Source organism: Eumetopias jubatus, unplaced genomic scaffold (assembly GCF_037043125.1).
Source record: "Eumetopias jubatus isolate StellerSeaLion01/CBP00866 unplaced genomic scaffold, mEumJub1_p1.0 scaffold_5, whole genome shotgun sequence".
In the NCBI taxonomy this organism is placed as follows: Eukaryota; Metazoa; Chordata; class Mammalia; order Carnivora; family Otariidae; genus Eumetopias; species Eumetopias jubatus.
In genome coordinates, this window is record NW_028274811.1 from 112,974,904 (window position 1) to 113,096,799 (window position 121,896).

A 121,896-nucleotide genomic window follows, 5' to 3' on the forward strand; every position below is an offset into this window, starting at 1 on the left:
GCAGCACGTGCCGAGAGCTGCCCCAGACAGATGGAGGCCTCGTCCCGGCTGCGCCCTCACAGACTGACTTCCCATCGGGTTCGATAACTTCCTAACCCTTGTTGTATCTTGTCTGGTGTGGGACTTCGGATCGTGCTTTGCTTTGTGTGACGTGTAAAAAGCCAAGTTAAACACATAGTGAAATGTCACTGAGTTTGGAATCCTGAACCTGCTTTATCATTATGTTAGCCTCGCTTTACGATTGAATAAAGCTGTCACTGTGGAAAGAAGACACAACTCGTGTGTGCGCCTTCATAGCGTGCTTCTAACAGATGGGTACTGCGAATATGCCCAGAAATAATTACGCTGTTAAGGAAACAGTGCTGAGTGATATGAGAGGTCTTGGTGAAGCACGGGAGGATTTCAGAAGATGCTTTTATTCATCCATTCAGGTCGTCAACATTAAACTCCCGTTCTTCACACTGGACCAGGCCTGGGGCTCTCAAGGAGCTCGCGCTGGTTAATGGAGAAGGCAGGGAATTTGGACAGTTCTGTGGGGGTTCACGAGGCACGCCTAGAGGTCATATCCAGGCTGGGAATCTGGGGAGCTTCTTGGAAGCAGGATGTTGGACTGGAAGAGTGAAAATAGGAAAGAGCATTTGGAATAAAAGGAACAACATGAACAAAAGCACCGGGGCTCTATTCAGAACTGCACAGAGGCTGACTTACTAGGTGACATTGGGCACACGATTTTCTCAAGCTGGGCCTCAGGTTTTCTGTTGTATAGTAAAGGGCTTGGACAACTTGCTACCGAGGAAGGGAAGGAGAAAAGAATGAGACACTCCGGATGAGGCTGCTCGCCTCAGCGGGGTGAGACCTGACTCACTTCAGGTGACTTTCACGGCTTCAGGAAGGCGACGCCCCCCCCCCCCGGGCCCAGCCCAGAGGAGAGGGAGGGGACAAAATGATATACATAACACAATAATCGATATTTATTGTTCGAATAGGGAATATCTACACATTGTGACCATCAGAAAGGTTTCAATGGCATACCATAAAACCTAAGTGCCCTTCCAAGCCCAACCACTCATCCCCCTACTTCCCTACCCAGAGCAAATCTCTGTTATCAAGTTTTGCTTATACTTGCAGAGATGGTCTGTGCAGATGCGAGCAAGTTCACCCACACATACGTGCATCTACGGCCCTGACATGTTGTTTACACATAGGAGCACACTATTCACACTGTTCTGCACCTGACTTCCTTTCCTTAATCACATATCTCGGATACTGCAGTCTATCATTACAGAGAGGGCTGCCTGGTTCTTTCAATGACTGGAGAGGGGCCCACTGGGTGGATGTGCCCCTCCTGCAGGCCACCAGTCCTGCGTGAATGTAGGGATGAGCATTCTGAAGGGTTGCAATCCTTTGCTAGTATCAACAATGCTGCAAAGCCTGTCCTGGTACTTGGGGTGTTTTTGCTTGGGGGTGTCTCTGGCACAAGAAGGCCTGGAAGAGCTGTTGTTGGAGCCAAAGTCTTATGTATTTGTGGTTCCGACATATTGCTCCAGTTCCCGTCCCCCCACAGAGGTGGTAACCAGTGTGTCCTCTCTCCAGGCAGCCTCGGGGAGAGAGGATGGGGGGATGGGACCCTGGGGAGGATTGCGGGGCCAGGGAGGAGGGAGGATGTGCTCTGAAGGGGGAGGAACCTGGAACCTGAGCAGAGACGGGGCCAGTGAGAAGTCCCTGGGGTAATGACAGCAACACAGGGGCTTGAAAAGCCAAGGGTGATGTCCTGTGCACCCTGTCAGTTGTCCTTCCTCCACCAACAGTTTGGTGAAAGGCCTGCTACCTCTACAGCCTTGCATTTCCAGGAATGGCGCTTGGAAGATGAAGGAGTGGGCGCCTGGTGGTGCCGGGTGGTGTGTGTGTGTGTGTGTGTGTGTGTGTGTGTGTGTGTGTGTGTGTGTGTGTGAGAACAGGGACAGGAGCTCAAGTTAGGAGCCAGCGCCTTGGAGAAGCAGGTGTGCCAAGTGAGGACTAATTCAGGAGGAACTTAAGCGTCCCTAAAACTCAAGCAATAGTGGAGAATTCGCTGCACCTGCTGAAAGTGTGGGTAGGCAGCTAAAGCCAACTGGATCCGGACGTTAAAGAAAAGTGACATTGGACGTGGAGAAGGCAGTCAGTCACTTGGCTGACGTGCCCAATGGCTGAGGTTCTCAGCACCTCTAAGACTGGGTGGTGTACCCCTGCCCCCCTGCTATTCCTCCCAGTCTCAGTCCGCAGAACTGCTGAGTCTCCATCCCTTGCCTTCCTGTTTTGAAAGGGCATGAGTGACCAATCTGACCCTAGTTTTGGGGGGAGGTGAGAGAGGACGTACTTCTGGGGTGTTTGCTGATGGTTGTGGGGGGGCTTCCCTGCTGCCAGTCCATCACCAGCCCATCTTTTGACTTGGGCAGTAGAGATCCTGGACCCCCACTCCCTGGGGTCTGAGACCACTGGAACAACACTCCTTCCCCGGCACTATTTTTTTTTTTTTTTTAAGATTTTATTTATTTATTTATTTGAGAGAGGGAGAGAGAAACAGCATGAGAGGGGAGAGGGTCAGAGGGAGAAGCAGGCTCCCTGCTGAGCTGGAAGCCTGATGTGGGACTTGATTCCAGGACTCCGGGATCATGACCTGAGCCGAAAGCAGTCACTTAACCAAATGAGCCAGCCAGGCGCCCCCCGGCACTATTCTTTACCAGACCACCTGCCCCCAATGGCCCCTGCCCTAGACCCTGTCCTGTACTCTGTGGTTCCTCCCAAGGATCCGCAAGGCGGGCAGACAGGTGGGACTTTTTGTCCCACTTTGCACATGAGTAGACCCGGGGTCTAGAGAGCAGCCTCCCAAGGAGGTGCATCCTGCCCCCCAGCATTGCCTCAGAGAACTTCCTGCTTCTAGCAGGTGATGTGCAAAGAAGCAAAGCCCGAGCTCTCCCACACCAACAGGACCGCAGAGGTGACGGGCTGACTTAGGGGGACAACAGGAGACATGGAGGGTGGACTGGCCCTCTGCCCCTTTCATGCTGTTGACCCCATATTACCAACAGTAAGTCCTACAGCCCTGGGCCTTGTCAGTGTTTGTAAACATGTCTGATGCTCACTCTGTGCAAAAGCACCGAGTGAGGGGCTGGACGTAGGGACAGATATATGTCACTAATCAGTGTGTCACATCACAGGGGGTGGAATCCGGCACGGCTCTGGAGCCCGTCGGACCTGGGTTTGATTCCTGGATATATAATGAATTTACTATTTACTTGCTATCTTCATGTGTCTAAATGCCCAAGCCGCTCAGAATGTGAAAGAATCAGAAAGAATGAGAGGTACTTTTGTTTCCCAGTTCAGAAGAGCAAGCAGGACTCAAAATCCTGGAGGCTGGGGGTCCCCTCTCTCTACCCAGAGTTAAGGAACACTAAGTTCCAAGTCCTAGTCCAGGGGAACTCAACATTTTTGATCATAAAACCCTAGAAGTAAACAACAGTTTTTTTAAATAAATATATTTTAAGTAAGTTTTTTTTAAAGATTTATTTATTTATTTTAGAGAGACAGAAGGCGAGTGAGAGAGCATGGGGGGAAGAGCAGAGGGAGAGGGAGAGAGCGAGTGTCAAGCAGACTCCTTGCTGAGCTGGGAGCCCGATGTGGGGCTCAGTCTCATGACCCTGAGATCATGACCTGAACTGAAATCAAGAGTCGGATGCTTAACTGACAGAGCTACCCAGGTGCCCCTCAAGTAAGTTGTTTTAAAAATAAATCTCTATAAATTCTGTAAAGTACTATTTTATTAATATATCATATTCTCTTAAAAATAAAATAATAGAAATTAGAGAAGAGAGAAGTAAAAAACAGAAGATCCTAATATTTTCTCTGAGCTTTGAATGACCGCCCCCCCTTTGGAAACCATGAACCTAGCTTTAAGAAATCACAGAACTGGGTTGTCCAAGGGCCTTAGAGTGGTGTGTGTATGTGTGCATGAGCACGTGTGCTAACTCGGGAGCTGAGGCACTGGGACATTTGGGACAAGGTGAGGGTTTGGGGGGTTTCCTTGAGTGGCTGGGGCCTGGGCTGAGCAATGGAGGCCTGAGTGAGGCGGGAAATATGGCCATATGGTAGATGGGCTGGACCTTTTCGTGTCTTGGCCTGGGAGCAGCTTAGCAAGATCCCTGTACCCCGACTTGGGCTACATTAGTTGGGGGGGGACTTTCCCTTTCCCCACCCCTAGAGTCCCCTTAGATAACCCTCTTGCCTCCTTAGACGGTGAGCTTAACCATAGAGCCTTAGTTACGTATTATATTATATTATTAGTTATATAGAACATGAGGGACTTCTCTTTCACTTCTATCTTTTCTAATTTCTGTGTTAAGAAAATAAATATATTCCTATAATAGTATTTTACAGAATTTATAAAGATTTTAAAAAATAACTTACTTAAAGTTATTTATTTCTATAAGCAAGGAGCTCGAGCCAGCCCCTAGCCCATGTCCCCAGAAGGGGGAGGGGGTATGCTAAGAGCACTGAACAGTAATGTGATCCTTGTTTCACCTGCTTGCCCTAGAGCTCATTCATATTCCTTGTCTTGTATGAAAGGGTTATGGTAATGGTTATTGGAGGTAATTTCCAACTGGGAGCAACCTGGCTGGGGGGGGGATTAGGGAAAATTAATGCCCCCTAGGCCTTGGCTTAAATTGACCTTGCTTGTCATCTCTCCCTTTGCTGCTGAGGCCTCTCCTTGCCTCCCCAACTCCACCCTGCCTATGTCTCCCCGGCTGACACTCCTCAGGATGGAGGCTGATCCAAGCCTTCGTAAACCATTCAGGACTGTTAAACAAATCCTATAATTAGAAGCCAGGTTTCCTAAACGAAGTGAAAAATGTAACGTTACCCTTTGTTTGTTCACTGGATGCTCAACGCATGTCCCATGACCCAGAGGAGCTGTGACTTTGGGTTTTCAAGAAGCCTTAATAAGGCAATGTTTATAAAGTTCTTAACTTTACAACTCTGCTGGAGTACAACTCCATGAAATGAGGACAAGCCGCAATTCCAAGGAGATTCCACACCACCAATCCCCCATCCCAACGGTAAAGAACGCTGTCCCCTCTTCCTCTTCCGTGGTGTGTGGAAAGCCCCAAGACGGAGACCAAGGGGAGTGGGTTCAGGCCTCAGCTCCTACGTTGAATTGCTGTGTGACATTGCATCAGTCTCTTTCCATCTCTGGACTTGTGTTTCCCCATCTGTAAAAGAGAAGAGCCGATGAGACTTGCTTATTCTAAAAGTCTCTTCTAACTTGGATAGTTTACAGTTTGATTTCTGTGTCTCTCCATCATCGGGTTTTATCTCAAGCGAGGATTTTTCTCCAAATACAACCTCCCGTCTCTGGACTTTCCAAAAGGTCTTCGTAATGACCTTTGAGCAGAATAAATCTAGTTTGGGGTTGGCAAGATGGGTCGTTATACCTTTTCTGCCTCAGCTTTGAATGCTCAAGCTCCGCCCTCATGAAAAAAAATACATGACAAAAAAATGTGAAAAAGACCTGTGGCAGGAAAAAGAACTCCTTAACTCTTTCAAGGAATTCAAACTGGCCAAGAGGGGGAACAGTGGAAGGAGCGGGGGTTGTGCTATCAGAGATGGTAGCCACTAGTAAGTTAACAATATTATGTTAACATCATAACAGCTGACGTGCATGGAGTTCTTGCCCATGAACCAGAGCCCGTGCTGAGGGCTTATATTCATCCTCCCAGTTAACCTCACAACAAATCTGTGAGGTAGGTACTTTCTCATTGTCTTCATTTTATAGATAAGAAACTGACACTTAGGAGCGCCTGGGTGGCTCAGTCAGGTAAGCATCTGCCTCCGGCTCATGTCATGATCCCAGGGTCCTGGAATTGAGTCCTGCATCAGGCTCCCTGCTCAGCAAGGAGCCTGCTTCTCCCTCTCCCTCTACCACTCCCCCTGCTTGTGCTCTCTCTCTCTGTCAAATAAATAAATAAAATCTTAAAAAAGAAAAGAAATTGACACTTAAGGAGAGGAAAGAATTTGCTGGAAGAAAATAAGCAGTTGGAGCAGATTCCAAAACCCATTCTTGACCTCTATAAATGTACGGCCTCCAAACCTCTGATCCTGTTGTGGTGCTTGTGGAAGTATCCATCATTCTGGGTCACTGAGCGATTCTGATGAGCAGAGCACACCCTAGTAGCCTACACAGGACTTATAACAGAGGTGAGAAGGACACCTTTGCTGGAGTGAGTCTCTGAGATCTGGGGGTGGTGGTTACTGCAGCACAATGTGGCCCATCCTGACTGACACTGCTTGTCATAGGGCAGAAGGAGCAGCTTTGTTCTGTATATTCTCAAAGAGGAAAATTTGTCATCAGGAGATGGAGGGAGCAAGGAGGTAGACATTTAAATCAAGCAGAGCCTAATAAGAGACTTGGGAGCATTTCCTAGGAGTATCCTTGAGAAGCCAGCAAACTGACTGTAAGGTCCTGCTGATCCTGAGATTTGAAGAAACAGTCTAAAACATGCAATATGTGTAGGGAATTCTGGAAAGATAATGTCAGAGCTAGGCCTGGGGTTGAGATCATGAGATAGAATGCAAGGGAATCCCAATATGGAAGACAAAATTTGTGGACATAGCTATGTAATCACCAGGCTGAAGAGCCAAACACTCCCAGTTTTTCCAAGAGAGAATTATTGGGGGAGAGAGAGACTGGGGTCAGCCCGACCCTAGAATTCTCTCCAGAGCTGACTCAGAAAACATGTCCGCCTGGCACCAAGGGGTGCCAAGGTATAACGACCCATCTTGCCAACCCCAACCGCCAGACACATTTCCCTTCAGTGTAGGCTTCTTCACAGAGCACAGCCTGTAGCCATGTCAAAGAGAATTTGGATGGACTTTGGTGCTCTGTGTATAGAGCCTACTGACCCGGGTGTCCACCTCTAACCAACGCCTCGTTCCAAAGCTCATTCCTCATTCCCTAAACTGGGCAAAGGTTAGGTGTGGTCAAAAATGACCTCAGGGACCCAGGCTTTCATCCTATCCTCTGCCTCTTTTCTCCTCACTATTTTTCCCTTCCCTGGGCCTCATTTTCCTCTTTTGTAAAAATCTTTATATTCACATGGGGTTGATACAAGGGAGTAAATTAAGTCATGGATGTAAAAGGGCTTTGTAAACTGCAGAGTGCTATACACACACAAGAGCTATCCCTCTTACCGCCAGGCAGTTATTGGCAGTGTCTGCCCGGGTCCTCAGGCTGCACCACCACTGTCTCCCAGGGCCAGAAACTTTGAATTTGTCTTAAAAAATTTTTTTTAAGTTTATTTATTTTTCTAGTTAGCTCTATACCCAACATGGGCCTCGAATTCATGACCCTGAGCTCAAGAGTCACATGCTCTTCTGACTGAGCCAGGCAGGTGCCCCTTGAAACTACCTTCTTTTTTTTTAAATATTTTTTTTAAGATTTTATTTTATTTATTTGACAGAGAGAGAGAGAGAGACAGCGAGAGAGGGGACACAAGCAGGGGGAGCGGGAGAGGGAGAAGCAGGCTTCCCGCGGAGCAGGGAGCCCGATGCGGGGCTCGATCCCAGGACCCCGGGATCATGAGCTGAGCCGAAGGCAGACGCTTAACGACTGAGACACCCAGGCGCTCTGAAACTATCTTCTAACATTAGAACAATCATGGAGGCCTCTTTCCTGGGAACCAGATTTTGGACGTGGTCGGATTTCCCACCAACCATTTCTTCTTCCCTCACAAACACAAAATTTATGAGAACCGAACTTTCAATAGAAATTTGGCAAGATGTTACATTCTGGAGACATTGTACCTTCTTCCACATGCCCTGAGAGCTGAGGTCATGGGTTCCAGCCATACTCACAGATGCAGGAGGTATAGGAGACTAAGAGGAGCGGCACCCGGCCATCGTCCCTAAGCCTGGTCCTAAAATCTCAATATTGTTGTCTCGACCATCCTCTTTAAGAACATGAGCTCAGGAACTGTTTTAGCTCTTCCCTGCTGTACGCTCAGTGCTGAGCACAGTGCCTGGCACATTATGTATCTCTCAAGAAGTGAGCGGACCCTCCTCAAGAACTCTCAAGGCTCTTCACGGCCCATACCTTAAGGTCACAGCTCATAGAAACTTACAGAGCATCCTGGGCACAATATTTAAGATCCCACCTGAGGCAGCTTCTCATTATCCTCAGCTAACAGGTTCATACCACAGAGACAGGAGGTTCAGACCTCCTTCTGCAGGGAGCCCTAGGAGTCTGTACCGTTTCTGAGGCTGGTTCCTGGATAGGGAGACAGGTTGGGGACAGAGGCGTGGTTACGGCCACCCAGGCTCCTTGCTGAAGGGCAGTGGGACATGTCTCGCTGCCTGTCCCCCAAGAGGCTCCCACCTGATGACTCCAAAACATGCACACGCAAGACCCCATCCGCAAACTCACACTCACACAGACACCAAAACAAACACAATGAAAACATGGCTATTTGAGCCAGTGACAGAAGCCAATATGTGAGGCAGACTCTGATAAGTACCATGCCTTTCAGCTGTGTTTGGGGAGCAGGCCTTTGAACGCAAGCTGTGAAGGAATTCCCCTCTCCACCCCTGCCTCCCCTGGAGGACTCCTCTCCTATAAACAGCCGGGAGACACCAACCTCTTTCTCTCCCACCTCCCCCCAGGGCCGGGCTGCTTCTTCCACCAGGTCTGAGCTCTGGGGGTCTGAAGAGAACATTTCTCCTGCTGTACCCTTTCCCTACTTCTGCTGGAGGATGGGGCCTCCCACACAAAATAGATGCAGACCCACGCAGCAGGAGGAGGGGCTGACAGCTTTCACGGAAAAGTCAGGACTCTGGATCTTGTAAGTCCAGACGTCCTATAAACTCTGAGCAAAGGATAAACATCCCCCGGGACTGAGGGGAGGATATGCCGGTGGGCAGGGGGCCCGGCGCCTCTGTCTGCCCCGCGGACAGGCTGTTTAGTCCATATCCCTCACAGGCCTCTTTGGGCTCCTTCCTGTTCCAGGTCTGGACAAGTGGAGACAGGCAGGACGGCCCCACTTGGGAACCTGAGGCCTCGGACAGAGGACTCAGACCTCTCAGGGTTGGAAGGGAACTTTTAAAACTCAACAAGCCCAGCCCTTCCCTCTTTTTTATTTTTATTTTTAAGTAGGCTCCATGGCCCAATGTGGGGCTTGAGCTCATGACAGTGAAATCAAGAGTTCGCATTCTCTACTGACTGAGCCAGCCAGGCCCCCCCTTTCCTCTTCTTGAATCTCCCTCATACCACTCCCAACTGGCCTCTGGCCCCTACTAAAACAACTCGGCCCATGGGGAGCTTAGTTTTTCCCAGGGCAGTCCATTCTATGCCTGGGACTCTGGCAGTTAAAAAGTTCTAGAAGAGCTGACCAGAATTGCTTTCCGCAAACTGGCTGAGCAAGAGCAAAGAATAATGTGTACAACAGAATAATAGCAGGGCCATTCCCTGAGCACCGCACCGTGCCAGGCACGTTACATGCATTATCTTGTTAAATCCCCCTGCTTTCCGGGAGGACACACACAGGCTCAGAGAAGTTAGGTCACTTGCCCAAGGTAACCCAGCTGTTGTACGCAGGGGCTGGGGTTCAGGTCACTCTGGTTCAAAGTCCATGTTTTAAATATTAGTCTATACTGTTTTTTCACCATCGAAAAGCAGATAGCATACACAACCACAGCAGTACCAGACACCCAACACAGGCACACACAAAACCAACCAATGACAATAAAAACAGCCGAAATTTGCCAAATATTAAGTACCAGTTGTGTGCCAGGCAAATCATAACTTTTTTAATCTTTTTTTTTACACTTATTTTATTTATTTGAGAGAGAGCACAAATAGGCAGAGCAAAAGGCAGAGGGAGAGGGGAGAAGCAGGCTGCCCACTGAGCAGGGAGCCTGATGTGGGGCTCGATCTCAGGACCCTGGGATCGTGACGTGAGCCAAAGGCAGCTGCTTAACCGACTGAGCCACCCAGGCGCCCCGGCAAATCATAATTTTTCTGATAAATTTAAGCAAACCTGGGAAAATACGGGGGCTCACTGAAGTTAGGAGAAGTGGACGTGGCCACATATGAGGGGCTGGGCAAGTGTCCGACCACCATTTCTGAAGGCAGCCATCTCCCGCTACACCATATTGCATTGTAAGAGGGGACATCGGCATAATGAAAGATAAAATTTTTATAATCATCATTATTGTTTTCAACCACGAGAGCTTTAAAGAGTAGGATGTGTGTCCTCAGAGAGAGCTGATCTCCCTGCTATGAGGGTATCCAGCGGAGATGCTTTAAATGGGGATCCTATGCCGGTAGTGGCTACACAAGACACGCCCTGGCTCTGAGGGGCCACGGGTAAGCGCTAACAAGAGACGAGGTCCGGGCTGGAGTGGATCTGTAATTCGGAAATGCAAGCTTGGTGTTTCCGCGACTGGCTGCTGGGCAGCAGGGACACCTTGGCCACCCAGTTCCAGAGCACAAGTCCACCTCTTAGAGTCCTACCCCGACTCCCACTTCCTTGACTGCCCTCCACGGGGGAGGAGGCATGGGCTCCTGGCCTGGGCAGAGGACCCTGTGGGTGTGGCGGCCCCTCGGCCCATCTCAGGGGCCGCCCGCTCACCCAGACCTTTCCCTTTTTTGAGAACTGGGAGCTTGCTGGCTGGGTCTGCTCCCACCAACAGCGTTCCCGTCCAGGGAGCTTAAAATAGTGCCTCTTGGCTGGGTCTCTGGAGTGAGCAGTAAGGCAGGCATTTGTGCAAATATGGGCCTGGGAGAAAGACTCCTACCCAGGAGGGTGGCGGCGGGGTGGGCCGCATGGCAGGAGAGCCAAGACCTCCTGTGGAGGATGCGCCCTCCCGGCCACAGCCCCCCTCCATCTCGCAACGGAGGCGCCTCTTAGTGTCCCGCTTCCCCAGGCCTTGCTGGGTCCGCTTGGGCAAGTCTTTACACTGACTCCCACAGGTCCTCCTGGCTCCAGGGTGAGCCCACTGGCAACGGGGCCGCTGCGTTCTTCTGCAGGTTCTATCCTTGTTCCCACCTCACAATGTCCTTCCCACCTAAGAACTCTCCAGAAGCATCGTTGAAGGCCCAAATCAAAGATGTGTTTTCACAAGAACAGTGACAACGGCAGCACCTTTAATTGAGCATTCACTTTTGTCAGGCGCTCTGCTAACTGCTTTCACATGCAGTATCTCATTTGATACTCACAACGTGCTAGCCAGGCCAAGTTATTATTCTCTCTGCTGCGCAGAAGAACCTAGGGCTCAGAGAAGTCAAGTGACCATCCCAAAGTCACACAGCTGTGGACTGGTAGAGGCAGGATTCAAACTCAGGTCTGTCAATCTCTAGAGTCTGAACTCCTAGTCCCGGGCAATCCTGCATCCTACAGGTCCTCACTGCCTTGGCCTCCCGTTCTCCATTTAGCATTACCCCTCCATATTACAGACACCTGGTTTGAGTCAATGCATCCAATATCTTGTGAATGCCAGGAACATTGCTGGGTGCCGTGCTCACCCCCTCGGAGCTCTCAGATCCCCTTGAGGACTCTGGTTTGGGCTTGGGTGCAGTGACCTCCCCAGCATTCACGGTCTGGGTCGTTTGAGGATGTCAGGGTGAGGCTGAGGCAAGCATAGCCCCTCCTCGGTGACCGGCTCGACATCGCCGCTCCTTTTCATCCCCCCCCCTCCCCCCCACAAGGAACAGAAGGAACAGCATGTACGGGAATCAGACAGACTTCCTTCGAATGCTCTGTGACTTTGGGCTCCCTGAGCCTCAGTTTCCCCACTTGTACACGAGGGATAATATTAGGACCTCACTCCAGGGTGGCCGGGAGGATTTAATGACCCAATGCACACGAAGGACTTGGCACAGTGCCTGGCAGTCAGTGAGTAGATGTTAAGCAGTAGCTGTTATTATTACTTATTGTTCTTTTCTGTAAATTACGATGTCTAGCTGACAAGTGCCTAGGGCCTAGCACCTGGTAGATGCTCCACGTGAAGGGGATCACTCACGCAGCAGACAGAAGCCCTCCCTCATCCTGCCCCCTCACTCTTGCTGGTTGTGCTGTTCCTGCTCTGATGTGGGAGCTATCCCTGGAGCTGGACCCTAAAGGTAGGGTCCCTCGGGCAACCAGGGGCAGGCACGGGACCCGTGCCCCCTCCCCTGGTCCCCTCATTTTCAGCGCCAGGGCCCATTCCAGGGAAGGGCGGGGGGGGGTGGTGCGCGGGCGGAAGGGCGGCGTAAGGTTCCCTCAGGGCTTGCTATCCTCTTTGGGGCTGTCTGGCTTTCTGGTGGTGCCACCTGGTGGCAAGCACAGCACTGCTCACGGAGACCCCTGCCACGGAGGGCCCCTGCGGCGCTGAACTAGACACCCTGCTGCCTCTCCCTCTCCAGCCCATCCGCCCCTTCTCTCATTCATGAGTGCTGATGACCCCAACTTTGCTGTGACGCAGAAGCCCCTAAAGCCCAAGTTCTTCCGCCTCCCACTCAGGCCTGGGTTGCATCCTGCAGTGGTCCACCAGGGTGGTGGGCCAGGGTTCACACTTAGGACATCCCTGAGGGCAGATGACCCTTCAGTGGTTTCTAGAAACCTAGGCTGGAAGAAGGGACTATCTTCCAGGCCTGAGATGGCCCAGGAATGGGAAACCCAGTGATGGTCACTGGGCCCATCCGTGACTCCCCATGCACCTGCCTGTGTACCCCACAGATCCCTCTCCCCACTGGGAGGAGTGTCCCTCCCCCCCACCCCCCCGGAGTCCCAGCCTGGCCCGGAGCTGTAGGTGTAAACTTCGGGGGAAGAGTAGTAAGAATTAGGAGACTGAGGTGTGCTCTAACCAGCCTCCCCCACCGGCTCTGGCACCAACAGGCCTGTGACCTTGGATGAGGCCCACCCCTCCCAGGCCTCTGTCTCCTGTGCTAAAGTAGGGGTGGGGTCGGGGAACGAGAAGGGGATGGGTAAGGACTCCTGTAGTTCCCAGACTGGCTCCTTGTTAGGTGCAGATTCCCGGGCCTGCATTGTCAGAGCTCCGAGGCTGGGAGCCTGGAATCTATATGGACAAGCACCAAAGCTGGAAGCCGAGAAGCTAAGTCCTGACTTGGGGATACAGAAGCGAGGGTGTGTGTGGCCAGCAGGCAGGAGAGTGTGGTGGTTTCAGGGGTCCTGGGAAGCAGAGGAAACCCCTGGCAGCCCGGTCCCTGCCTTTTAATTTCCCTTTTTGTGGGTGCCAGGGTGGGAGTGGGGTCCCCCCAACTGTGTGCTGGTCGGACGCTCTGCCAGCAGCAGCAGCAGGGGGGTAGCGAGGAGGCTGCCCGCCTCCCTCACCCCTTCACGCTTGCTCCGAGGGGAGTGGGGCAGGGGCAGCCGGGATGGGAGTGGGGGCCCTTGCTGCCCGAGGAGGTATTTTCAGAGTCCCCCGCCCTCTGGAGTTTCCAGTGATAGAATAGAGTCCTGTCTAGTATTTGACCAAATATGGTGGTATCTCTCGATGAGCTCTAGCCTCAGCCAGTTTCTCAGTTATGCTGTGGAAACCTGCCCCGGACAGATTAATCTTGTGACATTCAGGAGCGCGTCGCACTCTGTGTTCTCCCCCTCACCCGATTCCTGTAAATGGCCAGGACTGGCCCTCAACAAGACGGTGCAGTCCTAGATGTTTGCTCACAGTGTCCCTCCCTGTCCTCTGCACGCTCCCTCCCACCCCTCCTCCGCCTCCCTGGGTGGACCGGCTCGCTCCTGTCGTCGGGCTGGGCTGTTCACTTGAGGTGAGAGACTTCGACCCGCGGGGCTGGTCAGTTCGGCGTGGGATTCCAGGCCCCGTAGACCCTGGGGTCACCCGAGCTCACCACATTGTGGCCAGAGCCTGTGAAGCCCAGAGCTCTCTCGGGAGGGTGGGCCCAAGGGGTAAGGAAGGAGAATTGACTGAGCAATGAGAACCGTGCTGGCTCTAATGCTAATTAGAACAGCTAATGTTTGTAGTTACAATTATATGATTATTTCATCATAATCAGCTAAGTATCTGTTGAGCACTTTCTACATGCCAGGTACTGTACCAGCTGTTAAACATGGCTTATTTCCTTCTACTCCTTTTAACAGCCCCAAGTAGTGGCCACTACAATTACCCCCATTCTAGAGAAGTGGGAAGGGAGACTCGGAGAGATTCCAGGAAGAAAGGGGCCAGGCCACCGCTGATTCCTAAGTATGACTCCCATTTTACAGAGAAGGAAACTAAGGCTGAGACAGAGTCAAAGTCACAGACAGCCACACAGGGGCAGGCCCCTGAAGCGAAGACCCTCTGCACGGGGTGGGGAACACGACATCGGGAAGGCCAGAACAAGCAGTCATGAAGTCCTCACGAATTGCAACTTAGCCCGCGTGAGGGCACAGATTCAGGAACACGCTCACAGCAGGCTGGAACCTTGCAGAAAATATCCCAAGACAAACAGCCGGGGGTGGGGGATAGGGCCCTGCGCCGGGACCGGGTATGAATCCCAGCTCTGTCATCTCTAACCCACTGTGTCATCCCAGACACGTCCCTTCCTCACCCTGGCCTCAGTTTCCCTGCCAGTGAACTACGTGGGTGGGACTCCGACCCCCCAGGGCCACGGAACTCACCTGAGGCTGGCTGAGGCCGGGGTGCCTGAGGCTGTTTCCCTGGGAGATGGGGCCTGTGTCCTGCTCCTGGCCGGCACACTCGAGAACATTTGCTCTCCTGACCAACGGACAGCCCATCCCTCCTCCACCCTCACCCCCTCGCCATCCCCAAAGCAAACGAAGCTGATTGTCTTAGCTGGCCCTGCGGGTGCTGGCCGGGTGGCTAGCCACAGGCCACAGGCGGAGGTGCCACCCGCCAGAGCCCCGCCAGACACACAGGGCATTGTCCCTCAGTCAACAGCCCCTGGGCACCTCGGCCCAGCTCCTGGCCTGCCCCCACGCCCCTAGCTGCCTGCCACTGCGCCAGGCCCAGCCAGCTGGGGGCCTGAGGCTCCCAGCTGATGACGAGCCCACCCAGCCACCCCCAGCAGCCCCCTGACGAGCTATAATTGCTTCGCTCCATCCTGTTGCTGCCATTCTCTTGGCGGAGGCATCTGGGGTTCTAGGCGGGCGGCAGCTGCAGGCCAGCCGCCTGGCTCGCGGGATGGACTGGCCGCACAACCTGGTACGTGGCGCTCTCCCCCCCCAACCCCCACCCCATTTTCGGGCCTGAGGATTTCATTACTTCTTTCCTATTGATTAATGGCTGCCTCTGTTTGGCTTGGAATCTGCAGAGGCGAGTTCTCCCTCGGCCATCTCCCCCAGGGTGAGAGAGAAACAGAGACGGGTCTCAGAGCCTGCAGCCATGGCCAACAGCTCGGGCTCCTGAACTGGGCTCAGCCCGTCTGCAGTGAGGCCCTTTCAGGCCGAAGCCATCGGGGCAGATCTTGGCAAACTCCGTTATCGGGGGTTTTTCCAAAGCGTCCCCGGGGTCCTGAGATCCAGGCCGTGTGACCTTGGGCGAGTCCTTTTTGATTCTTCTTCCCAGGGAAGGGGACTTTGATTCTGTTCTGGGTTTCTCTGAATGGAGAGGCAGAGTTTAAGAACCCCACGGGAGACGCTCAGATGGGAAAGCCAACGGTTAAGGAGACATTTTTCTGCACCAGAATCCAGGGCCAAAAAGGAAGAATTTAGCGACTTAAGTCTCTGTGGTGGATTTGGGGCCAGGCAGTGGTGCTGCCAGGAGGGGCTATGCTGAAACTTGTTTCCAAGGGTCAAGACTTGCTGGGTAGCCTGGATAGTTCAGATGTGGGCCGTGCAGGTGGTGAGGTGAGTGACTCAGGGCAGGTAGGAGCCTGGTTAGATTCAGGGACCAGATGAAACCCTCCTGAAGTTTCCTCCCTTCTGGCGAGCCCTGGGCCCCACCCAAGTTCTGGTCCGTGTCTCCTGGGCTTGCTGAGGAGTCTGGGTTTTGCCAGGCCCCCAGGGCTTCTCCCGAGCAAGCCAGAGCCTTTCCTGACACTCCCGGTTCTGTGGGAACAGGAGAACGACGGTTGGATACAAGTGGGTGAGGCGTGGATGGTGGGCGGCAGGCAGAGCGCTGGGCGTGAAGGAGGGGAGCACAGGTGTCATGGCGTCCAACGGGGATCCTCAGCCAGGACCTGTCTGATTCCCCACCTTAGTCTCACCCCCCCACCCCCCACCCCCCACCCTGCCCTGCTGGCTTCCTCTGCATACTCTATTTCAGCCTCGTGGTTTCCCCAGCACAGCTGTTCACCAACTCAAACCTCCTTTCACACTGCTCCCCTCCCTGTGAGATATTTAGACTCCCTCTGCCCACATCTGCCTCCCTCTTATGCTTCAGACCTCACCTACATGCCCGCTCCCCAGAAAGGCCTTGCGGGACCAATCCACTGCACCGGCTAAGCCGCTGTCCCTGATCTCTAGCCACATGCAGCCCACCTCATCATCATCAACAACCAGCCCCAAGAGATTTAGGGGCTTGTTTCTTGTCTACTGTGTCCTCCCCATCCCAGACGGTGAGCTACAGAAGGGCAGGGATGGGGACAGCCGTTCACTGACCCAGTCACGGGGGTTGAGACACTATGTGGAAACTGTTGCAATGTCTGTCCACACGAGCTCTGTTCTTGGTGGGGGACGGCCGTATAAAAGAACCACACACACACACAATAAGTCTACAGTCACGCAAGGGGCGTGTGGTGCTGGGAGCCCAAGAAAGTCCACTGAGGCATCCCTAAGGACATGACCCTGGGCTGAGACATGAGGGGTAAGAGGCATTTAGAAGGTGAGGGGAGGCAGGACTCTGCAGGTAGCAGCCTGTGCAAAGTCCCTGTGGCAGGAAGGATCATGGCGGGAAGAAAGGCTTCAGAGAAGGCCAGAGGCTGGAGCACAGGTGTGAGAGGAATCAGGGGTGGTCTGAGGAGGTGAAGGTCAGACCGTGTGGCAGAGTCGGGGTGTTGTTACCCTGAGGGTGAACTGCTAAGCTGGAGGGTGACATGATCAGATTTGCATTTCAAACACCTGTCCTTGGCCATGGTATGGAGAACAGATTGAAGGAGCCAGGGAGGATGTGGGGACCCCAGGTAGGAGGCTTTTGAGGGAAGTGAGGATGGTTGCCCAGAGAAGTGGAAGTGTGGTGAGATGTTTAAGAGGTGCCTCAGGTAGGACTTAGCGATGACTATGGTACATACACACACTTGTGGTACACGTGTGGTGGCCTGGTGGGACCAGGCCATGCATGGCAGGTGAGGGTGGTCCCCATAGAGGCTCTCTTCCCTCTCTCCTTCTTGGGCCTTGAGCCTTGTCCCAGAGCGGGAGACCAGGCTCTCCTACCTTTGACATGTGGCCTTCTTCCCCAGCTGTTCCTTCTCACCCTCTCCATCTTCCTGGGGCTGGGCCAGCCCAGGAACCCCAAAGGCAAGAGGAAGGGGCCAGGGCGGCCTGGCACCCTGGCTCCAGGGCCTCACCAGGTGCCGCTGGACCTGGTGTCCCAGACGAAGCCGTACGCCCGCATGGAGGAGTATGAGAGGAATCTCGGGGAGATGGTGGCCCAGCTGAGGAACAGCTCCGAGCCGGCCAAGAGGAAGTGTGAGGTCAACCTGCAGCTGTGGCTGTCCAACAAGAGGAGCCTGTCACCCTGGGGCTACAGGTAGGCTGGGCTGGGCAGCCAGGGGCGAGCCGCACACGGAGCCTACCGTTCCCATCATTGTCACAGTTACACCTTGGATTCAGCGGCCTCAGCGCCTGGTTTGAATCCCGGCTCTGCTTCTTACTGGCTGTGTGGCTTAGGGCAAGCTTAGCCTCTCTGAGCCCCAGGTTCCTCAGTGTAAGTGGCGGTGATACGGGTTCATACTCATAGGTGTTTTTATTTTTTTTCATTTAAAAAAGTCTAAATACAATTAGTCAACATATAGTACATCATTAGTTTCAGAGGTAGAGTTCAGTAATTCATCGGCTGCCTATAACACAGAGCTCATCACATCATGTGCCCTCCTTAATGCCTGTCACCCAGTTACCCCAATCCCCCACCAATTCCCCTTCAGTGACCCTCAGTTTCTTTCCCATAGTTAAGAGTCTCACTTCATAGGTTTTATAGGCTTGTTATTAAATGAGCTATGGAGGCAAAGCCTGCGGATTGTGGTTCACATCCCCGCTAAGGGCCTGCAAGGCTCTCACTTCCTCCCAGTCACAGTTCTTGCAGGAGGCCTCAAGTTGCTGTGTCAGCATCTGTCTCATGTTTGACTGGCACCTTCCCAGGGCCTGCATCAGAGTCATGTAAGGATTCGAGTGGCCTATTCAATCACAGTCTCCAGGAAGAGGCGCAGAAAGTGGTATTTTTTTTCAGATTTTCTTTCTTTCTATTTATTTATTTATTTATTTATTTATTTATTTGTTTGTTTGTTTGTTTGTTTGTTTATTTAGATGTAGTGTATTTTAAACATCTCCCCATGATTAGGGTGCACAGCCAGGTTTGCTAGTTAAGACCTGCCGTCCCTACATGATAGGTTTGGTGTCTCACCTTGACTGTAGCTCTCCTTCTAAGCACAGACCCTGGCATACAGGAGGGGCTGAATGTATGTGTGCTGAATAAGTAATGAAGAAATAGACTAGGGCACCTGGTGGCTCAGTTGGTTAGGCGACTGCCTTCGGCTCAGGTCAGATCCTGGGGTCCCGGGATCGAGTCCCACATCGGGCTCCCTGCTCAGCAGGGAGTCTGCTTCTCCCTCTGACCCTCTTCCCTCTCGTGCTCTCTATCTCTCATTCTCTCTCTCTCAAATAAATAAATAAAATCTTTAAAAATAAAAAAGAAATAGACTAACCTGGAGGGGTCCTCACTCACAAATCAGGCCAAAGATTTTTTTTCATGATTTATTTGAGAGCGAGAGAGTGCGAGAGGGAGCAGGGGGAGGGACAGAGGAAGAGGGAGAAAGAGAATCTCAAGCAGACTCTTTGCTGAGTGTGAAGCCTAAAGTGGGACTTGATCTCACAACCCTGAGATCATGACCTGAGCCAAAACCAAGAGTCGGATGTTTAACCAACTGAGCCACCCAGGTGCATCCAGGCCAGATACTTTTTAGCTGCACATCTTAGGTCCCGAGACTCTAGAAGAGTATGTTCAACAGAACTTTCTGTGATGATGACTAGCTTCATGTGGCTCTTGAGCACTTGACATGTAGCTAGTGCAACTGAGGAACTCATTTTGATTATTTCATTTATTTTAGATTTATTTATTTTAAGTATAGTTGACTAATTTTGATTGAGTTAAATTTAAATAGTCACATGTGGAATGTGTATCTGGAATGTGGCCATTAGAAGGGTCCGTTAAAATCCTGCAAACCTGGGCTTCAAACTTTACTGTGCCCTTGATTTTTGGTGGGGATCTTATAAAAATGCAGGTTGTGACTCAGGAGATCTGGGGTAAGGATGAGATTTTGCATTCCTTTTTTTTTTTAAGATTTTAATTTATTTATTTGACAGAGAGAGAGAGACAGAGAGAGGGAACACAAGCAGGGGTAGCGGCAGGCAGAGGGAGAAGCAGGCTTACAGCTCAGCAGGGAGCCCGACGTGGGGCTCCATTCCAGGACCCCGGGATCATGACCTAAGCAGAAGGTAGACACTCAACGACTGAGCCACCCAGGCGCCCCGAGATTTTGCATTTCTAATACGCTCCTGAGTGATGCAGATGCTGCAAGTCCACAAACTCCCTCCCTCCCATTTAGCAGACGAGAAAGCTGAGGCACAAGGAAGGCAAGGTCACAAAGCAAGTCCCTATACTCTCAGCTCTAGGAGGGAACCTGTGTGTGTTGTCCATGAGTGAACACCTCATGTCTAGGACAGATTCACTCACATGGTGGGTGTGTGAAAAGTATGTCTTGAATGAAGAGAAACGCAGTCAGAATAGAACCCAGGCCTCCTGACTCCTCTTCTGGTGAGTATTAGGCATCAACGAGCTCCTACGTCATTTCCCGTGGATGAAGTTATATATAAGTATAAACACGTGGCAGGGGAGGGGGTGCGAGACAGAGAAAGCGTTGGCTTCCTTGCGATCCCACAGTACAATCTAGTACTGGGATGGGCAACTTGGGGATGAAAGAAGGGAACTGGGTGACTGGTGACCTTGAGCCTGGATAACTTTGGGGCTGGCTTGCCTTCTAAGATCTTCGGTTTTCTCACCTGGAACCCGGAGTTCATCACTGCCCAGGCCCCAGCAGAGCACAGTCTTGCTGCGGGTATGAGAACCCCAGTTAGGAAAGGTAGGGGTGTGGGGCCTAGGCATGGATTTGCCCTGTCCTGAGCACCTGCCCCTCAGGGCTCTCTCCTGCCTTCTTGCAGCATCAACCATGACCCGAGCCGCATCCCTGTGGACCTGCCGGAGGCGCAGTGCCTGTGTCTGGGCTGCGTGAACCCCTTCACCATGCAGGAGGACCGCAGCATGGTGAGCGTGCCCGTGTTCAGCCAGGTGCCTGTGCGCCGTCGCCTCTGCCCGCTGCCACCACGCACCGGGCCCTGCCGCCAGCGCGCCGTCATGGAGACCATTGCGGTGGGCTGCACCTGCATCTTCTGAACCGGAGGCTGAGGGTAGCCAGAGACCACCCTCCCTGCGCTCCCATGCCAAGCGAGGCCCATGAAAAGTAAACGCTGTCTTTTGTTAAGCAAGATCTTGGGTTTGCTCCTTGTGGCTCCGAAGCTGAAACTGGGGTGGGGAATGGGAGGTTGCAGGGAGGTAGATTTCGGATCAATATAAAGGAGGATATTCCATCACCACCACTGAGATAGGTTATTTTAAAAATACCGCATTCATTTCTACCACTTAGGGCAGTCACATACTTCCTTTAGTTGGGGTTTATAAGCCTATTTCAACCAAGTTACTGGAGCTTGGTTGATCCAGACCTATGTAGGAGTGAACAAGCACTAGCCCTCCCCAAATAAATCAAGGACAATTGCAAACAAGCTCTTAGGAAGCGGTGAGCTCCCAGTCTCTGGAAGGGCCCAGCTAATGCTGAGGCTCTATGGATATTGTAGAGCAGATTCCTGCTTTGGTTGGACTAAGTAACCTGTAAGGTCTCTTTCAGCTCTAAGATTCTCTGTAGGTCAGCCTTAGACCCAGAGAAGAGCAGAGCCTCTGGATTGCCAAAGAGTGGGGGTCTTTCACCAGGGCCAGCCGGCCCTGAATCTTCCATGTGGGTATACATTTTTCTGGGCTGGGATCCCTTGCTTTGAACAAACACTCAAGAGTTGAGAAGCACCAGTGTAGATCATTCTTTCCTTCAGCCTTATGTACAAGGGGATCCGTCTAGATGGTTTGCTGATATCATTGGTTCTCAAACTTTAGCTAGCACCAGAATCATCTCGAGCGTTCATTAAAACACAGATTGCTGGGCCCCGCACACGGTGGTTCTAATTCAGTAGTTTTTAGGTGGGAGCTGAAACTTGGCTCTTCTTTCTTTCTTTCTTTCTTTTTTTTTTTAAGATTTTATTTATTTGAGAGGGAGAGAGAGCACAAGTGGGCTGGAGGGGCAGAGGGAGAGGGAGAAGTAGGCTCCCCGCTGAGCAGGGGGCTCGATCCCAGGACTTCAAGATCATGACCTGAGCAGAAGGCAGACGCTTAACCGACTGAGCCACCCAGGTGCCCCAGAAACTTGGCATTTCTAATGCACTTGGTCCCAGGTGACACTGATGCTGCTTATCTAGGGGCCACATTTTGAGAACCACTGGATTTTTTTTTCTTTTTGATTTTTTATTTAAATTCTAGTTAGTTAACATACAATGCAATATTGGTTTCAGGAGTAGAATTTAGTGATTCATCACTTACATACACACCCAGTGCTCATCATAACAAGTGCCCTCCTTGGGCGCCTGGGTGGCTCAGTTGGTTGGGCGGCTGCTTTCGGCTCAGGTCATGATCCTGGAGTCTCAGGATCGAGTCCCGCATCGGGCTCCCTGCTCGGCGAGGGGCCTGCTTCTCCCTCTGACCCTTCCCCCTCTCATGTGCTCTCTCTCTCTCTCTCTCAAATAAATAAATAAATAAATAATTTAAAAAAATAACAAGTGCCCTCCTTAATACCCATCACCCGTCTCGCCCATCCCCTCCCCTCCATCAACCCTCAGTTGAGAACCACTGGCTTAGATCAAGACACTCTGCTGATCAAAAAGGCACTGCCGACTGACTTGTCCTAAAGCTCCTGCTGGTTCCTGCCCCCTGGATAACTCCCTGCTCCCCCCATTAGCTCCTTGCAATTCAATCCTCCCCCTGACCTCCTAGCCCCTGCAGCTAGTCCTAAATCAGCTGTTCTAGGGTCTAAAAATACCTTCCCTGCCCCAAGACAGCTGAGGGGTTGAGGTTATTTTCTGAGGGTAAGAATAGCTGGCACTTCAGAGGTAATTTCAATAAGAGGGCCAAGAGCCAATATGGGGATACTTTGCTTGGCTCCTCTACCTTCAGTTTTAGCTCTGAATGTTTTAAAAGTCTAATTCGTGAAAGGGCAGTGATTAGGTATGCGCCTGTCTGGGGTGGCAAGCAACTTACCTTTTTTGGTATTGTTCTAGAGTGGATACTGGTTAAAATTACCCCAGGAAGCTTTGGCCTGGTTCCAGACACATGGAAAATAGACTTCATGAGCCAGCCTGAGCTGACGCCTTTAGCAGCCGTCCCTTCTCCTTGGGGTTGTTCATCTCTGAGGCCCCCACAGCCCACTCTTGGGGCTTTAGGACATGCCTTCAAGGCTGGTTGTGGGGTGAGGGCGTGGGAAGAACTGAGCTGCAGGAGGATTGCTCTAGTCCTGGGAGAGCCCGAGTTCTCTGGGGCATAGGAATTGGGCGGGGAAACTCCTCATCCGGGTGGGACAGAGAGCCTCAGTAAATGCCAGCTAATTTTATATGGATGCTGCCTTTTCCTCTGTCTGGGTTTCAGTATTCCTGTCTGTGAAATGAGCAGGTGGGATTTAGGATCTTTGGGGTCTTTTCCAGTGTTACCATTCTGCAGCTTAGGAGCGTGGCCTCATAAGCCTGGGCTGGCAGCTGGTCCTTCCCAGTCCCCTGGTTTAAAGGCAGAGCAAGTTGCTCAGGACCTTTGGAGGTCCAGGGAGAGCACTGGGTCTGCACCGTGCCCAGGAACCTCTTTTGGTTTGAGTTGATGTGTGTTTCCCGTTTTGCGTTATCTGGTGAGAAACCCCCACTCCATGAAAATAGGGGCCTTATCTGCCTCCTTCAGTGCTGCATCTCTGGCACCTAGCATGGTGTCCAGTGCAAAATGGGATGAAGGGCTTGGTGAATGCATGCATGCATGCATGCATGCATGGAGGCCTCTAGGGGGAGCTCAAGATCTGCCCCAGCTCCTGTTGCTCCTTTAGAGGTGGATCAGGGGCAAGGCATTCCTCTGGCCCCTGCCATTCCTTAGTTATCCCCAACTCTACCCTCCACAACCTCCCCTACTTCCAGGTGTTGAAGTTTCACTTAGGTCACCTGCTCTGGGAGTGGAATCCCTGGGAAGAGTTTTAAGTGTCCGCCACACTGCTCCAGGACTATTGCTGATGAGTATGGCCTCCTTCCTTCTTTGGCAGATTATAGGGCTCTCTGTTGCTGCAAATGCTCTCTCTTCTCCCAGAAGGCTATGGGCCCTTTGGGGCTCCTATCCCGGGCTGAGAAGGCTAGGCTGGGCCCTGGGGCCAAGGTTTCCTGCTGGTCCCCATGCTCCTTTCTGCTATCTTCAGGAATCTCTGGATTTTCCTTGCAGGCAGAGGTGGTGAGGTCCCGCTCCTGGGTCGGGGCTTGAGGAAGCAGGCCAGCAGGAAGTGTGGGCATTTTGGCCGGCGTTGGTACTGAGCTGTTCAGGCCTGTCTACCCAGATAAAGGAAGTTCCCGAGGAACGAGCCTCCTTCACTGCAGTCAGGCTGGGGCGTGGAGCCAAAGCCCCTGCTGAGGACTGGGGATCAGGTGTAACTGTCCTGGTTTGCCTCTTCTGTGCGCAAAGCCTTAGGAATGCAAGGGATGGATGGTTATCCGGGACAAGTTTGAAATTGGCCTTGACCCTCTGGCCCAATTCCAATGCTCATCAAAGACACCATGACAGCCCATGGCATCTTCATTTCAAACATAGACCATGAAAGGATGTCATTACATATTGATTCCACTGGCCTTGAGAAGAGGGCGAGGGCACAGCCCCATCCTGCGTGTGGTTGACATCGTGCGTCTCTCTAACACCCTTTCAACTTTTCCAAATTTGTAGTTTGGATGAGACCACCTCTGCTCCAGGGGAGGGACTTGGCTCTTCTAAGCAAATCAGCTTCATTTCATCCCCTGTGTCCTGATGACTGGTCTAGCAGTGGAGACATAAGCCAGTCAGCACGCATGGCATTTGCTTGGTCACTGCACATTGGTTCAGCAGGGGCCCAACTGGCCCAGAACCAGCTTTGGTTCACAGGTGGGAGAGATCTCTCGGCAGCCATCCTTGACCAGGAGAGAAGAAAAGGGTCTGGCACGACACAGAGCTGATGCTTGCTCTGTGCCTGGACTCTTATAACCGGTAAGACCTTGAAATTGCTTAGGCCAGTTTAAGGTTGGTTTTCTACTACTTCAGCCAAAAGCATTCTTACTGATGTGCCGGCCTCTTAGTTCCTATAATAACCAATAAGTACGTGCTACCTGCACTTCAAAGGCACCATCTTCTTCACTACCACCTCTATCACCCCAGCATAGCAAAAATGCCTCCGCCTACTTGCAGGGTATTTTGTCCCATGCTGAATTCAAATTTTTTTTTTTAAGATTTTATTTATTTATTTTAAAGAGCGAGTGAGCGTGCATGCGCCAGCAAGAGCAAGGGTAGGGGCAGTGGGGGAAGGAGAGGGAGGAGGAAAGTATCTCAAGCTGACAGCACTGAGCAGAGTCGGAGGCAGGGCTTGATCCCATGACCCTGAGATCATGACCTGAGCTGAAACCAAGAGTCAGAGGCTTAACTGACTGAGCCACCAGGGCACTCCTGAATTCAGTTATTTTTAGGGAGACGCTCCAGATTTAAGCCCTCTGAACTCACCAAGAGACCTTGGGTGAGTTATTTCCTCAAGCTGGGCTGTTGTCGCCATCTCTACAGAAAGACGGAAGTTGGCTGGATGACCTTGGGAGCCGTTCCTGTTAGGAAAGCACAGTATCAGTACTGTTTGGCAGTGCTATGTCCTCATGGTTTCTGGGCCCTCCCCCAGACCCAGATTCAGCAGTTCTGGGTGGGAACTGGGCATCAGTCTCAGCTTAACCTCAGAACTCCATCCCGACACCTTTTCATCCTTTCTTGTGCTGGGGTGAATGTTTTCGGGTAAGGTAGGGCTGCTCTCCACCATGTGGGCCCTTGTATTCTTGCAAGAAAGATCCACCCTATTACTCTTCAACCCGTGCATAATGGATAGAATGGTCGACTCTTCCAGGTGCCAGGGAGAAACTTTCCTCTTCTTATGGCCTGGTGTATTTCCCTTTTTCCACTGGTTGCCAGGAAGCTCAGAAGTATACTAACAACTTCACTGAGGTAACCATCTCAGTAACCATCTCTTGCTTGGGTCCCACCATAGTCATCTCTCCCAATATGCAGTGTTATTGAGAGGCTTGGGTGGTGTCTAGGCACCTAGTTCTTAACTAGTTAAGACATCTAGCAAGCGCACAGGAAATAGGAGTTACTATCACGTCTTATGTTTTCTGATCTTCCCTTCTACTTTATTTGTAACCATCTGGTACATGTCTTTACTTTTATTAAAGATTTATTTATTTATTTGGGGGGGCAAGAGAGAGAAAGAGAGAATAAGCAGGGGGAAGGGCAGAAGGAGAGAATCTTAAGCAGACTCTCCAATGAACGCAGAGCCCAGAGCCTGATGCAGGGCTTTGATCCCAGGACCCTGAGATCATGACCCGAGCGGAAATCAAGAGCTGGCTGCTGAACCGACTGAGCCACCCAGGCGCCCTCGTATGCGTGTTTCGTTGTAGGAACTGCCTCGCATACATTTTGGGAGTAGGCAATGAAAAGCAATAAAGAAATGTGACTCAGGATTCTCTGCCCCATATTTCCTCCCAGTTATCCATCCCCATCTTCTAGTTAGGAAATCAAGTCAGAAGCAGCTGGAGAGAATGGATTTTTATTTCTTCTTAAAAAAAAATAAATAAAATGAATACACAGGCTTGAATTTCCTTCCCTTCTCTTCTTCTCCCCTTAAAAAGAAGCAAACCCTGCGGAAGTCCTTAAGATAGAGAGGCAGAGTGGGCCGCCTGGACCTGCGCTGGAAGGAGAAGCAGCTTGACACAGGAGGCTTGGCGGCGAGCGCAGCCTGCCCAGCCGGGGCCGCTGTGGTGGGGAGCCCTCTTCAGCGGGGGATGGACGCTCCCAGGCTGTCCCCGGAGCCCTCACAGCTCAGTCTTCACCTTGTGCATCAAATCCTTTTGGTCGATCTTGTCTAGGTCCTGGTACCAGCGGTTGTAAGCCAGCAGGGCCACGTTCTTGGCAGCCACAGCCATCACCTCCACGGAGCTGGCCGCCCACTCCAGCGCATTGAGGTGGAAGAGTTGGTCGTGGAGGGCGAAGCGCGGGAGGGTGGTGTGAGAGCCGTACACGGGGTGGGCCTGCCACTCGGCTGTCTGCACGGAGTAATACGAGCGGAAGAGGGTCTTCAGCTGGGACCGGAGGAGGGGCCTGGGGGACTGGACTCGCCAAACCGCGGCCTCCTGGGGCTGCTTCCGCCGGAAGTTGGCCGAGATGTTGACAGGACAGATGTTGTCCAGAGCGCAGAAGAAGTTGGGGAAATCTGTGGTGAGGATGCTGGCAAAGGGGAAAAGCTTAGGGTCGGGGAAACCGAAGTAGGAAGAGTTGAGGTAGCCATGGACCAAGGAGACCACGGTGGGCTGGAAAGAGCCCTGCGCGGGATCGATGGGCGGGTCGAAGCCTTCAAAGGTGATGGAGCTGCTGCTGTTGTCCAGGTGCAGGGGTGTGGCGATGACCACTATGTCATAGAAGTCGGACCCGTTGCCCACCTCGTTCTCATACTCTACATAGTACAGGGGTTTCCCTTCTGGAAGGAGAGAGAATAGAGCACAAAAGTCAATTTGTTTCTTGCCCACTACCCACTGATCTCCACCTGGGGCCCAGCGCTGAGGGTAGGAGGCTCTGGGCGCCGCGGGGCCGTTGGGATGGTGGGTCCTGGGCTTTCCATGCTGGTGTGGCTGCAGAGGGAGCACTGGACTGGGAGTCAGGAGTCCAGAGCTTTTGCTCTAGCTCTGCGGCTGACTAGCTGGAGGGCCTTGGGCAAGGCTGAGGCTCACAGTCCTCAGTGGTCAAATGAACGGGGCTGGCTGAATGCGAGTCTCAGCTTTCTGGCTCTGACATTTGAATCAGGACGACAGTGCCCTCTGGTGTCACTGGGCAGTGCTGGAACCACTCTTCCCAGACCAGGGTTTAGGGACAGACTGGTGGAAGTGTTCCTGGTCTAGGAAATCGAGCGGCCACGTGCCCTGCTCTGCTCACTCACCTGTATTTTGCAGGGTCACAGAGGTCACTGTGGCATGGATCACGTTGGCCTTGGTGAGCTTCAGCAGACCGGAACAAACCAGCTTGTTACCTCCCTCCACAGACCACAGGCTGCCCTGGGCCCCGGCTAGCGACATGGCTCCTGGGCAAAGAGGGACAGTGGCCAGTGGGTTCTCAGAATCACTGGGCTGTGGGGCCGGAGAGTCCGGCACCATCCTACCTGCTGGGCCTCCCTCTCAGGCGAAGACTCCCCCAACATGGGCATGGAGAGACGACACATACACAAATACAATAAAATGTACAAGTGAAGTGAAAACAGGCTCAGTGCAAGAGCCATCTATAAAAGATCACAGATGGGTAAGATTCTGTTTATACGGACTACCCAGAAGGGGCAAAGCCCTAGAAACACAAAGTGGATTTATGGTTGCCCAGGTCTAGAAGGTGGGGGGTCGTCAGGGAGGTGATGGCTACAGGTATGGGGTATTCTGGAGGCAATGAGACTGTTCTAAAATTGATTGTGGTAATGGATGCACAACTCAAATTCACTTTACATCGGTGAATTGGGGGCACCTGGCTGGCTCAGTCAGTGGAAAGTGTGACTTCTGATCTTAGGGTTGTGAGTTCTGGCCCCATGTTGGGTTGTTGGGTATAGAGATTACTTAAAAATATAAATGGGTGAATTGTGTGGTATATGAATTGTATCTTGAAGGCTACACACAAGCTACTGGGAGAGTGAGCAGGAGAGCCTCGCTGAGGGAACACGTGGTGGGGCCTGAAGGCTGGGAAGCAGCCAGCCACGTCAGCAGCCAGAGGGACCCGCGTCCTGGGCACGAGGGAGGTGCTTGTCAAATACAAACCTTTTTGTTCATTTATTCAACAAAAATGGGCGGAGGGCCTCCACTGGTCCAGGCCCTGTTCTAAGGGTTTGGGATACATCGGTAAGCAAAGGAGACAGAGCTTCCTGCCCTTGGGAAGCAGACATTCTAGTGGGAAGAGACGAAGGAAGTAAATGAGTTGGGAAGCTAGAAGTTGACACTGTAGGGTAGGACTGGCACTGCTGGGGGCAGGGGGAGGCGTCCATGTGATTGAAAACCGGGTGGTAGGGTAGTGTCAATGACAAGGAACATCTGGACAAAGACATGGTGGGGAGTAAGAGCTTACCATGACTGTGTCTCAGGGAAGGATGTTCAGGCAGAGGGATGGCCGCCCAAAAGCCCCAAGTGCACCTGGAACGCTGGAGACGTGCAAAGGAGTCCACAGTGGCTAGGCTGGGGTAAGTGAGTGGGGCAGGTGGTGGGGCCTGGACCATGGAGGGCCTTGCAGGCCACTGGAAGGACTCTGGCTTTTACTTGAAGGCAAGTGGGAGCCTTTACAGAGTTTTACACATAGGTCTGACCTGACGTGTCTTGTTTTAAAAGGATTATCCAGCTGATGTATTGAGAATAGCCGGCAGGGGGCAGGGGGTGGGGAAGGGGGGCCTGGCGGGAGACTTGGAGTAATCCAGGTGAGGCATGCTGAGCTTAGACCGGGAAGGAAGCAGTGGTGGGAAGTAGTCAGATTCTGGATATATGTGGAAGGCAAAGCAGATGAGATTTCTTTCCTTTTCTTTCCTTTCCTTTCTCTCTTTCTTCCTCTCTCTCTCTCTCTCTCTCTCTCTCTTTCCCTTCCTCCCTCCCTCCCTTCCTTTGCAGATGAGATTTCTTGACAAACCATGTGATGGATATGAGAGAAAGCAGGAGTCCAGGCTTTGGCTGGAGCAACAGAAAGGAGCTATTACCAACCAAGCTGGGAAGACTCTCGGAGAGGCAGGCTTGAGGGGAAAGGTCAGGAGCTCAGGTCCTGAGCGCCACCCTGAGTGCCCACCAGGCCCACCAGTGGAGACATAAGGGTAGCACTGGACATGTGAGTCTGCAGTCCTGGAGGGATGTCTGGGCTGGAGGTCATGCTTGGGAGTCAGTGGGCGCAAGTGTGAGTGGTTGAGAAGCGGACCAAGGACTGAGCCTGCGCTTCCATGTTAGGGGGTAGAAGAGAAGGACCCAGCCCGCGCTGGAGGATGGCAGGCGGTGCATATGGACCCCAGTGCGGCCGGTCCTGAAAGCCGCCCAATCGGGAGTGGTGGAAACACACCGGACCTAAGACCTGAGCTTTGCTTCCACCATCTGAGAAGTGGGGTGAACATTATCTCCTGCCAGTCTGGACGGCCCATACCAGAATCAAATAGAGTTGAGGCAATAAGGTGGTTAGGCAACTGTACTGAGCCTGGTGAGTGTGAGGTTGTTACGGGGAGCCCAGCCCATTCTGGGCACTGTGCGCCGGGGAAGGGCAGGAGGCAGGCCGAGGGCCTGAGGCTCACCAGCGAAGGCGGGCATCGCTGCGGACTGGCCATAGCTGGCCCGCAGAACGGCAGAGACGACATCGTCGATAAAGCGCTGGGTGACGCCCACCTGAAGCAGGGACTCGGCCACGGAGCGCTGGGTCATGTTGACGAAGGCAGACTCCCCCAGCGAGTAGAGCAGCTCCTCCACGCCCGAGAAGGCATAACCATGGGCCTGGTACTTATAGATCCTGGAAGACGTGCAGAGTTGGAGCCCGTGTACAGAACGGCCTTTTGGCTGAGCACCCACTCCTGGCTCACCGCACCCGGGAGGCCCAGCAGGGCCCTGCCTCTCTTCTCCATGTAGTGAGTGAGAGAGGAGGCTGGTTACTTGGCCTGTTTGCTGACCCTGGTGGGCCTTTCCCAGCCACAGGGACAGTGCAGGGGGTAAGGCAAATATTCTCGAACCCCACTAGACCCGGCTTCGCATCATGGCTCTGTTAAAGGACAACTACGGCACCTCTCGGAGCCACTCCCTGCCTGAGGGCACAGAGGGGACCACCCAAGGGTACTACCGGGCAGCAGGCCAGAGCCCACCCCCACGGACACATCCCGCTCTCCAGCAGCGCGGGCTCTGAGCTGGCTTCTAGGGCCGTGCTGGACCCGATGGCACCTGCCTCACGCCAACGTCGTCACTCTCCGTGCTAGCCCAGCCTGGCCTCCCTCTGGCTTGCTCCGACAGGGCTTCCACGCACCCCCCGAGTGCTCGTCTCATCCCTCCACAGCTCTCCCAATCTCAGGGACTCATCGGCTGATGGATTTCCAGAGGCACTGGTCTTTGAAATGCTGCCTCTGCCTGGGCTGCTTTGTTAACGTGTTGAGTCTGCTCATAATGGGACATCCAGATAGAGTTCCTCTCCCACGGAAGAGAAAAAGTCAGCATTGTAGGTTTGGATAAAATGGACAAGGGAGAAAGACATAAGAAAGAGGGGGTAAGGACATTATGTTTGGGGGACACCTGAAAGTAGAAGGTAGAGATGCTATGAGGAGCACAGGTGTGGGAGCGGGGAGAGTGGCGAAGCGCCAGGACCCAGCAAGGAGGCCGGGGGGCCCCCTGAACGTCTGCGTCTGGGCCAGGGAGCGGGGAGGCCCTTCTGGGAAGAGCAGGAGTGCCGGATGGCAAGGGGGTCAACGGTGAGAAGTGGACAGAGTGACATCGGACCACTTGTCCTCATCGTCGGAAGGAGTCGGGGAGGAGGCCGGGGCCCAAGGAGGAGGGAAGTGGTGAAAAATGGAGTTTGTTCTAGATGGGAAAACTGGGGGACAGTAGGGCTGTAAGGGCACGGCCCACCGGCCGTATGAGGCCTGTAGATGTGCTTCATTTGGCTTATTTCTAAGATGAATTGGTTGCATATACTGAAAAACCAGGAGATTTCACACATCGCTCTGGATTTCCAGCTTCTTCTAAAAAACTGGAAGACCTAGCCCCAGGAGGTGGGCCTTCCCACACGGCAGAGTGCTGGCCGCCCCCTTCAGGTGGGGCCCTGCTCTTCGGGGCACCCCACTCCCACTCTTCTCTTCCACCAGCTGCCTCCGCTTACGCACGCCCCAGGTATGCCCTTGTAGGTGGCTGCATCTGCAAGCCCTGCCCTGAGTCATCGGTTTCGCGGGGGGAAGGAACACTAGCGTGACAATACCAGAAACCCCTCCCCGCACCATGTCCATCCAGTCCTCGTGCTGGGGGCTTGCCCGGAAGCAGGACTGAACTGTGCGGGGCTCTCATGTGCAAGCGAGTCCCCCTTCTCCTTCTCGACAGTTTCCAGCCCAGCCGGTTCCTTCCCCACCTCTCTTCTGCGCTCCCTCTGGGACACCCTCCCTGTGGCCTGCCCCGCTGTACCTCATGAACTTCTCCATGACCTCCTCCACCCACATCTGCAGCCTCAGGAAACTGATGCCGTAGTGCCACCAGAGGCGGAAGAGGTTCAGCAGGTACCAGTCGGTCTCCTCCAGCACGAAGTGCTCCCCGCTGAAGATGGCGCTCCTGCCCACCACCTCTCGCCGGTGCCTCAGCCCTGAGGAGACAGGGAGGAGCCTCAGGTCCCTCTCAAAGGGCCCTCCCAGGAGATCCAGCGGTGCCTGAGCGAAACTTAGGGTCCTCCTGCAGGATGCAAATGGACCTGCTCCATTAAAGGGAATAGGGACACACTACGGTTTGTTCATCCGTGCTGCTTGTTTAAAGCAGTCAACGGATGCACTGGGCAGGCTAGTCGATAAAGACGTGAGAATTAAAATAATGTACCAGCTTACAGGTTTTTTTTCAACAGGGATGCACTCAGCCATGAGTGTGGGAAATTCAGATGTCATCCCAGAATGGCCAGGGACTGACAGCTGGCTCTCGGATGGCAGCCCTGGCCACTGAGACCACCTGGATGGAGTCCCAGCTCTTTGCAAACGCGACAGCTTACAGAGCACGGGGACTTCAGCATCTCGCTTTGTCCTCTTTCAGCCTGGGAAGAGGCAGAAGAGGTGACAGCACCCCCAGTTAAAGATGTAGAAACCGAGGCTTGGGTCCTAGGACCTGCCCCAAGTCACGGGCTTTGTTTCTTTTCTCCCCATTTCCTGTCCCTGAGCCACTCAGTTCCCCATCGCGGAGGCCACTTGCCTTCAGCATCCTTCCAGAGATATTTTCTGCCAACACTCCTAAGTATGTACATATCCAGGAGCTACTCCTCCTCTGCCCCCACATACTATACGCGGCTCTGCACCTTACTCACATACTGTGTCTCCAAGATTGTTCTATACTTGGGCCTAAAGGACTTCCTCAATCTGGCTGCTGAATAGTCTGCTGTGTACTGAAACAGTATTTACTCTCAGATCCCAGTAGGTGGGCAGGTGGGATATTTTCAATCTTCTGCATCACAACGCTGTGATGAGTAACTTCGTCTGTACGCCACTTAGCTCTTCTGCGAGTACCCGTGCAGGGTCACTTCCGAGAAGGAGAGTTTGGGTGTCAAATAGTCTGTGTATTTGTGGTTTTGCTAGATGCTGTTGGGGTTGAATCCAGCTCTTACTCGTCAGCGGCGGGGCCGCAGCAGAGGTGTAGACATTTCCTCAGGAGATCTAACACCCGTCTTGCAAGAGGGTGGCTGGGTAGGGAGGATTGGGGGTGACGTAGTGCCTACATCCCACCTAGAAGGATGCCAGGTAGCTGGCAAGCACACAGCATGTGGAAGCCATTATGACTGTGGCTACTGAGAGGCAGCAAATTGAAAGGGAAAGAAACTGGCTTGGGAGTCAAACCTGGGTTCTAATCCCGGCTCTGCAACTAACTCACTGTGTAACCTCAGGCAAGTTCCTTCCCCTCTCTGGTCTCAGCTGCTCCATCTGTAAAATGAGGAGATGGGGCTACATGACCTTCTGGCCTTGACCTTTGGGGCCCTCTGGGAGGAGCCCAATGGCTGCCACTAGCCCTGGACGCAACACGCGGGGAGCCTGGGCACAGTGCACTCACCCAGCTGCTTGACGAAGTCCTGCATGTGCAGGCTCAGGGAGTGGAAGGAGGCGGCCCCGCTCTCATAGTGCTGCTTGTTGACGGAGATGGTGGCCAGGCGGCCGCCCACGGTCCCCTTCTCGAACACGTCGATCTGTACCCGGGGGCCGAAGTGTTGCTGGAGGAAATGGGCCACGGCGGAGCCCCCGATTCCGGCCCCAACCACAGCTGTCAGCAGGCCCGGGAGGCAGAAGAAGGGAGAGACAGAGCACTGGCGTGAGGCTGCAGGTCCCACCCTCACCGCCCCCTGGGAGGCGTTTCCCAGGCCCTTGCATTTCGCAGGCTTATCACTCTCAAAAAGGAAATCCTCGGGCTAGTTTTTTAGTAAAGCTATTTACAAAGAGCAAAGGACAACCTGAAAATTGTCACCTACTGTAATGCTCATTTTATAATGAAAATGACACATTAGCAGGAAAGAATCTCAACATTTTGGATGATCACTTAAAGAGAATACATTTAGTTTTATACAAACTCATTACATTGTCCCTATTTTCATTTCACTCTGAATTGGTGAAAACCTGGTCACTGCAAGTACTGTTAGGTGAGATCAATGTTTGGGAACCACTCCTTAATCTGGGGGTCAGCAAACTACAGCCTGAGGGCCAACTGTAGGCCCACGACTGTTTTTGCAAACAGAGTCCTACTGGAACTCTTTCTGGAGCTTGTTTCTGGCTGCTTTCGTGCTAGGGTGGAAGAGATGAGTAGTTGCCATGGAGACTGAATGACCTGCAAAGCCTAAAGTATTTACTTTCTGTCCCTTTACTGAAGTCAGCTAACCCTTGCTCTAGGGCAACCTACCACCTGACACTTTAATCACTTCCACATTCGGTGTTTGCCAAGAGTGGAATGCACCCTGGGACGGGCCGCTCACTACTGTGCAGGGCGCCCTATGCCGGTTTGGACTCCTGTTCCGAAGTTTCAGCTTTGATGTCTTTGGGGATCTTACCATCCACTGTCTTTCCTATGCCTCCTGCTTTCCTACTGTTTGCAAACTTGTTTCATAAGCCATGCGTGTTCCCATCCAAGTCACTGATAAAATGCTTCGCTGGCGATGTGGGCTCTGAGGGGTTACGAGGCACCACTGTCCAGACAGAGCCCAATCTAGATACTCAGACTCCATAACACTCTGCAAAGACAGCAAGGCGGCTACGAAGCTACTGAACTGGACAGCCACACCTCCCACAACCTGAGACCCAGCTTTCCTCTCATCTGGCAGTTGGTCCAAATAGAAAAGGAGATAAATCTGGTGTTGATTTGTCCTTACTGGACCCCTGTTGGACCCATGCCAGAGGAGGGGAGAGAAACAAGCTCCTGTCAAGAAGGCAAAAATACAAGGTTATGATCTGGCCTCCGTTCACTTATGCACTCCCTGCCCCACCCCAACACTCCACTTGCTTGTCTGCCTCGACTTCTTTAGCTGTGGAACCCACGACTTTGCTCTCTCACCCTTGTGCCGCGGTCTGCGTTGCTCCCTGTCAGGGGTGCTGTTGCCTTTTGCCTCGCTGCTTCTGTGGCCCCCACGTGCAATTAGAGCGTGGCTTGCCTCGCTCACCGAAGACAAGCCGGGTGTCACTCCCACATATTCCTACAGCACACGCTCCTTCCCCGGGGCCTAGTCCTCGCACGCTATCCTCCACTGGTCCGTTTAAGGGCCGAGAGCAGCTCACCAGGCCCCCGGATCCTGGCAGGCAGTAAAGCTAAGTATTTGTTGCATCTTGAAAAAAACAAACCACTTCCTCCTCATTTCCAAGAGTGCCCTTAGCCTTTTTCAACCGGTGTGCTCCCCCCAAATTATCCATTCTTCAGAGGAATGAACATCACGAGGCCTGGAAGCTGCCCAGAGGGCTACATGGAAGCAGAAGAGCTCACCTCGTTGAGAAGCAGCACATTCAACATATTCAACGCCCACAAACTGACACCCACTCCCTGGTACATGATAAGATGTGCTAGGGCACTAGAGAATCAAGCAGGGCTTTTGTCCTCCCGAGCTCTTGCAGGGAGTGGGCAGACAGACTCTTGCACAATGAGCTATGACAACATGTGACCAAGTGCAACAACAGGGTTCCAGGGAATCCTGAGGAGGAAGCAACGAATTCCGCCTGAGCATGCAGGCTTCACAGGGGAAGTCACGTCTGACCAGGGCCCTGGAGGACAACCGGCTTTGCCCAGTAGCAGAAACACATTCTCCCCAGCAAGAACAGCAGGAGCAGGGCGGGTGTGTGTGTGTGTGTGTGTGTGTGTGTGTGTGTGTGTGTGTGTGTGTGTGTGTGCAGGGCGGGTGTGTGTGTGTGTGTGTGTGTGTGTGTGGTGGGGGGTGGTTAAAGGGTCCAACGTCACACTGAGGTATTCAGATTTCACCCTGCAGCAGAGTGGGGGTGAAGTCATCCTCACAAGAAGCTCCTCCTGGGGCCAGGTAGGCAGGGATGAGGCAGGCAACCAGCTGTGCACTGCTGGAAACAGGAGTGCTGGGAGGAGGCCCTGCCCCTTCCCAGGGGCCAGTGTGAAGTATCTTGCTCTGTTGCCCATTTTTGAGAGATGAAGGGAGTGTCTTACCCTCCAGACACGGCCTGCCTAACTTCCCCAACCTTCGGAGCCTGGCTCAAAATCCACCTTCTCCCTGAGGGTCTTCTCTGACCATACTAGCTCTCAGGATTCTCTCTCCCTTGAAAACCCTAAACTCTCAGTCCCAAATTGATTTCTGGCAGGCTCGTCTGTCTTAACCCTTTACGGCTTGAACTGAGGTTTTGTAATCCAAAGAAGCCTTGGCACTGTACTGGCCCAATGTCTGTGGTGCTCCTACGGGACATGCTTCCCCGACAACAAGGGTGCAGAGAGGGCCACTTAGTGGAGTGAGGACTCTGTCCCCTCACACCAGAAGCCTAGCATCTCTGCCTGTGGCAATTTTATATTCGAGGGACTGGAAAATCTTTAGGAGTCCTGTCGAGTTGAAATGACAATTGTTAAGAGAAATAAACTGCAAACAAATACGGAACTCTAGTCAATGAGATGCATGAGGAAGTATTCAGCAAGGTGTCCTGATGTCTGCAGTTTATTTTGAAATGCATTAAGATGTAAGATGAATTAATGGGGGGGGTGATGGCTATGTAAACACGCAAGTATAGGAGCAGTTTGCTAAAGGCAGAATCTAGGTGATGAGTACACAGTTGATCACTGTTCTTTCAGTTCTGCTGTACATTTGAAAATTTTCAAAATAAAATAATAAAACCCAAGATGACTGCTGTTAAAAAGTTCTCCACTGTCACTCAGCAAACTGATCTCCAGCAGACCTACCATGGGCTCTGTCTCCTATTCTCCCCAAGGTTTTCGCTTAGATGTTCCTTCTAGGGAGCCCTCCAGAGCCCTCCCAGAGCCTGGAAGATGGACGAAGCGCTCTTCCCATTGGGGTACCTTCTCGGCCTTACCGCTGACTTCCCTGTATTGTGCAGTCTCGCCTCCAGACAGGAACTACGGAGCACTGTGCCTGCTACACAGACGGTCCTCAATAAACCTTTACGAATGACATCACCCAGACCCGGTCCTCTCTGTTATCCATCGAGGCGTCCACCGCAGATGCTCGATGCCCCTGGACCTTCTGGTCAGATCAGTGGCCAGTCCGGTCCCAAGCCTCTCTTCCGCCCCCGGTAGCCGTCGCCACATGCCCATGCCCCCCCGGGTTCAGCACCTTGCCTACCGCCGGTCCCCTTCCTCGCCCAGTGTCAGTCCCTCGCCTCTTCTCCAGCCAGTTCCTTTCCCGAGGACCCCTCCCCTCGCCCAGCTTCCTTCCCCTTCCCCCACCCGGTTGCTCCCGGCTACAGTCCCTTTTCCCTCGCAGCCCTCCCCCCGCGCAGGCCCCCACCCCGTCCTTCCCGCACCGATTTTGCTGGGCCGGGCGTCTCCGCCCGTGGCGGCGGCGGCCAGGAACGCGGCCAGCGCGGCGAGGAGCCGGGCAGCTCGGGCCATGGCGGGCGGCGATCCGGACAGCACGCCGGGGCTCGGCGCTCGCGGGTTGGCGCTGGGCTCGCCGCCCCGCCCCGGCGCCCCACTGGCTGTTCCGCCTTCAGCCCGGCTGGCCACGGCCTCTCATTGGTCGGGCAGCCGTCTCTCTCTCCAGCACGAGGCGCTCATTAGCTGCATCCCTCTCTGGCAGGCTCGGTCCGTAGCAGCGCCCCCCGTCCCGCCTCCTGGATACGGGTTCCCCATTGGCTGGCTCGTTCTGCCCACGAGCAGGTGTGCGCGCTCCCGGTGCTCAACATCAGGACCAGGGCCCGGCTGCGGGAAGATCGAGAGGCGGACAACCTCGGTTCCAGGCTAACCCCTGCGAGTTCCTAGCTCGCTAACGGGCCGTCTCTGTGTCTCCTTCGATTTCCCTGCTCTCCCTTTCTAGGCGTTTGTGACAGTCACATGAGATCAGGGACGTGATACCACTCGGCAGCGCCTGCAAGTGCAGCAAATTGCAGACCAAGCGTGCGCAGCCATGGTGGCTAGACGCTCCCCTCCGCGTGTGTGGAAACAAGGCCAGATGCTTTCGAGACTGCTGTCACTGACGTGCATTTGCAGGTTCTACATGCAGTTTGTGTCTCTGCCGTCTACTTAATCCAAAGGGAAGGGTTTCATCCAGTCTCTTCTCAAGAGGGAGGAAAGGTAGGAAGGGAGGCATACGCTCCCATTTTCACCCAAGAAAACAAGAGCTGCTCAGTGTGGTTAGTTCATTACATGGTGAAGGACAGATTCCTCTAGTGGAAAATAAAGTTGGGGATGAGTTTCAGGATAAATAAGGGAAACCCATATTTAATTCGTCAGATTGTGGCTAAGAGAGGAGACTGAAAGGATTCATAAGATAGTAAAAGAGCATACAGCTGGGATTCTAAGTCAGCTCTCTTGAGTCATAAAACTGCCAACCTGGTTACTAGTAAAGTGGTAGACGAACAAACATGCATTTCTTATAATCTTAAAAGAATCCTGGCAATGTTTGTGTCAGAATAAAACTTTTTAAGTTCATTCCCAATGACTCAAGATATTCCCTTAAATTTTTTGTTAAATAAGCATTCATCAATTACTTTGTGCCAAGTTCTCTTATGTGCTGATTTAATCCAATCCTTGTGGCTTCTTGGTAAGGTAAATTTTACTAACCCCAAAACTCCACTCCCCCCCACCCCCAAACAAAAGGCCTCACATATTTATTACTGAACCAACCTACTGGTGCAGAAGCATAGGAACAGAGGAAAATCATCTTTCCAATAAAACATGTCTATTGTTCAGGTAGTAGTGATGTTTACACTAGGAGACCAGGAGTGAAGCTGGGTGACTCTATCAAGTTCCCTATTGCCGCCTAACAAACTACCCCAAAACTTAATGGCTACAAGTAACAATCATTTACTTTGCCCATAAATCTGTGCTTTGGGCAGGGCTCGGTGAGATCAGGTCATCTCTGTTCCATGTGGTGTCAGATGGGGCTGTTCCCCTAGGGGCTGGAGGATCCACTTTCAAAATGACTCGAGATGGCTGGCAAGATGGTGTTGGCTATCAGTTGAAATCTCAGCTAGGGCCCGGTTCCACTCCACAAGCTGCTTCAGTTTGCCCTTAATTTGAAGGCTGAGTTCTAAGGGTACACATCCAGAGATAGGATGGTTTGGGTCCAGAAACCAGCAGTCACTTCTACTACATTCTATTGGTCACCCACAAAGTCCAGATTCAAGGAGATTTGGAGCCATGTTTTAAAATCTGCACAGTGAACTTGACCATGTGGACAGTCTGAGCGGATAGAAGTAAGAGTATACTTCCTAGCACTGGGACTATGGGAAGCAATGGATTTGGGAACCAGGGTATACAGACAAGATTGGAAGAGTAATGAAATCCAAGGCCAAATTGCTGGAAAGGCTGGCTCCAAACAGGGCCACTCAGCCAGGAGGCTGGGTATGTAGAGGCCAGCTGAGAAGCAAATGTACAAAGCCAGGCAGACCTTGGCAAGGACTCGTGGAAGCTGAAGATCTGAGTAAAGCCACATGTCAGTAATCTGGTTGAGAGGATCAGAAGTCCAGCAGTTCAAGTGAAGTGGTTAAAGCGGATAAGACAATTAGACCCAGGAATAAAGTGTAAGAAAATAAGGCAATGCCAGAGAAGGCAGAAACAGGAGTCCAGATCTAAGAAATACCTAAGAATCAGAATGAAGCAAGGCCAAGGAGGTAGGAAAACAGGTAAGACTTTAACACCAAAGCAGGGTGTAGAATGATGTCTACACTGCATCCGTTTGGCTGGGCCGCTGTGGGATCTCAAGGTACCTCTGCTGAGTGTCGACTAGGTGGGTCAGCAGTCAATGAAGGGACCATAATGTCAATATATAGGCGGACAAAGACACTAAACACATGAACTGCAGCTTTGTCAATTCAGGTTTTTATTGAAGTTGCTTCTGAATATTCTATTTCATCCTTAGTTTTCCCTATTTGATTTGCTTTAGTGTACAAGAACCTTTCTTCACTTATCGGATTCTTTGCCATGAAAGAGCACCAATTAACTTATCAGTATCAAACTGATTCCCTTATGACACTGAAGAAAATCTGTACAAGGTTTGTAGAATCCATGTACTGAAACACCAGGATCCCCTCTTCAAGTGAGCCAACGCTTCCTTACATATCTGCAGGCCTACAACATTTTTTCGCTTTGCCATCAAGATCAAAGTAAAGAAGAGCACACACGCAATTTTCTTGCTCCTCCAGTCTAAAAGTGTGGATTTCTTGCATTAGTTTAAAAAACACAGAAAAAAACAAAAGCTAGAAGGAAAATAAGTCACTGTGATTGATTAAATTACAATTTTTTTTTATAGAGAAGCAGCATTTAACCAGTTTTCCCCTTTCCCTAGACTTTAGGCAGCTATAAAAACATAGGCAAAATAACATGTATAATAAAAAGTAATAAAAATAAATATTTGAGGGCCTACTGCAGTAGACAATTTACACATTTTGTTTAATCTTCACAATACTGTGAGGGAATTATAATCATGGTACAAACAAGGAAGCAGGCTCAGAAGGGTGAAATGACTGGGGCCCAAGATCACACAGGTGACCGGGCTGGGATTTATGTTCAAGTCTATGCCTCCAGAGCCTAAGCTCTATTACGCTGCTCTGGCTCCCAAAAGCCCAACTTTTTGAGATTCTTACCATTGTAGCTCCATCTTCTAAATTTACACTTTTAAGTCTGCATAACTACTGAATAATAAAAGAACTTAAAAGTTATTCTCAATCTACTTGCTAAAACAGGAGTTTGCAAGGTATATTAGAAAACTCTTCAAGTACTTGGAACAGTCCATACCTAAAATGATGGTTGTTCTAATTCACTGATAATGACAGCTAGTAATTCAAGAACACATAGGTAATTGCAATTGGCTCCTTTTCTTGTTGCCACCATCTGTCAATCTCAAAGGAATGAAGGCAAAAAAAAAAAAGACAAATTCCTATTGTGAAATCCAACTGCTCATTAAATTTACAGTATGCACTTAGTGGAAAGCCCAAAGAGGTTCTGGTTTAAAAATCTTACTACCAGTCTTTTGTTTGCTTCTTAAAAGCACTCATTTGTTTTTTTCTAAGTATCTAATTCTGGTGGAGATGGCAGGGCCCATTGGGGGATGGCTTTATTGATACATATGAGGAGTCTGCTAGAACTATCTATGATGTCTAAGAGGATAACTTTGAATACTCCAGAGAATGGGGTCATAAAGTTCCAGTAGAAATGGATTTACTTTATGGATAACTAACTTAAAAAGCCTGAACCTATGCAATCTGGACATCTAACAATCTTTGTCCACTGGGGACATATTTGCACGTTCATTATAGAACTGCTGGATCCTAAATGATTAAAGGTAGTATCTAGTTGTTCCTTATTCAAGTTCTTACTGAAATTTAGGTTACTAGTTGTAGACATTTTTTGAGTCCAGTCTTAAAAAGACGTTTTCATGCTTAAGAAGCTGAAAGGGTGAGATGAGATCATCATTAAGGCCTCTTTGAACATTAAAGTCTCCGTAACTGACCTCCTTTCTAAAGTCTGACTGGTAGGTCATTCACTGGCTCATTTACTGAACAGATCTTTTACAGAACACCAGCCATAAGCAGGGCTAAAAAAAGTAAAAAAATAAACATATAGGCTCATTAATTCTAGGAGGTCAATACATAAAGGACAGCTAGATGTTAATAAACGTAACATAAAAAAGAGAGGAAAACTAGAAAATAAAGCTTATCGGTGTGAGAGAGGTAGTGATTTGCGAGTACCAAGTAAAAAAGATTCAGCATAACTAAATAAAATGAGAAATTGTAGAAACCTAACATTTTTGTCCTGACCGCCTCCCTGCATAATCTAACAAAGGATGATGAGGCAAATCTGACACAGCAGAAACTTTAAGGACTAGTGGAGACAAAAGCTGTAGGTAAATTACCTACATAGACTGATTTGGGTCATTAGCTATTGGTGCTGCCTTGGTTCCCCTGAAATAATTATATACCTAGGGAGGCCGAAAATAACTGGAAGGTAACTCAGCCAGGAAAGCACAAGGATTCTTGGTCATACTCGCCAGAAAAGAACCTGGTATCTTGAATTTCTTGATATTTCCTTTCTATGCCTCCAGAGCCTGAGCTCTGTTATGCTGCTCTGGCTCCCAAGTCTTGCCTGGGCCTTGCTTAGCCCTTGTAAACGGCAGTCGGAATGGGACAATGCACGTGCACACGGCCCACCTGGTGGGGACCGCAAGAACAAAGATGGCGAAAAGGCAAATAAAACCGAAAGGGGAAATCCTGAAAACCTGTGTGTATACAAACCAACCTGGGCGGTCTAAACTCATGCAACTCTACAGCTTTATCATCTAAGTACCCAGCTGTTGAACCAATCCCTACCATCTCCTTTTCCCATGAAGTACAAGATCCTATATAGTTCCCGTTATAGGGACCATTTGAAAGAAATATTCAGTTGAAAATACATGAACACATACTCATTTCCACATTTTAAAAAGATTTTCAATTGACAGTCATCAGAGTACCAATTTCAAAATAATTCTCTTAAACATACTTGGATGAAGGCCATAGGATCACTTGTCACATTGTTCAAGTGCCCAATGGCAAGACTTCCGATGAGACCAAAGAGGTCACATTAAATCAGTAGAGTATCTTAGAAATAAAGCCAATATGACTAAATCCAAAACAGATCACATGAAGTACCTCATGTACAATACAAACCTAGTTTAATAAATAAAGGAAACACAGGTGACTGTACCCTGGAACATTTGGTTCCTCATGGCCCATTCACAGTCTTCTCTGAGACTCCACGGCCACTTCCACCCGGGCAAGTCTGATGGTGCGGCCGTGAAGCTTGTAGCCATCCTGCCTTACTAACGCCACGGTGCCAGGCTGCACCCCAACACGAGCTGGCACGTGACAGAGGAGTTCATGCTCATGAGGGTCATATTTGTCACCGACGGGTGTCATCTTCTCCAGGCCATGTTTGGCAAACACGCTTTTCAGCTTTGCTTCTAAAAGTGACAAGCCTCGGAAGATCTTCTCCAAAGTGAGCTTCTGGTCCCCAGGCTCTGTTTCTTCAGAAATGCACTCTCTAGTCTTCTCCAAAATGTCTGCCACTTCTACCAGGTCCTTGCAGAAACTCTGAATTCCTAGAGAAACCAGACACTTTTACTGTTTGTGAGGAAATCACTTTGCTCTTGGGGGTGACGTACGGGGAAGGCCCAGACAAGTGGCTGGTATACTGGATACCCCAGGAAGTGGGAGGATTGCCACACAGGACCCAGGGATCATCATCAACGATCATCACCTTAACCCAACTGACAAACCGGGGTTTCTCCTGGAAGGCATATGACTGGGAAGCCTACTAGGGAAAGGGGAAGATGGTTAGAACCTAAGAACTAGGTAAGTCTGCACGCAGGAGGCTCAGAAACCCATCCTTTAAAAACTGGATCATTCTTTCTTTTTATTTTTATTGCTATTCACCTTTAGTACTGAGTTATGTACATTTTGAAAATTCTTGTAGGTCTTAATTTTGCTAAGACATACATTCTCAATAGGGACAAGATATTGGCATTTCATGGGGCAGGGGGCAATAATACAAAAGTTAGTTGACAAGACCGTGCTAAGGGAGCTTCAAGAACGGTTTATTCTTGAGGACTGGCTAAACAGGGACAGGAAAGTAGGATACTCCATAGATGAGATGGGTGTCCAACTGTCTGTTCGAAAGTTACATATATTTGCTAGAGATGGGCCACAACACTTTTAAAATCCGTTTAGTCATATGAACTGTTCTAAAAGTAAACTCAACTGTTGAGAAATCTCATTACTCCCAGTGCAGCATCTTGATTTTTCTTACAGAAATGTTAAGGAATGTCATCATTACAGATATCTATGATAAAAGCAAAGCCCTGGTGGGAACTAGTGAAGGGTGAAGGATTTTGTTCATCTGGTTTTAATCCAGGGACAGTTTTTTTTTTTAAAGATTTTATTTATTCATTGGCGGGTGGGGGAGAGTGCACGCACGAGTGGGATGAGGGGCAGAGGGAGAGGGAGAAGCAAACTCCCTGCTGAGCAGGAAGCCCGAGCCTCGATCCCAGGACCACGAGATCATGACCTGAGCCGAAGTCAGTCACTTAACTGACTGAGCCACCCAGGGACCCCAATCCAGGGAGTTTTTAAGGCCAGGCATCAAAACAGGCAGCCACCTTAACTGTATTCAGAGGTAAAAAGGAAGATTATCTACAGGGAAGCAATAAAAGAGATGACAGAAAAGAAATTTTCTAGACTTGCTGCCTAGATTCCGGGAGGAACAAGTAAGAGAGGTAGGAATTCTATCTTTAACTTCTGGGTGATAGAGATGCATTATAGCATCTTGAGAAAAACAAGTTTAATAGGATTCAAATTAGTCTAATAACATACATAATGGATTTGGGGTGCTAGGGCATGACAGATGAGCAGGAAGAGAAGATATCAGAAGAAACAGGAGAACCAATGAAGGAATGCTGGTGTGACCTGGTGTGGTGAAGAAGAGGAGGCGAAGGACAGAAAAGAGTAAAACCAGCAGGCATTTCCAGGGAACCAGACTTGGTGCGATCAAAGTTCCACGAGATACCTCCCCCACCTCCACTGGGGATGGCAGCCATAAATATTAATGGCTATTAATAAAATCAGCTGGAAAGGTAGAAGAGATTTGCCAAAGGCTTGAGAAGTATGCCGATAAGATCAAAACTCCACCCAAGAGAAAAGGATGTCTCATAAAGGTCAATCAGGGGGCACTAAAGGCATCTCCTGGCTATTAAAAGAAGACATATATGCTTATAGAATTTTGAAAGCGGCAGGCTTCTGGGCAGACTTGTACACTGCCATGGTACAAAGAACCCTGGCTTCTGTTCAGTCACATTGTATGAATTTGGGTAAACAGAAGCCCAGGTTCTCTTGTGTATAGTGAGGGGTTCAGTCTCTGATTCTACCCTAATTACTGTTACTTCAATAGGAAGTTGGTGTCTGCACCATTTCTTAGGAGTGGGGGGTGAGGGAGAATCTTTATGACCTGCTTAAGAGTTACTGAGACAAAACAATTCCTGGAAGGAGGATCATTATGCTATACTACATATTAACTAAAAACAGTAAAAGCTTTCTACTTTTTTCCTACCTCCATGCTCCCTGACCAATCTTCAATTTTTCTAAGTATTCCCGGCCACTAGAAGGAAATGACCCAAGCAAGTAACTTAGGTGGCATACTGCTAGACACATTCTGCTCTCTGAATGAATACATTAGATTATCAAATTATTTTGAGCTTAGCTAATACTTGTTTGTTCCTGGGAACCTTACCAATTCTTGAGGAAATTGATATAACTGATATAACCCATCAAAGCTTGACTTCTGGTAAGCCGTTTTACCCTGTTCCCCTCAAGCAGGCAAGAGGTCTTCCCCAGAAACCAGTTGGTTTATTTGCTACAGAAATTCCTTGTAGCTCAAAGGTCAGCAAACTTTTCCTAAAGGGCCATATAGTAAATATTTTAGGTTTTGTGGGACAAGAGGCAAAAATCAAGGATCTTATGTAGGTGATTATTTAATAAATCAGAAAATTTCTTTCTATAAATTTTTAATAATGAAATTCAAAACTGTATTTATGGACTAACACACAGGCTGTAGTTTGCTAAGCCCTATCCTGATGGTTGGAAATAAGACACTAAAACTTGGATGAAACATCAGTAATACAATTTGGAGGTCAGTACTTAAGCTGATACTCATAGCCTTGAAATGTGATGTCTCTAGCACTGAATGAAAAGCAGAAGGCTATGCCAAAGCACTGGGGCTGGATGGGACAGGACAGGAATGAAGTGAATCCTGTGCACAAATAGCAGATAAAATCCAGAGAACAGGAACTAGCGTGACATAGGGGAAAGACTAATAGACTGGGGGTCAGGAGACAATGGACTCATGTCTCTGTCACCAATTAACTTTTTTCAGCTCACTTGTAAAAGGAGATTGGACTACATACAATCCAAGGGCTCCTCAAGCACCTTCATTCTATGTGAAGTGAAAGTATAATGCTCTGTATGAAATTGTGAGCAAGGCAAGTAATCACAGATTTGCCCTCTACCCTTCAATCCCTGTTACTAACACTTTCATGAACACATTTGGAACGAGATGTTGTGTGTTGAGAAAAATTTGTTAAGACCTTATATTTTATTTTTTTAAACGTGCGTCCTTCAAACGTATATATATATATATTTGAGATTTTATTTTTAAGTAATCTCTACACCCAACATGGGGCTCAAAAGCCTAACCCAGAGATCAAGAGTCGCATGCTCCACAAAGCCAGCCAGGCACCCCTGAAAGACTTCAAATTGACCAAAAAGATTATTCGGTCATCAGTGAAAAAATAGATGTGACCTAGTACAACTTCCAGAGTTATCTGCTTCCGTATGGTCCGAGCCTTTGTCTTTTGAGTTATTCTATAACTTAGTAAGTTGTAAATACTGATGGTAATGCAAATGATTTTTGTCCATAGTAGTGACAATAGTGGTAGTGTCCGTAGTAATGAAAATGATTTTTGTCCACTTCATCTCTCTGCTGGAGATAGTTGATTACTGCACTATGGATATAGACCAGTTTTGCTTCTATGAAGCAAATTTTAGTATTCCTGATTGCCCATGCGTCTTGTTCTTTGGATTCTCCTCTGAACATCTTAATGATTCACTTGTTTGTTAATGAGTTAAACAGAATTGATTGTATAAGCGCTAGAATGTTAAGTGTAAATGCTTGCAAAATAAAGTAACAAAGGTTTTGGTCAAAACAAAGGCAAGCATTATTTTAGCAAATGGTTGACTTGGCAACATTCCCAATAAAGATCCTAGAAAACATATGGCAAGAGTGGAAGGGCAGGGTAGGACTGGTTTAGGACCTAGATGTGTTTTTTACTATGTTCAGTTTGCAAAACTGCTAGTAAGTATCCTTAAACTAAAAGGTATTTTTTTTTTTTTTTTTTTTTTTTTGAGACAGAGTGCCCGCATGCAGGGGGCGGACAGGCAGAGGGAGAGACAGAATCCCAAGCAGGCTGTGTAGAGCCCAGCCTGCTTGGGCCAGTGTAGAGCCCAGTGTAGAGCCCAATGCGGGGTTCAACCTTTGGACAAAGATCATGACCTCAGCCGAAGCCAAGAATCCGACACTTAACCGACTGAGCCACCCAGGTGTCCCAAACTCAAAGGTATTTTAGTTTTTATCACAAATAAATCTCTCACCAAATATCTTGGCATCTTCAACACATCTCTGGGTTCGCCGCCTTATGTTTTCACCATCAGCTACAGCTCTCTGGTATCTCATCTGACACCAAAAGCAAAGTCAAAACGATCAGAAAATACATGCTTGCTGGTGGGAAAGAATGTTTTTGCTTACTTTACAAACTTCACCCTTGTGATAGGTTTTTATAAAAACAAAAATTAGGAGCTGTAGGAATCTTAGATCAGCTACTACAAATCCCCAAAGCAGGAACTTACTCTTCACAGCAGCCCTGATAGGCTGTCATTTAGCCTCCTACTCTTAACACTTCACAACAGTTTTCAAGCTCATTATCTTGAGCGAAAGCTTCCTTTTTCAGACACAGCCAATACTTGCCAACCCTCTTTCTTTTGTTGAACTGAACTCCAGGACATCAAACAGGAAGTTTTAAAAATGTGTCATCTATTTGAAGGCAGTTAGTTTAGCTCCTTTAATCTTTTCCTCTTTCATTCTTATAATCCTTGATTCCTTTAATTGCTCTCACAAGACATGCTTTGCTACCTCCTTACCATTCTGGGTGGCCTTGCTTTGGAACTACTCTAATTATCGCCCTCAAAGCGTGTCTGTCACCCCGGTATATGGTAGAGTATGCCAGATGGGAGTCTGACTGGCAGAGTACAATGATAAATGACATATTCATCCAACAAATATCTACAGAGGTTTTACTACCTGCCAGGCCCTGAGCCTCCTCTGGTATGTAAGTACTGTGACATAACAGGTTTTTAACTACGATAGCCTACTTTGCCTAGTATACCTAGCAGGAGGGTGGAGATAGGGGGGAGAGTTAAAGAGCCAATGAGAGGAAATTTAATTTAAAAAATGGACACAAAAACTGTACGTAGATATTTAAACCAGAGAGGGGATGTGAGGGACAGACAAAATCTACTCACTGTTAAGTCCTGGACTTCCTTCTCCAGTTTCACAGCTTTAAGCTTTAAGGCTCGTTCTGCCAGAGAGGGCCCAAGCTCATCGGGAGGGTCCTCAGAACTGCAGTCCTCACCAGCAGTTCTCTGGGTGGCGGTGCTGAAAGGATGTGGCCATCCCCTTAAGTGGGAGGGAGGGGGGCACATGAAGAAATGCCATCACACACAGCCAAACTGCTTGCGGTCACAGTAACAACACCAACACTTAGAAAGGGCTTATTAAGTGCCAGACACCATTGTCAAGGTTTTACGTAAATCATCTTTACATCTCACGGTGTATGAGAGAAATTATATTATCATCTCAATTTTTTTTTAAAAGGTTTTATTTATTTATTTGAGACAGAGACAGCACGAGTGGTGGGGAGGAGCAGAGGGAGAGGGAGAAGCAGAACCCCAGCTGAGCAAGAAGCCTGACACCAGGACCCTGAGATCATGACCTGAGCCAAGGCAGATGTCCAACCCACTGAGCTGCCCAGGCGCCCCTATCATCTCAATTTTATAAATGGGAAAACTGAGGCTCAGAGAGGCTTATGACTTGCATAAGATCACACAGCTAGTATTCTGTTGAGTCAGGATACTGAACACAAGGCAGGAGGAATAGCCAGAAGTGTGGACACAAAAGTCAGCAAGAGAAAAGCAAGTTCTAATGCCCAGAACCAGCGGGGCCATATCAGAAGCGGGAATTCAAAACACAAATAATTTCTGATTCAATCCTTCATTTTACACATAGGGAAAATTAAGCCCAGGAAAGGGACTGTGTCAAACTGGAGTTAGGCCTAGAATTCTAAAGCTTTCTTGACAAGCTCTGAAGTAAGGCTCTTAAGAAACAGAACCTGTGTTAAGAGAAATTCTGAGTTGGGAACTCACTTCTGTGTAAAATCAAGTCAATTAAATACTTATAAAACACGATCCGTTCCAGACTGTGAACTATAAACAGGTGAATAAAATGGACCTTTATATTCGATCATGTTTGTCATCTACAATTTCATACAGCTCAAATGTCTGACATATAGTTGTTTACAAAGGAAGAAATTTAGGGCAGGGACTACTTTACACATCTTGGCTTATAGCAGTTCTGACTCCTCTTTCAAGGAAGTTTCCATTACACTTTCTGGATTCCCATAATCTGATCCGAAGTAAAACCAACAAAATCAATCTGTGAGTATAAAAGGTCTTTAAAACAAATAATTTACTCATATAAACTGGCATATATTGAAGAGCAGTCATCGTGGTGACATCCGTGCAAACATTTAAAGGGGGTAAAATGAGTTTGCTTCAAGGAAGGGAGAGGGTGGGGCGCCTGGGTGGCTCAGTTTGTTAAGTGGGTGGCTGCCTGCGGCTCAGGTCATGATCCCAGGGTCCTGAGATCGAGACCTGCATCGGGCTCCCTGCTGAGCGGGAAGCCTGCTTCTCCCTCTCCCACTCCCCCTGCTTGTGTTCCTTCTCTACTGTGTCTCTCTCTGTCAAATAAATAAATAAATAAATAAATAAAATCTTTTAAATTAAAAAAAAAAAAGGGAGAGGGAACAGTCAGTAGAAAGCTATGGGCAAGATGACTTTTATGTCCCAGACTTTCCAGGCCAGGCCTGAACTCAATTATTACAATCTGGTGTCAGATTATATGTGGTTCCACATTTTTGGTTCAGAAAATATGGTCACCTTAGATCTGGGGCAAATCACACAGGGTGAAATACCTCCTTCCTCCTAAACTCCTAACAAACTACATTTATCCAATTGAAAGTAGGTCATAACACTCCCAGGGCCAGTTTAAAGAGAAAATGGCCAAAGCCCAAGTCTGAAGAGGACAGTTGAGGCTGATTCCTTCAATTCTTCCTGCTCCAGAACTGGAGTGGGGGGAAATTTTATCAGAAGCAAACTTTTCTTCTGGTCACTTCCCTACATCACAAACTGCCAAAAAAGACTTAAAAAGCCCGAAACCCTGAATTCAATCTGGCACCCAGGTGCTAGGGCTGGGTGCTAGGTCAGGTGTGTTAAGATAAAAAGGTGACAAATAGTTATGCGCAATTCCCGGATTCCCCACAGCTTAATTTACATTTCAGAAGTCCAACCTTACCGCACAGTTCACTCATTTTTATACTTTCTGAGGAAGTCAAACAGAGTCGCCCCTCAGAATAATTAACGTTGCTTACTAATTAAAAGTGCCGATTCTAGAGCCCTGACTGGTTTCTAATCTGGGTTCCACCATTACAGAGTATTTGAGTTTGGGAAAGTTACTGAACTTTTCCAAACCTCAGTTTTTTCGACTGAACGGGAGAATAAAAAGAATTATCCATAGAGTTCTAGAGTCAGCATGATTAGTAATCAATAAAATGTGCCGCAGCCGATGGTGAAGAGCAGCAAATGCAACTACATAGACTCCCGAGGGCAGGTGGAAGGGCCGTTTGGAGACCAAGTCGACCGCCCTCCTTTTACCGACAGGTAAAGCGAAGCCGAGATAATGGGGAAGGGACTGGCCTAGGGTCACACAGGGAGTCAGCGGGGAGAATTCCAATTTAACTGCAGACACCTCAGCTCGGGGGAAAAGAGCCGGGACACGTACATCCCCAATTCAGTCGATGCTCGGTGCTGAAGAGTTCCCACTTCCGAGGAACGTGACCTCGGCTCTTCCTTGGCCCGGCAAGGAGATGCTGCTGTGTGCCTCAGTTTCCTTCTCTGTAAAATGGGGCCGTGAGCGCCAGATCGGACAGCCGAGAGGCTTGGTGGGTCATCTCGCGCCCTCCAGCCCACAACCGCCCTTCCAGCTTTCTTGTCTAGCACTATCCTCAACCCCCGACCCGCGGCCTGCCTGGCTCACCTGCCCTCGGACGCGGCACTCGAGGCAAGGAGACGCTGCAACAGCCGCCGGACCGCCCAGACGGACCGCGCGGCCATATTCCCGATCTTGGCTGACGGAGACAGCGCACGCGCACTTGCTCCAAATGACGAGATAAGCGAGATACCACGCTTCCCGGCAGCCTCTGCGGGCGCTCCCAGCCCAGGGCCGGGCTCCAACGCCACACTTCCGGTTGTCAGTGCGCGCGCGGTGCTGGTGCCTATCCGGCGTCTCCGACCGAACGCGACACTTCCGGTCCTCTCGTGTTGGGCGCGAAGGGCGGCTTTCTGTGGCGGGACTTAGGCTTCGTGCTGGTCTTAAATCCGCGGCCAACACAGGGGAACGTAGCTCTACCCTCAAGGAGCTTCTGTGAAATTGTAAACAATAAGTGAATGCAAACGCGACTTCAAGTCAAAATATGACTGGTGGTTAAAGGTGGTGGGCGTGGTGCCGCGGAAGCCTAGAATACGTTGTGGCCAAGTGTGGGCAGTTTCCCCAGAGGAAATACTCGAACTGAAAGCTGAAGAATGAGTAGATGAAAAGAGGAGGAAAGTGGTTCAGGTAGAGGTAAACAGCATCTGCAAAGACCCAGTCCAGAGGGAGAGTATATTGCGAGTAAGGCGCTGAACTATCGGAGGAAAGAGGGCCCGGCAACACAACACGGTTAGCGGAGCAGATCACGCGAGGGATTTAAAAAACTTGAAGCTCAATTCCGCCATCACTTTCCCCTGCTTTTCTCTCCAGTTCCCTTGTTTTCTGACTTCGCTATGTTTTTAAATGTTGTGTATTTTCTCATTTCCCTTCCCTGGAATGTGAAATCCATTAGAGCAGAGAGGAGTTGGTTATTGCCAATGAACGATGAAACAGTGTCTTAATGTAGTACACAAATTTTTTGTTGAATGAACTTGAGTCTTACTCTCATTGCAGTGGGAACATGTTACAAAACCTTTACATGTTTAATGGGTCGCTTTGACTCCCGTATGATGGAGATTGCTGGGTCTAAGCAAAGAGGTAGGGAGACAAGCTGTTGTACTAGTCCGTGCAAGGGAGGGCTGTATTCTGTCCTGGAGACACCTTAATGGACCTTTGTAACACCCTATCTGAAGTAGCTACTATTTTAGGTGTGTCCAGCATATTTCTGGTTCCATATTTGTATTTTATTTGTTTTGTTTTCCTTTTGTTTGTTCTCCCAACTAGAGTTTGAGCAAGAGGGTGCATGTCTTGTTCACAGCCATGATTTCTGACCTCTAGTACAGTAGGTATACATAGTAGGTTCTCAACAAATATTTGTTGAATGAATTAATGGTTGATGTCAGCGGAGATAGGAGGAAGTGGATGAATTTGAGAGAGATTTAGTATGGAAAACTGTCAGGAAGTGAGGATAGATTGGTGATTAGGGTTGAGGGCACTTGGAGTTGCCAGACTACTGGATAGTCCTTAAGGTAAGGAATGGGAAGTGTGCCCTTTTGCTCTTTAAATTGCGTAGCCTGTCCTGGTGCTAACTAATCACTTTTCCAGGCAGGAAGTGTGCCCTCATCATTCTAAATCTTTACCATAACATGGCTTACTTGTACTGTAGCTATTTGGGTCAAATTTTCTCTCTGCCTGTCTCTGAGTTCCCTGAGGACAGAGCTGGAGACTTTTGCATATTTTTATTCTATTCATGGCCCAGCCCAAATGTGTTGTAACCAACACCTGATGCTTCCTTTTGGCCTCAGGAGAAGGGCAGCATGGGTCAAGGAGGGATTATGATCCCCTTTTACATTTGAGAAAAGTGAGTCTCAGAGAGGTTGGTACACCTGCTCAGGGTCCCCCACTGAGGATCCAGGGACACTAGAAATCTGATAGTCCCAACACTTGGCAGTGTCAGGAACAACGGAGCTTCAAATCCACCCTAGAGCCATGAGCCTATACCTTGAAAAAAAAAAACAACAAAAAACCCAACAAAGCATTTTAACAGATGAGGACTGGCATCTATGCTTTAGCCATTTTGTTTACATTTCTTAGCTAACTAACTTACACCAAATGTGCTGCATATGTACATCCATCATTCATCTATTAAGTGCTAGTGTGCTTCTGAATGCTGCAGTGCAAGAGGGGTGGTGGGGTAAGGCATGGATGAAATAGAACCTTGGAACTAAGAGGAAAGGCTGCTAGCTCCACCACTTCCTAACTATGGGCTCCTGCAAGTTACATAACCCCTCTGGGCTTCAGTTTCCCTCACTGAAAACTGGGATAATAGAGCCTATCTCACAGAGTTTTAGTGAAAACAAAAGGGATGATGCCTGGAAAAGTGATTAGTTAGCACCAGGACAGGCTACGCAATTTAAAGAGCAAAAGGAAAACGTGACACCCCTTGTTCAAAAATTATTAAGAGGAGGGTGCCTGAGTGACTCAGTCGTTAAGCGTCTGCCTTCGGCTCAGGTCATGATCCCAGGGTCCTGGGATCGAGCCCCGCATCAGGCTCCCTGCTTGGCGGGAAGCCTGCTTCTCCCTCTCCCACTCCCCCTACTTGTGTTCCCTCTCTCACTGTGTCTCTCTGTGAAATAAATAAATAAAATCTTTAAAAAAAATTATTAAGAGGGTAACAGCAGAGCATTAAACCAAGCCCAGGGCCCTACTAATCTTTGTGACTGCACAGGTTGTGTGCTGTGAACCTTGGCTAACACAGTACCTGAGGCGTGGAGTGTTCAATAAATGTTTATTATTAATTCTGTAGTGTTCCCCCTCTCAAGGATCCCCAAGATCTATTGGTGGAGAAAAATGTTCAACCCGCAAATAACTGCATGAGGAAGAATACATGCTGAGGACATAACTGGAGTGTTGGGTGTCATTCTAGGATCCACACTTTTAGAAAGAACATTAACAATCCAGATTATGTGAGCTGCTTTTTCATTGAAGACGTTTAAGTGGAATCTGGATGAAAACTGTCAGTTATGGATTAGTTGTTTTTTAGTTTTTTGATGGCTGTGATTACCATACAAACATCATTTCTTCAATGGAAAGAACACAGGAGTTTTAGTCAGACATTTCTTATCTAGCTAATAAGAGCCACTATCGACTGAGCATTTCCTATTTCTTAGTGTGCAAGATGTTTCCCATATACTATCTCATTGAATTTCCCCAATAGTCTTGGGAGGAAAATGGAACTGTCAACCTGGGTTTCACAGATAAAGAAAACAAGAATCAGAGAGATCAAGTGACTTTCCCAGACTCACCAGCTGGTTAGTGGCAGAGGCAGGGCTCAAACCCAGCCCTGTGTGGATCCAGGCTCATAGGCCCTAAGCATTTTGCTCTGCCTCTGACCAGTTAGGTGATTTTGGTCAGGTTATTTTCCCTGTTCTGGTCTCCAGCTACCTCAAAGGGTGGTAAAATTGGGATAAGGCAAAAGTGTGTAAAGCCCTAGGTAGGGTAAAGTATGTGAAACCTCCAGCAAAGTGTCCAAAGGCTATTCCGGGATTTTCTTTCTCTCTCCTGGAGCTAACCTTTGAGCTCTCAACGGTTAACTGGTTTTATCTTTTCTGGAAGGAAATGTAAAGACCTAAAAAGTGCCTACAGTGTTGAGAAAGTAATGAATGGCACAGTAAGGGGACTGCCCAAGACTTGAGGTTCTTGCTTCCCTATAAAAGTGTGAAGTGTTAGTGAAAGGCACTCCCGGCAGAAACGAGCCACCGTCCTTTGGTTCTCCCTGACAGTTTTACTTGACAACAGATACGAAGTGCAGACTGGAGAGCCTTCAAGTGCAAAATCAGGATAAAGAGATACCAAACATCAGTTGGATTTCTAGCCCTAGCTCCTGGAGCCTGAGTGTCATATGAAATAGGTAAAGGACCCGACTGACCACAAATGACCCCACCCTCCAATGCCTGCAACATCCTGTGGATGTTAGAAATCCACGTTCCTGTCACTATCACTGTGACCTGAAAATAAGTCCACTGCTGAACCTCCCCTCGCCTGCTGCGTATCAGATCTCTAATATGAAAACAACTCAAATGCGGGGTTCTGGTAGCTGCATCTGCCCAGTTCTGAAGCACATAAGGAATGATTGCAGAATTTGCATGTTGTCTATAGCTTTTGTTCACCTTTATGCAGGCAGGGAAATTCTATTGATTTTTTGGCCTCTTTATGTTGCCCAGAGGTTGTCAGTGATGCCTAATATGAATCCAATTGGCACAAGTGTGATCAGATGATCAAGGCTTGTCTCTTTGTACGGTACTACCTACCGCTGCTTCAGCACTGTCTTCCTCTGCCCTACAGCCTGGGAGTGGGATGCTAGAATGGGATGGAATGGCTTATTCACATGTGCATTCATTTCTTCTTCAGAAGTGAGGGCAAAGACATTTAACAAAACCTTTACAACCATGCAGATTTCTATCTCCCTCCACCCGTTTTCCACCCTCTGGGAAGTTACAAGGACACCCTCCATGTCCCTCTTCCCTTCCACTTCTTCCCTCCCCATATCCCCTGTAATCATGCAGACAATAAAGGCTGGTCTTTTGGGTGCCCTGGAGAGGCTACTTCCAGTGGGGGCTACTTCCAGTGTTCTGGCATCTCCTTGTGAAAAAAGTGTTTCCAATACAATCTTGTATTTCCTTTGGAATGAAATCTTCATCCTTTTTCTAGGTCTTCTTCATTTCCCATTCCTGAAGTCCAGAAAGACAAGACAAATCAGGTTGCTGAATATTCTAGTGTGACTTGCAGAATAAAAACATTCCACTGTACCTAATTACATAAAGAGCTCCACTGGCCAGATTAGAGAGCCATGGGTCCTAGTCTCACCCTCCTTTGGTAGCCGTGGGTAAGTCCTTTCTCCACTCTCATCTTTATGGGTGCTTAAATATCACAAAGTCTGTCTTTCTCAGACAAGGAAACTGAGGCTAGTCTCTGCTTGGCTCTAATGCTGGGGTGAGGTGAGGTAGGAGGCTGAGGAGAGAGAAGCCAAAGCAGCTGGGTAAGGAAGGTTGAAGGCAGGCAGCCCACCGGGCTCCATTCTTTCCCCTGGAGCCATGTAGGGCTTCATCTGGGGGGGAGGATACTGAAGTCCTGGCCAGTAGTGAATGGCTTTTTACCCACAAATGATGCTTAGGGTCTTCAGCCAGCTCTGGAAGTGATGGTGTGAACCTGGATAAAATGGGATGGCTCAAACATTCTTACTAGGAGGATTTCCCACTCCCAACCTGCTACTCTTCTCCCAGTCTTCACCATCTAAACTGCAGCTGTTCGGGGCAATGACTTAGGAGTCATCTTTGATTCCTTTCTTCTCCTCATCCTCCACATCCCCATCAGCAAATCCTTTGGCTTTACATCCAAAGCCAGCCACTTCAAATCACCCCCACTATACCCTTCTCATCTCTCATCTGGACGACTCCTAATTGGTTTCCCCTATCCCCTTATCAGTTCTCAACATTGTTCCAGAATGGTTTTTTGTTTTTTTTTTTAAGGGAGAGAGAGCACACGTGAGACGGGGAGAGGAAGAGGGAGAGAATCTTAAGTAGGCTCCACGCCCAGCGTGGAGTCTGATGCGGGGCTCGACCTCACGACCCTGAGATCATGACCTTGAGATCACAACCTGAGCCAAAATCAAGAGTCTGACACTTGGGACACCTGGGTGGCTCAGTCATTGGGTGTCTGCCTTCGGCTCAGGTCATGATCTTGGGAGTCCTGGGATCGAGCCCCGCATCGGGCTCCTGGCTCAGCGGGAAGCCTGCTTCTCCCTCTCCCACCCCCCCGTTTGTGTTCCCTCTCTTGCTGCTATGTCTCTCTCTGTCAAATAAATAAAAAATCTTAAAAAAAAAAAGAGTCTGACACTTAACCGACTGAGCCACCCAGGCACCCCCAGAATGGTCTTTTATTTTTTATTTATTTTTTATTATTTAAATATTTATTTAAAAAATTTTTTTTAAAGATTTTATTTGTCAGAGAGAGAGAGCACAAGTAGGGGAAGCAGCAGGCAGAGGGAGAAGCAGGCTCCCTGCTGAGCAAGGAGCCCGATGTGGGGCTCCATCCCAGGACCCTGGGATCATGACCTGAACCGAAGGCAGATGCTTAACCAACTGAGCCACCCAGGCATCCCCAGAATGGTCTTTTAAAAATGTAATTCATATCCACAGATTTTTTTTGTTCAAAACTTGCCAATGACTTTCCATTATGTTAGAACAAAATTCACAGTTCTCCCAATGGCCTACAAGGATCAGAGAGAAACAAACTGGCCTACAGGCCAAATCTGGCCCACTGTGTGTTTTTGTAACACCCATCAACTAAGAATGGTTTTTACATTTCTAAATGTTTGAAAACATATCAAAAGAATAATATTTTTTCTCAACATGTGAAAATTGTATGAAATTCAAATCTCAGTGTCCATAAATAAAATTTTATTGGGACACAGCCATGTCCATCATTTGTTTACAAGTTGTCTACTTTCCTGCTACAGTGGCAGAGCTGAGTCATCCTGAAAGAAACTCTGTGGTCCACAAGCTCTCAAATATTTACTATAGACAAAGTTTGCTGCTGTCTGGTCTAGATGATCTAGCCTCTGGCTGGTTACTTTTCTAATCTCATGTCCTAATGCTCAGGTGTTTGTTTTTCAAGTCCACAATTTCTTTCTTTTCTTTCTTTCTTTTTTTTTTTAAGATTTTATTTATTCATTTGAGAGAGAAAGAGAGAGAGAGCATGAGCAGGGTGGAGGAGCAAGGGGAGAGGGAGAAGCAGGTTCCCCGCTGAGCAGGGGAGCCCAAAGAGGTGCTCCATCCCAGGACCCTGGGATCATGACCTGAGCTGAAGGTAGATCCTTAACCAACTGAGCCACCCAGGTACCCCTCAAGTCCACAATTTCTTATCCCCAATTCTGAAATCCAGAAAGCCCTGAAACCAAGATTTTTCTCAAGTGTGTGTTTTGGCACAAACACAATTGGTGCAAAGCCTGACCTGAACTGATGTGAGGCTGTTTATAATCTACTCCACATGGTGTGAGTATTCGTGTGCCTTCTTGTAGACTTCTTAACATGTTTGCTTTCAGGGTACTTCCTGAGAACTTTTTGGGGTTTTTCATCATATACAGTATATGTACCATATTATCTTTTTAAAATCCCAAAAGTTCTGGAACATAGCTGGCCCCAAGAGGATTGGACCGGGGGCCAGTATCATGGAGTGAGCCTGGGACTTTGAACTGGAAGAGGTGGGGCCAAGAACTTCTTGGTGAGGTTCCATAGAAAGAAGGCTGCCAGATCTCTGGATTTTAATTTGCTGAGCTATCACTGTACCTTGGCTTTCTGTAGCACCCTTCCTTGGTTGGAGGTTACGATGGATGGGCTTCTCTTCCTCAGCTCAGAAATACAGTTGACAGGGACAGGTTGCTCTGGGGCATTGTTCTGGGGTTTATTTGCAGTTTCCTGTTGATGAGGAGAAATAAATACATAGGTGAGGCCTAATGATGGCTACCCACACCTGGCTTGCCCTCCAAAGAATGCAAATAGAAGGTGCTGTGCACACATGCCAGCACCAAACAGGGCGAAGGGAGGAAGACCACTCGAGGGCCTTGGAATAAAAGTAATGACGTCTAAAATTACTGACCCCTCACTATGCACCAGGCTTTGGGTGGATTAGCTCATTTAGCCTTTCCAAGCCTATGAAGTAGGTACCATTATTAGGCATCCTATTTTGCAGATAAGGAAAATGGGAAGGTCAAGTCACTGCTCAAGGTCACACAGCTGGTGAGTGGGAGAGCCGGGATTCAAACCCCACCGCCCTCTCTCTTCACCTCTCCCCTGTATTCCTTCTCTTCTACAATGCCTTCACCCCTTAACTTTTCCAGATAGTTGCTTAGTACATTACTGGATGTAGTTCCTTAAGCGTGGCATATTAATGGCTAAGCCTGCAGGGACTTTAGAGAAGATTTCTCTTTATCTCCAAAGGCCAGCAAAAAGGATCACAAGTAGTGGGAAAAGCCGTCTGGAATGTAAATTTCAGGGCACACTGGTGGGAGGAGGCAGCTGGGATGAGTGAACCACTTCTAGCTCCTCCTCCAGCCCTCTGTGGGTTTGCCTTTGTCCTTTAAGCTCTTCATCTGTAACTGAGGTTGGAAAGCCCCATGGAGAGGAAGCAGGGGGACAGAAGGCTTCGGAGACATCAGGTGTAGTCTGACCGGTAACGAGGCCTCGGACAACAACAGTAAGAATGCAGTTCCCGGTGACAACTCAAATCTATCAGACAAGTTATTTCATCTCTCTGAATCTCCATGTCCTTCTCTGAAAGCAGGCATAACTTTTATTCATTCAATAAACATTTGTTGCACTCCTAATCTGCAGACTCTGTAAAAGGCTAAGGCTATTATGATAAAACATAGTCCAATTTTTAATAAAAATACAATCCAGTGGGGGAGACAGACATTAGACAAGTAAGGACACATAAATACACACACATACACACACACACACACATATCCATATACACGTTTACATAAATTGTGGCTAAGTGCTATGAGAAAGAATAACACATAGGACTCTTGGTAATTTAGACCAGTGGTTCCCAAATGGGGGCGATTTTGCCCTTCTAGGGGACGTTTGGCAATTTCTGGAGACATTTCTGGTTGTCAGCTCGGTGTGGAGCTACTGGCATCTAGCAGGTAGAAGCTCGGAATGCTGCTAAACATCCTACAATGCACATGGCAGTCCCCTATAAAAAGAATTATTGGCCCCAAATGTCAGCAGTGCCGAGGTTGAGACACTCAGATGGAGACGGAGGTCAGCCAAGTTCTCCCTGGGGAGTTCTCAGTCGGGGTGAGAGTATCCACCTTGCAGGTTGCTTGGAGCACTGGAGATGATGGATCTGCAAAGCCCAGAGGATGGCCTGGGACACCGGGGGCCCTAAGACAGGGCATGCGTACCGTGGCTAACGCCAGGCTCTGGAGTCAGATGTCCTGGATTGCGAATCCTGTCTCCTACTTAACTGAATGACGTTGAGTAAGTCCAACATCTCTACCTCCGTTTCCTTGTACGTCCAGTGGTGCCAATACATCTAGCCCTACCTCCCGGGACTACCGTGAAGATCGTATGAGGTAACAGAAGTTAAAATGCTGTACTGACCTATGGTTATTGTTCAACACACACTTGTTATTCTTACTCAACATATCGTAGTTATACTTATCAGTAACCCAAAGGCTACTTCTAGGATCACATTCAGGATAAAATGGCAGGGCTGCGGGGGGAGACAACACAGGCCAGAACTTGCTCTGAGAGTCCCCTCCCTAGCGGTGCCATCTGCTCTTTGGGAGGCTCTCTTTTGGCATGTTCCCGCTCCTCTTTGGGTGTCTGCTTGCTCATCTGTAAATAAGTATAATTCCTACCCCCAAAGAGTGATCATGAAGATCTATAGCTTGTGAGGGGATTAAGAAGCAGCTGCCTCTGGCCCAGAACAGCATGGACTCACCCCACTCTTGTTCTTGCTGCCCAGAGAGAGGCCCAGGGCTGGGCCCCCTGCCAGGGATCGCTGCAAGCGCTCCTTCACAGCCACCAGTCGCAGCTCCAGGTCGATCCGGCGCTCCTCCTTTGCCCGACACTGAGCTTCCAGGGTGGCCACGGCCTCCTCCAGAACCTTTAACTTCGCTCCTGTGTGTCCAGAGACATGCGTGAGAAACAGCCGAGCCTGGCCTGAAGCCTCAGGGAATTCGGCAGGACCTCAGGTTCTAGTCTGTCCCTTCCAGAGGGTTTTTCCAGCCCTTAGTTCCGACTCAGAGATGGACTCTGGGCCTGGGGTTCCAGCTCCATGCTGGGTTGTATAGTTTTTTACCTGCTCTGTACCTATTTCCCCACCTTCTGGATATAGAACCTTGATTTTCCCCTGGGAAACCACTTTCTCCTCCCATTCCCTCTAGTTTGGATGGAACTGACCTCACTTTTAGTTCAAGGGGTTGGCACATAACTTGGACCTGGTCCATAACCTATCTCCATTTTCTGGTCACAGTGGTTGGTTTAGAGATCAAAGTTGGTCCAATCAGAGTGAATCCTGAGGCTTTTGCGGGGTCCATTGGGAAGAGAAGTTTTCTCTGCTAGGGTGGCTGAGAGGATTGGGTGAGGGCTAGAGCTATGTAGCCATTATGCCACCACGAGGGGCACAGAATGAAGCCAACATAGAGGAAGGCAGAAGCCAGAATGAGAGAAATATACTTTCTGGTGATATCATTTAAATCTCTGGAACTTGCTATACCTGATTGCTCAGTTTTCCAATTAAATTTTTCTTTTCTTTCTTTTAAATAAGGTCTAAGCCCAATATAGGGCTTGAACTCATGACCCTGAGGTCAAGAGTTGTATGCTTTACCAACTGAGCAAGACAGGTACCCCTACATTTTTCTTTTCATTTCTATATTTTTAAGGCTTTTTATTAATTTCTTTTTTTTTAAAGATTTATTTATTTTAGAGAGAGAGAGCAGGGGAAGGGGCAAAGGGAGAGGGAGAGAAGCAGACTCCCCGCTGTGCACGAAGCCCAACGCTAGGCTGGGCTCTGGGCTCAATCTCATGGCCTTGAAATCAGGACCTGAGCTGAAATCAAGAGTACAACACTCAACTGGCTGAGCCACCCAGGTGTCCGTCTTTTCATTTCTAGGCCAGTTTCACTTTGGTTTCTCTTACTTGTAACTGAGTTATAATCCCCTACTGGGATTTTGCTGCTTTTCAATCTAAACTAACAAACCTGTATTAGTATCTTTTCATGCCAAGAGTTGTGTTGGGTCTTAGCAGGTTTAAAAGTTAGTTTCATTCATTCATTCATTCATTCTATTCAGTAAATACTTATTGGGTTTTTAGTGCTTACTTTGTACCAGGTGCTGTGACAAAACAGGCCAAGACACTAAATTCATATCTTTCAGTGGTTACCCTGAATGTAAATGGGCTATAAATGCCCCAATCAAAAGATACAAAATATCAGATTGGATAAAAAAAACAAGACCCATTGATAGGCTGTCTGCAAGAGACTGATTTTAGACCCAAAGACACCTCCAGATTTGTGAGGTGGTGGAAAACCATTTACCATGTTAATGGACATCAAAAGAAAGCTGGGGTGGCAATCCTTATATCAGACAAATTAGATTTTAAACCAAAGACTATAATAAGAGATGAGGAAGGACACTATATCATACTTAAAGGGTCTATCCAACAAGAAGATCTAATCATTTTAAATATTTATGCCCCTAACATGGGAGCAGCCAATTATATAAGCCAATTAATAACAAAATCAAAGAAACACATTGACAATAATACAGTAATAGTAGGGGACTTTAACACCCCCGTCACTGAAATGGACAGATCATCTAAGCAAAAGTTCAACAAAGAAATAAAGGCTTTAAATGACACACTGGACCAAATGGACTTCACAGATATATTCAGAACATTCCATCCCAAAGCAACAGAATACACACTCTTCTCTAGTGCACATGGAACATTCTCCAGAATAGATCACATCCTGGGTCACAAATCAGGTCTCAACTGGTACCAAAAGACTGGGATCATTCCCCGCATATTTTCACACCACAGTGCTTTGAAACTAGAAGTCAATCACAAGAGGAAAGTTGGAAAGAACTCAAATACAGGGAGGCCAAAGAGCATCCTACTAAAGAATGAATGGGTCAATCAGGAAATTAAAGAAGAATTTAAAAAATTCATGGAAACCAATGAAAATGAAAACACAACTGTTCAAAACCTTTGGGATGCAGCAAAGGCAGTCCTAAGAGGAAAGTATATAGCAAGACAAGTCTTTCAAGAAACAAGAAAGGTCTCAAATACACAACCTAACCCTACACCTAAAGGAGCTGGAGAAAGACAAGCAAATAAAGCCTAAACCCAGCAGGAGAAGAGAAATAATAAAGATCAGAGCAGAAATCAATGAAATAGAAACCAAAAGAACAGTAGAACAGATCAACGAAACCAGAAGCTGGTTCTTTGAAAGAAATAACAAGATTGATAAACCCCTGGCCAGACTTATCAAAAAGAAAAGAGAAATGACCCAAATAAATAAAATCATAAATGAAAGAGGAGAGATCACAACCAACACCAAAGAAATACAAACAATTTTAAGAACATATAATGAGCAACTATATGCTAGCAAATTAGACAATCTGGAAGAAATGGATGCATTTGTAGAGATGTATAAACTACCAAAACTGACCCAGGAAGAAATAGAAAACCTGAACAGACCCATAACCAGCAAGGAAATTGAAGCAGTAATCAAAAATCTCCCAATAAACAAGAGCCCAGGGCCAGATGGCTTCCCAGGGGAATTCTACCAAACATTTCAAGAAGAATTAATACCTAGTCTTCTAAAACTGTTCCAAAAAACAGAAATGGAAGGAAAACTTCCAAACTCATTTTATGAGGCCAGCATTACCTTGATCCCAAAACCAGACAAGGACCCCATCAAAAAGGTGAATTACAGACCAATATCCCTGATGAACATGGATGCAAAAATTCTCACCAAAATACTAGCCAATAGGATCCAACAGTACATTAAAAGGATTATTCACCACAACCAAGTGGGATTTATTCCTGGGCTGCAAGTTTGGTTCAACATGAGCGAATCAATCAATGTGATACATTACATTAATAAAAGAAAGAACAAGAACCATATGATATTCTCAATAGATGCAGAAAAAGCATTTGACAAAGTACAGCATCCTTTTTTGATTAAAACTCTTCACAGTGTAGGGATAGAGGGTACATACCTCAATATCATAAAAGCTATCTATGAAAAACCCACAGCAAATGTCATTCTCAATGGGGAAAAGCTGAGAGCTTTCCCCCTAAGGTCTGGAACACGCCAGGGATGTCCACTATCACCACTGCTATTCAACATAGTACTAGAAGTCCTAGCCTCAGCAATAAGACAACAAAAAGAAATAAAAGGCATCCGAATCGGCAAAGAAGAAGTAAAACTCTCACTCTTTGCAGATGATATGATACTTTATGTGGAAAACCCAAAAGACTCCACCCCAAAACTGCTAGAACTCACAGGAATTCAGTAAAGTGGAAGGATATAAAATCAATGCATAGAAATCAGTTGCATTTCTATACACCAACAACAAGACTGAAGAAAGAGAAATTAAGGAGTCAATTCCATTTACAACTGCACCCCAAACCATAAGATACCTAGGAATAAATCTAACCAAAGAGGCAAAGAATCTGTACTCAGAATACTATAGAATACTCATGAAGGAAATTGAGGAAGACACAAAGAAATAGAAAAACGTTCCATGCGCATGGATTGGAAGAACAAATATTGTGAAAATGTCTATGCTACCTAGAGCAATTTACACATTTAATGCAATCCCTATCAAAATACCATCCACTTTTTTCAAAGAAATGGAACAAATAATCCTAAAATTTGTATGGAACCAGAAAAGACCCCGAATAGCCAGAGGAATGTTGCAAAAGAACAGCAAAGCTGGTGGCATCACAATTCCGGACTTCAAGCTCTATTACAAAGCTGCAGTCATCAAGACAGTATGGTACTGGCACAAAAACGGACACACAGATCAATGGAACAGAAGAGAGAGCCCAGAAATGGACCCTCAACTTTATGGTCAACTAATCTTTGACAAAGCAGCAAAGAATGTACAATGGAGAAAAGACAGTCTCTTCAACAAATGGTGTTGGGAAAATTGGACAGCCACATGCAGAAGAATGAAACTGGACCATTTCCTTACACCACACACAAAAATAGACTCAAAATGGATGAAAGACCTAAATGTGAGACAGGAATCCATCAAATTCTTGAAGAGAACACAGGCAGGAACCTCTCCGACCTCAGCCGCAGCAACTTCTTAGAAACATCGCCAAAGGCAAGGGAAGCAAGGGCAAAAATGAACTATTGGGACTTCATCAAGATAAAAAGCTTTTGCACAGCAAACAGTCAACAAAACCAAAAGACAACCAACAGAATGGGAGAAGACATTTGCAAATGACATATCAGATAAAGGGCTAGTATCCAAAATCTATAAAGAACTTATCAAACTCAACACCCAAAAAACAAGTAATCCAATCAAGAAATGGGCAGAAGACATGAACAGACATTTCTGCAAAGAAGACATCCAAATGGCCAACAGACACATGAAAAAGTGCTCAACATCACTCAGCATCAAGGAAATCCAAATCAAAACCTCAATGAGATACCACCTCACACCAGTCAGAATGGCTAAAATGAACAAGTCAGGAAACGACAGATGTTGGCGAGGATGCAGAGAAAGGGGAACCCTCCTACACTGTTGGTGGGAATGCAAGCTGATGCAGCCACTCTGGAAAACAGTATGGAGTTTCCTCAAAAAGTTGAAAATAGAGCTACCCTATGACTCAGCAATTGCACTACTGGGTATTTACCCCAAAGATACAAATGTAGTGATCCGAAGGGGTACGTGCACCCCAATGTTTATAGCAGCAATGTCCACAATAGGCAAACTCTAGAAAGAGCTTAGATGTCCATCAACAGATGAATGGATAAGAAGATGTGGTGTATATATACACAACGGAATATTAGGCAGCCATAAAAAAATGAAATCTTGCCATTTGCGATGATGTGGATGGAACTAGAGGGTATTATGCTAAGCGAAATAAGTCAATCAGAGAAAGACAAGTATCATATGATCTCAGTGATATGTGGAATTTGAGAAACAAGACAGAGGATCATAGGGGAAGGGAGGGAAAAATGGAACAAGATGAAACCAGAGAGGGAGAGAAACCGTAAGAGACTCTTAATCTCAGGAAACAAACTGAGGGTTGCTGGAGTGGTGGGCGTGGGAGGGATGGGTGGCTGGGTGATGGACACTGGGGAGGGTATGTGCTATGGCGAGTGCTGTGAATTGTGTAAGACTGATGAATCACAGACCTGTACCCCTGAAACAAATAATACATTATATATTATTAAAAAAACAAAACAAAACAAAACAGGCTAAGATCCTTGCCCTTATGGAGCTCATATTTGTGTGTGTGTGTGTGTGTGTGTGCGCGCGTGTGTGTGTATGAGAGAGAGAAAAAACAATAAATAAAAATGATAATAGGGGCGCCTGGGTGGCTCAGTTGGTTAAGCAACTGCCTTTGGCTCAGGTCATGATCCTGGAGTCCCAGGATCGAGTCCCACATCGGGCTTCCTGCTCAGCAGGGAGTCTGCTTCTCCCTCTGACCCTCTTCCCTTCGTGCTTTCTATCTCTCATTCTCTCTCTCTCTCAAATAAATAAATAAAATCTTTAAAAAAATGATAATGGGGCGCCTGGGTGGCTCAGTTGGTTAAGCAACTGCCTTTGGCTCAGGTCATGATCCTGGAGTCCCAGGATCGAGTCCCACATCGGGCTCCCTGCTCAGCAGGGAGTCTGCTTCTCCCTCTGACCCTCTTCCCTCTCGTGCTCTCTGCCTCTCATTCTCTCTCTCTCTCAAATAAATAAATAAAAATCTTTAATAAAAAATAAAATAAAATAAATGATAATAAATAAAACATAATAAATAATCCAGTGTTACAAAGTGATGTGCTATAGAAAAAAATTGAGCAGGGTAAGGAGGATAATCAGCCTGTTCCAAACCCTGTTTTGACTGTTAGAAAGTTCTCTGTATTGAGACCAAACTGCCTTCTTTTTTTTTTTTTTCTCTCTTAATGCTTCCCTCCCACAGATTCTGGTTCTTGGCTACACAGAAGAAGCCTTACCCTTTAAGCTAGAAGTTCTCTGTTAGGTGTATGGATTCCTAGGCAATCTATGGCTGAGCTCTGGGGGACATGAGCTCTTGGCTACTGAAACTGTCTGTGACATTATGAAATGTGGGATTCTTTTTCCCCTTGGGAAAAGGGTCTATAGGTTCCATCAGATTCTCACCGGGCTGTGTGACCTTGGATGTATTTTATAAAGGACAAGGCTTCTGTTCCCTCAAGCCTGTGTGCAAACCTCAGGCTGAAAGTATGCCAAACTCCAGCTATAGAGAGAATTCAAAGGAAAGAGCAGAAGGTGGGGGTGCAGAGGAGCCCGGAGCAGGCTGGGCCTGCAGGAGTCATGGCCCTGGATTTTGGAAGAGGATCCTGGGACTGTGTCTGTCCATCATTCCCCAGCAAGGGGACCAGTGTCTCACACGGTTGGGTGCTCAGCCCTTCCGTGAATGAGTGACTTAATGGGAGGTTCAAAATTATGTCTCTTATTTCCTTGATTCTAAGGCACACTCATTTTAACATTTCTAAAATCAGATTGAATTTTACTACATTAAGTGTACACATTTTTGTGATGACTTTTCATCCCCTTACCCAAAAGCAATTATTAGACTGACAGCACTTTCATTAGTCAGGAAGGAAGATGACGATGATGTTGAGGAAGAGGAGAAGGAGGAGAGGGAGGAGGAAGAAGGGGAGGAGAAGCACACCGTCCCGGATAACCGGTTGACCTCTGCCACGGGAGGTGTCAGGGCTGAGCCCGGGCCCCCCCAGTAGTGCCCAGGACGTGCCCACGTAGGTACCTGGGTTGTTGCGAATGGCTTCCTTCAGCTCCCTCTTCTCCTGCCTCAGTGCCATCAGCTCTGTCCGGATTGTCTCCTTCTCCTTTTCCAGCTTCTCTTTTTCTACCAGGTACCTCCGGGCATCTTCCTCCGCTCGGTTCTTGCCGTACTTGTATTGATTGGCACCTGCAGAGGTAGAAGGCAGGCAAAGGCCCCCATTTCTGATCTCCGGTAAGGGTACTTGGAGGGGCCTTAGCGTCTTTCTCAGCCTCAACTTCTCCATCTGTAAAATGGGAATACTTAGATCTATATCCTTAGTGTGTGAAACCTCCAAGGAAACAGGAGCAAAAGGGAGGCAGCAGAGCAACAGGGACTAGGAACAAGGGCTTTGGAATGAGGCGGACCAAGGTTTGTGTTCTCTTTCCCCCTTTACCAGTTGTGTGACATCAGGCAACAGTGAACTGCGCTGTTTCTGTGCCTTTCCCCCAGGTCTTGGTTTCCTCATTTGTAAGTGTGGGACTATTGATCAAATTTACCTCTTAGCATCGTGGTGAGTTTTTAAAAATATTTTTGAAGATTTTATCCATTTATTTGAGAGAGAGAGAGAGAGCAGAGAGGGAGACTGAGAGGTGCAAGTAGACTCCCCACTGAGCAGGGACCCCCCCCCCCCATGCGGGACTCGGTCCCAGGACCCTGGGACCATGACCTGAGCCGAAGGCAGCCGCTTAACCAACTGAGCCACCCAGGTGCCCCAGCATTGTGATAAGTTTTAAATGAAAGAATTCATGAAAAATATTTGATATGATATCTGGTGGAAGTGCTAAGTAAATGTCAGATAATGATATGAAACAGATTTTGTGATGTATAACACACTTTAGTTTTAAAAGGGCATTTTACAGTCAACTCTCAGGTATATATAAGACAAGGAGACAGGGACATACAACTCAGAGCTGCAGAGAATCAAGACCTCGGGCAGAAGTCAGGTATTGACTGTTTTATTCCTGGAAAATGGGTCGGGGGAGAGAAGGGCCCAGAAGTCTGTTGCAGGCTCTACATTATGGTGAACAATTACAAATAACTATGGCAAAAATTTATCAAGCATTTACTATAAGCTAGGCCATTTATATTCATTTCCACTTAATCTTCATAAAACTTACTATTATTAGCTCTGAGGCACAGAGAGCTCAGGTCTCACTGCTAACGATGGCAGAGCCCAGTTTGAGCCCATATGTGTCTAATTCTGGGCTCTGTGCCAGGCATTACTGCTCTAGCTGGAGCAATGCCATGGTCCAACGTTTCAGGGAAATTTTTACTTATTTATTTATTTTATTTTATTTTGTTTTATTTTTTTTTAAGATTTTTTTATTTATTTATTCGAGAGAGAGAGAGAATGAGAGATAGAGAACACGAGAGGGAAGAGGGTCAGAGGGAGAAGCAGACTCCCTGCTGAGCAAGGAGCCCGATGTGGGACTCGATCCCGGGACTCCAGGATCATGACCTGAGCCGAAGGCAGTCGCTTAACCAACTGAGCCACTCAGGTGCCCTTTATTTATTTATTTTTTTCAGACAGTCACTCACAGCCCTTTTAAGCTGGCGGGGTGTGGCGTTTGGAGTGATTCCCTTGGTTTACTGATAAATGGGGTCTTGTCTCTCTAACTCTCGTAGGGACTGCAGTGGCCACCCAGTGACGCATGCAATAATCAATTCCTGTCCCAACTACCCTGCAGTTCAAGCTTGATCATAATAAATAAAGCATGGGGGGCAGAGAAGGGGCCCCATACTTCCCCCAACTGCCTAGATACACGGTAGCATCCCAGGGGAGTTTTCTCCCAGAAGTTTGGATTTTATAGACTGGTAAACTAAAAATAAATGGGTAGACCAGCAAAGTGTTGTCAGTATTATATTTATCAGATGAGGACCTTAAAACCCCCAACCACCATCTGCAATTCCCAGTATTTCATATCTCTTTTATACATCACTCAATATAACATTTGATTTGAAGAAAGAATCTGTTGTGTTATCTTTGTTGTTGTTGTTTGAATGTTTTATGATTTCTTTAATCTTACATGTTTATTTCAGTTTACTTTTCCATTTCATTTTTTAATTTTTATTTTTAATTTTGGAGAGAGAGTGAGCGAGCATGAGCATGAGTGGGGGGTGCAGAGAGGGAGAAAGAATCATAAGCAGACTCCATGCTCAGCGCAGAGCTCAATGTGGGGCTTGACCTCAGACCCTGAGATCACGACCTGAGCCAAAATCAAGAGTCAGATGCTTAACCACCTGAGCCACCCAGGCACTGCTACTTTTCCATTTGAAAATGGGCATTCCATAAAGGCCTGTATTTCCGGTGGTGCCGATGAGAGCAGAGTGTAAGGAATGTGACACAACCACCCTCTGACTGTGCAGGGGGAAAACTCAGGCCCAGAGAGGGGAAGGGACTTTTCCAAAGTTACGTAGTAATTTAATGATCAAGTGGGGAATGGAATACAGGTCTCCTGACCCCCAGAAGAGATTATCTACATGAATGAAGTGGAGATCTAATAAAGAAAAGTACTTGGAAAGATAAATCTTCAAAAAGCAAGGAATAGAACTTGACTGTGTTCGGGGGCAGGGGGAAGAAATGTAAAGCAGTAACTAAAAGGCTCTTGGAATATGCTGTCCTATAGGAAGCTGGCCGGCTCGTGAATCACACAGGAGCAGAGATTAGGATTGGAAATCAAACAGAATTGACCAGAGTCTGGCATGCTTAGCCTTTATTGTACAGTGTGGCAATCAGGCAAAATTCACTCAGCTCCTATATGGGGTGCTAGGGAGAGCGCGGGCTGGGACACAGAGGTGAGCCATGCCCTTCGCGGCAGCTGCCTTGAGGGTATTTGGAGAGTTCGTTTCTCCACTTGCTCCCCCAGATCAGAATTTATAAATGTTTTTAGCCTTTGGAACAGACAGAAGTTGAGGGTGAATTTTATATGTGTATCCATATATATGCAACATTGCAGCATCAAAACGTATTTGGCCTTCGTGTTAAAATTTTGAAAATTAGTTGCTAGTATTAAGAAGTCAGTAGGTTTCCTATAAAGGCTAGATTTCTGGTCTCGAATAATCTGTGAACCTGGGCTGCCGGGTTCCGTGGCTGAAGCCACGGGAGCCACTGGCTGAAGCTGAGTAGTAGCCACCCCTCTAGGTGGAGGCTGAGCACTCCAGGTTCCCAGTCTCCCCCCCACCCCATTCCGTGCTGTTCCCCCTCGGAGGCCACAGCCTAGCTGCCCTTTAGCACTTGGCTTGTGCTGTCATTTTTCTTATGGTAGAGTAGTTTCTTACATCTCATTTCACTCCTTAATTTACTTGCCCACTGCCTGGAGGAATCTGATTTGAGATCCCCGACCCCGTGGATTGTTTCTTTCCCTTCCTCGCTCCCACCCAGAACTCACTGGAGGCATGGCGCTTGACTTTGACCTGCGGATCCACTCGATGGGACTTCTCACTGCAGGAGGAGGCATGGCGTTTCACCTGGGCCCCCGCGGGACGCTCAGGCTCCTCATCCTGCAGGAGATGGAGAAAGGAGGTGAAGTGCAGGTAGGCTCAGAGCCCTCCAGGCAGGGGTGTATTCTGCTCCAAATGTGGTGGGTGAGCATTGCAGGACCTCTGAGATCGTGGCCTTACGTTTTTAGACTGGGGATGCACTCAACAGTTTATAGACTACTTCTACTAGCATGTATCATTTGATCCTCATACCTTCCTGTTGGGGGCTGCAGAAGGTGCCCCTAAACTGGAGTATCTGCTGAGAGGAAAATTTGGAAGTCTCAGAGGGCTGTGGGTGACCATATTTGATTTATCATAGCTATTTCTGTCTTCACATCATTTGGAAGTGTCCTTCACATTTTCTGAAATTGGTAAATGTAGAGCTCCCAGTTACGATAAAAAGTCGTGGATGATATCAGCCAATCGTGGAAGTTACATAACTTAATAAACTGGCTCTACATTTTTAAAAAAGATTTTATTTATTTGAGAGAGAGAGGGGAGAGTGTGCGAGCAAGGGAAGAGGCAGAGGGAGAGGGAAAAGCAGGCTCCCCGCTGAGCAAGGAGCCAGACATTCCAGTGCGACCCCAGGACCCTGAGATCATGACGTGAGCTGAAGGCAGATGCTTAACTGACTGAGCCACCCAGGCGCCGCTAAACTGGCTATACATTTGTGCATGAAGAGTATTAAGAACATCCAGAATCCAGTCAGATCTCAGGGAACCATGAATGGAATATGATAATAATGTAATATAATAATGATATTGATAACAATAGTACTATTTACTCCATGTGAGAGCTTCTGATGTCTACGTGCTGCTAAGCTCTTTCCATACAGTATTTCATTTAGTTCTTGCAGTGATCCAATCAGGTAGGTTTTCTAGTATTTGTCTGGAGCCAGGAAATGAGGACGAGAGAAGTGAAGCCCAAGGTAACCCAGATTCAGCCCTGAATTCAAAGTTCATGCCGTTAGGTACTAAGCTGTCTGGCTACTAATCACTGCGAATGAGAAAGATCTCAAGCTGCATCCACTGGTTCATCTGAATCTGAAGAAAGACCACATAAGCAGAAGAAGGATGGAGAAGTTTCTAGAAAAGGGAGTCTTAGAGGTGCGAGCTCGGTGTCATCCAGCACTGTCCAAGCCAGGGGGTCTGGCGTGCAGACATGTCTGCTTTCTTTGGCAGCTTGATCCCCTCTTTTTCTCTCTCCCAGCTGTGAGGCCTGACGCACCCACCAGGGTCTGATCGGAATGTGGCTGTCTGGCTCTCCCATGGGAGGAGAAGACATAGGACATGCTGCCAGAGGCAGTCTGTTCATGTGATGGCTACCGAGACCTCGCTGGCCTCTCCTTGATTTAGTGAACAAGACAGGGAGACTCTGTCTTGGGAGCTGAGGCCCAGACCGTGATGCCACCAGGTGAAGGTCTATGGAGTGGCCACCCCCCAGGCACCACTGAGTCAGCAGCATCAGCTCACAGAGCTGTGAACCAGTGGAGAGCCCAACACCTTGCTCAGACCGGTGTAGTGCTTTGCAGTGTACAGAGTCCTCTCCTCTTCCGGATCTAGGGAGCTTCTCGCTGTACTACCCTGCCTCCTCTCCCAGGGAGTCCTTACCCAGAGCCATGATCTATGATAAGAAGGGTCCTCCCTCCCCTTCCAGCTGCTGCTTAAATGGAAATTATCCCTGATGTACAGGAAAAAAGGCGTGGTGACAGAGAGAGTGAGGAAGAGCTAAATCAGTGGCCTTTGCCACATTCCCAGCCCTCCCAAGGGAGCGCACCTGTATCTTTTCATAAGGAACATCATCGTACACACGGGGCTCAGGCCACTGATCCTGGCAGGATCTTGCATATCTAGAAAATATAAGGTGTCATGATGATGGCAATGATGATGACACTTTGTGGCTTATAGAGCTTTCCTGTCTACTCTCATTTGATTCTGTGATGGGTATTGGAAGGTTAGTAACAGCAACCATGCCAAGCAGCGCTGGGCCATTGCTGTGTTAAGGCCTTCGGAGGCAGGGAGCCCCATGATTCTTACAGCAACCCAAGAGGTGAGTAATTCATCCCCTCCATTCTATAAGCGAGGACACAGAGGATCCAAGCTGGCAAGCAACCACCCCAAGCTGTTGGTCGTGAGAGCCGTGACTTGAACCCGGCTCTTCCAATGCATGGAACAGCCCTGATGGCCAAGGGTGTGAGACCCTGAGGTTCCATGGCATGAGAGCCCAGCCCCAGTCACTACGCAGAAGGACTTCTTCTCCTTTGCTCATTGCATCCACAGCTTCCCCCAACGCTGGGCTACCTCTGTTAGCCAGCTCGCTCCTGCCTGCTGGAGGAGGAAGGCACCCACTCTGACTTCCCAAGGAAGCAGAGTCCTCCTCGGCTCCTCCTCCCTCCCCTCCCAGCACCCATGGCCGGACACAGAGGCTCTGAGAGGCTGCCGGGGGTGGGGGGTGCTGGGGGTGCCGGCCCTCACAGGAAGGAGTTGCGCCCTGCACTGACGATGCTGGTTAAGGTCTCCACGTCCACGTAGTCATAGTGCAGTGCCTCGGGAGTGACTTTGGAGCCCATCTCCACCAGCAACAGCCCAAGCCAGCGGCCCATGTCCTCTGAGCAGTTTGCCTGAGGGAGAGGAGGCACAGGCTGATGAGTTCACTTTGGTACTGTTAGGACATCAGGCTACCTGCTCACTTTAGCCAAACCCATATTTGTGAAGTACCGGCTATGTACCCAATACTTAGGGGTCCAAGAGGAACAGGGCTGCAACACACACCCAGAAATCCAAGTGGCTTCCACCCTTTCTTTATTCAGATTTTGGCTCTAATGCTCCTCTTCAGAGAAGCCCTCCCTGACCACCTCTCTAAGACACACACCCTCACTCACTATCCTCAGAGCCTTCATGACCATTTAGGTGCGAAAACAACATTTGGGTTTCCCTGAATTAAAAAAAAAAATTACTTTTTTATTAGAGGAGACTATTTCTCACATAACCCAATCGAAATTTTTCCCTTATAAATGCCAATTATTTGTAGTACTAGTATACAGGAAAACTGCCAAGAAGTTGCTGGTTAACTGAACCCATAGTTCTAGGTAGTTCTCATTTAAAGAGCATTCTTATAAAATCAGCTGACCACACAAATGCTAGACTTGAATAAAGGAAGCACACTTCTTGCCAGAAAGCTCTGTGTTTAATTTAAGAGAAATAAGAGACCCGTCTCAACCTATCAAAAATAAAAGTGAGTGACCAAGGCAATATTTCTTGAAATTTAAGAACTGGGTGAGGCAGTGGGTACTGGGCAAAGCAAACAAGATCAAGAGGCTGGGTTTTTGTTCTAGGATCAGGCCAAGAGGCCTCTGACTCCCTAGGAGCCTTGGACAAAGCACCTGGCTGCCCTGGCCTCAGTTACCTTGTTTGTAATATGAGGGGATAGTTCTTGAACTTTCCCTCCAGTGTTTACATTTTAAATCTTAAAAAGCCAAATGAGGGACAGACATGTAGAGGAGAGACTCCATGCATCGTGCAGGACCTCAGAGAGGAGGGCGAATGCCACCGGGTAGGAACGACCATGAATGGGTGGGATGAAATCACATTTTCATTCAGCCATTTGTTCAACAAATAGTAATTGAGCCTTTAATATGGGCTGGGCATCATGCTGGGTTCTGGAAAAACCAAAAGTATGCAGAACAGGCATGGTTACTGCCTTCATGGAGCTTAAAGATTTCAACTCGGTGTGGAGAACACCTTTCTAAAAATGTAGCTGCTTCATGGGAGGGGCAGGCTGCCTTGAAGGGCAGTGGTTGATCTGAGGCAGCCGGCCACTGGTGAGAAGGTTTTAGAGGGGATTCCAGAATCAGATCTAGGTTAGATCAGACGAGATGACTTTCAGGCTTGGGATTTTAAGACAGGGGAGAATAAACACACTTTGGTTCTAGGGTTGCCAGATTTAACAAATAAAAATGCAGAATGCTCTTTTAAATCCGACTTTCAGATAAACAATGAATGCTTTTTCAGTATAGGTATATACCAAATATCACATGGGATATACTTGCATTAAAACCATTGTCGTTTTTTTTTTTTTTAAAGATTTTATTTATTTATTTGAGAGAGAGAGAGAGAGAATGAGAGATAGAGAGCACGAGAGGGAAGAGGGTCAGAGGGAGAAGCAGACTCCCCACTGAGCGGGGAGCCCGATGTGGGACTCGATCCCGGGACTCCAGGATCATGACCTGAGCCGAAGGCAGTCGCTTAACCAACTGAGCCACCCAGGCGCCCAAAACCATTGTCGTTTATCTGAAATTCCAATTTAAGTGGGTGTCCTGTATTTTCACTGGCAGTCATTCTCGGTCGTTTGGCAGCAGGTGGGCTTACTTTCCCTTTTTCCTCAGTCCCTGTAATGTCAGTTAGCAAGGCCCCCAAGACAAAAGCCCACACCCAGGCCAAAGCTCCTCTCAGCTGCCACCACCAAGAACCACCTGGATTCTCTCCTCTCACCTCCAAGATGGCAACCTCCTGCCGGTTGCGCAGAATCCTGAAGGCAAACGGATGTCTGGGCCCAAAGCCTGGGGCCACCTCACAGCCGCGGAGAGCAATGGCATTCACATGGGTCCGCAGGTCTGTGTGATCCTTGTGGAAGTACAGAGTGTTGCACTTCAGGCGGCACCAGCGTTCCTTCCAGCCCTGGTTCACCAGCACGTTCAGATAGCCTGGGAGGGGGAGACCAGCAGGGTGACCTCCTGACAGCCCGGCCCTGGGGAAACCCAAGGTGGGGGCTGTGAGTCTGCATGGGTCTACACCCTGGGGACAAGCACCTGGACAACCCTCGTTCTCTAGCTGGAAAGAGGCCTTGGTCCTGGATCAGCTTACTCTCTCTGGGCCTGTGGCCTCTGGCACCCTCTTCTCCCTGAGTTTCATTTCCTTATCTGAAGTGGGGACTGATGATCACATTCATATACCGATACCCAGCCTTTGTACCATACCCAGCTTGGTGAAAAGGGCAGGGGACTACTGTAGAGGTGAGTAAAAGACACAACTATCCCTTTTGCCTTTCCTCCTCCCGAAATAGCAGAACTATTAGTGAGACAGAAAATAATGGGTAATGCTGACACCTAGTGGCAGCATGTGGGAACAAAAGTGTCTAGCCAAGAGGAATAATTCTTTTTTTTTTTTTTAAAGATTTTATTTATTTATTTGAGAGAGAGAGAATGAGAGATAGAGAGCATGAGAGGGAAGAGGGTCAGAGGGAGAAGCAGACTCCCTGCTGAGCAGGGAGCCCGATGTGGGACTCGATCCCGGGACTCCAGGATCATGACCTGAGCCGAAGGCAGTCGCTTAACCAACTGAGCCACCCAGGCGCCCCAAGAGGAAGAATTCTAAAATGAGCAAGGCACAGGCTGATGACCAGTGGGTTTAGAATTCGCTCTCAACATTTTAGATTTAAATAATTTTTTCCCACAACATGCCCTGATTTACTGGTTACAAAATAATTCTTTATAGCCATGTGATTTTATAATATTTTTTCAGGTTTGAGGGAATATTACTGCATATCCAAAATACAGAATTTTCTGGGGCGCCTGGGTGGCTCAGTCGTTAAGTGTCTGCCTTCGGCTCAGGTCATGTTCCCAGGGTCCTGGGATCGAGCCCCACATCGGGCTCCCTGCTCCGCGGGAAGCCTGCTTCTCCCTCTCCCACTCCCCCTGCTTGTGTTCCTGCTCTCGCTGTGTCTCTCTCTGTCAAATAAATAAATAGAATCTTAAAAACAAAACAAAACAAAAACAAAACAAGAAAACCCAACAAAATACAGAATTTTCTATTGGAGTTCAGCACATGGAACACTGCATTAACGAGAACAGGATAATATATCTTCCCTTCCAAACCATGTTAAACTCACATTGAAGGCATTTATAACCATGTTTAACTCACGCTGAATGCATTTGTAAGTACTTAAATATTTTTATCCGAGAAATTTCCTTATAAGACTGGGTTATAACTTACACACCTGGCTGTTATGTGCTGGGAAGAAATAAGATACTCTCCTCCCGTCATAGTGGAGGAAACTGAGGCCCACAGACGGGCAATGATTGGAGCTGAGGTCACAGGGAACACAGAGATAGGGGAGTCAGGTGGCTTTTCCTTTTCCTGAGTGTTAGGCCTTACCGGAGAGAAGTGATGTAAAGGCATGGATTGTTGATGGAGTGGGGGTTAGGTAGGATTCTCTCCTCTGCCCTGGGAGCAAGGTGGAAGAGGCCTAGAGGGTTTTCTGGCTTAGCGCAGGGGCCCACAGCAGCAGGGTGTGACTCTTCTCCTCCCGGTGCCCAGAACCCACCACAGCATGGAACCTCCTCATGGGGGCAGGATGTCTGCAGGTCATCAGCCAGTGGCTTCTTCTTGGAGAAGCTGATGATGCGGGTGATCTTGCGGCCCGCAGCCCTGCTCATTGAACCCTTCAGCTCTGCCAGACTGCTCTTCTTCCCTTTGCCTGTTGCCATGGAGATGGGTTAGAGGAAGGGAGGGAGCCCCAAGTCGCAGACCCGCCCATCCCAGCCTTCCCAACGGCCCTTTCAGCCAGCGCCTGGGGCCTGGCTGCAACGGCAGGTGTGGACAGGCCAGGTGACCTTCCCCAGATCTCCAGAGCCGTCGGGACCTGCTCTGCACCGTGTCCCTGTGCAAGGCCCCTCCCGGCTGTGGCATTCTCCGGCCTGAGTCCCCAGAGGCTCCTACCGTGGTCGCAGGCCTCCCGGCGGCCTAGAGTAGAACAGCTGTTACCCATGCCCAGGCTGTCTGAGTCTGAGGTCTGCTTCTCTTGGGACAGTCTCTGGCGGGGGGGGGGGGGGGGGCGGGGGCGACACAGAGATCCCCATGTCAGAAGGCACACTCAGAAGTCCCCCTTTGTTGGTACAATCCCCCCAATCTCTGCACACGATGATTGCCTAACAAATATTTGTCAGCACCTCTCCTGTGCCTGACACTATTCCAGGTCTGGGGAAGACAGGCTGACTTAGGACGGTTGTACTTTCGAATTGCTCATTGTCCGTTTGGGGAGCCAGGCACCTAGTTGCAACGCATTGTAATAAATTCCTAGGATATCCCGTATTCGGTAGGTGACAGGGTCTGGGAAGGTACTTACGTTAGGATTCTAATGTAATGCAGCTGGTTTAGGAAGTGACCTCTGGTGGCATCGTGGGGACAGACTATCAGCCAAAGTGCCACATTAAAGAGTGTCACCCAGGGCAAGGTGGGCCGTGGTAAAGGAAGGAGCTAAGATGACAAGATGTAGAAAAAGAGAAGAGTTGGCGTGTTCAAAATAGTTATGGCAGGACTTGGTGGCCAGGAAATGTGAATGGTGACAACACAGGGGTCTTCATGGTCCTGACCCGGGTAGAAGGGCGGTGAAGACATGCACACACACCATAGCAGCAACTCCATCATACCAACAGAACTTTGCTCATATGCTGACTCCGGACCCATCACTCGTCCGTCCGTCTCTTCATTCACTCATTCAGATAAGGTCAGTTAGGTGCTGACTAGGCACTATGGAGGTGGCGAGGCAGAGTCAGATGGACCTTGGAAAAAATTCTGTCCCTGGTACCACCTGTTAGTCATGGGAACCCGGGAAAATCCTTTCCTTGCCCCAAGGCTTGGTTTTCTCGCGGGAATCACATCCTTTTCCAGGGAGCCAACAGATGGTATCATCTCTCACACCTGCGTGTTGTGTTGCCACCTCGCTTTAAAAAGCTAAATGGTGCCAGTTAGCCTTGGGACAGGATTAAAGTGGCACCAACCCACTTAAAAAGTAGTAGAACAGGATCTGAGGCCCCTCCACCTTTCCTGCCAAGGACTTCCCAGACCAGGCTCAGGGATGCTTTGCTATAAGCACAGAACTTGGGGGCCTGGAGAGACAGGAGAGGCCTTGGGCTCCCCTCAATTTCCAAAGGCTGGAAACATGGCAACTGTCAGAACTGGGATAGATCTGTTGAAAGTATAAAGGATCTTCCCTGTAATTTGTGAAACAATGTATGGTTCTATTTGCCCTGCAATGGTATACAGATGGTAGGTTTTTCTTTCTTGCTTTCTTTCTTTCTTTCTTTTTTTTTTTTTAAAGATTTTATTTATTTTGACAGAGAGAGACAGCGAGAGAGGGAACACAAGCAGGGGGAGCGGGAGAGGGAGAAGCAGGCTCTCTGCTTAACACAGGTGCCATCTTCCCTCCCCCTCCCCCATTGCCCCTCCAGCCAGTGTGAACCCCTGTCCCCTTCACTGCAGTTGGAAAGGTCCTGGAAAGGACCACTCTAATAGGCTAAACGAGCCCCCTTCTGTCTGAATCCAGCCACACTGGCCACCTTCCATTTGCTTCCCCCTGCTCTGGGGCCTGCTCCCTCAGCTTGGAATGCCCTTTCCCTCCCCTTCCTTTCTAGTTGTTCACCCTCATTATAAATGTGCTCTCTTAGAGAAACTTCCCTGACACCTGAGACAAGAGCAGGCCCCTGGCAGAGGTTCCCAGGGTACCTGGTGCTTTTCCCTCCCAGCGCTCACACAGCTGGGCTTTTGTGTCAACCCCCCCTGGGGGGGGCACAGGGTGGGTATGAACTATTGCTAGCATTGCACCTGCGTGCCCAGCACAATGCCTGGGGCACGGGGCTCACGAATGACTCGGCAAGCAGACCTTAGTTCAGCCCCCTTAAGAGATGGGGGGCAAAGTCATCAAGAGCCAGGTGTCTGGGTATCCCATCCTTGCTCTGCTTCTTATTAACTATGGGACTTGGGGTAAGCCTCTCTGCGTCCCACCTTCCTCATCTGAAAATGGAATTCGTCAAAGAGCTGTCATAAAAATGAAAGTAGGTAATACATGTAAAGCCTACCAGACATTGCTGACCACACACAGATTCTAGAAACACTAACCTTTATTATGTCATGCAAGACTCGTGTGTGTAGGTTGGGGGCTGAGTCCCTTGATCACCCACTGGCATCTGGCAAAGCGGCTGCCTGAGCAACTACTAAGTGCCCGCTTCACTCCCGTCCCAGCGGGGTACACTCCTCTGACAGCTTCCAATTTGCTTTTCATGGCTCCGTTCAACTGTGACCTCCTCCCGTCCTGGCGGGGCTAGTTACTCCCTCCTCGGGCTCACACTGTGCCTTGGACGTGGGTATTCATTCGTTCATGCATGCATTCATTCAGGAAACACGGACTGAGTGCCGATTGTGCCAGCTCCAAGCGGGGCACTCATGGCTTGTCTGAGGCAGGTGCCTGGCTTCACCACTGGCCCGTGGATCCCCCCGGGGCAGAGCCCGTGTTGAGTCCCTGCTGCCTGGCACGGAGGACGTACCTTGTCTAGGTCCAGCTTGCACAGGAGGACTGGGGATTGGGGCACGTCTGTGCTCTCAGTCGCCCCGGCAGGCCTGTTCCCCTCTCGGATGACCTGTGGAGAGGATGCACAACCGTGAGCAGGTGGACAGGGGTACTGTTGAGGCAGAAGGAAGAACGCAGTCTGTGCAGTCAGGGCCATCGAGCAGCGGGGCTGAGATCCCTGGGCAGTGGGGATGGGTTGATGTGGCCTCCTGCACATCGGGGTTTGAACAGCGTTTCCCCTTGAATTGAAAAGAGAGGGGGCTGGGGAACAAGAGGCATGGCTTCTAGACCGGGCTCCGTTGCTAATCAGTTGTGCAGTCTTGTGAAAGCCACTTTCCTCCTCTGGGCCTTAGTTTCCCTGTCTGTCACATGGGGATAATACTGTCCTCTGCTTATGTCCTTGGGTTGCCTGAGGACCAGTGAGATCGTGGGTGTGAAGGGCCACATGACCCAGGACCCCCCGCACAAGCATGAGGGACGGGCTCCTGTGACAGTGTGGAACGTTGGCAACAGCCTGCAGGCAGTCGGGGGCTACCCCCTCCATTTCAAAGGTGTGGACATGGAGATTCCAGGGCACTCACTCACATTGCAGGAACAACCAGACCATGAAATAATGGTGGCCATCACCTGTTGCTCACCCATCTGCGGTTTTACATGGATTATCCCACTGTATTTTTTTTTTAAAGATTTTATTTATTTATTTGAGAGAGAGAAAGAGAGAGAGAGAGAGCACATGAGAGTGGGGAGGGTCAGAGGGAGAAGCAGACTCCCTGCTGAGCAGGGAGCCCGATGCGGGACTCGATCATCATGACCTGAACCAAAGGCAGTCGCTTAACCAACTGAGCCACCCAGGCGCCCTATCTCATTGTATTAACACAGTGGCCCCGAGGGGCAGAGACAGCTGGGACCCCCACATCACATAATAGGATGATGGGGCTCCGAGAAGCGAAGCCGTGGTTGCCTGCCCTGAACCTCTGGGCTAATGACCTCCCCGTATCGGGACGTCAACACAGTCTCTAGTCCAGGCTTGACTCCAGTCTCAGTCTCCAGTCTAGGGCTCCTTCTTCTGGCCCACCCGGCCCCTGGAGGGCACAGGCTCCCCCAGCAGGCAGGTTCTCTCCCTTCTTTCCCCTCCTGAGACAAAGATAATGAGCAGCACTAAACCTCCCAGGGGGAGAGCTGGTTATCACAGGAAGGAAGGGAGGATGGGGAGGGAGGGAGGTGTCTGGTTTCTTTGTCCCAGCAGGAGGATCAGAGGACGAGGGAGAAAGGTGTCAGAGGGGAAGCGGGACAGGGTGCAGGGACATGGCGGCCCGAGGTAAGGGACTGGGGATGGTGGCTCCACCACCATGACACAGTGATGACTCACAGTTACTGAGTACTTACTGTCTGGCAGGCACTATATTAAATGCTCTCTAGAATCTTTACAAGAACCATTTTACAGAACAGGAAACTGAGGCACAGATAGGCAAAGTCATTTGCAGAAGATCACATAGCCAGTAAGTCCATTTAGGCCTGGGACCTGAACTCAAGTCTGTGTGCCACCAAAGTCCTCCCTTGTCATCACTGTGCCACCCTGCCTATGGCCTTTGGAGTAGATTTCCTTGGTAACTTCTAATCTTGGCTCCAACAACTTAGTTGGGTGACCTTTGGCAAGTCACAGAAGATTCCTAGGCCTCAGGTTCCTCATCTGTAAAATGGGAACGATAATAGTCCCATTGCAAAGAGTAAATGAGGTCAAGTATGTAACGCTCTTAGCACAATGCATGGCACAAAACACATGCTCAGTACACAGTAACTAATTGTTCTACCGTCAGAGGCAAGATGTGGAAGCTGGGCCACAGGTGGTTGTTCTGAGGATACACATTTCACCTAAGACAGGAAGGATTTCCTCTTTTTAATTTTTTTAAAGGATTAGCTTATCTAATGATAAAATGTGTTTCCTTCAAAGATATTAAGCTCCGCATTCCAGGAGGTATACATATGCAGGCTAGACAAGCCCACAGTGAGGATGTTAGAGGATTCAAATCCCCAGAAAGAAGGCATTACTTCAGCCTGAGGTCTGTCTCCTGGAGATGTCTGAAGCCCACTTCCACATGTCAGCCCTAGCCATGCACAGGGTTCTGATTGCCACCCCTCCCCAGAGCAAGGCCTGTTCTTCCAGGGACTGGAGCCCACCTGGCTGAAAGCTGGACCTGGGGAAGGGGGAAAGGAAGGGCAGGTGCCATGTACCTTCAGCCACTCCTCGGCTTGCTCCCGGCTCTGCAGTGCCAGCACCAAGACCTCGGTAGCCCCCTGGGAGAAGCGCAGCTCGTGCCTCTTGTGCCGGCTGTCCTTGGGCACGTAGGTGACGCTGCAGACATCCAGCGCCAGCCTCAGATGCGGCTGCCGGTCCTTGGAGCTTTTGTAACACTGGACAGGAAGAGAAGGACTCACCCTTCTGGACTGGAGGGCAGAGGAGGGAGATGCCCTCACACAAAGACTTGGGGGAGCTCGACCTACACCCTCCCCACCCCCAGCCCAGCTGTGGGCACTGCATGAAGATAGGGGCTGTGGCTATTCACCCCAGAGAAAAGAAGCCTGGAAGGGGGGCATCTTTGGAGAACCTTCAGATCTCAAGGGCTACCGGGGGCCCCAGGGGCACAGCCACCTATTAGGAAGAGACAGATTTTAGCACAATACTAGGAAGACCACTCTAGTCTAAAGAACCAGAGAAGAAACAGGCTGGCTTGGAAGGAAGCCAGCTCCCTGCTACTAATGTGCTACCTAGCAGGAATGTGGGAGAGAGAATTCTAGCAGACATGGAGAGTTGGGCTTGGGAAGTCAATAGTTTATCAATAATGACCCCCTCACTTCCCAGTTCTTATTATGAAGCCAGCATTACCTTGATACCAGAACCTGACAATGACATACAAAAAAGGAAAATGAAAGGTTAATCTCAACATGGTTGCAAAAGCTCTCAAAAAACCACTAGCAGATAGAATCTAGACACATATAAAAGCATACTGTATCAAGACGAAATCGGGTTTATTCTAGGATTGCAAGAATGCATTAGCCTTCAAAACCCAACCCTATAATTCATCATATTAATGGAAAATAAGGAGAAAAGCCACATCTCAATAGAAACAGAAAAGGCATTTGGTAAAATTCTCCACCAGTTTGTAATATAAACTCTTAGCAAACTAGAGTTATAGAGGGGAACTTCCTTAATGTGATAATAAGGTGCTTCTACAAACCACCCACAGCAAACATCAGCCTTAATAGTGAATTATTGCAACTTTGCCTTTGAGCTTTGGACTGAGACAAGGATGCCTGCTCTCACCACTTCTATTTACATTGTGTTGGAGATCCTAACCAATGCAGTATTTCAAGAAAAAAATGGCATAAGGAGTGGGAAGAAATAAATCATGACCTTTGGACTGCTTCTGGCCTGGGGTGAGCTTTTCACTGCTCCAGGATGAGAAAAAATCATGTTTCAAGTGGATATATGTTGGACAAGGCTTCTCAATGGATTTTGGGATAAACAACTAATAATTTTTTTCTGAAATTGCATCTGTATTCCTACCCTGGAATTAAAGGTACATTTTCTTTTATGAAATGATGGCGATGAGAGATGGCAAATTAAAAAAAAAAACTAAGAAAGCAAGGTCCATAGTAAGTGCTGCATGGGCTCAGTTTTAGAAAAGGCAAATGAATGGAAATGAGAGTGGACACATGGATGTTAAAACTTAACCGTAGGGGTGCCTGGGTGGCTCAGTTGTTAAGCGGCTGCCTTCAGCTCAGGTCATGATCCCAGGGTCCTTGGATCGAGCCCCACATCGGGCTTCCTGCTCAGCGGGAAGCCTGCTTTTCCCTCCCCCACTCCCCCTGCTTGTGTTGCCTCTCTCGCTGTCTCTCTCTCTCTCTGTCAAATAAATAAATAAAATCTTAAAAAAAAAAACTTAACAGTGGTTAGCTCTTGGTCAATGGGATTTTAGGTGGCTTTAAAAATCATTTTCATTATGTTTTTCTCTAGTTTTATACATAAACACATTTAGTTGCATAATGAAAACAATAAACATTGTTTTAAACTGATAAAAAATTCATTCCTGGAGAAACAAAAACTTGGTAAAGTCTACATCAGGTCTTTGAGTGTGTGTGTGTGTGTGTGTGTGTGTGTGTGTGTTCATTCTGTTCCAGTGGGAGAGCCCTGATCTCAGAAACACTGAGCCTCTGTGCACAAAGCAAGCCCAGAGGAACAGAGGCAGACATGCCTGCACACACACACACACACACACACACACGTAAGTCCATGTGAGGCCTAGAGGCACACTTCCGCGGCCACTCACCAGGAGCTGGTCCTCCTTGATGACGGTCAGCTGCTTGGCCCACTGCCCAAAGCGCTTTTTCCGTAGCAGGAAGGCACATATCCTGCAGTCCCTCACCAGGTGCATGGAGGCCTCCTCCGAGGGCCACTGGTGCGTGGGCTGTGGCCCTTTCCCTTCCTCTTCCTCCTCATCATAGGACTCATAGGAGCTGCTCATCGGGTCAGAGTCATTGTCTGCGGGAGCCACGGGGAAGGGCCCGTTACTGTGGCCTCGCCTGGGAGGCACCTTCTTACCCTCTGCTGCTGTCCTTACCCTGGGATTCGAGGACCGGGGAGGGGGGGCATGAGGTGTGATCATGGTGATCTCTACACCCCCACATGGGCACTGTGTTGTGTAGATTTACCGGTGGCTTTGCGACCTCAGTGACTTCACTTCTCAGAGCTTCAGTTTTCTTATCAGTAAAATGGTCACAATCAATGACAGTATCTACCTCATCAGGTTATTAGGATCAGTGACTGTAGAGCGTTCAGCCCACTGTCTGGCACTTGGTGAGTACTCCGCTAACATCAGCTACTGTCATACCCCATCATCTCCGTGTCCTTAGTTTCAGGTGACTCTCACAGCACCCAGCAAATCCCCATTTTATACAGAAGGCAACTGGAGGCTCAAAGAGAACAAATGACTCATTCAAGGTCAGTCACCAAGGGTCAGGGCAATGGCTAGATCCAGGGCTCCCAACTCCCATGCCTTTTCACTGAACCCCAGGGTCATGAGTACAAGGGCTTGGGGCCTCTGTGGTGACCCAGAGGGGCTGGTATGCATGTGCATGCCAACGGTCAGGTCAAAGCCTTCTCTCTGAGGACAGGACCATTCTGAACATCTTCTTGGTACTTACAGGAGTTCTTTAGGTCCCCATTCATCCTGGTCGTGGGGTAGCTGCTGTCTGCATCCTCATAGTAGCCATCCATGATGGAGTGGGCTGGACTGCAGCCATCTGTGGGGTTGGCAGAAGGAGCGGCACCTTGGAAAAAGACAGGCAGACTGCAGGGACCATGGCTGGGGAAGACCCCAGACACCATGCCCCTCCTTGGGGAAGAGAGAGTGCAGCTCCTTGGCCAGGGTGAGGGGCCTCCTCTCTGCATGTCATCTGCTCTAGCTTCCCACAAGCTCTCTGTGTTTCTGTCACCAGAAGCTGCCCTACTGGGCCCTGTCACACCTCCAGGGCTGTGTTCATGCTATTCTGTGTGCTCTCTTAGCTTCTGCTAGAGAACTCCTACTCATCCTTCAATACCCAGCTCAAAGATCTTTCTTCTGACCTTCTCAGACAGAGAATAGTCAGCCCCTCCTCAGTGATCCCACAGCATTGGTGGTGGTGGTGGTGGTGGTGGTGGTGGTGGTGGTGGTGGTGGTGTGTGTGTGTGTGTGTGTCTTGGTCACAGCGCTTGCCCCTATACTGCAAGGAGTGGTGCTCCAGCTGCCTGGGCTCAGCCCCCCTCATCTTCTGCCACCTCAGTCCTTCTGCTCCCTTCCTGATGCATATGCTCTCTCTTGTGATGGAGACTCTCCTAAATTTCTGTGACTACGGGGAGGACCTGGACTAGAGGAGCTAAAGGTATAACTCATACAATAGTGAACACAACAGCTCCCTCCATGGAATGTTCCCAGCACACTCCCACACAGGGGCAGCACAGTGCAGGAGTGTGTGGGGGGGCTATCTGAAACTGTATTCTGCATCAGAATTCCGGGGGGGGGGGGTTTCTTTAAAATGCAGATCTCTGGACTGTCTCCCTAGAGATTCTGATTCACCCAGTGTGGGTATGGGCTGAGCTGAGGAATCTGCATTTTAAAAAAACCTATTTAACAGGACAATAAAAAACATGTAAAAATGGAAACTATATGGAACTTCAAGAAATCGGACTTTTTTAAAAACAATTAAGGTTATTTTGACGCAGATGGCTCCCGGGGCACACTCTGAAGGTCAGTGGGTTAAGGGCATGTGCTTCGGGTTTGATCAGATTTGAGGTGAAATCTGTCACCACCATTTATTGGCCATAAAAGCCCCCAGGTTCTCTGTATTTCAGGGTCTTCACCTACTGTGACGGGAGCAGTTCCCACCTTGGACCAATGATACAATGCATATAAACTCTTGGCACAGTGCCTGGCACATAGAATGTGCTGGACAGATGCCAGCTGTCATTATTATTACCTATTATTATCCTATATTATTATTATCTCCTTTGATTCCTACAAAGCAGGGAGGTAGGTATGAGCCCCATTTTACAGATGGGAGCCCTGCGGCCCCACACCATTTGCTAGGGTCAGAATCTGCATGAGAACTGAGGTTGTCAGCTCAGGGAATAGATGCACATCCCCTCTTCCAAGAAGACTTCCTTCATGCAGTCCAACTGGCTCTCGTACCACGTTGTTCTTCAAAGTGCTGCTCTGGGCTCCCAGCCCCTGCCATCCATCTGTTTCCTGAGGACAGCAGCACTGAAATTCCCAGTGACTGGGATACCAAGTGCTGTCTCCCAAGTGATGAGCAGAGCCTGCCCTTCCCAGCAGGTCCTCTGAGGCCTCAGATGCTGGTAACATCCCATGAGATGGATGGGCGGGGCGGGGGGGGCAGGGGTGCGATGGGGAAGAGGGAGGGGACACCCGGGGCAGAGCTCTGGAATACCTGGCTGGGCTGGTCACTGTGTCAGAGGAAGGATGTTCCCTAACGGCCTTGGCACCCTCTCCCTGGTCCAGCCCCCTGGCCCTTCCTGAGGCCCGCCCTTCCCTCCTGGCCCAGGATCCCCAAGGCCCCATCAGAGAGGAGTGTGAGCTCCCTGGGGAGGTAGAGCAGTCTCACCCAGCCGAGGGGCTTGACCTGGGATTCGGGGCCCAGCAGCACTTTGTCCTCACCTTCCTCTCCTGTCCTCAAGTGGATAAAATAGAATAAAGTCAACTGCTTCACATCCAAACAGCTGCTTACAGCAACACAGACTGCAAGACTTTCAAGGCTGAAGAGAGCCACTGATCACCTGGTTCAACCCCACCATTTCACTTTGTTTTAACTAGTTGATTAATCCTAAAAATAATATACCACAGTAGCCCAAGGAGGAAAAAAACCCAAATGTCCATCAACTGACTGAACAAAATGTGGTCTATCCATACAATGGACGATGACGTGGCCGTAAAAAGGACAGGAGTACTGATTCACGCAGTGACACGGGTTAACCTTGAAAACGTTATACTAAGGGAAATAAGCCAGACACCAGAGGCCACACATTGTATGGTTCTATTTATGTGAAATATTCAGAATCGGCCAATCCACAGAGACAGAAAGGAGATTGGTGGTTGCCGGAAGCTCAGGGGAAAAGGGGAATGAGAGTGACTGCTTAATGGGTATGCGCTTTCCCCCTTGAGTGATGAAAATGTCTGGGAACTGGGTAGAGCCGATGGCTGCCCAACACGGTGAGTGTACTAAATGTCCCCGATTGGGCAGTTTAAAGTGGTTGAAATGGTCCATTTTATGTTATGTATATTTTGTTACAATAAAAAAAATATGCTCATGGTGATAAGCACAATCAGTACAGAAGAGTATGAATGGGAAAATATTATGTTCCTTTCACCCAGATTTCTACAGGGAAACACTGTTCACGGTTTCTTGCATATCCTAGAAAAATTGCTAAAATGAATGCATGAGTGTGTGTGTACCCCATTAAGGAACAAATGGAATCATATAATAGGCAGTATTCTGTGTTCTAGGTTTATATCAATGAAGGTATCTTGGAATTCATTTCCGATCAGCACAGCAGACAGACCTACTTTATTCATTTTTTGGAAAATACTCCACTGTGCTACTGAATGAGAGTAGAGCCCCACATAAACATTATCTTATAGAAGTTCAACTACAAACGCTGGGTCACCCAAAAACCATAATATAGTTTCTTGTGTGTGATGTTAAGTTCCTATATCCAAGCCAGTGACTTATCTGATCCTCAAAAAAACAGCTGGTTATTTCAGTGCTCGAGGGAACCCATGGAAAGAGGAGTCCAAATCCAGAGACTCTCCTTTGTGGCCAATTTAAGAGATTTGAATTCCCTGGGGTGCCCACAATCGGAAGACCTTTTAATTTTGGCCACGTGCTTTTTTTACCCCACACGTTCACTTTATAACTTACTTCTCCTCTCAGGTGTGGCCAGGCTGAAGTACAAACCAGTTCACCGGGTCCACCGAGGAGGAGCACGAGGGAGAGCACCAGCTTCGGTGGCCGTCTGTGTACCTCCGTCCCCACACATTTATATGCATGTATCCAGCCCCTTCTTATTTTCAGAGTAGGGAAGGGGATTGTCCAAGGCCGCACAGAACTGGGGCTGGAACCAAGCCCCTGATCCCTGGGGCTAGGCCCACTGGCCTCCCCAGGCCTTCCTTAGAGAGGCTGGGGGCTCAGGCAGCTCCTCCCCAGGATGTGGGCAGGGCTGGGCCAGTGCCGGGCTTGGAGCTCCAGCCCTAGCGGGACACACGGGAGCTTTAGGAGAGGAGTCCCCCCGGGGAACCAGAACTTACTGTGGGAGCTGATGTACTCAGGGGACTTGCCCGGGCCCAGGGGAAGGGCCTCTTCATAGTAGTCCTCGGGCGGGGGCCTTTGGGGAAGCGGTGGAGGCAGGTCGGCTGCCTGAAGTGGGACAAAGGAGGCAGGTAAGACCAAGAAGGCCAGGAGAGCAGAGGGAGCGGGTGGGGTGACGGCAAGGAGTCTGGGGCAGAGAGAGGCAGGAGCCCCGAGGAGGCGGGATGCATGCTCTGAAGGTGAAGCCGGAACTTCTGACAGGGTGGCAGAAGGCAGAGGTGGGAACCCTGAGAGTTTGCTTGGTCCTCTACTTCTTGCCCGACCTATTTCAGCATCAGGGCTTCTCCGTAAGATCTAAAAGTTTTGTGGAGTGCCACATAGATGTAGTCAGGCTTTTGATTAAGTAAGCGCATGCAGAGTGATCAAAAACTGTTGTGACTTCTGCAATGTTCTGCAACCACATCTACATACCTGTGAGGAACAGCAAGACAAGTACATGGAAGACACGTTACTTAGTGAGGCAGCACGGCCTCGTGGCTAAGAGCTTAGGCTCTGGGGCCAGGGCACCCCTGCTTCACCAGGATTAAGCTCTGTCACTTATGAGTTGTGGGCACTGACATGTCACTTACGCTAAGCCTCAGTTTCCTCACCTGTAAAATGGGGATAACAGTGGTGCTAACCTCATTCAGTTATTGTGAGCACGTAAAGGACGTAGTAAGGGGTCAACAGTTGGTACCATTGGATGGTGATGACGATAGTGAATTATGCAGTTGACAGAGAGTGTTTGATGTGATTATGGGTCCCTTGCCTTAATTCCGTGGATGAAGCCTGAGAACCCTAGATATGATCCAAACCTTTATTTTGTAAGTGAAAAACAGGCTCAGAAAGGGGAGGTGATTTAAGACCACATGGCAGCAGGAGGAGGGCAGAGGCCACCAAGCCCTGGTCCAGAGCTTTCCCCACACTCCATGTTTATTATGGCAATCAGAAGTTGGGGTGGGGAACGTCCTTTGTGCCTGAATGGACAGATCAGTTCACCACATTATCCCTGCTCAGCGCGGGCGCAGCGAGCACATCATGAGTCACTGAAATGTTCTCACAACCTGTTTCTCCCCTTAGAACACAGGCAGGAGGGACCCAAGCATTGGGGGGAGAGCTTCATTGGCCACTTCAGAGTGACAGAGGGCCGGACGGTGTGGGAACCCAGGCCATGACTCACGTGTCTCAGAGACGGGCTCTTGGCTGGCTCAGGGCTGGCTCCTTTGCAGGGCTCCCCATCATCTTCTGGCATGTCCCGGAGGTCACTCAGGTCACAGTCTACCGAGGGGCAGGCCATTGGGGCAGAGCAAGCCAGGGATGAGCACAGTAGAATGGGAAAAAGCCTGGATTTGGGGTCAGGAGGCCTCTACCACCTCCTTTGTTAGAAACCCTGGGCAAGCGACTTAATCACTCTGAGACTTGGTCTTTTCCTTTGTAAACCAGTCCCAATAATCCCTCGCCTTGTCTGTCTGCCAGGGTTATCAAGAGGGCCAAATGAGATGATATCTCGTGTGGTGCTTTGGAGATTTTCAAGAAGTGGGTTATGAAGGCACCCGGTCTTCCGTCAGTCTCTCCATCCCTGAAACTTTCACGTGACCTGCAGCTTTCTTTAAGAGGAATAGTGCTGTCTTCCCTCGGAATGGAGCAGGGGGCTCACACACCCTGCCCGCCACCCGGTGCGCCTGCTCCACGCCCATGATGCCCCCGGCAGCTCCCCTCTCTGCTGGGGCACAGGACGGCTCAACCCCGGGGTCAGGAGGCCACCACCAGTGGATGTGAGCAGCAGGAGAGACAGCACCTTCTTTGGCCTGCATGTTCCTCCCTACCTTTCCTCAAATCCTGGGGATGACTTCCTGTGACCATACAGATTTTGACTAGACTTTCAGACCTGGCAGGGCCCAGAGAGGTCAAGGGACCTGCCCAACGTGACTCAGTGTTGCAATGTTAGAGCCAGGCCCCCACCCAATCCGAGGACCCTTCCGGAGACTGGGGCAGTGGGCCTGTACACTCAGGGAGGGGACAGCTCCCAGCTGGGGTTGGGAGAGGGTGGCTTACCGAACTCTTCAAAGAGGGACTCCACGAAGCTGGGCCCGGAGTGGAGGTCCGCTGTGTTCACATACAGGTAGGAGACTTCTTTGGCTGTGAGGAGAGGGGGAGCGTGTCAGCAGTGAGGAGGAAGGGGGGGGTCTGCTGCTGCCCACTCTGACGACGGCCAGGTCTCCACGTCCCACCACTGGGACTCAAGCCCACTCAGGACACGGCACCGTTGACAAAGCACGTGCACATCCTAAATGAGTTCCCTGGTTTTCAAGCTTTGTTCTGATTTTTACATCGTTCCTGAGCATCTCCTTCTCCAAGTGGAAGGATGCTCAGAGCCCAGCATAGAAAACAGAACAGGTAAGGCGCTCCGGGGACGGCCAGGGGACAGGGCCAAGCACCGTTGGCAAACTGCCGCCCCTACTACCCTCCCACCGTCCTGTGAGGGCTGCTGATCACATCAGCCTGTTTTGTCACTAGAAGTGAGGCTCCGAGAGTCACCCAGTGGGGACGCCCCCGCCCCCCATCACTCAGACGCCACAACACTGCGGGACACAGGGTTTACTGAGTGCTGGGCTGACCTGGGGTGTCGAGAAAAGGCGGGAGCAGAGGGGGAGGTCTTGCTGCCGAATAGACGGGGGCGGGGGGGGGCAGAGGGGCTGTGGGGCTAGCGGGGGGCGCGTGAGGGCAGCCCCCGCAGGGGGTGTGTGCGGTGTGTGTGCGCATGTGAGTGTCGTGTGTGAGAGTGCGTGGGGTGGGAGCGGTGTGCTGTGCGTCCTGATCACGTGAGCTGCGCATGTGCGAGCGTGCTGTTGGCGAGTGTGCCGCGTGTGTCACGCGAGTGGGTCTTTGTTACGGGAGTACCACGCCGGTGAGAAGGCGTTGTGCGCACGAGCGTGGTGTGTGTGTGTGAGGAGGTGTGGCAGCTGTGGACATGAGCTTTAGTGGGGTGAGGATGGAGGGGCACGAAGAGCCCGGCCAGGGTGGAGAAGGACAAAGGGGTCGAGGACACCGGCCAGGCCATGGACGTGTTTGGTGCCCACGCTGTGAGGCTTCGGTTTCTGCGAGCCTCAGGCCCTGGGGAGTTCCTGAAGGTTCTTGAGGAGCTGGGGGCGGAGTGCTGATGGCTGACCTGGGAGGGGCTGCAGGCTCTGCAGGATGGAGGCCACAGCCATCTTCTTCTCCAGGGCAGTGTCACTGAGGTACTCATGGTCCAGGAGGCTGAGCAGCCCCGTGAGCTCAGGGAGCAGCTGCTCCAGCACTGAGGAGGAAGCACAGCGGGGCTTGGGGTCAGGATCCGGCCCTGCCCCCACCCACCAGAGGCCAGGGCAGTGGGGGCGGGGGGCGGGGGGCAGAGGGCAGGGCGGGTGCAACACGGAGACCTCAGCAGCCCTCCCACAGCTGTCCCAGGGCTGGCCACCCACCCTCCGAGGGAGAGCCCTGCTCAGCAGTTAGCCATGACGTTCCTCTGGGCCTCCCCACGCTGCCTCAGACCTCGGACGGCCTTGGCCTGAGGACGGACGCCCCCGGCTTCAGCCTGGCAACTCTGAGCCCAGGCAGCCTGAGCAGAGGCTCTTAGGCCTGCCTTTGTCCCAGCATGCCCTCGGCTGTCCAGGTCCAGGGGTCCTTTCCCACTGTGGCTCGAGGCTTGGTTGCAGGTCCCAGGCTGGAGCCCCCGGCCATCCAGGACACAGGCAGGAAGGGAGCCTTCCTGTCCCATCAGTTCATACACTTCAATCTCTGGAACCTTCTGTTTCCGGTGCCTTGGTGGGAGCCAAACTAAACATTAACGCTTCCCACCCCAGGCCCCAAACCGTTATCACCAGTCTTTCCATGCTTTACCAACATTTTTCACACTTGAATGTATAGAGGAATTACCTGGGGATCTCATCGAAATGCAGAGGTTGGCTCAGGTCTGAGGCGGGACCTGAGATTCTGCATTTCCAGTGAGCTCCCGGCTGATGCTGATCCCGCTGGTTGAGACCACACAGAGTTGCTAAACCCTACAGCACGTGGTCTTTTAAAGACTGGAGCATGCCACAACCATGACGTCATTGATGTGTCCCTGTCCCAAAGAGTAACTTGGGACTTGGTTCGTCTTTAGACCAGCTTTGTTACAGTAGTAGTACTATCCTGCTTTGTGACTTGCTAGTCACTTGTGCAGAATACTAAAAGCTAACCATGTCGAATGATTCTTGTGAGCTTTGCTAAGCCCTTCATACTTATAATCGCATTTAAATATACTACCAAGCATTTTATGGCTCAGAGTGGTTAAGTAACTCCTCCAGGGTCACATAGCCAGTGAAGCCTCGACTGGCCCTGACTCCCTCACTCACTAGATTGCCTTGCAGTATTTTATACAACCCCACCAACAAGTTTTGAGATAGGCCCCATGTTCACACCTATTTTTTAGAGGAAGAAACCAAGGCTCAGAGAAGTGTCTCGCTTGCAATCACACAGAGGCCACCGAAGAGCCAGGCCTTTGGCTTATAGTCTCTGGACTCCCAGCCCCATGTGCTTCTCTCCACCCTGGGCCCTCCTAAGGAAACAACCAGACTCTGACTTACAGTTACAAGGTCTGCGCGTGGTAGAGGGGCTGTAATATCGTGCATAAGAGAACCAGCCCTGGAGCCAGACTGCCTAGGATCACGTTCAGGCTCCATTCATTAATTGTGGGACCTTCGAAAGTTTCTTAGCCTATGACTCAGTTTCCTCCTCCATACAGGGGGTCATAATAACACCTGCCTTAGAGGGTTGCTGTGAAGATTAATTAGGTCATGCATGAGAAGTGCCTTTCCCCAAGGTCATGCATGAGAAGTGCTCACCCCAAGTCAGCTGTTGGGGCTGTCATTGTATTTACCATGCTGATCTGTGCTGTGTGAGTATCTAGGAGTGTCTAGAGTATCTGTGAGGCTCTAGACAGGGCAGACTGCCCTTGGAATCTCAACTTCCTTCGCATCTAGTCTGGGGCCTGCTCAGTGCTGGTGCTCCATATGTATTTGATGAGAGGGGGCGTGAGCAGATGACCACGCCAGGACTTTTAAAAAAATAGAATTGTATGTACAGATAGTGGCACTTGTTGGAAAAAATGTGATGTGGCTGTATCTCTGTGGCATTCCATCATCACCTTAAATTTGTTGGAAATGAGCTAAAGGCTGATCCTGTCAGCTACCACCTCATGAGTTCTCTCTGCTGCTGGGCACTGAGATAGGGGCTGTGTATGCCCCGCCTCATCTGTGAGCAGGTACTCCTGGGATACCTGTGTTCCAGAAGAGGACGGAGGCCGAGGGAGGCTGTGGGATGGTTGCACAGCGTGAAAGAGGTGGAGCCAGGCTGATGCCACGTTTGTGTGATTTCTAGAGCTGTTGAGTTGCACAACGCCAGGGGGCGCGACTCACCTCACAGCCCAAGTGCAAGGGACCTGGAGGCCCTGCTGCCTCCACAGCCCCAGTGCTGGCAATGCCACCTGAGCAAGGCTTCTGGGTGGGTAGATTTCCCTCCTTGAAGTAGGAAACCACTTAAAATCATAAAAACATCTTAGGTAAATTTTAGCTGTTGCAAAGGAAGTCTTTACAAATGGAATCACAAACCTCTCCGGCACCCTCACCAGATACACTGAAAGTCAGTAACTCAGTTCTAAGGTATTGACTGAGCCCTAATTATGTGCCACTCAGGGGATTAGAAAATGAATAAGATATTGTTTCGGTGGGTATGCTCTACCTCTGTCTCTCTGTCTGTCTCTCTCTCTCACACATACCACACACACACACACAGACACACAGACACACGTGTAGTAACTCATGAGGGAGGCCATGGTAAATGCTACTGGGAAGGCACCGCAGGGGACGATGGGAGCTTTCTTGTGGCCTGCAGCCATGGTTCCTATTTGAAAATTCATGACATTGCTCTGATACCATGTGGGAATGTCAAGGCTATGGGGTACAGTGACTGTTTTATCGCTCTGAACCTTTTTGGATTTGGGATTCCTTTGCACATTAGAAAATTATCAAGGACTCCACAGAACTTTTGTTTTATGGGGATCATAGTTATCAATATTGACCGTATTAACAATTAAAGCTGAGAAAATTTTAAACCACAAGAACACACAGGCACATATCCCATTGGCCTTCAGAGCTACTGTGTCAACCTGCGACACAACCGCTGGAAAACTCCACTGTAAACACAGAAAGAATGGGAGTGAAAAAAGGCATATTGGGTCCGAGTACTATATAAAAGTAGTTTGACCTTGTGGACTCCCAGGAAGCATTCCCCAACCACACCTTGCAGAGAATCGCCGTCCTTCAGTGAATGACCTGGGATTGCTAAGTCTTGTCCCTGTGTCCATTCTTCCTTCCCTCTCTCCCCACTTCCCTCCCGCCCTCTCTGTCTCTCATTTCGCTCTGAGGTCCCAAAGATTTCTTCTTGCTGTTATCGTTATAGTGCTATTACAGTGCTATTGTCGGCAGCATTCCTGCTTCTAGAAGCTCTCCTGCTTCTAATTTGAGGTTTATTGCAATTGTTTCTAAAGTAAGAACAGTTAGGTTCTGAGTGAGTTTTCTGCATTGACAGATGGGAGTTTTAATACCCAAGCTTTGTTAACAACTCTTTAAATTTTTTCCCTGATTAACGGGATTCCTAACATGGGGCCCTGACTTCTAAGTGTTCTTGTTGAATGGAGACGTGATCACAAAAGTCCAAACAGAGCAAAGGAGAAGGAGGGAACTGAGTGAAACTGGGAGAAGCAGATGCCCGTGGCAACATCTGTGGCCTGGAAGGACCCGGCAGTCAGCAGGTGGCCAAGGGGGAGTCCCACAGCATTTCCAAAGTTGGTTAGCAGAGGGAGTGTGAGCCACAGGGGACTTCTCAGCAAATGGGCGAGAACCCTTCCCCAGGGCGGAGCAGTGACTGTGTGCTGGGCAGTTAGGGTGTACCCTCTCATTTCAGGCTCATAAACTGCAGAGGAGGGATGTAGTGTTGTGCTCTGTGTCCCATGCGGGAGGGAATGGAGGCTCAGAGAAGTGACACCACCCAGCTGGTAAATGGTAAGGCCTGGCCTTGAGGCCAGGTCTGTCTGACTTCACAGTGTACACTCTGTGCCAGAATCTTCCATGAGAAAACATGGGTTCAGGGCACTGGAGGCCAGGCTGGGGCAGGGAGGAGGCAAGTAGCCCCTCAAAACCCTCCTGCTGGGGGCTCTGGGCCATGACTTCATCAGGGCTCCTGACCTGGGGTTCCCACACTGGATGGGTGGAAGGCTCTTATTGGGGGGCTAAAATTCTTGCTCAGTGGGTCTCTTTGCACTGGGATTGTTTGTGAACTTCAGAGTCCTAACTGTAAAGATCCAGAGAAGAAAAACAAGTGGCTCAAAGCATCTACCTGACTTAACAGCAGGATCTCATCCCAGAGGGTCCCTTATACCTCACGGGTACAAGAGGGCTTTCAGCCGGTGCTTGGCTCTTCAAAGGCAGTACCTTTGAGCTCTCCTCTCAAAGGCTGGCTTTCAGGGGCAATGAATGTAGCAGTGCCTTCCGTGGCAGCTTTGTCTTTAATGCCAGAGAACTGAAACCACAGGAATTTAAACGATCACAGAATTGAATTTGGAGAGAAATCATATGTATATAGTGCATATGGAGAGGTGGTTCTGCCTCAGACAGACCGCCAGGACAGCAGCCTCAAATTTTAGCAAGAATAAGACTCTCCCGGGGGGGGTTGTTGGAAAGGCTGATTCCTGGACCTCCTACCTGGGCCTTCTGATTCCGTAGACCCTCTACTGAGACCCAAGAAACTGCATTTTATTTTATTATTTTTTTTATTTAAAAGATTTTATTTATTTGCCAGAGAGAGAGAGAGAGCACAAGCAGAGGGAGTGGCAGGCAGAGGGAAAAGCAGGCTCCCCACTGAGCAGGGAACTTGATGTGGGGCTCCATCCCAGGACCCTGGGATCACGACCTGAGCCAAAGGCAGACGCTTAACCGACTGAGCCACCCAGGCGCCCCAGAAGCTGCATTTTAATAAGTACTCCAGGTGATTCCAAGGTTCAACCTTTGAAAGCTACTCCGCCAGAAAACCCATACTACAAGGCACGTCTGTGAACATAAGGAATGTGGGAAGACCTTTCTCGTTTGCTCACAAGTTATCATTAGACCTCACCTTTGAAAGAACTGCAAGTCTAGGTGGGAATAAGAGCTCCCACAGATTATAAATAGCCAGAACCTGGAAGCTTGCTGAGAAGAGCACGGTGCTTGGGTCCTTGGGGTCAGACCCGTTGCACTGCAGTTCTCGAGCCTTCCAAGCTGTAGCAAGATGGCATGCTGGAGAGCTCTGCGCCCTGGCCTTCTCGTCTGTCACGTGAGAGCGAGGGGAGGCCAACCCCCATGAGGCAGAGCGAGGCAGCCATGTCTGCGAAGCACTCGGTCTTCGGGGCCTGGAGCCTGCACTCACTCAGTCAGGGCCGTAGTACCGTGAGGGCTGCTATCTCCTGATCCTCCTCGGAACCGCGCGGACTCCTGAGCACCGCTCAGGTACTGTTTGGCGACAGATGTGCCGTAGTTGTGCAACAAGCTCCATGAGGACAGGGACCATGTCTCAGTCATTGTAACTGTCTGATAAGCATTTATTTAGTGAACATGGTATTTTGATGACCTAGTCCAACCTTCTCATTTTAAAGACGTGAGAAATGGAGGTCCAAGAGCTTATCTGACTTAGCTATGGTCACACAACCAATTGAAAATCCAAGTCCCTAGGGGCGCCTGGGTGGCTCAGTTGGTTAAGCGACTGCCTTCGGCTCAGGTCATGATCCCGGAGTCCGGGGATCGAGTCCCACATCGGGCTCCCAGCTCAGCGGGGAGCCTGCTTCTCCCTCTGACCTTCTCCCCTCTCATGCTGTTTCTCTCTCTCTCTCTCTCTCAAATAAATAAATAAAATCTTTAAAAAAAAAAAAAAAAAAGAAAATCCAAGTCCCTAGCATTAAATTCACACAAAGCTTGCTACTTAGCAGAGTCATCAAGAGTGGCCAAGAGAACAGGCTCTGCACCATCTGGCCCCTCCTCGCTCGGCCAGTTTCCAGCTGTGGCCCTGGCAAAATTTTCCTAACTCGACCAAGCTTCTGGACCGTGGGGGTAATCACAGTAACTGCTTCACACGGTCATTGTAAAGATGAAAGGAAGCCACACATAGGGGGCTCAGTGCACTGGACAGGTGCCTCGCCATTCATGTGTGACCTCCAGAGTGTTTCGGGTGCTGGGGCACAAGGGAGGGCGGGGGGGGTGTCTGGGGACACGGGGACTCTGCAAACCTCACCACATTGACAGTTCACAGATCTGGGCCCTGATGCTGAGCTTAGGGTAGCTATGGCAGTAGGAGGTGGTGTAGCCCCTTTCCTCAGGGAGCTCATACCCCAAGGACCACCCCCCCATACCAGATGAGGGGACATCTTTCATTTTTTTTTTTTTTAAGATTTTATTTATTTATTTGACAGAGACACAGCGAGAGAGGGAACACAAGCAGGGGGAGTGGCAGAGGGAGAAGCAGGCTTCCCGCAGAGCAGGGAGCCCGACGCGGGGCTCGATCCCAGGACCCTGGGATCATGACCGAGTGGAAGGCAGACGCTTAACGACGGAGCCACCCAGGCGCCCCGGGACATCTTTCATTTGGAGGGGAATCCTGCCCCTGCTCCTCTCCCCAGTCGGGAAGGATTTCCTTCACCAATTCCTAACCCGCCCCCTCCCACCTTCACTCCTGGCCCAGGTCCTGTCTGCTTTCTGAGGACTGGGGCATCAGGATAGCATTATCCTTTATGTCTAAAGTTTATTTAGAACCACGAATACATTTCATTGATCTTGTTTGGTTTAGCTGAGCCTTAGGGAGGTACAGTGAATTCCAGTGAGAAAAAAAAAAAACACAGGAAGAAATGGTTTAACCATTGTTTATGAAACTTCAATCTTTCCCTAAGTGGGACAGACAGGCTCGGAAACCCAAGATGGGTGATAATTGTTCTTTGGGATGCGAAAAGGTTGTCAAATAAAATTAGAAACCTATTTTAAAATATATTTAAGATTAGACCACTAAGTGCTTACTTGTTACTGGTGAATACCCAACTAAGACGAAGATCAATTTTCTCTCTGCTCCTCCACCCTCCCCACTTAATTTAAATCAAAATGAGACGGCACAGAGCCGAAAATAAGCCACAGGCAAAAAGCACTAGTACTTTACTCCCAGGACTGCATACCCCCATGCAGCATGAATGAAGCTTTCAAGCCAAAGTTCTTTATCCTAGCCGGTATGGGTTCTAGCTGGATTTATTTAGAGATCTCAAAGGTAAAGAGTCTAATTTCCATAACAAAAGAGAAGTGAATAATTAACCTTCTGCAAACTATAGGAATAATAACCCCTGTTTTGGCACCTACCTGGTCAGCCTAGTGGGCACCCTGACTTGTGATCTCATTCCTGGGCAACTTTCAGACTCTGGAATTTACGAAAATGCTTGGAAATAGCTTGCAAGTTACAATATGACATTGTAAATTCATTTTATGACATTTAATGATAAATGCAAAGCAGTGGGAGGAAATACAATTTCTCTTTCCCTCATCTCCTTATTTGACAAGCCTCTTTAGGACAAAGATAACTCATTCTTCTTTGTTTTCAAAGTCAGAGAACATGCAACAAGCATGATTCAAAAATGGAAAATAGGAAAGTTGTCAGTATGTGGTGCTTACAAAGGGCTTCCATGTTTTGTTTGTTTGTTTACTCAAATTTTCTTTCTCATTTTCCAAACAGCAAAATAACCCAATTTCCAGCCCATAAAGGCTCCTGAGCTGGAAAAAGTACGAATGTGTTACTTTAAAAATTTTTTATCATGATTTGAGAGATGACTTTCTGCATCCTGTGCTTTAACAAGCTAGCACATTAATGAGGTATCACCCCATTGTAAGGGTGGAGAGGCAAGGCATCCTGGAAAGGAAAGCAGTCCACTTAGCAGGTGTGACCTCAATGTTTGGGTGCGGGGGTAGCGAAGGAAGAGGAACCCTTTCCTGTGGCCCTCCAAATCTGCAGACCTTTCCAGAGAGACTTCCTGCCAGGCTGCCTTCATGCTCCTTTCCTCAGCCTCTTAACCCAGGGCCTTTGCATATGCTGTTCCTTATGCTTGTCAGAACTCCCTTCTCCTGGGGCACCTGGGTGGCTCAGTCATTAAGCATCTGCCTTCGGCTCAGGTCATGATCCCAGGGTCCTGGGATCGAGCCCCGCATCGGGCTCCCTGCTCAGTGGGAAGCCTGCTTCTCTCTCTCGCACTTAACCCTGCTTGTGTTCTCTCTCTGGCTGTCTCTCTCTGTCAAATAAATAAAATCTTAAAAAAAAAAAAAAGAACTCCCTTCTCCTGCCAACCAGTGATGCCCTCTTCAGCTCTCCGCTCACTCATGACTGCCTCAGGGAAGTTTCCCCTGTGTCTTCTCCATCATATCTGTCCCCCTATTTTACACATCACTCTCCCTGTGGTATGTGCCATGGTGAAATGTTACATTTAACGATGCATTTCTTCAATTAACATCAACTTCCCCCACTTAAGCCTGAACTCCTCGAGGGCAGGAATAGCACCAGCTTTTGCTAGTACCTGACACAGTGAACGTGCTTAAGTTATTTGTGGAATGAATGAATTCTTGAAGCAAACTTAAGAGTTGATAGTCTAGCAGCTAGCTAATGAGATTTAAAAACCATGTCTGTAACAGTGGATCAGCGTCGTAAAAAGATGTTTAAAAAAAGAAAAAAGAATATGTAACAATAGTCCGGGGGAACAGAAGGAAGCAGAAGTCCAATTTCCGACTTGGCTAAGCTCCCCAAGCCCTATTTGGTTGAGCTTGTATCTCTCGTGTGAATATGGCTGCCAACAAATTCAGTGATGCACATTTTGTAGTTGGTGGATTTTAATCCTAACATAGAAATTGGGAAATAATAATGACTAACATATATTAAGCCACCCAAACTACTTGAGTTCAAGTCCTGTCTCCTCCACGACCCCCCATTGCCTAGCTGTGCACCTTTGGGACACTTACATTACCACCCCATGCCTCATGTACATCACTAGTGACCTATGAGCCTATGTACCTCATCAGTGGGAATGAGCCCCAGTGCATGAAAATGTGCCTAGTACAGTGCCTGGCACATAGTAGGGTCTCAATAAATGTTGGCTGTTTATATTACTCTTACATTGTTATTCTGTGACACCCTCTGCTTTAAGAGATTTACAGGTATTATTTACACAATTTAATTCTTTTATTTATTTATCTCTTCTTATTTTTTAAAGATTATTTATTTATTTATTTGAGAGAGAGAATGAGATAGAGAGAGCATGAGAGGGGGTAGGTCAGAGGGAGACGCAGACTCCCCGCTGAGCAGGGAGCCGGATGTGGAACTCGATCCCAGGACTCCAGGATCATGACCGAAGCCGAAGGCAGTTGCTTAACCAACTGAGCCACCCAGGTATGCCAATTCTTTTTTTTTTAAAGAGTTTATTTATTTGAGAGAGAGAGAGAGAGCACAAGGAGGGGGAGCAGCAGAGGGAGAGGCAGAGGGAGAAGCAGGCTCTCCGCTGAGCAGGGAGCCTGACGTGGGGGGCTTGCTCTCAGGACCCCAGGATCATGACCTGAGCTGAAGGCAGACGCTTAATCAACTGAGCCACCCGGGTGCCCCTACACAATTTAATACTTATGGTGGGCCAGCCCCATTTTACAGGGGTGGGAACTGCAGATTGCAGAACAGGAAGAACAGGGAGGAGCTCTTCAGGGATGGCCGCCCCAGTGGTCCCTCACGGCACTACTCCTGGCTACCCAGCTCTGGGTTAACGCCGCACAGAAGGCCTGCAGAACTGCCCCTTCATTTTGTGGGTGCAGACATCTCTCCTTCCCCTGCTCACAATCTCTTCCAAGTTGCAGCAAATCTACCTACTGGGGGCCACGTGGACATCTCACTTCCTCTGAATTCTTAAGCACTTCTCTCAGAGCCCAAGTGAAGGCCAAACAGTGGGCACAATGGCAGAGGGAACTGTGCTGGTAGCATTGTTGGTCACTAAAACAAACACTTCCTGTTGTCCCAGAGTGTTTGGGGAAGACCATGGCTCATGTGGGCTGGAAAAGAATGAAAAAGGAGCAGCAGAGAAGCCCAGCTGCAAAGCCAGTGCCTTGGTGCTGACTGCGTTCCAGGAGTTAAATATAGCCCCTGTGTGAGGGAGGGCCGGGGGAGGTCACCTTGGAAGGCTTTGGTGTGTGTTCATTACAGCTGGTGCAGGAAACTCAATATCCTTTATACTGAAGAGAACAGTGCAGGTTTGACTCTGCAGGCCAGAAGCACAGAATCCTAAGGGAGGGAGGGTAGGAAGGAGGAGGGGGAGGCCTTGGGGGTTTGGTCTGAGAGGACTGGTTTGGGGCCATGCCTCGCATCTGCTAGTGTGGAATCTGAGTTAAGGCGCTCAAACCCTCTGAGCATCCCCTTCCGCTTCTGTGAGGAGGGGCTCAGGAGGCCCATGTGTGGGTTCATGTGAGGAGGGGAAGGGTTTGTAAACCATGGATCATTATTAAGGATGTTAAGGTAGCACACTTCTCTGATCTGTTATTTCAGGAAGACAGGGAGGTCACAGGTCAGTTGGGAAGCAGGTCATGGGAGCCTTTTATGGGACTCTCTTGGTAGGAGTCAGGCCAGGGTGACAGGCTCAGGGAAGCCCCACATCTTAAATGGCCTTTCTAGCAGCAGCTATGCCCAGGCCCCACCATCCACCAGCAGAACCCTCGCTCTGGGCACCTGGTGTCCCAGCCCTGGGCCACCAGGGAAGCCGTTTCCAGACAGGAGGGGGTGGGGCAAGACACTGACTTCCGAGGAAATAGCTTTTGGCTGTGGGACTGGGCTCTCCCAGAATTGTTCCTTTGTCTGCAGATTCCTCCCTGTTTAGCTCACAAAGGAAAGGGTTCAGGAGGAAGTGGAAAACTGTGACCCACACATGCTCGCGGCCCCCCCCCCCCCCCGCCCCGCACAAGATGGCAGCGGCTGCTGTCCGAGGCAGTCTGCACCATCTCCTTCATCAGAGGGGGGCAGAAGCCATCCTGGGAGTGGCCTGGGAGACCCAATGATAAAAGCAGGTAGTATTTTTAAGCTCTTAAGTGATATTCCAGATGTTGTGCTAAGCATTTTGTCTAGATGACCTCACTTAATTCTCATAATGACCCTGTGAGGTAGATACTGTTTTCACGCATGAACCAAGTGAGGCTCAGAGATGCTGGGTCGTTTGCCTAAAGGCACACGGCCAGCAGAACCCAGATCCAAACCCAGACCTAACTCTAGAGCCTAAGCTTCCAATTGCTGCATTGCAATAGCTTCTGGCCTTCTTCTTCTAATGGGGGTGGGGGTGCTCTAGCCCCAAAGCTTGCTGGAACCAGCAGTGAGTACCTCAGGACTTTTCCCACTGATGTCCATTCACAGGATGGGGTACCTGGCCTGAGGCCTAGATGGGATGGGGCTTTCTGCTTCTGAGAAGTTTGAGTTTGAGGACCCACCCCACCAGTTAGCCTAGGGCAGACACTGAGGACATCTGGCTGGGGGTGTGCAGATAATGCAGATAATAATAAAGATATCCAAGAATGACAGTGAGCATTTATTGAATGCTTCCCACAAGCTGGGCACCCAACTGCCTGACACTTTTATTTCTTTTTATAAATAGAAGTTCAGGGGGTGCCTGTGTAGCTCAGTCAGGCATCCGACCCTCGGTTTCTGCTTGGGTCATGATCTCATGGGTTGTGGGATCAAGCCCTGAATCGAGCTCACCATCAGGCTCTAGGCTTCAGGCTCGGTAGGGAGTCTGCTTGAAGATTCTCTCCATCTCTTCCCCCATTCATGCATGCTCCCCTGGCCCTCTAAAATAAATAAAATCTTTAAAAAATAAATAAATAGAACTTCAGATGGATAAGAATTGAGGTAATCCTGACCCTTGCTTCATGAGACACTGTCTTCACTGGTTCAAGCATGCTCCACTTTTATTCACTTATTTATTTATAGAATCCAGTTATTTTTGCTAATGTAGTAAAGACCCACAAATCTACCATTCAAAGCAAAAGCTGGGGTTCAGACGATATCTTACATCTAACTACGATCCCAGGCTTCTTGCCTCCGATACCTAGCCTCACGGCCATCCTGAATGCTGTATTTGTCACATCCTTTCCCTTATATGTGGTGCTATTGCAAGTAGACATATAGCCACAGAAACTTTTTAAAAATCTGTAGTTGTTTCTAACTTTATTAAAAGGGTATATAATGCTGCAGGTAATCCTTTGTGACTTTTTCTTTACTATTATCCTGCTAAGATCTACCCATATTGTTGTCTGTCATTGTGTTCATTCATTGTGCTGTATGATATTCCATTACTGGAATATTCTCTGTGGCCACCACTCTGTGCTTATTACTTCATTTAATCCTTGCGGGAGCCCTGTAGGAGCTCTTCTTATCCCAGGTCTACTGACAGGAAACTGAGGCCTAGAGAGGCTAACGAACTTTCTGGAGGTCCCAAGTGCCAGGTTTGAAACTTCCCACTCTCCACTGTGTTTTGGTGTAGAGGAAAAAACACAGGATCTAGAACCAAAAGCTCAGGGCTCAAGCCCCAGCCCCACACTTACTAGCTGTGTGACCTTGGACTAGTTGCTCCATGTCTCTGAGCCTCAATTTCTGTAACATTAAGGTGGAGTGATGACGGCTGTCCTGCCTACTTCTCAGGCCTCTCATGAGACTCAAATCTCACAAAGTCTGGGAAAAGTGAGAGCACTGAAGTTTTGTAAATCAGTAAATTGTGATTATTAGTATATATGCTACCTGTTCCTCCTTCTCCCCAAACGAGCAATAGAATCTCTGTAGGATTCAAGAGAGGAGACTGAAGAACAGCATTCCCATTCAGAAGGCAAAGGATTAGGTTGACAATGAGCCCACAGAAACCTCAGTGTGATAAAAGAACCAGAAAATCATCAGTAGATGCCTCAGGTTGCACTATTAGGAACATACTGTGTGTATTTATCTTTGTTACGTTCAATGTTTTTTTTTTTTAAAGTTGCTTTTTACTATTTCTTACCTATTTTCACTATCTGAGATGACCCCTCCCCCCCCCCCCCCCCACCGCCAAGTGCTCTTTGTTCATGGTATTTCCTCTGCATGGCTTGTTCTCTAACTGCTGCCAAATACTGACTGTGTGACCTTGGGCAAGTTACCTAACTTCTCTGTGTATCCTCATCTGCAAAATGGGGATAATGGTAATACCCACCCCTTACAGGTTGTTGTGTGGACCCAGTGGAGTATTGTACAGTCTTAGAACAATTCCTGAAGCATACCAAGTTGACTCATTGTTATTTAAAATCTCTCATACTCCCCAGATAGTGCCCACTCATCCTTTGAGGGTTCATTGAGATGCCACTTCCTCCAGGAGGGCTGTCCTGCTTTCCTGGACAGGTGAGGTCATCCTGTTACACCCTCCAGAGCAGATCACTTGTTCAATATCCTTGTTCATTGAACTGTGAACCATGAGGGTACAGATGGTGCCTGATTTAGTGTCTGCCCCTGTTGCCCAGTGCCCAGCACAGTAATGGGTACACAGCAGGTGCACTGGGGACAGATTAACTGACAACCTAGAACTCAGAGAAGGACCACAGACTAGGCAGAAGGCTGTAAATCCTACCTAGGACAACTGTCTCCAAGAGCAGAAGGGCTCATAGCGGGGGTGGGGGGGAAGAAGGGGGAGCAAACTTGTCCCCTGGGGTACTGGGGGCACTGGAGGGTAGGCCTGGATCAGTGGGTGGTAGCTCAAGACCACACTAACTTACAGAAATCTGAACTAAGAAGAGAGGCAGATATCTCTTCCAAGAGGTGCTGAGCCCCAGTAGGGCAGCTGTTTGGCAGGGAGGTGGGGAGAGAGTCAGTACAGTGGGGAGGTGAGACACTGGGCAAATGGGGTGAGAAACACCCAGAGTCAAACCTGGGATTTGCCTTCCCTAGCCTAGAGACCCCATGTAGGTGACGTCACCTTAGTTTTGTCATCTTGTGACACAGAGATTATGAGAGCGCTCCCCTCAGAGGTTGTGGTGAGAAAGGGAGGTCAGCCTAGCCATTCTGGGTCGGGGGCTAAAGGTCAGGCCCACAATGCCCTCCTTGACTACGGCACAGGTGGGAAGCCCCTTCTCCCTCTCTTCTTTCCCTCCCCTGCCTGCGGAAATCTCCCATTGACAACTCTGGATTGGGTGCCGACCAGGTGCCCAGGACTCCGGTCCACAGGGAGCCCAGCCATCCTGGGGCAGGCTCTGCGAGGCCCTTGGGCTGATTCCTGCCCTAGGAGCTAGGGCGAGGCTCCAAGAAAGTGATGGAAGAAGGTCCTGGGGATGGGGGTCTTGAATTGCAGAGAGCTCCAGATAAACGTCTCCTCTGCTTCCACATTAGACCAACAATTCTACACAATTAACTCTATTTGAAAATGGATAGACTCCGAAGTTTTGTTTCTCTGTTCTTAACTGAAACATGGAGGTGAGTTAATGTTATCCAGTCTGCTGCTCGCGTGCACCTCCTAACTGGTCACCTCCTTCCAGTCTCTCCCTTCCCACTGTCACACGAACTCACTGCTGTCTCTAACAATTTCCCCCAATGGCAACACTTACGAGAACCCCCTCCTGTTCACACCTGACCAGTCAATAGCTCCCCAGGGCCCTGACGCCAGTTTCCTCTGTGACACGGATGACGAAAGACCTTTATATGTGCTCCCTGTGGCTTATCCCCAATTCTCCTGTCATTCCATCTCTTCCCACGATGGGCAGGCCAGAAGCCAGAAGCCAGAGGGAAAGCGGCACAAAGGGAATGTGGATTCCATTCTAACTTACTAAGAGAGGCGATCATTTACAAACCTGTATTTTAAGTATTAGGGTTTTTGCTTTTTTTTAACTGAATGCTTCCCATGTGCTGAGTGCTTTCCTTGCATGAATCCAATGATCCCTGTAGGGAGACAGGAGATTGTAATCTCTGTTTTTAGTTGAAGAAACTGAGACTTGGAGGATTAAGTGGATGAGTAGAGCTAGGATTCAAACCTGGGGCAACCTGACCAACGCACGGAGCTCCCGCATTATGCTGCCTCTAATATTAGTTACAAATCCCAGCAACCCAGCTTCTCAGGGACTGGGACACGCCCAGTTGGGGACCTGGAGGATAAAGCCTTACTCTATCGAAGGATGACCTCTACCTGCTTCTCTGGGCTGTAGGCACGCCCACCCCATTGCACCCTGAGCACACTTCTGGGGCTTTCTTCTTTTCACTCTGGCGTTTTCTCTACCTAGATGCTGCCTCCCCGGTATTTCTGAGGTTTCTGGCTAGAAAATGTTCCTTGAACCCTCTGGTCCTTTTAATGTATTCTCTGAGGGACACAGAGCAGATATGACCTCATGTCACAGGCATGGGTGCCTTGCTAGGAGACTCGGGTGCAGGGACACTGAGCTTCCCCTCCAGCACCCCTCAGAGCTGCACCTGGTTGCTGGCTGGCTGTGAGGAAACGTGATCGGTCTCTTTGGCTGCCCAGCACACTCCTAGATCAGTTTTCTTCTGGGTTCAAGTGGAGCTAAAAAAAATCGCCCATGGTTTCATATCAGCTGCATCTGCTCTCAGCAAACCCTTCAACAAGAATGGGCAGGAAGAATAAATATTTATTCTACAAATGAATAAATCTGATTCCATCTTCAAAAGAAAGCTGCAGCATAAATTATCATAATTTCTCCATTCTAAGATGGCATTAATTTAAAGATGTCTTATCTGCCTAATAACAGCTTTTGGGGGGGGAAAAACAGAAAAATGAACTAATAGATCAGTTGTGAGACATGTTCTTTTTTAAAAAATGTGTCTCGGTATCAATTACATTTTTTTTTTAAATATGGTCCAATTCAATTTTCATGTTATTTTTTTGTCTCTGTTCTCAGAAAAAAAAAAAAAGCTCCCAAGCCTTGCTTAACTACTATGAAGCATGGCAGGTATCAGCAGGTATCTTGGCCAGCTTGCAGCCCTGTTAAACCTGGGGGCTGCTGGGTCAGTGTGGGCATGTCATAGCCACCCATGCACTTATGGCAGTTCTGAGGCCCCCAAAGCCAATGGATGTGTTTTCTCCCCAGCAGAGATTACGTGTAAGCTCTGCAGATACCTCACGACCATGTTAGTAGCTCCATGGAAAGCCAACTGGGAGTCCATCATATGACCCTAGACAAGATGCTGCTCCTTGAACCTCAGTTTCCCCAGTTGTAAAACAAGAGTCATAGGATTAGCTAGGTGGTTTTCAAATGCTCTTCTAATGGGGTTATGGGAACTGTGTGGCTTCCTTAAGGGCTGCTTTGGGCATAGGAGGGATGGAATGGACTGTACCGTGTTCTCATTCCCATTTCACTCTGAGCAGCTCTACTGCTTAAGATTTTGTTTGCAAAAGGGTTCTGGGACTAAAAGTAGTTTGAAAAACATGAGTAAATGGCATTCTGGGGTCCTTCCAATACCACTCGTGAATACATACTCTTGTATGGTCTAAAGGATAGAGCTACGTTCCTTAGTCTGGACACTCTCAGAAGAATCCTTCTCACCACAGTGCTCTAGGTAGATACTCCCAAACTCTCTATAGTCTAATCCAAGGGTTGGCACACTTTTTCTATAAAGGACCAAATAGTACATATTTTAGACTTTGCCAACCACCTATGGCCTCTGTTAAAACCACTCAACTCTGCTCTGGCAGTGAGAAAGCTGTAGACAATACATAAGGAATGGGTGTGTCTGTGTTCCAATAAGACTTTATTTACAAAAGCTGGTGGCGGGCTGGGTTTGGTCCACAGGCTGAGGTGTGCAGATCCTTGCCTTATAATACTTCAACCAGACAGGTGAAGGGACTGAAGGCTAGGGAGGGGGTTCTAGGAACTGGGTTTGGTTGGGATCCCTGTCCCCCACATAGCAGATATGCTTCCACGGCTCCACACTGCCCACTTAGCCGTGACGCTTAGCCTGATTTGAACTGCGGGCAGCTGGGACTACACGCTTGAGGGAATGATGCCTGGAAAAGACACGTGCCCCACTTCTCTCTCCCAAGAGATCAGTTTTCCCCAAGGTTCTTAGAGGGCTATAAAAAGCCCCTGAGCTTGCCTCCTGTAGGACATGCTGTCGCTAAATCCCCCGGAGCTGGAATGACTGCAATGTGGTGCCACATTCTGCCCCTGCCAAGGCCTGACAGCTGTTCCCCGGGAGAAGAATCACGCCCGGCCGGCTCTGTGCCTCCGCCCTCACTTGGGGCGACGCTGGGATTCCCCAGATGGAATTTTAGATGGAGGACAAGCCCTGCCTGGGGCCTCTTTCTTAGTTCCGGGAGGACGAGCACTTCTTGAATCCGAGACACCAGAACTCTGAGGGCCACGGCGGGAGGAGTGGAAAGGGTAAGAGAGAAAACCTCATGCCAGCTGCCTGGCCATATCACTCACTGATGGAGAGTGTTCCCTTTCCCTCCCCTGCTTCCCCACACCCTCTCTGCCCCCACCCTGAAATCTGGACCTAGTACATTCTTGTAGTTTATCAAGCAAGTCCTTCCTATAACTGACTTGGGGATGACCCTCCAGCATTCAGTGAAAAACTGAAGTTTGGAGGTGGGCAGGGCTATGTAAACAGATGGACCTTTCTAAGCCTCAGTTTCTTCATCTGTAAAATGGGGATACTTTAAATATATGTACAACAAACTCTTAGGGATCTAGTGAAAGTAAATTACAGGAACTAACTTTAAAATCCAACAGAGGGCAAAGTCACAATAAACATACTTAGTGAATTCCCTTGGGAGGTGAGATGGCAGTGCTCACAAAAGATAAGTATCACAAATATATCAAAAATTGGCTAGGCATTTACACACTGACATGAGCCACATTCCTTCACAGGGAACATACTTAAAGGCCTACTGCAGAACTAGACTTTGCCATAAACTTTTTTTTTTTTAAATATTTTATTTATTTATTTGACAGAGAGAGTCACAAGCAGGGGGAGCAGCAGGAGAGAGAGAGAAGCAGGCTCCCAACGCAGGGCTCGATCCCAAGACCCTGAGATCAATGATCTGAGCCGAAGGCAGATGCTTAACCAAATGAGCCACCCAGGTGCCTGTCATAAACTTTTAATACAAAATGATATTCATATTTTTATAATTCACATACATGCCCTAGCTACACACGGTACAGACAGACACTATTAACTCATGGCTGTAGGCAGCAGTTTTGGATGGAATTTTCCCCCAATGAAACAAATGGCATATTTTATGTACAGGAAGGCCAAAATGCATCCAGCTCATGGTCGTGCGAGCATTAGAGGACCCCGTGTACAGATGTAGACTCCCTGACTCCCGGCGAGCACTCAGTGGGCTCTTCTTATTGAACATCTGCTATGTGTGAGACGCTGGGCATGAGAAGGCAAGACCGTCTCAGACCACGGGACTCACAGATACGTAGAAGGGGTATTTCAGTTAGTGCAATAAAATCTAAAGGCCAAGACTGAGGAGGGTGGTGGTCACCCCAAGTCAGAAAGGAGGTAGAAGGGGGATGTGGCAGGGACGTTTGCACAGCGGCGTGATGCTGAGCTGGTCTCTTTCCGGGAGAGGGAACAGCAGAGACATCTCTCTGAGACTCAAGTTTTTGCAACCGTCCAATGGGGAGATGTCTCAGCTGTGCACTTCACAGGGCTTTTGCCAGAGTTGAGAGAAACCACAGAAGAGAAACTCAGGCTGGAAGGGTTCAGAGAGAAAGGATTTTAGCGGTCAATTCTGTCTGAATATTCCTATGATGCAGATTCCTTCTTGCCCATAGCAACCCCCGAGTGTATGACTGTGGAGTGAGAGCGGGTATAATTACCAGAGGCTGCATGGGCTCTGAACGAAGCCTTTACAGTGCTCACCATCCCAACATTATGCTCCAACGGACACAACCAGTAAATGTGGAAATGTTTTTAAAAGTTAGATGTGTTATAAAAATATATGTTCTCGTGTTGCAGAGCGAGTGGCTGAGCCAGGGGTAGGCTGTGGGATCCTTCTTCCATGGCCAGACCCATGTCCACTCTAGCACTGTGAGCTGGGACATTTATTGGAGATCGGTCTTCTTGGACTAGAGTTCACACACCCTGGGAGCTCACAGCAGAGGGCAGGGTGGGGTAGGGAAGGAGAAGCCCCAAGATGAACACTGGCATCTCTAGAGGTCCACTGGGCAAAGATTTTTTTTTGTTGGGCTGGGTGGGGGGGCGGGGAGAATGTTTTCAGATATATTATAGAAATACAATAGAAAAAAATTGCTCGACTTTTCTAAAGATAAAATGAGACATTTCAGAAGACTACTTTGGGTAAAAGATCCAGACCCTAAAGTCCCACTTGACTGAAAAGTATAAAAGTCAGTGCTGGAGACAGCAACAGGGAATCCTGGCAAGTGTTTGGGCAGGGTCAAGGAGCATGATAAAAGCAGGTCACTGCTTACAACAGTGAACACATCAGACTCAGCTGGGAGCTGTGCCAAAGGCACACATACCTAAACCCCACTCCAGACCCACTGATCAGATCTCTGGGGGCATATTTTCAGTAGGCTCCACAGGGGATGATCCTGAGCCCAGCTGGAGTCAAACAGACAAATCAAGAGTGGTCCTCAGGGCAGGTGGAGAAGGTGAGAGCAGAAACAGGAAGCTCCCATTGGGTGGAGAAGAAGCAGCCATCCAAGAGACATTTTTCAATCATAGTCAACAGGATTTAAGGTCTTACTGGATGAAGGATGAAAGCAAAGGAAGCGATGACTAATGATGAAGTCTATGTTTCTGTGTCCCTAAAGTGAGACTCATTGAAATGGAGAATCCTGGAGTTGAAAGTGGCCATATCCAGCTTCTACTCTATGAATTTTGTATTTTTTCGTTCATTTACTCATCATCTCAACAGACGTCTTTCTTGCCAAGCATGACTCTAGGTGCTAGGGAAAGAGCTGTGGACAGAGGCAAGAAGGGCCCTGCCCCCACAGAGCTCACGTTCACGGCCAATTCAATCCCACGACTGATTGTAATTATGAAAATAGTGGCCAAGGAGGAAGAAGTGCAGGGTGCCAGGGACCCCCGCAGAAGGGAGCCGGAGCTTGGGAGATTGGGAAAGATGGCCTTGAGGAAGAAAGGTTTGAGTGAACTGCAAAGGATGAGCAGGATTAAGCAGGTGGAGGTACAAAGACCAGTGTGTGGAGACCTCGCAGCAAGAGATGGACAGGGGCCCAAAGTATGCTGGTGACAGACAGGGCAGGGCCTTGAGGGCCGCCACGGGGATTATAGTTTATATGTTAAGAACACTGGGAATCCACTGAAGGGTTTAAGCATGATCAGATCTATAGTTTATTTTTTAAAAATTTTTAAAAAGATTTTATTTATTTGACAGAGAGAGACATAGTGAGAGAGGGAACACAAGCAGGGGGAGTGGGAGAGGGAGAAGCAGGCTTCCCGTGGAGCGGGGAGCCCGATGCGGGTCTCAATATCATGACCTGAGCAAAAGCAGACGCTTAACCACTGAGCCACCCAGGCGCCCCCAGATCTATAGTTTAAATGACCGTCTTTAATGGCATCAGGTCCTCTTCTTCCCAAATTCCATCCTTAAGCGTAATTTATAAGACCCATTAAAGGTTATGACAAAGTGTACATTTAAATAAAAGATGGATACTTCAGGCAGAAGTCCTGCTCTATATGGTTCACAAAAGGGCCATGCCCATAGAAGCCGCTTGAATATTACGTGACAGTTGTTCTTAGCCTATATATTACTGTGGTCCCCATAGGAGGCATTCTGTGGTTCCCTGATCTGTGGCCATTCAGCCTCTGCTTCCTAATGTCCTTGGGCAACTCCAATTCTCGTAATGGATAATTCTTTTCATTTGTGTGCTTCTCCTAGATCAAGCTCAAATCAGCCTCTGTTTGATCTCTTGTACAGCCTTCTGGACAGTCGTTCTATTATCTCTTCTACAGGACTGATACCCTGTCCCCCTTTCAAATTCGGTCTTGTTCACAAACAGCCCTATTTCCTCCAATAGCTCCTCACGTGGTTGTGTCGTTAACAGAAAAAGAGAAACAGGAAGGGGGATCTGATTTGGTGGTGAATAAGAGGAGTTCAAAATTGGGTCACTCGGAGGTTGAGTTGACCTCCGGATGGAAATACAGCATAGGCGGGAGGTAAATCACGCAGGAATGGACCCAACTCATGGCTGAAGATGGACACTGAGTGTCACCGTCGTGTGGGCATGGCCCTCTACACGAGTGAGTATGGAGAGAGTGCGGAGAGGGTGGGGAAAGAGGGGCAAGAGTCGTTAGAGAAGAAAAAGTGAGGGAGCCAGAGGGGAAGATGGAGAATAACAATTCATGAGCACCTGCCACGGGCCAGGCGCTGGGTGCTGGGCAAAGATTACTACAGTCCAGTTCTGGGTGTCATTCTTCCTGCTTTGCAGACTGAGCGGACAAGGCTTAGTTGGGTCACTTGCCTGATGGCGGGAGAAGCCCAGAGGCTGTGAGCACTGATAACAGTGGGACTGGGGGACAGGAGGAGAGGCAGGAAAGACTTCTGGGAGGGATGGAGCAGTGGTTATTTAACGGAGAGTTATTTGATTCCAAAATCCATGCTTTCCTCATCTCCACCAAGTAGCAGAATATATTAGAAGAGTCAGTAGCGGGTCAATAGCACTACATCTAAGTCCAGGAGATGGGACTCAGAGAAGGTGAAAGATGAGACAGCATGGAACCCTTTGTGACTCGGAAGAGTGGGCTTTCTGCAGAAGGTGTGATTGGAAGGGAGAATGCAGGCAGCGCAAGGGGTGTGGGGGGACGGAGCTGGAGGCTGACGTGCTGACTGTGTACTTGAGAAGTTTCGCCGGGAAAGGAAGGAAGAAAATGCTTAGGGGTAGAGAGTGTGCGCGCGCCCACACGTGCACATGCGCGCGCCTGTGAGCAGGGACTTTACTTTTTTGTTCAGTTGCATGTTTTTTTTAGAAGGGTAAGAAAAGTATGAGAAGCTGATGGTATCCAAACACAGGATTGTTTTTCCCAAGCAAAGATCAGAATGGAGTAATGATAAGCTTCTGGCAGAGGTTAGGGAGGGCGGAACTTACTTGGCAGGGTGCTCACCCATGTGAGAAGGGGGGTTTGAAACTGATAGTTGAGGGAGAGGCAGAAAAAACCTTGACTACAATGGGGAAGCCAAACACCATGGAGGCTGAGTGGGATAAGGATGTGGAAGCAGTGCCCAGTGACAGTAGAAGCCTCTACAGGGAAGAGAGGATGTTCAAATCTCATGGTCCCATATGACCACATGCACCCATTGCAGAGAGTGGCTGAAATCCAAGCAATTATATTTGATAAATATAATAGGTATCACTCCTGAATGTTTCCTAAGAGCCAGCCTCCATGTATTACCTTTCCCCATGATACTGCAAACGAAATGAGACTGAAGTTCAGAGAAATTAATTTATCCAATTCATACAAGATCACACAGCTGGGAAGTTACAGCCCAAACTCAAACCCTTGGGGCATCTGGTTGGTTCAGTTGGTAGAACATGCAACTCTTGATCCCAAGGTCATGAGTTCAAGCCCCATGTTGGGCATGGAGCCTACTTAAAAAAACAAAACACCTCAAACCCACATTTATCCATTCTCTGAACCTTTTCAGCTTTCCCGAGTCTCCAGGCTGACAAAGATGATGGCACAAGACATATGTGGATGGAAAAGATGAATATGGTCGAGTGTTCCTTTCAGAAGGCCGGTAATGGATAGGAGTAGAGAATGAACTTGGATGCCAGGGAAGAGGTATGCCCGAATGGGAGTTCATGGCCTTGGTAGTGGAAGCTGGGTGGTGAGTCACTGTAGAGAGTTCACTCTAGAAGTAGCTACAGGTTGCTTGGCCCACGGAAGTTGGGTAAGGAAATGTGGCTTTCCTAACGTGGGTCTCAAAGCTGGTCCAAAAGAAGCACAACAGTTAGAATGGGTTCTTCTACCATCTCTTGAACAGTAAAAATCTCATTTAATTAAAAACACAGTTTCAGATTATTTCTTAAGTTGCCCAGCAGACAATATGCTCTCCCAAAGAGCACACACTGCAAAAAAAATTCCCATCTTGGGTTGAATTCAACTCATTGAAGAAGAACTAGCAGTCAAGTGGAAAGGAAAGGACCCTTGGGGGAAATCAGTGACTTCACATGAGGCAGGCAGATCAGACATCACCTCGGATATTAAGAAGGCACATGATAAAATCAGAAAAAATTTAGACCAAAGGCTTCAAAGAGAGGATGGCTTGAGAAGACTGGAAAGTTTGCAGAGGCAAAATTATGAAGACACAGCCGACAGTCAGTAGGCACAAATAAATAGGATGAATAAGAGAAAATGGACACATTGGCATATGTATTAATATTTTATCAGTCACTCAGAGATGTTAGTTGGACGGTGGTCTAATTATTGAAGGTCAGAGATGTATTTTCAAGGGATAAGTACCACAAAGGAGCTCCAGGATACAGAGAAGATTTGACACAGACCCTGTCCTTGAGTTGTACACAAAGCTGTCTAGCTCAGTCCTTAAAACAGAGTAGGGACTAAAAAATCTGTCATCTGAGTCAGACCAGCTTGTGGAAGGACCAAGTGAAGCTTTATAAAGCAATTTTATTATGTGGAGTCTGATGAAAAAGGACTGTAATTACAATCGTATTGATTGAGTGGGTCCCACATGCTAGGCATTGTTTGAAGTATCTTCCATGCACTTAATATTTACAACCCCAAGAAACAGGTATTATCAGTATCCATATTTTTTATCCTCATATGAAGACAGAGAGTTAGTTCATTTGTCCTGTAGAAGGTGGTGTCTGTGGCCATCAGTCTATGATTCTTTTTGTACGATATTCATGAATCAGGAAATCCTACTGGAAGGGATTTCATTATTTTTTTAAAGATTTTATTTTTTATTTGACAGAGAGAGAGAGAGTGAGAGCAGGAACACAAGCAGGGGGAGTGGGAGAGGGAGAAGCAGGCTTCCTGCTGAGCAGGGAGCCCGATGTGGAGCTCGATCCCAGGACCTTGAGATCATGACCTCAGCCGAAGGCAGACACTTAATGACTGAGCCACCCAGGCGCCCTGGAAGGGATTTTGTTGTAAGTGGTTTCTCTGTCTGTTCTGACATCATATAAATCTTGCTTTCTTCATGGGAAGACACATACCGTGTTAGGAGAGAAATCCTAATTCCCAGGTTCGTTTTCATTCTCAAGTAGGTTGACTTTGGTGCTGAGCTTTTGTGCTGTCATTGCTGCTGAGGATCTGAGCAGCACAGCTGAGGTGTGGAGGAGGCACCTGGAGCTGGAGCGGGACCGCCTGGCATCCAGGCCTTGCTCTAGGGCGTGCGCAGGTCACCGGCCACAGCGGAGGCAGCAGTAGTCAGCTTAAGATCAGGACTTTGGTTCAAACCTAGCTCTGTCCCTTACACAACAAATGACTGGGCAAGTTCATGTCAGTGACCCAACCCTGCTGCTCTGGACAGGAGTGCAATCCCCTGAAATTCATATGTTGAAGCCCTAACATTCCAATGTGACTGTATTTGGAGACAGGGCCTTTAGGGAGGTAATGAAGGTGAAATGAGGTCATAAGGGGTGGGCCCTAATCTGATAGGACCCATGTCCTTATAAGAACAGGAAGAGACACCAGAGAGCTCTCTCTCTTCACATGTGCACAGAGAAGAAAGAGGTCAGGTGAGGACACAGCAAGAAGGTGGATGTCTACAAGCCTGTAAGAAAGGCCACACTAGGAACCAACCTGGACAGCACCTTGATCTTGGATTTCTAGCCTCCCAAACAGTGAGAAAATAAATTTGTTATTTAAGCCACCTGGTCTGTGGTATTTTGTTATGGCAGCCCTCCCAGACTAATACACCTGCCAAGCCTGCTCTCCTATGATGATTTCAGCTGCTGTTGTTATTAACACTGAAGTGGAGTTTCCTCCCCAGTATCTGGGGCATGACAATCCCACTCCCCACGTGGTAGGCATGGGGTTGAAATGAGACCTCTGCTTCTTAAACCTTCCCTGACAACAGAAGTGAGTACACCCACCCACCTGGTGACAGGGGCACAACACCAAAGTTCTGCTGGAATGCATTTTGAAGCCTCATGCTTTATTTTGAAAATGCATACGGGTTTCACATTCTAATTCATATATGGTTTGCTTTAATTCCTAAGATGTTTGCAGTGATTTATCAGGGTAGACAACTTAGGATCTAGATAGATAGCCTGGTCTTGTGTGCCCTGGCCACATGACCACTTTATTCACATTTTGAGAAGGCCCTTGCAAGTCACAAAGAACTGTTCTGATGCATATTCTCTTTTAAAAATCAACAGTACAATTAATCAACTTGGGATGCACTACCAAGTGTGTTTCATATTACCCAGCTAACAAATTGAACCACTCTTAGTGAGCTCCTCCTGTGTGTCAGGTATTGTGTCAGCAGAGTGAGTGCACAGATCCACTCCCTACCTTCCAGAAGCTTCCATTTGGGCAGGGAAGGTAAAACCCTTAGAGTAACAGCACATTGAGACAAGAGCTGTGAAGGAGAAGGAAAGTAGGCTGGGAAAGCCTGCAGGATAGGAGAGAGCTCTAGAACGTTTTGAGTACTAGCAGAGTCCCAGGAAGTCCGGGTTCCTAGGAGAAGTGATCTGGAGACAGCCTTCTTAAGTGAGGTGTCAGTTATTAAGCATTTTAAGCTAAGTGAATTATTGTCATCCTTGGTCTGTCTAAGGAGGGCACAGTCCTCCCACAATTCTGAGTAGGCTAGATATGGATTTTTGTACTGGGGACCAGACAGGGTGATATTTAACAACTTTATCTCAGGGGCGAGTGCTCTTCGCTTTAGATGTACCACATGGGAGGTGGGAACTGAGGACTGAGGGACATTAGAGGTGTCTCTTCTCTCTGTTTTTCCTCCCTCGCGAGTGTGTGTGCTCTTTGTAAACTTGTCCAGCAGTCAGTTAACAGGTGAGAACTGCTTTACAAATCACAGCCTCAGTCTCCAAAGAGCCAAAGGGAACCCCTGTCTATTTCCTGCCTGCCCTTCCCAGCCTGAAAGGAGAAGGTGTGTGCGGTATTTTGTGCTGGGACCAGGTGGGTGGAAAAGTCCCGAGCATCTTGACCTGGAAGCTGGGGTCCTTAAGCCTGGCTGTTCCATACTGGGAGTGCCAGCCAGCTAATCCTGAAACCTGTTCATGCACTCATCCCTGACCCCGGTGCCCTCCTAACTGCTTCCACATCCCTGGTCACTCTTCCTGCCCCCACCCCCCACCTTGGGGGCCTCAGCACAGCTAACAGGCAGATGGAGGAAAGGTGTGAGCTTATTAGGGAGGCAGAGGAATTTTCCATTAATAATAATAACCACAAGAATAATAATGCTTCTCATGCTGGCACACCACTGGCCAGTTTACCAAGCGCATTCACAACTGTGATCTCTCTGCCTGTAGAGGTGGGTGGATGGGACCCCGGTGTTCTGATTGCCAGCCTTAGACACTGCCCGCATGTCCAAGCAGGCCCCTTTTTTGCGGACACATGCCTTTGAAGTGTCTAGGCCTCTTCTTAAGCAGGGCCCCCCTCAAGTGCTGCTATCTTTTCTCACGTCAATTTACACACGCCCTGCCTAATCTCTGAAACTTTTATCAAACACACTCAACTCCTGAAAAAGCGTCGGAGCAAGAAGGGGCCTCACAGAGACCATCAATCCAACTTTGTCACTAGTCCAGAGAGGGAGAGGGACTGGACGAAGGTCACACAGCTTGTCGGAGGCAGAGGCGGACTCAGACACCCACGCGCACCCTGGCACGCATGTCCCTCCTTCTCCCACTGCCCTAGGCAGCTGCAAACTCGGGGCTCCCGGGGCCTCTCACGGGGCGCACGCTGCGGGCTTCACACGTCCCGGTGTTGGGGAGTGTACCTGCCAACCCTATCTTACCCTTCCAGAGGGGAATGGGGTGGGAGGAGCTCGCTGTCCTCAGGAATCCTGTGGGGCATTCTTTCATGAAGTTGACTCTGAGCGTATGAAACTGGTCTTACACACAGCAGGCCACTCGGGCCCGGGACGCGAGGGACTAATCTACACCCGGGCTGCCCCAGCCGCAGGAGGCACCTGTTCACCCTGCCCCGGGCCTCCCACCCCTGACCCCGCGCCCGCTCCGACTCCTCCTCAGCCCTCCACCCTCCTCTTCCTCTCGGACCCCCGGATCGCCGTTCTCCCTCCCCGCCCCGCGCGGTCGCCAGTGCGGGCGCCGCAGCTCCTCTTACCCCGGCCTCGGTCCATGGCGCCGGCGGTCCCCGGGCGCGCGGAGCAGGGCGCAGCGGCTCCGGCGGGGCTGGCGGCTCTCTGGCCCGGCCCCGCGGGAGCGCCCTCCGCGGGCGTCCCCTCCCCCAGACAGGATGCCCGCCCGGCGCCCCCGCCCGCGCGCGCCCGCCCCTCCACGCCGCTCCCGGAATAGACCCGGAGCACGCCTGGCCCCCTGGGCGGCCGGCCGGCCCGGTGTCCCCGCTCCCGCACACGCCCGCGCCACGCCCTGCCTCGCGCACGCCCCCGCGCCCCTCCCGCTGCGGCCCGGGGACCCACTGCCCGGTTCACGCGCCCTCGCTCCCGCGCCCGCGCGGCCCACCCCCTACCGGCCCGCGCGCGCGGTCTTCCGCTTTGCTTGCATTCGTCTGGCGATGGGGGGCTTACTGTCGCACCTTCCAGCTCATTCCATCTGCAGACTGCCCAGACTGTTAGAACATGTCCCCCGTCCCCCCCCCCCCCCCCCGCCAGTGGAATCAAAACTTCTCCCTGCAGCTGCCACTTTTTCTGACTTTGGGTTTATGGCCTCCATTCGACAGGTCTTGCCTGAGCACCTTCTAGTGCAGATAGTGGACAGGGCACTATACCGGTGCACCGTCAATCATGGTGTGAGAAAAGAGTGAAATACTAACAATAAAGATCTCCAAAAAGAAGATCGTCGAAGACAAGGACAAACAGAGACGATTAAAAGGTGGGCAGTGCTTGGGATACTTAAACTTTGGAGATTCTTTGTGTATTAACAGATGAAGAAATATCAAAACGGAGGGATACAACAGAGTGGAAGTGAATACTTTTAGCATACAAAATATAGTGCACCATAAGTGTGCTCTTTCCAAAATAATTGCAGCGTGTAGAAAAAAATACTGCTGTGGCCAGTGTGGCTGGCCCAGGAATGGGATTTAAGTTTAAAGTTGTATGGAGAATGTCAACTTTCATCCTATTAGTGTGTCTCTGTGAAAACAGGTACAACTAATTTACAGACAATGGCAAATGTCTAAATTTAAGACCTTCTATTTTTTTTAAGACTTTATTTATTTATTTGACAGAGAGAGTCACAGCGAGAGAGGGAACACAAGCAGGGGGAACGGGAGAGGGAGAAGCAGGCTTCCCGCAGAGCAGGGAGCCCGATGCAGGGCACGATTCCAGGACCCTGGGACCATGACCCGAGCCGAAGGCAGACGCTTAACGACTGAGCCACCCAGGCGCCCCAATTTAAGACCTTTTATAAAGTGAAGTCCAAGCCCAGTTGTCCTCCTAGACACCCTTCCTCCCCAAGATGGGCCAAGTCTCTGTTTTCAGTTTTGACTAGGGAACTCCTTTGACTTAGAACATCCTGGCATTGGGATCACCTTGTGCAAAGGCAGAGAGACGGGGAACAGCTTGGGAAAGAGAATCCTGCCTCTTCCTGGACCGGGAGTCTTTTCTCCGTTGCTTTTATGGGCAAGTTGTAATTAATGCTGTCTTCAAAAAATTGCCTGTGTTGTTTGTAGTGTGTATGCGGTCACACTCAGAGGAAATGTGGGGTACTGAAGAAAACAATAGGATTTGAGTCCGAAACTTCTTTGTGAGGTCTTGCTCTACGAAGGGCATAAGACTTGCTTGCTCATCTGTGCTTGGGGAGACCTCTTATTGACCTCATAGGGCTGCTGAGAGGGCAAGTGAAATGATGGTACGAACCCACTTTATAAACCATAAATAGCTATAAAAATGTAAGCCATTATTATTTTCCAAGTTCCTCTTTGTTCCTGCCTACTTTTCCAATTTGAAAAGGTCAGTTTAAATTCTAAAGCAGACAACCAACAATTTACAAGTGGATTAAGTTCCCCAAGTTCACTGTTGGAACTCTGAAACACTTGGAAACAAGGCTGTAAATGGCAGTTAAGTTCCCAGGCCAGCCCATTAATACTTTTAAAAACATAATATTTCATTTGAGAGAATAAAATAATATAAAATATAACAATTGTAAAGACAGATGGAGGCTTTAGTAGATTTTTAAAAGAAATTTTGGAAACTTTTAAGGACTTTGGAGGTTCATCAGAGAATTGGAACAGAAAAGTCAAAAGGGCTAAGGAGAATTTCTATGGATCTGTGGAATAATTTATGGAGTGGGATTAACTGAGCTGTGGACCGGGGAAAATGGATAAGTGGGAGAACACAGTCTGTGCACAGTTCTGCTAAGCATTAACAAAAAGATGCGGCTGTGGAGGCTGGTGGTTCTGGTTTAGATAATTACTCATAATGCCCACTCGGTGGCACTGTTGACTAAGTTGACTACAGCTTGGTTGCCAGCAGGATCACTGAATGAGAAACCCTGTTTGTGGGCTCCCAGTGGCGGAATAACTACATATATATCTTTTCTGTC

At 49.0% G+C, this 121,896-nt stretch overlaps 4 protein-coding genes across 4 annotated transcripts; 1 reads left to right on the top strand and 3 right to left on the bottom strand.

Moving 5' to 3' along the window:
- Nucleotides 1–15,168: 15,168 nt before the first annotated feature.
- On the top strand, nt 15,169–20,589 carry IL17B (interleukin 17B). Its single transcript, XM_028106519.1, has 3 exons — nt 15,169–15,189; nt 17,384–17,673; nt 20,358–20,589. The coding sequence occupies exons 1-3, from the start codon at nt 15,169–15,171 to the stop codon at nt 20,587–20,589; spliced, it is 543 nt and encodes a 180-aa protein (XP_027962320.1).
- Nucleotides 20,590–26,121: 5,532 nt separating this feature from the next.
- Nucleotides 26,122–37,366, bottom strand: PCYOX1L (prenylcysteine oxidase 1 like). Its single transcript, XM_028106686.2, has 6 exons — nt 37,256–37,366; nt 33,345–33,551; nt 31,731–31,905; nt 29,873–30,084; nt 27,521–27,661; nt 26,122–27,064 (listed from the first exon to the last, which is right to left on the bottom strand). The coding sequence occupies exons 1-6, from the start codon at nt 37,341–37,343 to the stop codon at nt 26,403–26,405; spliced, it is 1,485 nt and encodes a 494-aa protein (XP_027962487.1). The 5' UTR covers nt 37,344–37,366; the 3' UTR covers nt 26,122–26,402.
- A 2,385-nt stretch (nt 37,367–39,751) lies between these two features.
- Nucleotides 39,752–50,989, bottom strand: GRPEL2 (GrpE like 2, mitochondrial). Its single transcript, XM_028106678.2, has 4 exons — nt 50,904–50,989; nt 48,056–48,209; nt 47,129–47,210; nt 39,752–43,029 (listed from the first exon to the last, which is right to left on the bottom strand). The coding sequence occupies exons 1-4, from the start codon at nt 50,978–50,980 to the stop codon at nt 42,665–42,667; spliced, it is 678 nt and encodes a 225-aa protein (XP_027962479.1). The 5' UTR covers nt 50,981–50,989; the 3' UTR covers nt 39,752–42,664.
- Nucleotides 50,990–55,540: 4,551 nt separating this feature from the next.
- On the bottom strand, nt 55,541–97,755 carry AFAP1L1 (actin filament associated protein 1 like 1). The gene is made up of 21 exons (XM_028106548.1): nt 97,623–97,755; nt 97,376–97,455; nt 94,422–94,455; nt 92,295–92,423; nt 91,181–91,264; nt 90,306–90,403; nt 89,086–89,194; nt 85,430–85,528; nt 84,556–84,767; nt 82,460–82,639; nt 80,205–80,297; nt 77,602–77,695; nt 77,207–77,359; nt 75,376–75,587; nt 73,360–73,505; nt 72,662–72,734; nt 70,795–70,906; nt 67,388–67,552; nt 60,345–60,523; nt 58,181–58,309; nt 55,541–55,564 (listed from the first exon to the last, which is right to left on the bottom strand). Exons 1-21 carry the CDS (start codon nt 97,753–97,755, stop codon nt 55,541–55,543), a joined length of 2,538 nt encoding a protein of 845 aa, XP_027962349.1.
- Nucleotides 97,756–121,896: the final 24,141 nt, after the last annotated feature.

What these genes read in the sequence shown, in the direction of transcription:
- IL17B (XM_028106519.1), top strand. Translation starts at nt 15,169, where the DNA reads ATGGACTGGCCGCACAACCTG. An exon ending in TGGACTGGCCGCACAACCTG is followed by an intron (nt 15,190 to 17,383) that starts GTACGTGGCGCT and finishes CTTCTTCCCCAG; the next exon opens with CTGTTCCTTCTCACCCTCTC. An exon ending in CTGTCACCCTGGGGCTACAG is followed by an intron (nt 17,674 to 20,357) that starts GTAGGCTGGGCT and finishes GCCTTCTTGCAG; the next exon opens with CATCAACCATGACCCGAGCC.
- PCYOX1L (XM_028106686.2), bottom strand. Translation starts at nt 37,343, where the DNA reads ATGGCCCGAGCTGCCCGGCTCCTCGCCGCGCTGGCCGCGTTCCTGGCC. An exon ending in GGACTTCGTCAAGCAGCTGG is followed by an intron (nt 31,906 to 33,344) that starts GTGAGTGCACTG and finishes CTGTCTCCTCAG; the next exon opens with GGCTGAGGCACCGGCGAGAG. An exon ending in TGTGACCCTGCAAAATACAG is followed by an intron (nt 27,065 to 27,520) that starts GTGAGTGAGCAG and finishes CTCTCCTTCCAG; the next exon opens with AAGGGAAACCCCTGTACTAT.
- AFAP1L1 (XM_028106548.1), bottom strand. Translation starts at nt 97,755, where the DNA reads ATGACTGAGACATGGTCCCTGTCCTCATGGAGCTTGTTGCACAACTAC. An exon ending in AGGAGATAGCAGCCCTCACG is followed by an intron (nt 97,456 to 97,622) that starts GTACTACGGCCC and finishes ATCTTGCTACAG; the next exon opens with CTTGGAAGGCTCGAGAACTG. An exon ending in TGAGGAGGTTCCATGCTGTG is followed by an intron (nt 75,588 to 77,206) that starts GTGGGTTCTGGG and finishes TCCCCCTCCCAG; the next exon opens with GCTATCTGAACGTGCTGGTG.
- GRPEL2 (XM_028106678.2), bottom strand. Translation starts at nt 50,980, where the DNA reads ATGGCCGCGCGGTCCGTCTGGGCGGTCCGGCGGCTGTTGCAGCGTCTC. An exon ending in AGTGCCGCGTCCGAGGGCAG is followed by an intron (nt 48,210 to 50,903) that starts GTGAGCCAGGCA and finishes CTCCCACTTAAG; the next exon opens with GGGATGGCCACATCCTTTCA. An exon ending in TGAAGATGCCAAGATATTTG is followed by an intron (nt 43,030 to 47,128) that starts GTGAGAGATTTA and finishes TGGTTTCTCTAG; the next exon opens with GAATTCAGAGTTTCTGCAAG.